Source organism: Dipodomys merriami, unplaced genomic scaffold (assembly GCF_024711535.1).
Source record: "Dipodomys merriami isolate MVZ:Mamm:240054 unplaced genomic scaffold, mDipMer1.0.p SCAF_180, whole genome shotgun sequence".
NCBI classification, from domain to species: domain Eukaryota; kingdom Metazoa; phylum Chordata; class Mammalia; order Rodentia; family Heteromyidae; genus Dipodomys; species Dipodomys merriami.
The window spans coordinates 1609074-1742252 of record NW_027203160.1 but is presented as its reverse complement, the minus strand read 5'-3'; the positions used below and the strand labels follow the sequence as shown (position 1 = coordinate 1742252).

Genomic DNA, 133179 nt, shown 5'->3' with positions numbered 1-133179 from the left:
AGGGTGAGGTCTAGGATGAGGGTTATGGTAAGGGGTAGGGTTAGGGATAGGGTAAGGTTTAGGATTAGGGTTAGGGTGAGGGTGAGTGTGAAGGTTAGGGATAGGGTTAGGCTTAGTGTTAGGTTGAGGGTTAGGGGTAGGGTTTGGGTTAAGGTGAGGGTGAGGCTGAGGATTAGGGTTAGGTTTAGGGTTAGGTTTAGGGTTAGTTTTAGTGTTAGGGTTAGGGTTAGGGTTAGAGTGAGGGTGATGGTGAATGTGAGATTTAGGGTTAGGGTTAGGCTTAGGCTTAGGGTTAGGCTAAGGGCGAGGTTGGGGGTGAGGATTAGGGTTTGGGTGGTGGTTAGGGTTAGCGTTAGGGTGACGGTTAGTGTTAGGGTTAGGGTTAGAGTTAGGGTGAGTTTTAGGGTTAGGTTTTCGGTTAGTGTGAAGTTGAGGCTGAGGATTAGGGTTAGGTTTACAGATAGGTTTAGGTTTAGGGATAGTGTTAGGATTAGGGTTAGCGTTAGGGTTATGGTGAGGTTTAGGGTTACTAACCGTAGGGTTAGGCTGAGGGTGAGCTTGGGGGTGAGGGTTAGAGTTAGGGTTAGGGTTAGGCTTAGGGTTATGGTTATTGTTCGTGTTTTGGTTAGTGTTAAGTTTGCGGTGAGGGTGAGGCTGAGGTTTAGGATTATGTTTAGGGTTAGGGTTAGGGTGAGGTTTAAGTTTAGGATTCTGGGGAGGAGGGTTAGGATGAGGTTTAGGGTTAGGAATAGGGTTAGAGTGATTTGTAGGGTGAGGGTGAGGTTTAGGATTAGGTTTATGGTTATTGTTTGTGTTAGTGTTAGGGTTAGGGTTAAGGTTATGCTGAGGGTTAGGGTTAGGGTTAGGCTTAGGGTTAGGCTGAGGGTGAGGGTGGGGGTGAGGATTAGAGTTAGGGTTAGGGTTCGGCTTAGGGTTAGGGTTGTTGTTAGTGTTATGGTTAGGATTAAGTTTGCTGTGAGGTTGAGGCTGAGGGTGAGGGTTATGGTTAGGGTTAAGGATAGGGTTAGTGTTATTGTTAGGGTAAGGTTTAGAGTAATGGTGAGGTTGAAGGTGAGGTTCAGGTTTAGGTTGAGGTTTAGGGTGAGGTTTAGGGTGAGGGTTAGAGTTAGGTTGAGGGTGAGGTTTAGGGTTAGGGTTAGGGTTAGGTGGAGGATTAGGCTGAGGTTTAGGGACAGGTTTAGTGTTAGGGTTAGGTTGAGGGTGATTGTTAGATTGAGGTTTAGGGATAGGGTTTGGTTTAGGATTAGGTTTAGGGTGAAGGTGAGTATGAGGGTTAGTGTGAGGGTTAGGCTTAGGCTTAGGGTTAGGCTGAGGGTGAGGGTGGTGGTGAGGATTAGGCTTAGGGTAATGGTTCGAGTTAGGTTTAGTGTTCTTGTTAGGCTTAGGGTTAGAGTTACGGTGAGGGTGAGGGTGCGGGTGAGGGTTATGGTTATGGTTAGCGTGGGGTTTAGGGTTAGGGTTAGGGTTAGGGTGAGGGTGAGGGTGAGGTTTAGGGTTAGATATAGAGTTAGGGGGAGGGTTAGGGTTAGGGTTAGGGATAGGATTAGGGTTAGAATGAGGGTGAGTGTGTGTGTCAGTTTTAGGTTTAGGGTTAGGCTTAGGGTTAGGCTGAGGGTGAGGTTGGGGGTGAGGATTAGGGTTAGGGTGATGGTTAGGGTTAGGGTAAGTGTAAGGGTTAGTGTTAGGATTAGGGTTAGAGTTAGTGTTAGGTTGGGGGTGACGTTAAGGGTAAATGTGAGGGTTAGGCTGAGCATGAGGGTTAAGGTAAGGGTGAGGGTTAGGGTTAGGGTGAGGTTTAGGGTTATGTTTAGGGTGAGGGTGAGGGTTAAATTGAGGATTAGTTTTATTGTTCATGTGAATTTTAGGGTGAGGATGAGGGTTAGGTTTAGGGTGAGGTCTAGGGATAGGGTCAGGTTTAGGGTTAGTGTTAGGGTGAGGTTTAGGATTACATTGATGCTTAGGGTTAGTGTGAGGTTTAGTGTTAGGGTTAGGGTTAGTGTTAAGGTGAGGGTAAGTGTTAGGGTGAGGGTTAGGGTTAGGGTGAGGGTTATGTTTAGTGTGAGGGTTAGGGTTAGGGTTAGGGTTTTTGTTAGCATTAGGGTTAGGGTTAAGTTTATGGTGAGGGTGAGGGTGAGGTTTAGGGTTAGGTCTAGGATGAGGTTTAGGATAGGGTTGTGGTTAGGGTTAGGTTCAGGGTGAGGTTTAATGTTAGAGTTAGGGTTAGGGTGAGGCTGAGGGTGAGGGTTAGGGTTAGTATTAATGTTAGGGTTATAATTAAGTTGAGGGTTAGGTTGAGGGTGAGGGTTAGGGTTTGGGTTAGGAGTATATTAGGGTTATTGTTAGGGTAAGTGTGAGTGTTAGAGTTAAGGTTAGGGATACGCTTAGGGTTAGGCTGAAGTTGAGGGTGAGGGTTAGGTTTAGGGTTAGGCTGAGGGTGAGTGTGAGGGTTAGGTTTAGGGTTAGGCTTAGGATTAGGCTGAGGGTGAGTGTGTGGGTTAGGGTTAGGGCTAGTGTTATGGTGAGGTTTAGGGGTTGGGTTAGGGTTAGTTTTAGGGTGAGGGTGAGGGTGAGGTTTAGGGTTAGATTTAGGGTTATGGTGAGCTTTAGGTTGAGGGTTATGGTAATGAATAGGGTTTGGGTTATTGTTAGGGTGAGAGTTAGAGGGAGGGTTAGGGTTAGGGTTAGGGTTAGGGACAGGAGTAGGGTTGGAGTGAGGGTGAGTGTGTGTGTTAGGTTTAGGTTTAGGGTTAGGCTTAGGGTTAGGCTGAGAGTGAGCTTGAGGGTGAGGGTTAGGGTTAGGGGGAGGGTTAAGATGAGGGTTAGGGTTAGGGTTAGGGTTAGGGTAAGGGCTAGGCTGAGTTTGAGGGTGAGGTTTAAGGTTAGGGTTAGGGTTAGGGTTAGGGTGAGGTTTAGGGTTAGAGTTAGGTTTAGGGTGAGGCTGAGCGTGAAGGTTAGGGTTAGGGTTAGTGTTAGGTTTAGGGCTAGGTTTAGGGTGAGGTTTAGGGTTAGGGTGAGGGTTAGGGTTAGGTTTAGGATTAGGATTAGGGTTAGGGTTATGGTGAGGTGAGTGTGAGGGTTAGGTTTAGGTTTTGGGTTAGGCTTAGGTTTAGGCTGAGGGTGAGTGTGAGGGTTAGGGTGAGTGTTAGGTTTAGGGATATGGGGAGGGTTAGGATGAGGGTTAGGGTTAGGATTAGGGTTAGGGTGAGAGCAAGGGAGAGGTTGAGGTTTAGGTTTAGTGTTAGGGTGAGGTTTAGGGTTAGGTTTAGGGTTAGGTTGAGTGTGAGGTATAGGGTTACAGTTAGGGTTAAGGTGAGGGTGAGGATGAGGGTTAGGGTTAGGTTTTGGGTTATGGTGAGGGTGAGTGAGTGTGTTAGGGTGAGGTTTAGGTTTAGGCAAAGGGTTAGGCTAATGGTGAGGTTGAAGTTGAGGGTTAGGGTTAGTGTGAGGTTTACGGTAAGGGTTAGGGGGAGGGTTAGGATGAATATTAGGGTTAGGACTAGGGTTAGTTTGAGAGTGAGGGTGAGGGTTAGGGTTAGTCTTAGGGTGAGGGTTAGGATGAGGGTTAGGATTAGTGTTTGGGTGAAGGCTAAGGTGAGGGTGAGGTTTAGGGTTAGGATTAGGGTTAGGTTTAGGTTTAGGTTTAGGTTGAGGGTGAGTTTTAGGTTTAGAGTTAGGGTAAGGGTGAGGCTGAGGTTGAGGGTTAGGTTTAGGGTTAGTGTTAGATTTAGTGTTAGGGTGAGGGTTAGGGTGAGGTTGAGGATTAGGGTTAGGGTTAGGATTAGGATTAGAGTCAGGGTTAGGGTGAGTGTGAGGGTTAGGGTTAGGGTTAGGTTTAGCATTAGGGTTAGGCCGAGGATGAGGGTGAGTTTGGGGGTTAGGGTTAGGGTGAGGGTTAGGGTTAATGTTAGGGTGAGAGTTAGGGTTCGGTTAAGTTTAGGGTTAGGGTAAGGGTTAAGGTTAGGTTTAGGGTGAGCTTCAGGTTTAGGGTTAGGTTGAGGGTTAGCGTTAGGGTAAAGATGAGGGTTAGGGTTATTGTTAGTGTGAGGGTTAGGATGAGGATTAGGGTTATGATTAGGGTTAGGGTGAGGGCTAGGGTGAGGGTGAGGATTAGGGTTAGTGTTAGGGTAAGGTTTAGTTTTAGAGTTAGGGTTAGGGTGAGGGTTAGGATGAGGGATAGGGTTATGGTGAGGGTGACGGTTAGGGTTGGGATTAAGATTAGGGTGAGGTTGAGTTTTAGAATTAGGGTTAGGGTTCGGGTTAGGTTTAGTGTTAGGATTAGTGTTATTGTTAGGGTTATGGTTAGAGTTTTGGTGAAGGTGAGGTTTGGGGTGATGGTTAGGGTAAGGGTAGGGTGAGGTTTAGGGTTAGGGTTAGGATTAGGGTTTGGGTGAGTTTGTGGTTAAGTGTTAGAGTTAAAGTTAGGTTGAGGCTGAGTTTGAGGGTGAGGGTTAGGGTTAGGGTTAGGTTTAGGGTTATTGATAGTATTAGGGTTAGGGTTACAGTTATTGTGAGGGTGAGGGTGAGTTTTAGGGTTAGGGCTAGGATGAGGTTTAGGGATAGGGTTAGGGTTAGGGTTAGGGTCAGGGTGAGGTTTAGTGTTAGAGTTAGGGTTAGGGTGAAGCTGAGGGTGAGGGTTAGGGTTCCGATTAATGTTAGGTTTAGGCTTAAGGAGAGGGTCAGGTTGAGGTTAGGGTTAGGAGTAGGATTAGGGTTAGTATTAGTTTGAGTGTGAAGGTTTGGGTTAGGGTTAGGTTTAGGGATAGGCTTAGGGTTAGGCTGACTTTGAGGGTGATGGATAGGGTTAGGGTGAGTTTTAGGCCTAAGGTTAGGGTGAGTGTGAGGGTTAGGTTTAGGGTTAGGGTCCGGATTAGGTTGAGGGTGAGGGTGTGGGTAAGGGTTAGAGTGAGGGTTAGGGTTAGGGTGAAGGTGAGGGTTAGGGTGACAGGGTTAGGGTTAGGGTTAGGTTTAGGGTTAGGGTTATGATTAGTGTTAGGGTAAAAGTGATATTCATGGTTAGATTTAGGTTTATTTGGAGGGTAAATTCGGAGTTTAGGGTTAGGCTTAGTGTTAGGGTGAGTTTTAGAGTTTGGGTTAGTTCTAGAGTCAAGGTTAGGGTGACGGTGACTTTTAGGGTTAGAGTTAGGGTTAGGGTGAGGTTTAGGTTGAGAGTTATGGTAAGTGTTAGTTTTATGGTTAGGGTGAGAGTCAGGGGGAGGTTTAGGTTTAGGGTCAGGTTTAGGGATAGTATTAGGTTTAGAGTGAGGGTGTGTGTGTTAGGTTTAGGTTTAGGTTTAGGCTAATGGTTAGGCTGAGAATGAGGTTGAGGGTGATGGTTATTGTTAGGGGGAGGGTTCGGGTTAGGGTTAGGGTGAGAGTTAGATTTCGGTTAAGTTTAGGGTTAAGGTGAGGGTTAGGGATAGTGTTAGGGTGAGGGTTAGGTTTCTTGTTAGGTTGAGGATTAAGGTTAGGGTAAGGATGAGGGTTAGGGTTAGGGTTAGTGTGAGGGTTAGGATGAGGTTTAGGGTTATAAATAGGGTTAGGATGAGGGCTAGGGTGAGGGTAAGGATTAGGGTTAGTGTTAGGGTAAGGCTTAGGTTTAGGGTTAGGGTTAGGGTGAGTTTTAGGTTGAGGGTTATGGTAAGGGTTAGTTTTAGGGTTAGGGTCAGAGTTAGGGGAAGGTTTATTGTTAGGGTTAGGGTTAGGGATAGTATTAGGGTTAGAGTGAGGGTGAGTGTGTGTGTTAGGTTTAGGTTTAGGTTTAGGCTAATGGTTCGGCTGAGGGTGAGGTTGAGGGTGAGGGTTAGGGTTAGGGGTAGGGTTAGGATGAGGGTTAGGGTTAGGATTAGAGTTAGTTAAGGGCTAGGGTGAGTGTGAGGGTTAGGGTGAGGATGATGGTAAGGGTAAATGTAAGGTTTAGGCTGAGGGTTAGGGTTAAGATAAGGGTGAGGGTTAGGGTTAGGTTTAGGGTTAGGGTAAGGGATAGGGTTAGGGTTAGGGTGAGGGTTAGATTGAGGATTAGAGTTAGGGTTAGTGTGAGGTTTAGGGTGAGGATGAGGGTTAGGGATAGGGTGAGGGTGAGGGTTAGATTAGGGTTAGAGTGAGGGCTAGGGTGAGGTTGAGGATTAGGGTTAGTGTTAGGGATAGGGTGAGGTTTAGGATTAGGGTGAGGGTTTGGGTTAGTGTGAGTGTTAGTGTTAATGTTAGGGTTAGTGTTGGGGTGAGGGTAAGCGTTAGGTTGTGGGTTAGGGTTAGTGTGAGGTTTATGGTTAGGGTGAGGGTGAGGGTTAGGGTTAGGGTGAGGTTTAGTGTTAGGGTTAGGCTTAGAGTTAGGGTTAGGGAGAGGGTGAGGTTTCGGGGTACATTTAGGGTTATCGTGAGGGTTAGGGTTAGTGTGCGGGTTAGCGTGGTTGTGATTGTAAGGGTAAAGGTGAGCTTTAGGCTGAGGGTGAGGTTTATGGTAAGGGTGAGTGTTAGGGTTATGGTGAGGGTTAGTTTTAGCGGTAGGGTGAAGATGAGGGTTAGATTGAGGATTAGTGTTAGGGTTAGTGTGAGGTTTATGGTGAGGATGAGGGTTAGGGTTAGGGTGAAGGCTAAGGTGAGGGTGAGGGTTAGGGTTAGTGTTAGGGTGAGGTTTAGGGTTAGGGTGATGTTTAGGGTTAGTGTGAGGGTTAGTATTAGGGTTAGTGTTAGGGTGAGGGTAAGTTTTAGTGTGAGGGTTAGTTTTAGGGCGAGTGTTATGCTTAGGTTGAGGGTGAGGGTTAGGATAAGTGCAAGGGTGAGGGCTAGGCTGAGGGTTAGGATGAGGGTTAGGGTTAGGTATGGGGTTAGTTTTAGGATTAGGGTTAGGTTGAGGGTGAATATGAGGGTTAGGATTAGGGTTCGGTTAGGCTTAGAGTTAGGATGAGGGTTAGGGTTAGGGTTTGGGTTAGGGTGAGGGTGAGGCTGAGGTTTAGGGTTAGGTTTATGGTTAGTGTTAGTGTTAGGGTCAGTGTTATGGTTACAGTGAGGGTTGGGTTTAGGGTTAAGTTTAGACTTAGAGTTAGGGTGAGGGTTAGGATAAGGATTAGGTTTGTGATTAGGGTTAGGGTGAGGGCTAGGGTGAAGGTGAGGTTTAGTGTTAGTGTTAGGATAAGGTTTAGGGTTAGGGTTAGGGTTACTGTGATGGTTAGGATGAGGGTGAGGGTTACGGTGAGGGTGAGGGTTAGGGTTAGGGTTAGGGTGAGGGTTAGGGTTAGGGTTAGGGTTAGGGTGAGGTTGAGTTTTATCATTAGGGTTAGGGTAAGGTTTAGGTTTACGATTATTCTTATTGTTGGTCTTAGAGTTAGAGTTATGGTGAGTGTGAGGGAGAGGGTGAGTGTTAGGGTTAGGGTGAGGTTTAGTGTTAGGGTTATCATTAGGGTTAGGGTGAGGGTGAGGTTTATGGTTAGATTTATGTTCAGTTGAAGTGTTAGGTCGAGGGTTAGGCTTAGGTTAAGTGTTAGGGTTAAGGGTAGGTTGAGGGTTAGGTTGAGTTTTAGGGTTAGAGTTAGGGTTACGGTTAGGATTAGGGTTAGGGTGAGGGTGAGTGTGAGGTTTATGGTTAGGGTTAGGCTTAGGCTTAGTGTTAGGCTAAGGGTGAGGTTGGGGGCGAGGATTAGGGTTAGGGTGAGGGTTAGTGTTAGGGTTAGGGTGAGGGTGAGGGTTAGATTGAGGATTAGTGTTAGGGTTAGTGGGAAGTTTCTGGTGAGGATGAGGGTTAGGGTTACGGCGCGGTCTAGGGATAGGGTGAGGTTTACGGTTAGTGTTAGGGTGAGGTTTAGGGTAAAGGTGATGGTAAGGGTTAGTGTGATGTTTAGTGTCAGGGTTAGGGTTAGTGTTCGGGTAAGGGTAAGTGTTAGGGTGAGGGTTAGGGTTAGGGTGAGGGTTATGTTTAGGGTGAGGTTCGGGTTGGGGTTAGGGTTATTGTTAGCGTTAGGGTTAGGGTTAAGTTTATGGTGAGGGTGAGGGTGAGGGTTCGTGTTAGGGCTACGATGAGGTTTAGGCATAGGTTTAGGGTTAGGGTTAGGTTAAGGGTGAGGTTTAGTGTTAGAGTTAGTGTTAGGGTGAGGCTGAGGGTGAGGGTTAGGGTTAGGATTAATATTAGGGTTAAGCTTAAGATGAGGGTTAGGTTGAGGGTGAGGGTTAGGGTTAGGGTTATGAGTAGGATTAGGTTGGTGTTAGGGTGAGTGTGAGGGTTAGGTTTAGGGTTAGGGATAGGCTTAGGGTTAGGCTGTGTTTGAGGGTTAGGGTTATGGTTAGGGTGAGGTTTAGGTTTAGGGTTAGGGTGAGTGTGAGCATTAGGGTTAGGGTTAGGCTTAGGATTCGGCTGAGGGTGAGGGTATGGGTTAGGGTTAGGGTTAGGGTTTGGGTTAGGGTTTGGGATAGGGTTAGATTTACGGTTAGGGTGAGGGTGAGGTTTAGGGTTAGATTTAGGGTTAGGGTGTGGTTTAGGTTGAGGGTTAGTTTAAGGGTTAGTGTTAGGGTTAGGGTTAGGGTGAGAGTTAGGGGGAGGGTTAGGATTAGGGTTAGGGTTAAGGATAGGATTAGGGTTAGAGTCTGGGTGAGTTTGTGTGTTAGGTTTATGTTTAGGGTTAGGCTTAGTGTTAGGATGAGTGTGAGGTTGAGGTTAAGGGTTTGGGTTAGGGTTAGGGTTAGGATGAGTGTTAGGTATAGGATTAGGGTAAGAGTAAGGTCTAGGGTGAGTGTGAAGGTGAGCTTTAACGTTAGGGTTATGGTTAAGGTTATTGTGAGGGTGAGGTTTAGTGTTAGAGTTAGGGTTAGGGTGAGGCTGAGGGTGAGGTTTAGGGTTAGGGTTAGTGTTAGGTTTAGGGTTAGGTTTAGGGTGAGGGTTAGGGTGAGGGTGAGGGTTAGGGTTTGGATTAGGATTAGGGTAAGGTTTTGGGTGAGTGTGAGGGTTAGGGTTAGGTTTAGGGTTAGGCTTAGGGTTAGGGTGAGGTTGAGGGTGGGGGTGAGGATTAGGGTTAGGGTGATGGCTTGGGTTAGTGTTAGTGTTATTGTTAGGGTTAGGGTTTGAATTACTGTGAGGGTGATGGTTCGGGTGAGGGTTAGGGTTAGGGTTAGGGTTTAGGTTAGGTTGAGGGTTCGGTTTAGGTTTAGTGTAAGGGTTAGGGTTAGGGTGAGAGTTAGGGGGAGGGTTAGTATTAGGGTTAGGTTTAGGGATAGGATTAGGTTTAGGTTGAGGGTGAGTGTGTGTGTTAGGGTTAGGTTTATTGTTAGGCTTAGGTTTAGGCTGAGGATTCAGTTTAGGGGGAGGGTTTGAATGAAGTATAGGGTTAGGATTAGGGTTAGGGTAAGGGCTAGGGTGAGGGTTAGGTTTAGGGTTAGGGTTAGGGTGAGGTTTAAGTTAGGGTTAGGGTGAGGGTGAGGGTGAGGTTTAGGGTTAGATTTAAGGTAAGGGTGAAGCAGAGGGTGAGTGGTAGGGTTACAGTTAGTGATAGGTTTAGGGTTGGGGTAAGTGTGAGGGTTAGGGTGAGGGTGAGGGTTAGGGTTAGGATTAGGATAAGGATTAGGTTTAGGGTGAGTATGAGGGTTAGGGTTAGAGTTAGGGTTAGGCTTAGGTTTAGGCTGAGGGTGAGGGTGAGGATTAGGGTTTGGGTGAGGTTGAGGGTTAGGTTTAGGGTTATGGGGAGGTTTAGGATGAGGGTTAGGTTTACGCGTAGGGTTAGGGTGAGGTCTAGGGTGAGAGTGTTGTTTAGAGTTAGGGTTAGGGTGAGGTTTAGGGTTAGGGTTAGGGTGAGGGTGAGTTGTGAGGTTTAGGGTTAGAGTTAGGGTTAAGGTGAGGCTGAGGGTGAGGATTAGGGTTAGGGTTAAGATTAGGATTAGGGTAAGGGTTAGGGTGAGTAGGAGGGTTAAGGTTAGGGTTAGACTTAGGCTTAGAGTTACACTGAGTGTGAGGGTGAGGGTGAGGTTAGGGTTAGGATTAGGGTTAGGGTAAGGGTGAGTGTGTGTGTTAATGTTAGGTTTAGGGTTAGAATTAGGTATAGGCTGAGGGTGAGGTTGAGGGTGAGGGTTAGGGTGAGGGTGAGTTTAGGGTAAGGGTTACGAAGAGGTTTAGGAAGAGGGTAAGGGAAAGGATTAGGGTTAGGGCAAGGGCTAGGTTGAGGGTGAGGTTTAGGATTAGAATTAGGGTGAGGTTTAGGGTTAGGTTTAGGGTGAGTGTTAGGGTTCGGGTTAAGTTTAGGGTTAGGGTGAGTTGTAGGGTGAGGGTTATGGTTAATGTTATGGTGAGGGTTAGGAGGAGGGTTATGATTAGTGTTAGTGTGAGGGCTAGGGTGATGGTCAGGTTTAGGGTTAGATTTAGGTTTAGGGTGAGAGTTAGGCTTCGGGTTAATTTTAGGGTTAGGGTTAGGGTTAGCGTTAGGGTTAGGGTGAGGGTTAGGGTTAGGCTTAGGCTTAGGCTTAGGCTTAGGCCGAGCATGAGTGTGAGGGTTAGGGTTAGGGTTAGGATGAGGTTTAGGGTTAGGATTAGGGTTAGGGTGAGGTCTAGGATGAGGGTTATGGTGAGTGGTAGGGTTAAGGATAGGGTTAGGTTTGGGATTAGGGTTAGGGTGATGGTGAGTGTGAAGGTTAGGGTTAGGTTTAGGCTTAGAGTTAGGGTGAGGTTGTGGGTTAAGGTTTGGGTTAATGTGAGGGTGAGGCTGAAGTTTAGGGTTAGGTTTAGGGTCAAGTTTAGCGTTAGGGTTAGGGTTAGGGTTAGGGTTAGGTTTATTACAGTGTGGGTTAGGTTTAGGGTTAGGCTTAGGGTTAAGCTGAGGGTGAGGGTGAGTGTGAGGATTAGAGTTAGGTTTAGGGTTAGGGTTAGGGTTTCAGTTATTGTTAATGTTATGGTTAGGGTTAAGTTTGCGTTGAGGGTGAGGGTGAGGGTTAAGGTTAGGATTAGGGTGGGGTTTAGGGTTAGGTTTAGGGTTATAGGGAGGTTTAGGATGTGGGTTTGTGTTAGGATTAGGGTTAGGATGAGGGCTAGGGTGAGATTTAGGTTTAGGGTTAGGGTTAGGGTGAGGTTTAGGGTTAGGGTTAGGATTAGGGTGAGTGTGAGGTATAGGTTTAGATTTAGGTTTAATAAGAGGCTGCGGGTGAGGCTTACGGTTAGGGTTAGGATTAATATTAGGGTAAGGGTTAGTTTTAGGATGAGGGTTAGGGTGAGGGTTAGGGTTAGGCTTAGGGTTAAGGTTAGGGTGAGGGTGAGGTTTAGGGTTAGATTTAGTGTTAGGGTGAAGCTGAGGATCAGGGTTAGGGTTACAGCTAGTATTAGCTTTATGGTTAGGGTAAGGGTGAGGTTTAGGGTGAGGGTGAGGGTGAGGGTGAGGGTTAGGGATAGGGTTAGGGGGAGGGTTAAGATGAGGGATAGGGTTAGGATTAGAGTTAGGGTGAGAGCTAGGGTGAGGGTAAGGTTTCGGGTTAGGGTTAGGGTGAGGTTTAGGGTTATGGTTACTTTTAGGGTTAGGGTGAGGTTTAGGTTTAGGTTTAGAGTTAGGGTTAAGGTGAGGCTGAGGTTGAGGGGTAGGGTTAGGGTTAGGATTAGGATTAGTGTAAGGGTTAGGGTGAGTGTGAGGGTTAAGGTTAGGTTAGGCTTAAGGTTACACAGAGGGTGAGGGTGAGTGTGAGGGTTAGGGTTAGTCTTAGGGTTATGGTGAGGGTGAATGTGTGGGTTAGAGTTAGTTTTAGGGTTAGGCTTAGGGTTAGGCTTAGGGTGAGGTTGATGGTGAGGTTTAGGGTTAGAATGAGGCTTAGGGTAAGGGTCAGGGGGAGGGTTTGGATGAGGGATAGGGTTAGTATTAGGGTTAGGGTGAGGGCTAGGGTGAGGGTGAGGTTGAGGTTTAGGGTCAGGGTGAGGTTTAGTGTTAGAGTTAGGTTTAGGGTGAGGCTGAGGGTGAGGGTTATGTTTAGGATTAATGTTAGGCTTAGGCTTAAGGTGAGGGTTAGGATTAGGGTTAGGAGTAGGATTAGGGTTAGGGTGAGGGTGAGGGTTAGTGTTAGAGTTAGGAAAAGGGATAGGCTTAGGGTTAGGCTGAGGTTGAGGGTGAGGGTTAGGTTTAGGGTGATGTTTTGGGTTAGGGTAAAGGTGAGTTTGGTGGTTAGGGTTAGGCTTAGGCTTAGGATTAGGCTGAGGGTGAGGGTGTGGGTTAGGTTTAGGGTGAGGTTTAGGGATATGGGGAGGGTTAGGATGAGGGTTAGGGTTAGGGTGAGGTTTAGGGTGAGGGTGAGTGTGTGTGTTAGGGTTAGTTTTATGGTTAGGCTTAGGGTTAGGCTGAGGGTGAGGTTGAGGGTGAGGGTTAGGGTTAGGGTGAGGGTAGGGTAAGGGTTAGGGGGAGAGTTAAGAAGAGGGTAAGGATTAGGGTTAGGGATGGGTATGCTAGGGTGAGGATGAGGTTTAGTGTTAGGGTTAGGTTGAGGGTAACGTTTAGGGTAAGGGTAAGAGTTAGGGTTCTGGTTTTGTTTAGGGGTAGGTTGTGGATTAGTGTAAGGGTTAGTGTGAGGGTGAGGGTTAGTTTTAGGGTCAGATTAAGGTTTAGGGTTAGGGTTAGGGTTAGGGTGAGGGTAAGGTTGCGGGTTAGGGTTACAGTGAGGGTGAGGATTAGGGTTAGGGCTAATTATAGATTTAGGATTAGGGTTAGCTTGAGGGTGAGTGTCAGGATTAGGGTTAGGGTTCAGGTTAGGTTTATTGTTAGAATTAATGTTATTGTTAGTGTTAGGGTTAGAGTTATGGTAAGGGTGATGGTGAGGGTTAGGGTTAGGGTTAGTGTGAGGTTTAGGGTTAGGATTAGGATTAGGGTTAGTGTGAGGGTGAGGATTAGGGTAAGATTTATGGTTAGTTGGAGGGTTAGGTCGAGAATTAGGTTTAGGGTAAGTTTTAGGGTTAAGGTTAGGGTGAGGGTTAGGTTGAGGTTTAGGGTTAGGGTTAGGGTTAGGTTGAGGGCTAGGGTGAGGGTGAGGGTTAGGTTTAGGATGATGGTTACGTTTATGCTTAGGGCGAGGGTTAGGATGAGTTATAGGGTTAGGGTGAGGATGAAGGTAAGGGTAAAGGTGAGGTTTAGGCTGACGGTGAGGGTTAAGATAAGGGTGAGGGTTAGGGTTAGTTTTAGGGTGAGGGTTAAGGTTAGGGTACGTGTTATGTTTAGGGTGAGGGTTAGGGTTAGGGTTAGGGTTATTGTTAGGTTTAGGGTTAGGGTTACGTTTAAAGTGAGGGTAAGGGTTCGGTTTAGGGTTACAATGAGGTTTAGTGTTAGGGTTAGGGTTAGAGTTAGGGTTAGGGTGAGGGTGAGGTTTAGGGGAAAATTTAGGGTTAGGGTGAGGGTTAGGGTTAGGGAGAGGTTGAGTGTTGGCTTTAGGGTTAGGGTTCAGGTTAGGTTTAGGGTTAGGATTAGTGTTATTGTTAGGGGTAGAGTTAGGGTTAGTGTGAGGGTTAGGTTTAGAGTGAGGTTTATGGTGAGGATGAGGGTTAGGTTTAGGGTGAAGGATAGGGTGAGGGTGAGGGTGAGTGTTAGGGTTAGGGTGAGGTTTAGGGTTAGATTTAGGTTTGGTTGGAGGATTAGGTCGAGGGTTTGGGTTAGGGTAAGTGTTAGGGTTAAGGTTCTGTTGAGGGTTAGGTTGAGGTTTAGGGTTATGGTTATGGTTAGGATTAGGGTTAAGTTGAGGGTGAGTGTGAGCATTAGGTTTAGGGTTAGGCTTAGGCTTAGGGTTCAGCTGAGGGTGAGGCTGGGGGTGAGGATTAGGGTTAAGGTGATGGTTAGGGTTAGGGTTAGTGTGAGTGTTAGTGTTAGGGTTAGGGTTAGAATTAGGGTTAGGGTTAGAAATAGGGTTAGGGTGAGGGTTAGGGTGGGGGTGACGGTAATGGTAAAGGTGAGAGTTAGGCTGAGGGTGAGGGTTACGTTAAGGGTGAGAGTTAGGGTTAGGGTTAGGGTGAGTCTGAGGGTTAGATTGAGGATTAGTGTTAGTGTTAGTGTGAAGTTTAGGGTGAGAATGAGGGTTAGGGTTAGGGCGAGGTCTAGGGTGAGGGTGAGGTTTAGGGTTATTGTTAGGGTGATGTTTAGGGTTAGGGTGATGTTTAGGGTTAGTGTGAGGTTTAGTGTTAGGGTTAGGGTTATTGTTAGAGTGAGGGTAAGTGTTAGGGTGAGGGTTACGGTTAGGGTGAGGGTTATGGTTAGGGTGAGGGTTAGGGTTAGGTTTAGGATTATTGTTAGCATTATGTTTAGGGTTACATTTATGGTGAGGGTGAGGGTGAGGATTATGCTTAGGGCTAGGATGTTGTTTAGGGATAGGGTTAGGGTTAGGGTTTGGGTCAGGGTGAGGTTTAGTGTTAGATTTAGGGTTAGGGTGGTGCTGAGGGTGAAGGTTAGGTTTAGGATTAAAATTAGGTTTAGGCTTAAGGTGAGTGTTAGTTTGAGGGTGAGGGTTAGAGTTAGGGTTAGGAGTAGGATTAGGGTTTTTGTTAGGGTGAGTGTGAGGGTTAGGGTTAGGGTTAGGTATAGGCTTAGTGTTAGGCTGAGGTTGAGAGTGAGGGTTAAGGTTAGGGTGAGGTTTAGGTTTCGGGTTAGGGTTAGTGTTAGGCTTACGATTAGACTGATGTTGAAGGTTGTGGGTTATGGTTAGTGTGAGGGTTAGGGTTATGGAGAGGGTTAGGATGAGGGCTAGGGTTAGGATTAGGGTTAGGTTGAGGGTGAGTGTGTGTGTTAGGTTTAGGTTTAGGGTTAGGCTTAGGGTTAGGCTGAGAGTGAGGTTGAGGGTGAGGGCTAGGGTGAGGGTGAGGTTTATTATTAGGGTTAGGGTGAGGTTTATGGTTAGGGTAAGGGTGAGAGTTAGGGTTCAGTTTAAGTTTAGGGTTAGGTTGAGTGTTAGTGTAAGGGTTATGGTGAGGGTGAGTGTTAGGTTTAGGTTGAGGGTTAGGGTTCGGATTAGGGTTAGGATGAGGGTGAGTGTGAAGGTTAGGTTTAGTGTTAGGGTGAGGGTTAGGTGGAGGGTTAGGGTTAGGGTTAGGGTTAGTGTGAGGTTTAGGGTTAGGATGAGGGTGAAGGTGAAGTTTAGGGTTAGAGTTAGGGTTAGCGTGAGTCTTAGGTTGTTGGTTAGGGTTAGGGTTAGTGTTAGATTTAGGGTTAGGTTGACGGTGAGCTGTAGGCTTAGGGTTAGGATTAGTTTTAGGGTAAGGTTTAGGGTGATTGTGAGCATTAGGTTTAGTGTTAGGCTTAGGGTTAGGCTGAGAGTGAGAGTGAGGGTGAATGTTAGGGTTAGGGTGAGGGCTAGGGTTAGGTTAAGGTTGAGACTTAGTGTTAGGGTTTGGGTAAGGGTTAAGTTTAGGTTTAGGGTGATAGTAACGATGTGGATTAGGGTTATGATTAGGGTTAGGGTGAGGTCTAGGGTGAGGGTGAGGGTTAGGGTTAGTGTTACATTAAGGTTTAGGTTTTGGGTTAGGGTTAGGGTGAGGCTTAGGTTGAGGCTTAGGGTTACAGTGAGGGTGAGGATTAGGTTTAGGGTGAGGGTTAGTGTTAGGATTAGGGTTAGCATGAGGGTGAATGTTAGGATTAAGGTTAGGGTTAGGGTTATGGTTAGGTTTAGGGTTAGGATTAATGTTATTGTTAGGGTTGGGGTTAGAGTTATGATGAGGGTGAGGGTGAGGTGAGGGTTCGGGTTAGAGTTAGAGTTAGGGTGAGGTTTAGGCTTAGGGTTAGGGTGAGGGTGAGTTTTAAGGTTATATTTAGGGTTAGTTGGAGGGTTAGGTCGAGGGTTAGGGTTCGGGTTACTTTTAGGGTTAAGGATACGGTGAGGTTTAGGTTGAGGTTTAGGGTTATGGTTAGGGTTAGGGTTAGGATTAGAGTGAGGGTGAGTGTGAGCGTTTGGGTTAGGGTTAGTCTTAGGCTTAGGTTTAGGCTGAGGGTGGGGGTGGGGGTGAGGATTAGGTTTAGGGTGATGGTTAGGGATTGGGTTAGGGTGAGGGTTAGGATGAGGGTTAGGATTAGGATTAGTTTTAGGGTGAGGGTTAGGGTGAGGGTGAGTGTTAGGGTTAGGGTGATGGTTAGTTTTACGGATAGTGTGAGGGTTAGGATGAGGTTTAGGGTTACGGTGAGGGTTAGGGTGGGGATTGTGGTAAGGGTAAAGTTGAGGTTTAGGCTGAGGCTGAGGGTTAAGATAAGGGTGAGTGTTAGGGTTAGGTTTAGGTTTAGGGTAAGGGTTAGGGTTAGGTTTAGAGTGAGGGTTAGATTGAGGATTAGTGTTAGGGTTAGTGTGAGGTTTAGGGTGAGGATGAGGGTTAGGGTTAGTGTTAAGGTGAGAGTAAGTGTTAAGGTGAGGGATAGGGTTCGAGTGAAGTTTTTGTTTAGGGTGAGGCTGAGGGTTAGTGTTAGGGTTATTGTTAGGGTTAAGGTTAGGTTTACCATTACGGGGAGGGTTAGGGTTGGGGTTATGGTGAGGTTTAGGCTTAGAGTTAGGGTGAGGGTTAGGATGAGGTTTAGGGTTAGGGTTAGGGTGAGGTTTAGGGTTAAGGTTAAGATTAGGGTTAGGGTGAGTTTCACGTTTATGGTTAGATTTAGGTTTAGTTGGAGGGTTAGGTTGAGGTTTAGGGTTAGTTTTAGTGTTAGGGTGAGTTTTATGTTTTGGGTTAGGGTTAGAGTTAGGGTTAGGGTGAGGGTGAGGTTTAGGGTTAGAGTTAGTGTTAGGGTGAGGTTTAGGTTGAGGTTTATTGTAATGGTTAGGTTTAGGGTTACGATTAGGGTGAGAGTTAGGGGGAGGGTTAGGGTTAGGGTTAGGGATAGCATTAAGGTGAGAGTGAGGGTGAGTGTGTGTGTTAGGTTTATTTTTCTGGTTAGGCTTAGGGTTATGCTGAGGGTGAGGTTGAGGGTGAGAGTTAGGGTTAGGGGGAGGGTTAGGATGAGGGTTAGGGTTAGGATTAGGGTTAGGGTAAGTGCTAGGGTGAGTGTGAGGGTGAGGTTTAAGGTTATGGTTATTGTTAGGGTTAGGTAGAGGGTGAGGTTTAGGGTTCGATTTAGGGTTAGTGTGAGGCTGAAGGTGAGGGTTAGGGTTAGGGTTAGGATTAGGATTAGGGTAAGGGTTAGGGTGAGTGTGAGGGTTATAGTTAGGCTAAGGGTTAGGCTGAGGGTGAGGGTGAGGGTGAGGGTTAGGGTTAGGTGGAGGGTTAGGGATAGGGTTAGGGTGAGAGTTAAGGTTCGGTTATGTTTAGGGTTAGGGTGAGGTTTAGGGTTATGGCGAGCGTGAGGTTTAGGGTTAGGTTGAGTTTTAGGGTTAACGTTAGCGTTAGGGTGAGGGTTAAGGTTAGGGTTACGGTGAGGGCTAGGTTGAGGGTGATTGTTAGGGTTAGTGTTAGATTAAGGTTTAGGGTTAGGGTTAGGGTTAAGGTGAAGGTTAGGTTGAGGGTTAGGGTTACAGTGAGGGTGAGGATTAGGGTTAGGATGAGGTTTAGGATTAGGATTAGGGTTAGGGTGAGGGTGAGTATTAGGATTACGGTTAGGGTTAAGGTTAGGTTTAGAGTTAGGATTAGTGTTATTGTTAGGGTTAGGGTTAGAGTTATAGTGAGGGTGAGGTTAAGGGTGAGGGTTAGGGTTTGGGTTAGGGTGAGGTTGAGGGTTAGGGTTAGGAATAGGGTTAGGGTGAGGTTGAGGTTGAGGTTTAGGGTTAGATTTAGGGTTAGTTGGAGGATTAGGTCAAGGGTTAGAGTTAGGGTTATTTTTAGGGTGAGGGTTATGTTGATGTTTAGGGTTATTCTTAGGGTTAGGGTTAGGAGTAGTGTGAAGTTGAGGGTGAGTGTGAGGGTTCAGCTTAGGCTTAGGCTTAGGGTTAGGCTGAGGCGAGAGTGGGGGTGAAGATAAGGTTTAGGGTGATGGTTAGGGATAGGGCTAGGGTGAGTTTTAGGATGAGGGTTAGCATTAGGATTAGGGTTAGGGTGAGGGTTAGGGTGAGGGTAAGGGTTAGATTAAGGTTTAGGCTTAGGCTTAGGTTTAGGCTGAGTGTGAGGCTGAGGGAGAGGGTTAGAGTTAGTGTGATGGTTAGGTTTACAGTTACGGTGAGGGTTAGGAGGAGGTTTAGGATTACGGTGAGGGTTAGGGTGAGGATGATGTTAAGGGCAAAGGTGAGGTTTAGGCTGAGGGTGAGGGTTAAGGTAAGGGTGAGTGTTAGGGTTAGGTTTAGGTTTAGGGTAAGGGTTAGTGTTAGGTTTAGGGTTAGGGTGAGGGTTAGATTTAGGATTAGGGTTAGGGTTACTGTGAGGTTTAGGGTGAGGATGAGGGTTAGGGTTAGGGTGAAGGTGAGAGTTAGAATTAGGGTTAGGGTGAGGGCTAGGGTGAGGGTTAGGATTAGGGATAGGGTTAGGGTTAGGGAGAGGTTTAGGATTAGGGTGAGGGTTAGGGTTAGTGTGAGGGTTAGTGTTAGGTTTAGGGTTAGTGTTAGGGTGAGGGTAAGTGTTAGCGTGAGGGTTAGGGTTAGGCTGAGGGTTATGGTTAGGATGAGGGTGAGGTTTAGGGTTAGGGTTAGGGTGAGGTTTAGTGTTAGGGTTAGGGTTAGAGTTAGGGTTAGGGAGAAGGTGAGGTTTAGGTTTACATTAAGGGTTAGTGGGAGGCTTAGGGTTAGGGTCCATGTTAGCGTGGGGGTGAAGGAAAGGGTAAAGGTGAGGGTTAGGCTGAGGGTGAGGTTTACGGTAAGGGTGAGGGTTAGGGTTAGGGTGAGGGTTAGTGTTAGTGTTAGGGTGAGGTGGAGTGTTAGATTGAGTATTATTGTTAGGGTTAGTGTGAGGTTTATGGTGAGGATGAGTTTTAGGGTTAGGATGAAGTCTAGGGTGAGGGTGAGGGTTAGGGTTAGTGTTAGTGTGAGGTTTGGGGTTAGGGTGATGTTTAGGGTTAGTGTGAGGGTTACTGTTATGGTTAGGGTTAGTGTTAGGGTGAGGGTAAATGTTAGGGTGAGGGTTACGGTTATGATGAGGGTTATGGTTAGTGTGAGGGTTAGAGTTAGGATAAGTGTAAGGGTGAGGGCTAGGCTGAGGGTTAGGGTGAGGGTTAGGGTTAGGGATAGGGTTAGATTTAGGATTAGGGTTAGGGTGAGGGTGAATGTGAGGGATAGGATTAGGTTAGGTTTAAGCTTGGCTTTAGGATGAGGGTTAGGGTTAGGGTTTGGGTTAGGGTGAGGGTGAGGCTGAGGGTTAGGATTAGGTTTATGTTTAGGTTTAGTGTTAGGTTTAGGGTTAGTGTTACGGTTAGTGTTAGGGTTACAGTGAGGGTTGGGGTTAGGTTTAGGGTTAGGTTTAGGCTTAGAGTTAGGGTGAGGGTTAGGATAAGGATTAGGTTTACGATTAGGGTTAGGGTGAGGGCTAGGGTGAATGTGAGGGTGACGGTTAGTGAGATGGTATTGTTTAGATTTAGGGTTAGGTTTAGGGTGAGCATTAGGATGAGGGTTAATGTTATGATGAGGGTGCGGATTAGGCTTAGGGTGAGGCTTAGGTTTAGGATTAGGGTTAGGGTGAGGTTGAGAGTTAGCATTAGGGTTAGGGTTAGTGTTAGGTTTAGGTTTAGGGTTTGGATTACTGTTATTGTTACGGTTAGGATTAGAGTTATCGTAGGGTGAGGGTGAGAGTGAGTGTTAGGGTTAGGGTGAGGTTTAGGTTTAGGGGTAGGATAAGGGTTAGGGTGAGGGTTAGATTTAGGTTTAGTTGGAGGGTTAGGTCGAGGGTTAGGGTTAGCTTAATTGTTAGGGTTAAGGTTAGGTTGAGGGTTAGGTTGAGGTTTAGGGTTAGGGTAAGGTTTAGGGTTAGGATTATGGTTAGGGTGAGGGTGACTGTGAAGTTTAGGGTTAGGGTTAGGCTTAGGCTTAGGTTTAGGCTGAGGGTAAGTGTGGGGGTGAGAATTAGGATTAGGGTGATGGTTAGGGTTAGGGTTAGTGTGAGGTTTAATGTTAGGGTTAGTGTTAGTGTTAGGGTGAGGGTAAGTGTTAGGGTGAGGGTTCAGGTTAGGGTGATGGTTATGTTTAGGGTGAGGTTTAGGGTTAGGGTTAGGGTTATTGTTATTGTTAGGGTTAGGGTTAAGGTTATGGTGAGGGTGAGGGTGAGGTTTAGGGTTAGGGCTAGGATGAGGTTTAGGGATACGGTTAGGGTTAGTAACCCTAGTGTTAGATTTAGGGTTCGGGTGAGGCAGACGGTGAGGGTTAGGCTTAGGATTAATGTTAGGGTTAGGCTTAAGGTGAGGGTTAAGTTGAGGATGAGGGTTATGGTGAGGGTTAAGAGTAGAATTAGGGTTAGTGTTAGGGTGAGAGTGAGGGTTAGGTTTAGGATTAGGGTTAGGCTTATGCTTAGGCTGAGGTTGAGGGTGAGGGTTAGGGTTAGGGTGAGGTTTAGGGTTAGGGTTAGGTTGAGTGTGAGTGTTGGGGTTTGGGATAGGCTTAGGATTAGTCTGAGGGTGAGGATGTGGGTTAGGGTTAGGGTTAGTGTTAGGGTGAGATTTAGGGTTTGGGTTAGTGTTATAGTTAGGTTTAGGGTGAGGGTGAGGTTTAGTGTTAGTTTGGGTTAGGGTGAGGTTTAGGTTTAGGGTTAGGGTAAGGGTTAGTGTTAGGGTTAGGGTTAGGTTGAGAGTTAGGGGGAGTTTTAAGTTTAGGGTTAGGGTTAGGGATAGGATTAGGGTTAGAGTGAGGGTGAGTGTGTGTCTTAGGTTTAGGTTTAGGGTTTGGCTTAGGGTTAAGCTGAGGGTGAGTTTGTCAGTGAGGGTTAGGGTTAGGGGGAGGGTTAGGATGAGGGTTAGGTTTAGGATATGGGTTAGGGTAAGGGCTAAGGTGAGTGTGACGGTGAGGTTTAAGGTTAGGGTTAGAGTTAGGGTTAGGGTTAGGGTGAGGGAGAGGTTTAGGTTTAGAGTTAGGTTTAGGGTGAGGCTGAGTGTGAGGGTTAGTGTTAGCATTAGTGTTAGGTTTAGGGTTAGGTTTAGGGGGAGGGTTAGTGTGAGGGTGAGGGTTAAGATTAGGATTAGGGTTAGGGTTAGGGTGAGTGTGAGGGTTAGGGTTAGGGTTAGGTTTAGGGTTAGGCTTAGGGTTAAGCTGAGGATGAGGGCGAGGGTCAGGTTTAGGGTTAGGTTGAGGGTTAGGGTTAGGGTTATGGGGAGGGTTAGGATGAGGGTTAGGGTTAGGTTTAGGGTTAGGGTGAGGGCTGGGGTGAGGTTGAGTTTTAGGGTTAGCGTTAGGGTGAGGTTTAGGGTTAGGGATAGGGTTAGGGTCAGGGTGAGTGTGAAGTACAGGTTTAGAGTTAAGGTTAAGGTGCTGTTGAGGATGAGACTTAGGATTAGGGTTAGTTGGAGGGTGAGTGTGAGGTTTAGGTTTAGGGTTAGGCTTAGGCTTAGGATTAGGCTGAAGGTGAGGGTGGGGTGAGGATTAGGGTTAGGGTGAGGTTAGGGTTAGGGTTAGGAGTAGGATTAGGATTAGTGTTAGGGTGAATGTGAGGGTTAAGGTTAGGGTGAGGTTTAGGGTTAGGATTAGGGTGAGTGTGAGGGTTAGGGTTAGGGTTAGGCTTAGAATTAGGCTGAGGGTGAAGGTGTGGGTTAGGGTTAAGGTTAGTGTTAGGGTGAAGTTTAAGGTTTGGGTTAGGGTTAGAGTTTGGGTTAGGGTGAGGGTGAGGTTTTGGGTTAGTGTTAGGGTTAGGGTGAGGCTGAGAATGAGGGTTAGGGTTAGGGTTAGTGTTATGTTTAGGGTTAAGTTTAGGGGGAGGGTTAGGGTGAGGGTGAGGGTTAAGATTAGGATTAGGGTTAAGGTTAGAGTGGGTGTGAGGGTTAGGGTTAGGTTTAGGGTTAGGCTTAGGTTTAGGCTGAGGGTGAGGTTGAGGGTGAGGTTTAGGGTTAGGGTGAGGTTTAGGGTTAGGGTTATGGGGAGGGTTGGGATGAGTTTTAGGGTTAGGATTTGGGTTACGGTGAGGGCTAGGGTGAGGTTGAGGTTTAGGGTTAGTGTTAGGGTGAGGTTTCGGGTTAGGTTTAGGGTTAGGGTGAGTGTGAGGTACAGGGTTAGAGTGAAAGTTAAGCTGAGGCTGAGGGTGAGGCTTAGGTTTAGGGTTAGGATTAGGATTAGGTTAAGGGTTAGGGTGAGTGTGAGTGTTTGGGTTAGGTTTAGGCTTAGGGTTACACTGAGGATGAGGGTTAGGATGAGGGTTAGGGTTAGGATGAGAATTAGAGTGAGGGTTAGGATTAGTGTGAGGGTTTGTTTTAGGGTTAGGGTTAGTACTTGGATTGGTGTTAGGGTGAGGGTGAGGTTTATGGTTAGATTTAGGTTTAGCTGGAGGGTTACGTCGAGGGTTAGGGTTAGGGTTAATGTTAGGTTTAAGGTTAGGGTCAGGGTTAGGTTGAGGTTTTGGGTTTAGGTTAGGTTTAGGGTTAGGGTTAGGATTAGGCTGAGGGTGAGTGTGAGGTTTAGGGTTTGGGTTAGGCTTAGGTTCAGGATTAGGCTGAGGGTGAGTGTGGGGGTGAGGATTAGGGTTAGGGTGATGGTTATGGTTAGGGTTATGGTGAGGGTAGTGTTAGGGTTAGGGTTAGAGTTAGGGTTAGGGTGAGGGTGAGGTTTAGGGATAGAGTTATGGTTAGGGTGAGGGTTAGCGTTAGAGTGAGGGTTAGGGTGAGGGTGACGGTAAGGGTAAAGTTGAGGGTTAGGCTGAGGTTGAGGGTTACAGTAAGGGTAAGGGTTAGGGTTAGGGTGAGAGTTAGGGTGAGGGTGAGAGTTAGATTGAGTATTAGTGTTATGGTTAGTGTGAAGTTAGGGTGAGGATGAGGGTTAGGGTTAGGGTGAGTTCTAGGGAGAGGTTGAGGTTTAGGGTTAGGGTTAGGGTGAGGTTTAGGTATAGTTTGATGTTTAGGGTTAGTGTTAGGTTTATGGTTAGTGTTAAGGTGAGGGTCAATGTTAGGGTGAGGGTTAGGGTTAGGGTTAGGGTAAATGTTAGGGTGAGGGTTAGGGTTAGGGTGAGGGTTATTGTTAGGGTGAGGGTTTGGGTTAGGTTTAGGATTATTGTTAGCATTAGGGTTAGGGTTCCGGTTATTGTGAGGGTGAGGGTGAGGGTTAGGTTTAGGGCTAGGATGAGGTTTAGGGATAGGGTTAGGTTGAGTGTGAGGGTTAGGGTTAGGGTTAGGCTTACGATTAGGCTGAGGGTGAGGGTTAGGGTTAGGTTGAGGGTTAGGGTTATTGGGAGGGTAAGGATGAGTGTTAGGGTTAGGATTAGGTTTAGGGTGAGGGTGAGTGTGTGTGTTAGCGTTAGGTTTAGGTTTAGGGTTAGGGTTAGGCTGAGGGTGAGGTTGAGAGTGTGGGCTAGGGTGAGGGTGAAGTTTAGGGTTAGGGTTAGGGTGAGGGTTATGGTTAGGGTAAGGGTGAGAGTTATTGTAAGGGTGAGATTTAGGGTTTGGTTTAATTTTAGGGTTAGGTTGAGTGTTAGGGTAAGGGTTATGGTGAGGGTGATGGTTAGGGTGAGATTGAGGGTTAGGGTTCCGATTAGGGTTAGGGTGAGGGTGAGTTTGAGTTTAAGGTTTAGTGTTTGGGTGAGGGATAGGTTGAGGGTTAGGGTAAGGATTAGGGTGAGGGTGAGGGCTAGGGTGAGGGTGAGGTTTAGGGTTAGGTTTAGGGTTAGGCTTAGGCTTAGGGTTAGGCTGAGGGTGAGGGTGGGGGTGAGGATTATATTTAGGTTTGATCGTTATGGTTAGGGTTAAGGTGAGGGTTAGGATGAGGGTTAGGATTAGGATTAGGGTTAGGTTGAGGGCTAGGGTGAGGGTGAGGGTTAGGTTTAGGATGATGGTTAGGTTTATGCTTAGGGCGAGGGTTAGGATGAGGTATAGGGTTAGGGTGAGGATGAAGGTAATGGTAAAGGTGAGGTTTAGGCTGACGGTGACGGTTAAGATAAGGGTGAGGTTTAGGGTTAGTTTTAGGGTGAGGGTTAAGGTTAGGGTACGTGTTATGTTTAGGGTGAGGGTTAGGGTTAGGGTTAGGGTTATTGTTAGGTTTAGGGTTAGGGTTACGTTTAAAGTGAGGGTAAGGGTTCGGTTTAGGGTTACAATGAGGTTTAGTGTTAGGGTTAGGGTTAGAGTTAGGGTTAGGGTGAGGGTGAGGTTTAGGGGAAAATTTAGGGTTAGGGTGAGGTTTAGGGTTAGGGAGAGGTTGAGTGTTGGCTTTAGGGTTAGGGTTCAGGTTAGGTTTAGGGTTAGGATTAGTGTTATTGTTAGGGGTAGAGTTAGGGTTAGTGTGAGGGTTAGGTTTAGAGTGAGGTTTATGGTGAGGATGAGGGTTAGGTTTAGGGTGAAGGATAGGGTGAGGGTGAGGGTTAGGGTTAGACTTAGGGTGAGTGTTAGTGTTAGGGTGATGTTTAGGGTTAGTGTGAGTGTTAGTGGTACGGTTAGGGTTAGTGTTAGGGTGAGGGTAAATCTTAGGGAGAGGGTTAGGGTTAGGGTGAGGGTTATGGTTAGGGTGAGGATTAGGGTTAGGATAAGTGTAAGGGTGAGGACTAGGCTGAGGGTTAGAGTGAGGGTTAGGGTTAGGGATAGGGTTAGGTTTAGGATTAGGGTTAGGATGAGGGTGAGTGTGAGGGTTAGGATTAGGGTTAGGGTTAGGCTTAGAGTTAGGATGACGGTTAAGGTTAGGGTTTGGGTTAGGGTGTCGGTGAGGCTGAGGATTAGGGTTAGGTTTAGGGTTAGGTTTACGGTTAGGTTTAGGGTTAGTGTTAGTGGTAAGGTTAGTGTTAGGGTTAGAGTGAGTTTTGGGGTTAGGGTTAGGGTTAGAGTTAGGCTAAGAGTTAGGGTGAGGGTTAGGATGAGGATTAGGTTTATGAGTAGGTTTAGGGTCAGGGCTAGGGTGAAGGTGAGGATTAGGGTTAGTTTTATGGTAATGTTTAGGGTTAGGGTTAGGGTGAGGGTAAGGATGAGGGTAAGGGTTACGGTGAGGGTGAGGGTAAGGTTTAGGGTGAGGGTTAGGGTTAGGATTGGGGTGAGGTGAGGGTGAGTGTTAGGGTTAGTGTGAGGTTTAGGTTTAGGCCTAGGATTAGTGTTATGGTGAGTGTTAGGTTTATGGTTAGACTTATTTTTAGTTGGAGGGTTAGGTGGAGGGTTAGGTTTAGGGTAAGTGTTAGGGTTAAGGTTAGGTTGAGGGTTAGGTTGAGGTTTAGGATTAGGGTTAGGGTTAGGGTTAGGGTGAGGGTGAGTGTGAGGTGTAGGGTTAGGGTTAGGCTTAGGCTTATGGTTAGGCTTAGGGTGTGGGTGGTGTTGAGGATTAGGGTTAGGGTGATGGTTAGTGTTAGGGTTAGGGTGAGGGTTAGTGTTAGGGTTAGTGTTAGAGTTAGGGTTAGGGTGAGTGTGAGGTTTCAGGGTAGAGTTAGGGTTAGGGTGAGTGTTAGAGTTAGAGTGAGGGTTAGGGTGGGATTGACGATAAGTGTAAAGTTCAGGGTTAGGCTGAGGTTGAGGGTAATGGTAAGGTTGAGGGTTAGGGTGAGGGTGAAGTTTAGGGCTAGTGTTAGATTTAGGGTTAGGCTGAAGGTGAGGGTTAGGCTTAGGGTTAGGCTTAGGTTTAGGGTAAGGGTTAGGGTTAGTGTGAGCGTTAGGGTTAGGGTTAGGCTTAGGGTAAGGCTGAGGTTTAGGGTGAGGATGAGGGTTAGGGTTAGGGTTAGATTTAGGGTTAGGTTGAAGGTGAGGGTTAGGCTTAGGTTTAGGGTAAGGGTTAGGGTTAGTGTGAGCGTTAGGGTTAGGGTTAGGCTTAGGGTAAGCCTGAGGGTGAGGGTGAGGTTGAGGGTTAGGGTTAGGGTGAGGGTTAGGGTTAGGGTGAGGGTGAGAGTTAGGGATAGGTTGAGGGTGATGGTTAGATTGAGGATTAGTGTTTGGGTTAGTGTGCAGTTTAGAGTGAGAATTAGGGTTAGGGTTAGGGCGTGGTCTAGGGAGAGGGTGAGGTTTAGGGTTAGTGTTAGGGTGAGGTTTAGGGTTAGGGTGATGGTTAGGGTTAGTGTGAGGTTTAGTGTTAAGGTTAGGGTTAGTGTTAGGTTAGGTTAAGCGTTATGGTGAGGGTTAGGGTTAGGGTGAGGGTTATGTTTAGGGTGAGGTTTAGGGTTAGGGTTAGGGTTATTTTAGCTTTAGGGTTAGGGTTAAGGTTATGGTGAGGGTTAGTGTTAGGGTTAGGGCTAGGATGAGGTTTAGGGATAGGGTTAGGGTTAGGGTTAAGGTCAGGGTGAGGTTTAGTGTTAGATTTAGATTTAGGGTGAGGCTGAGGGTGAGGGTTAGGGTTAGGATTAATGTTAGGGTTAGGCTTAAGGTGAGGGTTAGTTTGAGGGTGAGGCTTGTGGTTAGGGTTAGGAGTAGGATTAGTGTTAGGCTGAGGTTGAGGGTGAGGGTGAGGGTTAGGTTGAGGTTTAGGGTTAGGTTTAGGGTGACTGTGAGGGATAGGGTTAGGGTTAGGCTTGAATTAGAATGAGGGTGAGAGTGTGTGTTAGTTTTAGGGTTAGTGTTAGGGTGAGGTTTAGGGTTTGGGTTAGGGTTAGAGTTAGTGTTAGAATGAGGGTGAGGTTTAGGGTTAGAGTTAGGGTTAGGGTGAGGTTTAGGTTGAGGGTTAGGGTAAGGTTTAGTTTTAGTGTTAGGTTTAGGGTGATAGTTAGGGGGAGGGTTAGGGTTAGGGTTATTGTTAGGGACAGGATCAGGGTTAGAGTGAGGGTGAGTGTGTGTGTTAGGTATAGGTTTAGGGTTAGGCTTAGGGTTAGGCTGAGGTTCAGGGTGAGTTTGAGGGTTAGGGTTAGGGTGAGGGTTAGGGTTAGGGTTATTGGGAGGGTTAGGATGAGGGTTAGGGTTAGGATTAGGGTTAGGGTTAGGGCTAGGCTGAGGTTGAGATTTAGGGTTAGTGTTAGGGTGAGGTTTAGGGTTAGGGTTAGGGTTATGGTTATGGTGAGTATGAGGTATAGAGTTAGAGTTAAGGTAAAGGTGAGGCTGAGGGTGAGGCTTAGGGTTAGGTTTAGGATTAGGATTAAAGTAATGGTTAGGTTGAGTGTGATGGTTAGGGTTAGGGTTAGACTTAGGTTTATACTGAGGGTGAGGTTGAGGGTGAATGTTAGGGTTAGGATTAGGGTTAAGTTGAGGGTGAGTGAGTGTGTTAGGTTTAGTTTTAGGTTTAGACTTAGGTTTAGGCTGAGGTTGAAGGTGAGTTTCAGGGTTAGGGTTAGGTTGAGGGTTAGGGTTAGGGTTATAGGGAGGGTTAGGATGAGGTTTAGGGTTAGGGTTAGGGTTAGGGTTAAGGTGAGTGTGAAATATAGGGTTAGAGTTAGGGTAAAGGTGAGGCTGAGGGTGAGGCTTAGGGTTAGGGTTAGGATTAGGATTTGGGTAAGGGTTAGGTTTGTGTTATGTTTAGGGTTAGGCTTAGGTTTACACTGACGGTGAGGGTGAGGGGGAAGGTTAGGGTTAGGATTAGGGTTAGGGTGAGGTTGAGTGTGTGTGTTAGGTTTAGTTTTAGGTTTAGGCTAATGTTTAGGCTAACGGTGAGGTTGAGTTTGAGGGTTAGGGTTAGGGTGAGGTTTAGTGTAAGGGTTAGGGGGAGGATTAGGATGAGGGTTAGGATTATGGTTAGGGTGAGAGTGAGGCTGAGGGTTAGGGTTAGTGTTAGGGTTAGGGTTAGGGTGAGAGTTACGGGGAGTGTAAGGGTTAGGGTTAGGGTTAGGATTAGGGTCAGGGTGAGGGTGCGTTTGTGTGTTAGGGTTAGGTTTAGTGTTAGGCTTAGGGTTAGGGTGAGAGTGAGGCTGAGGGTTAGGGTTAGTGTTAGGATTAGGGTTAGGGTGATAGTTACGGGGAGTGTAAGGGTTAGGGTTAGGGTTAGGATTAGGGTCAGGTTGAGGGTGCGTTTGTGTGTTAGGGTTAGGTTTAGGGTTAGGCTTAGGGTTAGGCTGAGGGTGAGGTTGAGGTTGAGGGTTATGGTTATGGTGAGGGTTACTTTTACTGTTAGGGTGAGGGTTAGGATGAGGTTTAGGGTTAGGGTGAGGGTTAAGGTGAGGATGATGGTAAGGGTAAAGGTGAGGTTTAGGCTAAGGTTGAGGGTTAAGATAAGGGTGAGGGTTAGGGTTAGTTTTAGGGTTAGGGTGAGTGTAGATTGAGGATAAGGGTTAGCGTTAGTGTGAGGTTTAGGGTGAGGGTGAGGGTTAGAGTTAGGGTTAGGTTGAGGTTTAGGGTTTGGGTTAGGGTTAGAGTTAGGTTTAAGATTAGGGTGAGGTTGAGGGTTAGGGTTAGGGTTAGTGTTAGGGTTAGGGTTAGGTTGAGAGTTACTGGTAGGGTTAGGGTTAGGGTTACAGTTAGGATTAGTGTCAAGGTGATTGTGCGTGTATATGTTAGGGTTAGGTTTATGGTTAGGCTTAGGTTTAGGCTGAGGGTGTGTTTGAGGGTGAGGGTTAGGGTTACGGTGAGCGTTAGAGTAAGGGTTAGGGGGAGGATTAGGATGAGTGTTAGGGTTAGGATTAGAGTTAGGGTGAGAGCTAGGGTGAGGGTGAGGTTTAGGTTTAGGGTTAGGGTGAGGGTTATGGTTAGGGTGAGGGTTAAGATTAAGGTTAGAGTTATTGTTAGGGTTCGGTTTAAGGTTACGGTTATGGTGCGGGTTGAGGGTGAGTGTTAGGGTTAAGGTTAGGGTGAGGTTTAGATTGAGGGTGAGGTTTAGAGTTAGAGTTAGGGTTAGGGTGAGGGTTAGGTGGAGGGTTAGGGTTAGGGTTAGTGTTAGTGTTAGGGTTAGGGTGAGAGTTAGAGGGAGGTTTAGGGTTAGGGTTAGGGTGAGGATTAGGATTAGTGTTAGGGTGAGGGTGAAGTTTAGGGTAAGGGATAAGCTTAGGCTTAGGTTTAGGTTTAGGTTTGGGATAAGTGTCTGGGTTAGGGTTAGGTTTAGGGTTAGGCTTAGGGTTAGGCGGAGGGTGAGGTTGAGGGTGAGTGTTAGGGTTAGGGTGAGGGTTAGGTTTAGGGTTAGGAGGATGGTTAGGATGAGGGTTAGGTTTAGGCTTATGGTTAGGGTGAGTGCTAGGGTGAGGATGAAGTTTAGGGTTAGGGTTAGGGTGAGGGTTAGTGTTAGGTTTAGGGTGAGAATTAGGTTTCGGGTTAAGTTTAGGGTTACGGTGAGTGTCAGGAAAAGAGTTACTCTGAGGGTGAGGGTTATGATTAGGTTGAGGCTTAGGGTTAGGATGAGGGTTAGGGTGAGGTTGATGATGAGGGTTAGGATTAGGTTTAGAATGTGGGTTAGGATGAGGGTTAGGGTTTGGATTAGGGTTAGAGTGAGGGCTAGGATGAGGGTGACGATTATGGTAAGGTTTAGGCTTAGGCTTAGGGTTAGGATGAGGGTGAGGTTGCGGTTGAGGGTTAGCGTTAGGGTGATGGTTGGTTTTATGGCTAGGGTGAGGGTTACAATGAGGTTTAGGGTTAGGGGGAGGTTTAGGGTGAGGATGATAGTAAGGGTAAAGGTGAGGTTTAGGCTGAGGGTGAGGATTAAGATAATGGTGAGTGTTAGGGTTAGGTTTAGGGTTAGGGTTAGGGTTAGGATTAGGGTCAGGGTGAGAGTTAAATTGAGGTTTAGGGTTAGGGTTAGTGTGAGGTTTAGGGTTAGGATGAGGATTAGGGTTAGGGTTAGGGTTAGGGTTAGAGTTAGGGTGAGCATGAGGTTTTGGGGTGGAATTAGGCTTATGGTGAGGATTAGGGTGAGGGTTATGTTTAGGGTAAGTGTTAGCATGGGGGTGATGGTAAGGGTAAACTTGAGGTTTAGGCTGAGGGTGAGGGTTACAGTGGGGTGAGGGTTAGGGTTAGAGTGATGGTTAGGGTTAGGGGAAGGGTGTGGGTGAGGGTTAGCTTGAGGATTAGTGTTAGAGTTAGTGTGAGGTTTAGGGTGAGGATGAGGATTAGGGTTATTGTGAGGGCTAGGATGAAGGTGAGGGTTAGGTTTAGGTTTAGGGTGAGGATTAGAGTCAGGGTGATGGTTAGGGTTAGTGTGAGGGTTAGTGTTAGAGTTAGTGTTAGTGTTAGGGTGAGGGTAAGTGTTAGGGTGAGGGTTAGGGTTAGGGTTAGGGTTAGGTTGAGGGTTAGGGTTAGGATTAGGGTTATTGGTAGTGTTAGGGTTTGGGTTACGGTTACAGTGAGGGTGAGGGTGAGGTTTAGGATTAGTGTTAGGATGAGGTTTAGGTTTAGGGTAAGGGTTAGAGTTAGGGTTAGTGTGAGAGTGAGGTTTAAGCTTAGAGTTAGGGTTAGCATTATGTTGAATGTTTGGGTTAGATTTAGGCTTAGGCTTAGGCTTAGGCCAAGATTGAGGTTAAGGGTTAGGTTTAGGGTTAGGGTAGGGTTAGGGTTAGGGTTAGGGTGAGTGTTAGTATGAGGTTTAGGGTTAGGATTAGTGTTAGGGTGAGGGTTAGGGTGAGGGTTAAGTTTAGGGATATGGTTAGGTTTAGGTTTAGGGTTAGGTTGAGGGTGAGTGTGAGGGTCGGGGTTATGGTTAGGCTTAGGGTTAGGGTGAGGGTTAGGGTTAGGGTGTTGGTTAGGGTGAGGGTGAGGCTGAGGATTAGGGTTAGGTTTAGGGTTACAATTAGGGTTAGGGTTAGGTTTAGGCTTAGGGTTAGGCTTAGGATTCGGCTGAGGGTGAGGGTGGGGTTGAGGATTAGTGTTAGGTTTAGGATTAAGGTTATTGTTAGTGTTCTGGTTAGGGTTAAGTTGGAGCTGAGGGTGATTCTGAAGGTGAGGGTTATGGTTATGTTTATGGTTAGGGTTAGGGTTAGTGTTAGATTTAGGGTTAGGTTTAGAGTTATGGTGAGATTGAGGGTGAGGGTGAGGGTGAGATTTAGGTTGAGGTTTAGTGTTAGGGTTACGGGGAGGGTGAGGGTTAGGTTGAGGTTTAGGGATAGGGTTAGATTTAGTATTAGGGGTAGGGTGAGGGTGAGTGTGACAGTTAGGGTGAGGTTGAGGCTTAGGCTTAGGGTTAGGCTGAGGGTGAGGGTGGAGGTGAGGATTAGGGTTAGGGTGATGGTTTGGGTTAGGGTTAGTTTTACTGTTAAGGTTAGGGTTAGAGTTACGGTGAGGGTGAGGGTGAGGGGTAGGGTTAGGGTTAGGGTTAGGGTATGGTTTAGGGTTAGGGTTAGGGTTAGTGTGAGGGTGAGGTTTAGGGTTAGATATAGGGTTAGGAGGAGGGTTAGGGATAGGGTTAGTGTTAGAGTTAGGCTGAGGGTGAGGGTTAGTTTGAGGTTTAGGGTTAGGGTTATGGTTGGGGTTAGAGTGAGGGTTAGTTTTAGGGTTAGGGTTAGTGTTAGGGTGAGGGTAAGTTTTAGGGTGAGTGTTTGGGTTAGGATGAGGGTTATGGTTAGGGGGAGGGTTAGGATTAGTGTTAGGGTTATTGATAGGTTTAGGTTTAGGGTTTTGGTTACGGTGAGGTGAGGGTGACTTTTAGGGTTAGGGTTAGGGTAAGGTTTAGTGTTTGTGTTAGGGTTAGAGTGATGGTTAGGATGATGGTGAGGTTTACAGTTAGTGTTAGAGTTAGGGTGAGGTTTAGGGTTAGGGTTAGTGTTAGGTTTAGGGTTAGGGTGAGAGTTAGGGGTAGGGTTAGGGCTAGGGTTAGGGATAAGTTTAGGGTTAGGTTTAGGGTTTCGGTTACGGTGAGGGTCAGTTTTAGGATTAGGGTTAGGGTCAGTGTGAGGTTTAGGGTTATAATTAGGGTTAGGGTGAGGCTGAGCGTGAGGGTTCGGGTTAGGTTTAGGGTTAGGATTAGGATTATGGTTCTGTTTAGGGTGAGTGTGAGTCTTATGGTTATGGTTAGGGTTAGCCTTAGGTTTAGGCTGAGGGTTTGCGTGAGGTTGAGGGTTAGGGTTATTCTGAGGGGTAGGGTTACAGTTAGGGTGAGGTTTAGTGTTAGGGTTAGGGTTAGAGTTATGGTTAGGGTGAGGGTGAGGTTTAGGGGTAGAGTTAGTTTTAGGGTGAGGGTTAGGGTGAGTGTGAGGGTTATGGTGAGGGTTAGGGTAGGGGTGACGGTAAGGGCAAACATGAGGGTTAGGCTGAGGGTGAGGGTTACGGTAAGGTTGATGGTTAGGGTTAGGGTGAGTGTTAGGGTTAGGGTTAGGGTGAGAGTTAGGGTTTGAGTTAAGTTTAGGGTTAGAGTGAGGGTTAGGGTAATGGTTAAGGTGAGGGTGAGTGTTAGGGTTAGGTTTAGGGTGAGCGCTAGGGTGAGGGTTAGGGTGAGGGTTAGGGTCAGGGATTGGGTTAGGTTTAGGATTAGGGTTAGTTTGAGGGTGAGTGTGAGGGTTAGGGTTAGGGTTAGGCTTAGAGTTAGGGTGAGTGTTAGGTTTAGGGTTTGGGTTAGGTTGAGGCTGAGGCTGAGGATTAGGTTTAGGTTTAAGGTTAGGTTTAGGCTTAGTGTTAGGCTGAGGCTGAGGGTGGGGGTTAGGATTAGATTTAGAGTTAGGTTAGGCTTAGGGTTAGGGTAATTTTTAGTGTTATAATTAGGGTTAAGTTTGCAGTGAGGGTGAGGCTGAATGTGAGGGTTATGGTTAGAGTTAGGGTTAGGGTTAGGGTTAGTGTTATTGTTAGGGTTAGGGTTAGAGTTACGGTGAGTTTGAAGGTGAGGGTGAAGTTAGGATTAGGGTGAGGTTTAGGCTGAGGGTTTTGGTTAGGGTTAGGGTGAGGGTGATATTTAGGGTTAGAGTTAGGCTTAGGGGGAGGGTTAGGGTGAGGTTTAGAGTTAGGGTTAGTGTTAGGGTTAGGGTGAGGTTGAGGGTTAGTTTGAAGTTTAGGGACAGGGTTAGGTTTAGGATTAGGGTTAGGGTGAGGGGGAGTGTGAGGGTTTGGGTGAGGGTTTGGCTTAGGCTTATGGTTAGGCTTAGGGTGAGGGTGGGGGTGAGGATTAGGGTTAGGGTGACTGTTCGGGTTATTGTTAGGGGGAGAGTTCGGGTGAGGGTTAGGGTTAGGTTTAGTGTTAGGGTTAGGGTAAGGATGAGGGTTAGGGTTTGGGATAGGGTTAGGGTTAGGGTAGGGGTGAGGTTTAGGGTTTAGGTAAGGGTTAGGGTTAGAGTTATGGTGAGGTTGAGGGTGCAGATGAGTGTGAGGTTTAGGGTTAGGTTTAGGGTTAGGCTTACGTTTAGGCATTGGGTTAGGCTAAGGGTGAGGTTGAGGTTTAGGGTTAGGGTGACTGTTAGAGTTAGGGTTATGTGGAGGGATAGGATGAGGGTTAATGTTTGGATTAGGGTTAGGGTGATGGCTAGTGTGAGGGTGAGGTTTAGGGTTAGGTTAGGGTGAGGTTTAGGGTTAGGGTTAGGGTTAGGATTAAGGTGAGGTTAAGGTTTAGGGTTAGAGTTAGGGTTAAGGTGAGGCTGAGGGTGAGGGTTAGGGTTAGGGTTAGGATTAGGATTAGGGTGTTAGGGTGAGTGTGAGTGTTAGGGTTAGGGTTAGGTTTAGGCTTAGGGATACACTGAGGGTGAGGGTGAGGGTGAGGTTTAGGTTTAGGATGAGAGTTAGGGTTCAGGTTAAGTTTAGGGTTAGGTTGAGGGTTAGGGTTAGGTTTACGTTGAGTGTGAGGGTTAGAGTTAGGTTGAGGGTTAGGGTTAGGGTGAGGTTTAGGGTTAGGGTTAGGGTGAGGGTTAGGATGAGGATTAGGATTAGAGTTAGGGTGAGGGTTAGGATGAGGGTAAGGGTTAAACTAAGGGTGAGGGTTAGGGTTAGGATCAGGTTTAGGGTTATGTTTAGGGTTAGGGTGATGGTTATGGTCAAGGTTAGGGTGAGGGTTAGGATTAGGATTAGGGTTAGGATTAGGGTTAGGGTGAGGGCCAGTGTCAGGGTGAGGGTTAGGGTTAGTGTTAGGGTGAGGTTTAGGGTTAGGGTTACGTTTAGGTTGAAGGTTAGGATGAGGGTTAGGTTTACTGTAAGGGTGAGGGTTAGGGTTAGGGTGAGGGTTAGGGTTAGGTTTAGGGTTAGGGTGAGGGTGAGGGGTAGGATTAGGGTTAGGGTTAGGGTTATTTTTAGGGTTACAGTTACGGTGAGGGTGAGGGTGAGGGTTAGGTTTAGGGTTAGGTTGAGGTTTTTTGTGTTAGGTTTAGGGTTAGAGTTAGGGTTAGGGTGAGGGTAGGGTTAGTGTTACTGTGAGGGTTAGTTTTTGGGTTAGGATATGGGTTACGGTGAGTGCTGTGGTTAGGGTGAGGGTTAGGATAAGGGTTAGGGTTATTGTTAGGGTTAGGTTTTGGGTTAAGGTAACGTTGAGAGTAAGGGTGAGCATTAGGTTTTAGGGTTAGGGTCAGGTTTAGGTTTTGGGTTAGGGTTAGAGTTAGGGTTAGGGTGAGGGTGAGGTTTAGAGTTAGAGTTAGGGTTAGGGTGAGAGTTAGGTTGAGGGTGAGGTTTAGTTTTAGGCTTTTGGGAAGGTTTAGTGTGAGGGTTAGGGATAGGGTTTGGGTAAGGTTGAGGTTTAGGTTTAGAGTTAGGTTAAGGGTGAGGCTGAGGTTGAGGGTTAGGGTTAGTGTTAGAGTTAGGTTTAGGGTGAGGGTTAGGATTAGGGTGAGGGTGAGGGTGAGGGTTAGGCTTAGGTTTAGGATTCAGATTAGGGTAAGGGTTAGGGTCAGTGTGATTGTTAGGGTTAGGGTTAGGCTTAGGCTTAGGGTTAAGCTGAGAGTGAGGGTGAGGGTGATGGTTAGGTTTAGGGTGAAAGTTAGGGTTAGGTTTAGGGTGAGAGTTAGGGTTCGATTATGGTTAGGGTTAGGGTGAGTGTTAGGGTTAGGATTAGGGTTAGAGTGAGGCCTAGGGTGAGGGTGATGGTTAGGGTTAGTGTTAGGGTAAGGTTTAGGTTTAGGGTTAGGATTTGTGTTAGGGTTAGGATGAGGGTTAGGGTTACTGTGAGGGTGAGGGTTAGGGTTTGGTTGAGGGTTAGGGTTAAGATTATGTTTAGGGTGAGGGTGAGTGTTAGGTTTAGGGTTAGGGTTAGGGTTAGCTTTAGGGTTAGGATTAGTGTTATTGTTAGGGTTAGGGTTAGAGTTATGGTGAGGGTGAGGGTGAGGTTGAGGGTGAGGTTTAGGGTTAGAGTGATTTTTAGGGCTGGGGTTAGGATTAGGGTTAGGATGAGGGGGCGGTTTAGGGTTAGATTTAGGGTTGGTTGTAGGGTTAGGTCGAGTGTTAATGTTAAGGTTAGTGTTAGGGTTAAGTTTAGGGTGAGGTTTCGGTTGAGGATGAGTGTGAGGGTTAGTGTGAGGTTTAGGGTTTAGGATGAGGTTTAGCGCTAGGGTAAGTGTTAGGATTAATGTTAGTGTTAGGCTTAAGTTGAGGGTTAGGTTGAGGGTGAGGTTTAGGGTTAGTGTTACGATTAGGATTAGGGTTAGGGTTAGGGTGAGGGATAGGATGAGGGTTAGGGTTAAGGATAGGCTTAGGCTTAGGTTTAGGCTGAGGGTGATGGTGAGGTTGAGGGTTAGGGTTAGGGTGACGTTAGGGTCAGGGTTAGGGTGAGAGTTAGAGCTCGGGTTATGTTTAGGGTTAGCGTGAGGGTTAGGGTAATGTTTACAGTGAGAGTGAGGGTTAGGGTTAGGTTGAGGGTTAGGGTTATGGTTAGTGTGAGGGTGAGTGTGAGAGTTAGGGTTAGGGTTAGTCTGAGGGTTAGGATGAGTATTAGGTTTAGGATTAGGTTTAGGGTAAGGGCTAGGTTGAAGGTGAGGTTTAGGGTTAAGGTTATGGGGAGGGTTAGGATGAGGGTTAGTGTTAGGATTAGGGTTAGGGTAATGGCTAGGGTGTGGGTGAGGTTTAGGGTTAGTTTAGGGTGAGGTTTAGGGTTAGGTTTAGGGTTAGGGTTAGGGTGAGGTTGAGGTTTAGGGTTAGAGTTAGGGTTAAGGTGAGGCTGAAGGTGAGGGTTAGGGTTAGGGTTAGGATTAGCATTAGGGTAAGGGTTAGGGTGAGTGTGAGTGTTAGGGTTAGGGTTACGGTTAGGCTTGGGGTTACACTGAGGGTGAGGGTGAGGGTTAGGGTTATGGTGAGAGTTAGGGTTCAGGTTAAGTTTAGGGTTAAGTTGAGGGTTAGGGTTAGGTTTACATTGAGTGTGAGGGTTAGACTTAGCTTGAGGGTTAGGGTTAGGGTTAGGCTTAGGGTGAGGTTTAGGTTTAGGGTTAGGGTGAGGGTTAGGATGAGGATTAGGGTTAGGATTAGGGTTAGGTTGAGGGCTAGGTTGAGGGTGAGGGTGTGGGTTAGTGTTAGGGTTAGGTTTAGGTTTATGGTTAGATATAGAGTGAGGGTTAGGGTGAGGGTAAGGGTTACGGTAAGGGTGAGGGTTAGTGTTAGGGTGAGGTTTAGGGTTAGGTTTAAGGTTAGGATGAGGGTGAGTGTTAGGATTAGGGTTAGGGTTAGGGTTATTGTTAGGGTTATGGTTATGGTGAGGGTGAGGGTGAGAATGAGGGTTAGGGTTACGTTGAGGTTTTTAATGTTAGCGTTAGGGTTAGAGTTAGGGTTAGGGTGAGGTTAGTGATAGGGTTAGTGTGAGGGTTAGTTTTGGGGATAGGTTATGTGTTACGGTGAGGGTTGTGGTTAGGGTGAGGGTTAGCATGAGGGTTAGGGTTACAGTAAGTGTGAGGGTTAGGTTAGGGTGAGGGTTTAGTTTCGGTTTAGGGTTAGGGTGACAGTGAGGGTTAGTTTTAGGTTTAGGGTTAGGGTTATTGTTAGGGTTACGGTTATGGTGAGGTTGAGGGTGAGGATTAGGGTTAGGGTTAGGTTGAGGTTTTTAGTGTTAGGGTTAAGGTTAGAGTTATGGTTAGGGTGAGGTTAGGGTTAGGGTTAGTGTGAGGGTTAGTGTTTGGGTTAGGGTATGGGTTACGGTGAGGGTTGTGGTTAGGGTGAGGGTTAGGATTAGGGGTATGGTTATTGTTAGGGTTAGGTTTAGGGTTACGGTTATAGTGAAGGCAAGGGTGAGGGTTAGCGTTTAGGGTTAAAGTGAGGTTTAGGGTTTGGGTAAGGGTTAGAGTTAGGGTTAGGGTGAGGGTGAGGTTTAGGGTTATAGTTAGGGTTAGGGTGATGGTTAGGTTGAGGGTTAGGATTACGGTTAGTGTTAGGGTTAGGGTTAGGGTTAGGGTTAGGGTGAGGGTTAGGTTGAGGGTAAGGGTTAGGTTTAGGGTTATGGGGAGTGTTAGGATGAGGGTTAGGGTTAGGATTAGGGTTAGGGTGAGGGCTAGGTTGAGGGTGAGGTTTATGGTTAGGGTTAGGGTGAGGTTTAGGTTTAGGGTTAGTGTTAGTGTTAGGGTTAGGGTTAGGTTTAGGCTGAGGGTGCGTGTGGGGTTGAGGATTAGGGTTAGGGTTAGGTTTAGCGTTAGGGTTAGTTTTATTGTTAGGGTTAGAGTTAGTGTTACGGTGAGGTTGAGGTTGAGGGTTTGGGTTAGGGTTAGGGTGAGGTTTAGTGTAAGGGTTAGGGTTAGGTTTATGGTGAGGTTGAGCTTTAGGGTTAGATTTAGGGTGAGCGGGAGGGTTAGGGTGAGGTTTAGGTTTAGGGTTAGTGTTAGTTTTAGGGTGAGGGTGAGGGTTAGGTTGAGGTTTAGGGATATGGATAGGTTTAGGATTAGGGTTAGGGTGAGCATGAGTGTGAGGGTTAGGGTAAAGGTTAGGCTTAGGCTTAGGGATAGGCTGAGGGTGAGGGTGGGGTGAGGATTAGGGTTCGGGTGATGGTTAGGGTTGGGGTAGTGTTATTTTTAGGGTTAGCATTAGTGTTAGGGTGAGGGTGAGGGTGCGGGTGAGGTTTAGGTTTATGGTTAGGTTGGGGTTTAGGGTTAGGGTTAGGGTTAGGATGAGGGTGAGGGTGAGGTTTAGGGTTAGATATAAGGTAGGGTGACGGTTAGGGTGAGGGTTAGGGTTAGGTTTAGTGTAAGGGTTAGGGTGAGGATGAGGGTTAGGGTTAGGGTTAGGTATAGGGTAAGGGTGTGGTTTAGGGTTAGGGTTAGTGTTTGGGTTAGAGTAACGGTGAGGGTTAGGGTGCAGAATGAGTGTGAGGGTTGTGGTTACTTTTAGGGTTATGCTTAGGGTTAGGCTTAGGTTTGGGCCAAGGGTGAGCTTGAGCTTTAGGGTTATTGTTTGGGTTAGGGTTAGGGTTATGGAGTGGGTTAGGATGAGGGTTAATGTTAGGATTAGGTTTAGGGTCATGGCTAGGGTGCGGGTGATGTTTAGGGTTAAGTTAAGGTGAGGTTTATGGTTAGGGTTAGGGTTAGGGTTAGGGTGAGTGTGAGGGTTATGGTTAGGGTTAGCGTTAGGCTTAGGGTTACATTGAGTGTGAGCGTGAGGGTGAGGATTAGGGTGGGAGTTAGGGTTCAGGATAAGTTTCGAGTTAGGGTGAGGGTTAGGGTTAGGTTTACGTTGAGTGTGAGGGTTAGAGTTAGGTTGAGGGTTAGAGGTAGGTTTACGGTTAGGGTGAGATTTAGGGTTAGGGTGAGGGTGAGTGTTCAGATGAGGGTTAGGGTTACATTAAGGGTGAGGGTTAGGGTTAGGGTGAGTGTTAGGTTTAGGGTGAGAGTGAGGGTTAGGATTAGGGTTAGGGTTAGGTTTTTTTTAGGGTTACTGTTATGTTGAAGTTGAGGGTGAGGGTTAGGGTTAGGGTTAGGTTGAGGTTTTTTGTGTTAGGCTTAGGGTTAGAGTTAAGAATAGGGTGAGGTTAGGGTTAGGGTTACTGTGAGGGTTAGTGTTTGGGTTAGGGTATGGGTTACGGTGAGGTTTTTGGTTAGGGTGAGGGTTAGGATTAGGGTTAGGGTTATTGTTAGGGTTAGGTTTTGGGTTAAGGTAACGTTGAGAGTAAGGGTGAGCGTTATTGTTTAGGATTAGGGTCAGGTTTCGGTTTTGGGTTAGGGTTAGAGTTAGGGTTAGGGTGAGCGTGAGGTTTAGAGTTAGGGTTAGGGTGAGGGTTATGTGGAGGGTTAGGGTTAGGGTTAGGGTTAGTGTTAGGGTTAGGGTGAAGTTTAGGGTGAGGGTTAGGATGAGGGTGAGGTTTAGGATTAGGGTTATGAGGAGGGTTAGGATGAGGGTTAGTGTTAGGATTAGGGTTAGAGTGACTGCTTGGTTGAGAGTGAGGTTTAGTGTTAGGGTTAGGGTCAAGTTTAGGGTTAGGTTTAGAGTTAGGGTGAGGGTGAGGTTTAGGTTTAGAGTTAGGGTAAGGGTGGGGACGAGTTTGAGGGTTAGGGTTAGGGTTAGTGTTTGAGTTAAAGTTAGGGTGAGGGTTAGGATTAGGGTGAGTTTGAGCATGAAGGTTAGGCTTAGGCTTAGTGTTAGGATTCGGATTAGGGTAAGGGTTAGGTTGAGTGTGATGTTTAGGGTTAGAGTTAGGCTTAGGCTTAGGGTTAGACTGAGAGTGAGGGTGAGGGTGAGGGTTAGGGTTACGGTGAAGGTTAGGGTTAGTGTTAGGGTGAGAGTTAAAGTTTTATTATGTTTAGGGTTAGGATGAGGGTTAGGGTTTGGATTAGTGTTAGAGTGAGGGCCAGGGTGAGGTTGAGGGTTAGGGTTAGCGTTAGGGTAAGGTTTATCGTTAGGGTTAGGGTTTAGGTTAGGGTTAGGATAAGGGTTAGGGTTAAGGTGAGAGTGAGGTTTAGGGTTAGGTTGAGGGTTAGGGTTAAGATTATGGTTAGGTAGAGGGTGAGTGTTAGGATTAGGGTTAGGGTAAGTGTTAGGTTTAGGGTTAGGATTTGTGTTATTGTTAAGGTTAGGGTTAGAGTTATGGTGAGGGTGAGGGTGAGGGTGAGGTTTAGGGTTAGGGGGAGGTTTAGTGTTAAGTTTAGGATTAGGGTTAGTGTGAGGGGGAGGTTTAGGTTTACATTTAGGGTTAGTTGAAGGGTTAGGTCGAGCGTTAATGTTAGGGTTAGTGTTAGGGTTAATGTTAGGTTGAGGGTTAGGTTGAGGATTAGTGTGAGGGTTAGTGTGATTTTTAGGGTTTAGGCTGAGGTTTAGGGTTAGGGTTAGGGTTAGGATTAATGTTAGGATTAGGCTTAAGTTGAGGGTTAGGTGAGGGTGAGGTTTAGGGTTAGGGTTAGCATTAGGATTAGGGTTAGGGTTAGGGTGAGCGATACGATGAGGGTTAGGCTTAGAGATTGAGTTAGGCTTAGTGTTAGGCTGAGGGTGAGGGTGAGAGTTAGGGTGAGGATTAGGTTCAGGGTTAGGTTGAGAGTTAGGTTTCGGGTTAAGTTTTGGGTTAGGGTTAGGGTTAGGGTAACGGTTATAGTGAGGGTGAGGGTTAGGGTTAGTTTGAGGTTTAGTGTTAGGTTTAGGGTGAGGGTGAGGGTGAGGGTGAGGGTTAGGGTTAGGGTTAGTGTTAGTGTGAGGGTTAGGATAAGGGTTAGGGTTAGGATTAGGGTTAGGGTGATGGCTAGGGTGAGGATGAGGTTTAGGGTTAGGGTTAGGGTGAGGTTTAGGGTTAGGTTTTGGGTTAGGGTAAGGCTTAGGGTGAGGGTTAGATTGAAGATTAGGTTTAGGGTTAGGGTTTGTGTGAGGTATAGGGTGAGGATGAGGGTTAGGGTTAGGATGAGACTGAGGGTTAGAATTAGGTTTAGGGTGAAGGCTAGGGTCAGGGTGAGGGTTAGAGTTAGGTTTAGCATTAGGGTGAGGTTTAGGATTAGGGTGAGGGTTAGGGTTAGTGGGAGATTTAGTGTTAGGGTTAGGGTTAGTGTTAGGTTGAGGTTAAGTGTTAGGGTGAGGGTTAATGTTAGGGTGAGGGCTATGGTTAGGGTGAGGGTTAGTATTAGGGTTAGGGTTACTGTTATGGTTAGGGTTAGGGTTACCGCTAGTGTGAGGGTGAGGTTTAGGGTTAGGGTTAGGGTGAGGTTTAGTGTTAGGGTTAGGGTTAGAGTTAGGGTTAGGGTGAGGTTGAGGTTTAGGGTTAGAGTTAGGGTAAGGGTGAGGCTGAGGTTGAGGGTTAAGTTTAGGGTTAGTGTTAGAGTTAGGGTTTGGGTGAGGGTTGGGGTCAGGGTGAGAGTGAGTGTGAGGGTTAGGCTTAGGGTTAGGATTAGGTTTAGTGTAATGGTTCGGGTGAGTGTGAGGGTTAGGGTTAGTGTTACCCTTAGGCTTAGGGTTAGTCTGAGAGTGAGGGTGAGTGTGAGGGTTAGGGTTAAGGTGAGGGTTAGGTTTAGGGTTAGGTTGAGATTTAGGGTTCGGTTATGTTTATGGTTAGGGTGAGGTTTAGGGTTAGGATTAGGGTTAGGGTGAGAGCTAGGGTGATGGTGAGGATTAGAGTTAGTGTTAGGGTAAGGTTTAGGGTTAGGGTTAGGGTTTCGGTTAGGGTTAAGTTGAGGGTTAGGGTAATAGTGAGGCTGAGGGTTAGGGTTAGGTTTAGGATTTGGGTTAGGGTGAGGGTGAGTTTTAGGGTTAGGTTTAGGGTTAGGGGGAGGGTTAGGTCGAGGGTTAGTGTTAGGTTCAGTGTTAGGTTTAAGGTTTTGGTGAGGGTTAGGTTGAGGTTTAGGTTAGGCTTAGGCTTAGGGTTAGGCTGAGGGTGAGGTTGGTTGTGAGGATTAGGGTTAGGGTGATGGTTAGGATTAGGGTTAGGGTAAGGGTTAGGATGAGGAAAATGTTTAGGATTAGGTTTACGGTGAGGGCTATGGTGAGGTTGAGGGTTAGAGTAAGGGTTAGGCTTAGGCTTAGGTTTAGGTTGAGCGTGAGTGTGAGGGTTCGGGTTAGGATTAGGGTGAGGTTTAGTGTTAGGGTCACAGTTAGAGTTAGGGATAGGGTGAAAGTGAGGCATAGGGTTAGAGTTAGGGTAAGGTTGAGGCTGAGGTTGAGGGTTAGGTTTAGGGTTAGTCTTAGAATTAGGGTTGGGGTGAGTGTTAGAGTGAGGGTGAGGGAGTGCATGAGGTTTAGGCTTAGGTTTGGGATTAGGATTAGTGTAAGGGTTTGGGTGAGTGTGAGGGTTGCGTTAGGGTTAGGCTTAGGCTTAGGGTTAGGCTGAGAGTGAGGGTGAGGGTGAAGGTTAGTGTTAGGGTGAGAGTTAGGGTTAGGGTTAGGGTGAGAGTTAGGGTTCGGGTTAAGTTTAGGGTTACTGTGAGGGTTAGGGTAACGGTTACAGTGAGGGTGAGGGTTAGGGTTAGGTGGAGTGTTCGGGTTAGGTTTAGGGTTAGGGTGAGTGTGAGGATGAGTGTTATGGTTAGTGTTAGGGTGAGGGTTAGGATGAGGGTTAGGTTTAGCATTAGGTTTAGGGTGAGGGCTAGGGTGAGGGTGAGGTTTAGGGTTTGGGTTAGGTTGAGGTTTAGGGTTAGGTTTAGGGTTGGGGTTAGGATGAGGGTGAGGTTTAGGGTTAGAGGTAGGGTTAGGTTGAGGCTGAGGGTGAGGGTTAGTGTTAGGGTTAGTGTTAGAGTTAGGGTTACAGTGAGGGTTATTGTGAGGGTGAGGGTTACGCTTAGTGTTAGGATTAGGATTCGAGTAAGGATTAGGGTGAGTGTGAGGGTTAGGGTTAGGGGCAGGCTTAGGCTTAGGGTTATGCTGAGAAAGAGGTTGAGGGTGAGTTTTAGGGTTAGGGTGATGGTTAGGATTACGTTTAGGGTGAGGGTTAGGATGAGGTTTAGGGTTAGGGTGAGGGTTAGGGGGAGGATGTTGGTAAGGGTAAAGTTGAGGTTTAGGCTGAGGGTGAGGGTTAAGATAAGGGTGAGGGTTAGGGTTAGGTTTAGGGTTAGGTTTAGGGTTAGGGCGAGGGTTAGATTGAGGATTAGGGTTAGGGTTAGGGTTAGTGTTAGGTTTAGGGTGAGGATGAGGGTTAGGGTTACGGTGAGGGTGAGGGTTAGTGTTAGGTCAGTGTTACTGTAAGGTTTAAGGTGTGGGTAAGGGTTAGCCTTAGTGTTAGGATTAGGTTTAGGGTAAGGGTTAGGGTGAGTGTGAGGTGAGGTTTAGGTTTAGGCTTAGGATTTAGGTTAGGCTGAGGGTGAGGGTGAGTGTGAGTGTTAGTGTTAGGGTGAGAGTTTGGGGTAGGGTTAGGGTGAGAGTTAGGGTTCAGGTTATGTTTAAGGTTATGATGAGGGTTAGGGTTAGGGTTACGGTGAGCGTGAGGTTAGGGTTAGGTTGAGGTTTAGGGTTAGGCTTAAGATTAGGGTGAAGGTTAGGGTTAGGGTTAGGGTGGGGGTTAGGATGAGGATTAGGGTCAGAATTAGGGTTAGGGTGAGGGCTAGGGTGAGGGTGAGGGTTAGGCTTAGTGTTTGGGTGAGATTTAGGTTTAGGGTTAGGGTTAGGGTGAGGGTTAGGATAAGGGTTAGGTTTAGAGTGAGGGTGAGGGTTAGGGTGAGCGTTAGGGTTAGGATTAGGGTTAAGGTGATGGAGAGTTTAGGATTAGATTTAGGGTTGGGGAGGGTTAGGTCAAGGGTTAGGGTTAGGATTAGTGTTAGGCTTAAGGTTAGGGTGAGGGTTAGGTTGATGTTTAGCGTTAGGGTTAAGGTTAGGATTAGGATTAGATTTATGGTGATGGTTTGTGAGAATTAGGGTTTCAGGTTAGAGTTAGGGTTAGGGTTATGCTGAGGGTGAGGTTGGGGGTGAGGATTAGGGTTAGGTGATGGTTAGGGTTAGGGTTAGGGAAGGGTTAGTATGAGGGATCGGGTTAGGATTAGGGTTAGGGTGAGGGCTAGGGTGAGGATGAGGGTTAGAATGAGCGTTAGGCTTAGGCTTAGGGTTAGGCTGAGCATGAGGTTGACGGTGAGGGTTAGGGTTAGGGTGATGGTTAGGTTTAAGTTTAAGTTGATGGTTAGGATGAGGTTTAGCGTTAGGGTGACGGTTAGGGTGAGGATGATGGTACGGGTAAAGGTGAGTTTTAGGCTGAGGTTGAGAGTTAAGAAAAGGGTGAGAGTGAGGGTTAGAATTAGGGTTAGGGTGAGGGCTAGGGTGAGGGTGAGGGTTAGAGTTAAGGTTAGGGTTATTGTTAAGGTTAGGTTACGGTTACTGTGATGGTGAGGGATAGGGTTAGGGTTAGGGTGAGTTTTAGTGTTAGGGTTAGTGTTAGAGTTAGGGTAAAGTTGAGGGTTACGTTTAGGGTTAGTGCTAGAGTTAGGGTTACGGTGAGGGTTAGGGTGAGGGTGAGCTTTAGAATAAGGGTTAGGATTAGGATTAGTGTAAGGGTTCGAATGAGTGTGAAGGTTAGGGTTAGGGTTTGGCTTAGGCTTAGGGTTAGGCTGAGGGTGAGGATGAGGGTGAGGGTTAGGGTTAGGGTGACGGTTAGGGTTAGGGTTAGGGTGAGATTTAAGTTTCGGTTAAGTATGGTGTTAGGGTGAGGGTGAGGGTTAGGATTAGGGTGAGGGTGAGGGCTAGGGTGAGTGTGAGGTTTAGTGTTAGGGATAGGGTTACGTTTAGGATGAGGCTGAGATTTAGTGTTAGAGTTAGGGTTAGGGTGAGGCTGAGGATGAGGGTTAGGTTTAGGGATAATCTTAGAGTTAGGGTTATAGTGAGGGTTAGGGTGAGGGTGAGGGTAAGGCTTAGTGTTAGGATTAGATATAGGGAACGGGTTAGGTTGAGTGTGAGGGTTAGAGTTAGGTTTAGGGTTAGGCTTAGCTTTAGGCTTACTGTGAGGGTGAGGGTGATCGTTAGGGTTAGGGTGAGAGGGGTAGGGTTAGGGTGAGATTTAGGGTTCGGGTAAGTTTAGGGTTAGGGTGATGGTTAGGGTTAGGGTTACAGTGTGGGTTAGGGTTAGGGTTAGGGTGAGGGTTAGTATGAGGATTAGGGTTAGTATTAGGGTTACGGTGAGGGCTAGTGTGAGGGTGAGAGTTAGGGTTAGGGTTAGGGTGAGGGTTAGGGTTATGGTTAGGGTGAGGTTTAGGATGAGGGTTAGGGTTACGGTGAGGGTGAGAATTAGGGTTAGGGTGAGGGTTAGGTTTAGGTTTAGGGTTAAAGTGAGGGTGAGGGTTATTGTTAGGGTTAGGGCTAGGGTTATGGTTATGGTGAGGGTGAGGGTTAGGGTTAAGTTTAGGGTGATGTTTAGTGTTAGGGTTGGGGTTAGAGTTAGGCTTAGGTTGAGTGTGAGGTTTAGGTTTAGAGTTAGGGTAAGGGTGAGGCTGAGGTTGAGGGTTGGGTTTAGGTTTAGTGTTAGAATTAGGGTTAGGGTGAGGATTAGGGTGAGGGTGAGGGTGAGGGTGAGGGTTAGGCTTAGGGTTAGGATTAGGATTAGGGTAAGGGTTAGGGTGAGTCTTAGGGTTAGGGTTAGGGTTAGGCTTAGGCTTAGGGTTAGGCTGAGAATGAGGGTGAGTTTGAGGTTAAGGGTTAAGTTGAGGGTTATGGTTAGGGTTAGGGTGAGAGTTAGGGTTCGTTTAAGTTTAGGGTTACAGTAAGGGTTTGGGTTAGAATTAGAGTTAGGGTGAGGGCTATGGTGAGGGTGAGGGTTAGGGTTAGTTTTACGTAAGGTTTAGGGTTAGGGTTAGGGTTTGGGTTAGGGTTAGTTTGAGGGTTATGTTTAAGATTATGGTTAGGGTGAGGGTGAGTGTTAGAATTAGGGTTAGGGTTAGGGTTACGTTTAGGGTTAGGATTAGTGTTATTAGGGTTAGGGTTAGAGTTATGGTGAGGGTGAGGGTGAGTGTGAGGGTGTGGGTTAGGGTTAGGGTTAGGATTAGGTTTAGGGTTAGGGTTAGGATTAGAGTTAGTGTGAGCGTGAGGTTTAGGGTTAGATTTAGGGTTAGTTGGAGGGTTAGGTCAAGCGTTAATGTTAGGTTTAGTGTTAGGGTTAAGGTTAAGATGAGGTTTAGGTTGATGTTCAGGATTAGGGTTAGGATTAGGGTTAGGATTAGGGTGAGGGTGAGGGTGAGTGTGAGGCTTAGGTTTAGGGTTTAGGCTTAGGCTTAGGGTTAGGGTGAGGGTGAGGGTGGAGGTGAGGATTAGGGTTAGGTTGATGGTTAGGGTTAGGGTTAGGGTGAAGTTTAGGATGGGGATTAGCGTTAGGATTAGGTTTAGGGTGAGGGCTAGGGTGAGTGTGTGGATTAGAGTAAGGGTTAGGCTAGGCTTAGGGTTAGGCTGAGCATGAGGTTGAGGGTGAGGTTTAGGGTTAGGGATAGGGTGAGTTTTAGTGTTAGGGTTATGGTTAGGGATAGGATTAGGGTGAGGGTGAGGTTTAGGAGTAGGTTTAGGGTCAGGGTGAGGGGTAGGGTTAGGGTGAGTGTTAGGGTAGGGTTGAGTGTCAGGGTAAAGGTGAGGGTTATGCTGAGGGTGAGGGTTATGGTAAGGGTGAGAGTTAGGTTTAGGGTGAGGGTTAGGGTTAGGGTTAGGGTGAGAGTGAGGGTTAGATTGAGGATTAGTGTTAGGGTTAGTGTGAGTTTTAGGGTGAGGATGAGGGTTAGGGTTGGGGTGATTGCTAGGCTGAGGGTGAGGTTGAGGGTTAGATTGAGGATTTGTGTTAGGGTTAGTGTGAGTTTTAGGGTGAGGATGAGGTTTAAGGTTAGGGTTTGGGTTAAGTTTAGGGTTAGGGTTAGGTTTAGGGTTAGGGTTACGGTGAGGGTTAGGGTTACTGTTAGGTTTAGGGTTTGGCTTTGGTTTAGGCTGAGGGTGAGGGTGGGGGTGAGGATTAGGGTTAGTGTTAGGGTTAGGGTTATTGTTAGTGTTATGGTTAGGGTTAAGTTTCGGGTGTGGGTGAGGCTGAGAGTGAGGTTTATGGTTAGGGTTAGGGTTAGATTTAGTGTTATTGTTAGGTTTAGAGTTAGAGTTACTTTGAGGTTTTGGGTGATGGTGAGGGTTAGGGTTAGGGTGAGGTTTAGGGTTAGGGTTAGGATTAGGGTGAGGGTGAGGTTTAGGGTGAGAGTTAGGGTTAGGGGGACAGTTAGGATGAGGTTCAGGGTTAGGGTTAGGGTTAGGTTTAGGGTGAGGGGGAGGTTTAGTTTGAGGTTTAGGGATAGGGTTAGCTTTAGGATTAGGGTTAGGGAGAGGTTGAGTGTGAGGGTTATGGTGAGGGTTAGGTTTAGGCTTAGGGTTAGGCTGAGGGTGAGGGAGATTTTGAGGGTTAGGGTTAGGGCTAGATTTAGGGTTATGGGGAGGGTTTGGATGAGTGTTAGGGTTAGGATTAGGGTTAGGGTGAGGGCTAGGGTGAGGGTGAGTTTTAGGGTTAAGGTTAGGGTGAGGTTTAGCGTTAGGTTTAGGGTTAGAGTTTTAGGGTTAGGGTTAGGGTGAGGTTTAGCGTTAGGTTTAGGGTTAGGGTTAGGTTGAGGTTGAGGTTTAGGGTTAGAGTTAGGGTTAGAGTGAAGCTGAGGGTGAGGGTTAGGGTTAGGGTTAGTTTTAGAGTTAGGGTTAGTGTGAGAGTTAGGGTGTGGGTGAGGGTTAGGCTTAGTGAAATTATTAGGATTAGGGTAAGGTTTAGCGTGTGTGTGAGGGTTAGGTTTAGGATGAGGTTTAGGTTCAGGGTTAGGGTTAGAGTTAGGTTTATTGTGAAGGTGAGGTTAAGGGTTAGAGTTAGGTTTAAGGTTAGGGTTAGGGTGAAGGTGAGGGTTCGTGTTAGGGTTAGGCTTAGCTTTAGGCTTAGAAGTAGGCTTTGGCTGAGCATGAGGGTGAGGGTTATGGTTAGGGTTAGGGTGAGGGTTAGGGTTAGGGTTATTGTGAAGGTTATGATGAGGTTTAGGGTTAGAATTAGGGTTAGGGTGAGGGGTAGGTTGAGGCTGAATGTGAGTGTTGGGGTTAGGGATAGGTTTAGGTTTATGATTAGGGTTAGGGTGAGGGTGAGTGTGAGGTTTAGGGTTAGGGTTAGGGTTTGGCTTAGGGTTAGGGTGAGGGTTAGGGTTAGGGTATGGGTTAGGGTGAGGGTGAGGCTGAGGATTAGGGTTAGGTTTAGTGTTAGGGTTAGGGTTAGGGTTAGAGTTACAGTGAGGGCTATGATTAGGGTAAGGTTAAGGTTAGGGTTAGGTTTAGGGTTAGGGTTAGGGTTAGGGTTAGAGTTACAATGAGGGTTATGATTATGGTTATGGTTAGTTTTAGGTTTAGGGTTAGGGTGGGGGTTAGGGTTAGGGTTTGGTTTAAGTTGAGGGTGAGGCTGAGGATTAGGGTTAGGTTTAGGGTTAGGGTTTGGGTTAGGTTTAGGGTTAGGGTTAGGTTTAGGGTTAGGGTTAGGATGAGGGTTAGGTTTAGGATTAGGGGTAGGGAGAGGGTGAGTGTGAGGGTTAAGTTTAGGGTTAGGTTTAGGATTAGGTTTAGGGTGAGGGTTAGGGTTAGGTTTTGGGGTAGGATGAGGGTGAGGCTGAGGATTAGGGTTAGGTTTATTGTTAGTGTTAGGGTTAGGGTTAGAGTTACAGTGACGGCTATGGTTAGGGTTAGGGTTAGGGTTAGGTTTAGGTTTAGGGTTAGGGTTAGGGTTAGAGTTACAATGAGGGTTATGATTATGGTTATGGTTAGGTTTAGGTTTAGGGTTAGGTGGGGGTTAGGGTTAGGGTTTGGTTTAAGTTGAGGGTGTGGCTGAGGATTAGGGTTAGGTTTCGGTTTAGGGTTTTGGTTAGGTTTAGGGTTAGGGTTAGGTTTAGGGTTAGGGTTAGGGTGAGGGTTAGGTTTAGGATTAGGGGTAGGGAGAGGGTGAGTGTGAGGGTTAGGTTTAGGGTTAGGTTTAGGATTAGGTTTAGGGTGAGGGTTAGGGTTAAGTTTTGGGGTAGGGTGAGGGTGAGGCTGAGGATTAGGGTTAGGTTTAGTGTTAGTGTTTGGGTTAGGGTTAGAGTTACAGTGAGGGTTATGGTTAGGTTTAGGGTTAGGTTTAGGGTTAGGCTGAGGGTGAGTTTGGGTGTGTGTATTAGGGTTAGTGTTAGGGTTAGGTTTATTGTTTGTGGTATGGTTAGCGTTAAGTTAGTGGTGAGGGTGAGGCTGAGGGTCAGGGTTATGGTTATGGTTAGGGTTAGGATTAGTGTTATTGTTAGGGTTAGGGTTAGAGTTACGGTGAGGTTGAGGATGGGGGTGAGGGTTACGGTTAGGGTGAGGTTTAGGGAGAGGTTTAGAGTTAGGGTTAGGGTTAGGATGAGGGTCAGTGTGACGTTTATGGTTAGAGTTATCGTTAAGGGGAGAGTTAGGGTGAGGTTTAGGGTTAGGGTTAGTGTTAGGGTTAGGGTGAGGGTGAAGTTTAGCTTGAGGTTTCTGGATAGGGCTAGGTTTAGGATTAGGGTTAGGGTGAGGGTGAATGTGGGGGTGAGCATTAGGGTTAGGGTGATGGTTGGGGTTAGGGTTAGTGTTATTGTTAGGGTTAGGGTTAGAGTTATGGTGAGGGTGAGGGTGCGGGTGAGGTTTAAATTTAGGGTTAGTATGGGGTTTAGTGTTAGGGTTAGGGTTAGGATGAGGGTGAGGTTTAGGGTTAGATATATGGTTAGGGGGAGGGTAGGGGGAGGGTGAATGTGAGGGTTAGGGTTAGGGTTACGGTTAGGCTTAGGGTTAGGCTGAGGGTTAGGGTTAGTGTGAGGGTTAGGGTTAGGGTTAGGGTGAGAGTTAGGATTCGGGTTAAGTTTATGGTTAGGGTGAGGGATAGGGTTAGGGTTAGGGGGAGGGTGAGAGTTAGGCTTAGGGTTAGGGTTAGGGTTAGGATTAGGGTTATTGTTAGTGTTATGGTTATGGTTAAGTTTGTTGTGAGGGTGAGGATGATGGTGAGGTTTATGGTTTTAGAGTTAGAGTTACTTTGAGGTTGAGGGTGAGGGTGAGGTTTAGGGTTAGAGTTAGGTTTAGGGGGACAGTTAGGGTATGGTTAAGGGTTAGGGTTAGTGTTAGGTTTAGGGTGAGGTTGTGGTTTAGGTTGAGATTTAGGGATAGAGTTAGGTTTAGGATTAGGTTTACTGTTAGGGTGAATGTGAGGGTTAGCGCGAAGGTTAGTGTTAGGCTGAGGGTGAGATTGATGGTGAGGGTTAGGTTTAGGGTGAGGGCTAGGGTTAGGGTTATGTGGAGGGTTTGGATGAGCTTTAAGGTTAGGATTAGGGTTAGGGTGAGGGCTAGGATGAGGGTGAGGTCTAGGGTTAGGTTTAGGGTGAGGGTTAGGATGAGGGTTAGGGTTAGGATTAGGGTTAGGATTAGGGCTAGTGTGAGGGTTAGGGTGAGGGTTAGGGTTAGGGTTAGGGTGAGGGTTAGTGTGAGGCTTAGGGTGAGGATTAGGCTTAGGGTTAGGGTTAGGGTTAAGTTTAGGGATTGTGCTAGGGTGAGTGTGAGGATGAGGATTAGGGTTAGGTTTAGGGTTAGGGTTATGTTTAGGTTTAAGTTTAGGTTTAGGGTTAGGGTTAGGGTGAGAGTGAGTGTAAGGGTTAGGTTGAGGGTTAAACTTAGGCTTATAGTTAGGCTGAGGGTGAGGGTGGGGGTGAGGATTAGGGGTAGGGTGATTGTTCTGGTTAGGGTTAGTGTTATGGTTAGGTTTAGAGTTACAGTGAGGGTGCAGGTGCGGGTGAGGGTTAGTGTTAGGGTGAGGTTTAGGTTTGGGTTAGGGTTAGAGTTAGGTTTAGGGTGAGGGTGAGGTTCAGGGTTAGAATTACGGTTCGGGTGAGGGTTAGGTTGAGGTTTAGGGTTAGTGTTAGTGTTAAGGTTAGGTTTACGGTGAGAGTTAGGGGGAGGGTTAGGGTTAGGATTAGAGTTAGGGTGAGGGTGAGTGTGTGTGTTAGGGTTAGGTTTAGGGTTAGGCTTAGGTTTAGGCTGAGGGTGAGGTTGAGGGTGAGGGTTAGGATTAGGTTGAGGGTTAGGGTTTGGGTTAAGTTTAGGGTTAGGGTGAGGGTTACGGTAAGGGTTATGTTGAGGGTGAGGGTTAGGATTAGGTTGACATTTAGGATTAGGTTTAGGGTGAGGGTGAGGATGAGTGTTAGGCTTATGGTGAGGGTTAGGATGAGGGTTAGTTTTAGGATTAGGGTTAGGGTGAGGGTTATAGTGAGGGTGAGGTTTAGGGTTAGGGTTAGGGTTAGGGTTAGGATGAGTGTGAGGTTTAGGGTTAGAGTTAGGGTTAGGGTGAGGCTGAGGATGAGGGTTAGGTTTAGGGTTAGTGTTAGATTAAGGGTTAGGGTGAGGGTGAGGGTTAGACTAAGGGTTAGGATTAGGATTAGGGTAAGTGTTAGGGTGAGTCTGAGGGTTAGGGTTAGGCTTAGGTTTAGGCCGAGGGTGAGGGTGAGTGTGAAGGTTAGGGTTAGGTTGAGGTTTAGGGTTAGGGTTAGGGTGAGATTTAGGGTTCAGCTTAAGTTTAGGGTTAGGGTGAGGGTTACGGTTAGTCTTACAGTGAGCATGAGAGTTAGGGTTAGTTTGAGGGTTAGGATTAGGGTTAGGTTTATTGTGACTGTTAGGGTTAGAGTTAGGGTGAGGGTTAGGATGAAGATTAGGGTTAGGATTAGTGTTAGGGTGAGGATTAGGATTAGGGTTAGGGTTAGGGTTAGGGTGAGGGTTAGAATTAGTGTTAGGGTGAGGGTGAGTGTTAGGATTAATGTTAGGGTTAGGGTTAGGTTTAGGTTTAGGGTTAGGATTAGTGTGAATTTTAGTGTTAGAATTACAGTTAGGGTGAGGCTGAGGGTGAGGTTGAGGGTTAAGTTTGGGGTGACGTTTATGGTTATGGTTAGGATTATGGTTATGTTGAGGGTGAGGTTTAGGTTTAGATTTAGGGTTAGGGTGCGGGTTATGTGGAGGGTTAGGATTAGGGTTAGTGTGAGGGTTATGGTTAGGGTGAGGGTTAGGTTGAGTTTTAGGGTTAGGGTTAGGTTTAGGGTTTGGATTTGGGTTAGGGTGAGGGTGAGTGTGAGGGTTACGGTTAGGTTTAGGCTGAGGCTGAGGGTGAGGGTGGGGTGAAGGATTAGGTTTAGGGTGATGGTTAGGATTAGGGTTAGTGTTGGATAGGGTGAGGGTGAGGATTAGGGAAAGGCTTAGGATTAGGCTTAGGGTTAGACTGAGTGTGAGGTTTAGTGTGAGGGTTAGGATTAGGGTGATGTTTAGGTTTACGGTTACGGTGAGGGTTAGGATGAGTTTTAGGGTTACAGTAAGTGTTAGGGTGAGGATGACAGTAAGGGTTAAGGTGAGGTTGAGACTGAGGGTGAGGGTTAAGATAAGGGTGAGGGTTAGTGTTAGGATTCGGGTGGGGTTTAGGGTTAGGGTTAAGGATAGGGTTAGGTGGAGGGGGAAGTTTAGGGTTAGATACAGGGTTAGGCGGAGGGTTAGTGGGAGGGTTAGGGTTTGTGTTAGGGTTAGGGTGAGGGTGAGGGTTAGTGTTAGGGTTAGGGTTAGGGTGAGGTTTAGGGTTAGGGTTAGGGTTTGGTTTAGAGTTATGGTGAGGGTGAGGGTGCGGTTGAGTGTGAGGGTTAATGTTAGGTTTCAGGTAAGGCTTGTGGTTAGGCTTAGGGTTAGGCTGAGTGTTAGGGTGGGTTTGAGGGTTAGGGTTAGGTTGAGGTTTTTTTTTTTTCCCTTCCTCAAATTTATTTGCTTTCCACCATCCTCCAAATGCTATCCAAATCATTCTGGAAGGCAGGGAGAGTGGGAGGGAACTAATCAGAGTCTGAGAGCACGATGATTTCTTCTGGATCACACTGTGTGGCCACACTCATCTTATAAGAACTGGGTTGAAGAGCTTGTGATTGGGGAACTTGGGACATCTGGGCTGGAAAAGGGCTGCAGAGGGAGCTGGTCACCAGGCCATGGCTAGGAGAGTCCACCCTTGTAGAAGAATCAGCAACTGGAACCATAGAAGCCAAGGGGGAAGGTGGACTAGGCAGGGTACATACTGTCTTCTTCCCATTCTTCTCCTGTAATGCCTTTTGCTCTTCCACAAAGCTGTTTCTTAATGGTCCTATTCCTGTTGGCTTCTCCTTGCGAGATTTCTTGCAGGGAGGACTGGAATCTCCCCTAGCATGAGGAGAGACACCTCCATTGAAGGATGTGGAGGAGACCATGGCTGCCCCATTCTCCAAAACAGTACTGAGGACATCCTCTGATTGCTTTCTAGAAGAGGAAATATCCTTTTCCACAGGGGAGGGGGTGGTATCCACTGGTAAAGCTTCAATTTCTAACTCAAAGAGCTGAGACTTAGGACTCTCTTCCTCTAGGGGAAGCTTTTCATACTGTTCTCCACTGCTTTCAGCATCTATGCTGGAAGGATTCAGGGGTTCTTCCAACAGTGAAGCAGGTGACGCTGCGAGTTCTTTATTTTGCAGTTCTTCTGAAGACCTGTTGTTCTCTTTGCTGGGTTCCACGTTTTCAGTGGAGGTCTGTGATGGTGACATTGGGCTTTTGTCTCTACTATTACCTCCTCTTTCCTCCTCCTCCTCTTCTTCTTCCTCCTCTTCTTCTTCTTCCTCTTCCTCCTCCTCTTCATCTTCCTGACATTCCTGTATCTGTTCTAGATCATCCTCTTCTTCGGAATCTGTGGCTTCTTCCTCTTCCTCTTCTTCTTCCTCATCACTTTCTTCATCTTCCTCATCATCAGTGTCAGCCTTGGAGGTAGGAGGGCATTCTTGGGATGCCATTCCACTAGGGCCCTCACCAGAATCCAAGGAGGCTTTGGGGGAGTCTGGAGATTGGGAGGAAGTGCCTTGGGAAAGCCGAGCTCTTCGCTTCTGTCTCTCCCCCTCCTCACTTTTGTCTTGCATCACTGCATATTTGGAGATGACTTCATCCAGTCGGTTCATTGCTAAGTTTCGGTTTTCTCGAAGGCGCCTGGCCAAAGCAGGATCTGAAAGTGCTGGGTCAATACCTGGCCTATAGTCATCTGTGAGGTGACAACCAAAGTTGTAGATGAGATCAAGGTGGCGGCGCTCTTGTAACCCAACACCAACATCCCGGAAGGCATCCTGAGCCAAGAGCTGAAGCTGCTGTCAAGGAAGGCCAAGGCTGTGCCGAGCAGCTGCCTTCTCTACTGCTCGAAGCACATCTCTATAGTCAGGGAAAGTATCCAGCCCTGGCTTGTTGATGAGCCGTTCGATGCGCCTATTAACCTCTGGATAGCGGGTACCCCGGTAGGGTATTCGCTGCACAATGACACGGCCAGTCAGAGAAGAGCAGTCTTTCAGCTCACACAGGCGGCCAAAGAGGCGGATAAGCTTCCGCTTCAATCTGGCCTCTTGCAGGTATGTGGAATCTGGATCATCCAATTCTGACAGATCCAACTCCTTTTCCTGTAGCCGCTTGATCTCTGCCACATAGAGTGCCAGCAACTGCTCCAAGCGCTGGATCTGCCGTCGGGAACCACGGGACCTTGGGGCCTCAGAGGCAGAGGCTTCAGCATGTGTGAGGTTTGAGGAGTCTGTGGGAGGGTTATTCTCAAAGGGCTCACTGGAAGTGGTAGCAGGAGGGGCCAGATTCAGCTTCTTCTTGGCAGAATGGGCCTTAAGAACAGTGCAGAGTTCATTGATATACACATACAAATTAGCTGGCCGACTCCTGGCCCGGGAGAGGACCCGGGAGAGGATGTTGCAGAACTCTGCTGAGGGTTATAGGGAGGGTTAGGATGAGGGTTAGGGTTAGGATTAGGGTTAGGGTGAGGGCTAGCGTGAAGGTAAGTTTTAGGGTTAGGGTCAGGTTTAGGATTAGGGTTAGGCTAAGGGTTATGGTGAGGGTGAGGTTTAGGGTTTGAGTTAGGGTTAAGGTGAGGCTGAGGGTGAGGTTTAGGGTTAGGCTTAGTGTTAGGGTTAGGGTTAGGGTTAGGGTGAGGGTTAAGGTGAGATTGAGGGTTAAGGTTAGTGTTAGGGTTAGGCTTAGGATTAGGCTGAGTGTGAGGTTGAAGCTGAGTGTTAGGGTTAGGGTGAGGGTTAGGGTTAGGGTTATGGGGAGGGTTAGGATCAGGGTTAGGGTTAGGATTAGGGCTAGGGTGAGGGTGTGGTTTAGGGTTAGGTTTAGGTTGAGGTTTAGTGTTAGGGATAGAGTGAGGGTTAGGATGAGTGTTAGGTTTAGGATTAGGGTTAGCCTGAGGTCTAGGGTGAGGTTCATGGTTAGGGTAAGCGTTAGGCTTTGGCTTAGGTTTAGGCTGAGCATGTGGTTGAGGGTGAGGATTAGCTTTAGGGTTGGGTTGAGGTTTAGTGTTAGGGTTAGGGATAGAGTTCGGGTTAGGGTGAGGGTGAGGTTTAGGAGTAGAGTTAGGGTTACGATGAGGGATAGGTTTAGGGTGAAGGTTAGTGTGGGGGTCACGGTAAGGGTAAATGTGAAGTTTAGGCTGAGGGTGAGGGTTACGGTAAGAGTGAGGGTTAGGTTTAGGGTGAGGGTTAGGGTGAGGTTTAGGGTGAGGTTTAGGGTTAAGGTGATGGTTAGGGTTAGTGTTAGTGTGAGGTTTAGGGTTAGGGTTAGGGTTAGTATTAATGTTAGGGTTAGGCTTAAGGTGAGGCTTAGGGTGAGGGTGAGAGTCAGGGTTAGGGTTTGATTGGGATTTGGGTTAGGATGAATGTGAGGGTTAGGGTTAGGGATAGGGATAGGCTTAGGTTTAGGCTGAGGGCGAGGGTGAGTGTGAGGATTAGAGTTAGGGTGAGGGATAGGGTTAGGGTGAGAGTTAGGGTTTGGTTTAATTTTAGTGTTAGGGTGAGTGTTAGAGTAGGGGTTACAGTGAGGGTGAGGGTTAGGTATAGGCTTAGGTTTAGGCTGAGGGTGAGGGTGAGTGTGAGGATTAGTGTTAGGGTGAGGGATAGGGTTAGGGTGAGAGTTAGGGTTTGGGTTAAGTTTAGGGTTAGGGTGAGTGTTAGAGTAGGGGTTACAGTGAGGGTGAGGGTTAGGTTTAGGTTGAGGTTTAGGGTTAGGGTTAGGGTTAGGGTGAGGGTGAGGGTTAGGTTTGGGGTTATTTTTAGGATGAGGTTTAGGTGAGTGTTAAGGTTAGGATTAGGGTTAGGGTGAGGGCTAGCTTGAGGGTGAGTTTTAGAGTTAAGGTTAGGGTGAGGTTTAGGGTTAGGATTAGGGTTAGGGTTAGGGTGAGGGTGAGGTTTAGGGTTAGAGGTAGGGTTAGGGTGAGGCTGAGAGTGAGGGTTGGGTTAGGGTTAGGGTTAGGTTGACGGTGAGTGTTAGGATTAGGGTTAGGAGTAGGGTTAGGTTTAGGGTTAGGATTACTGTTATTGTTAGGGTTAGAATTAAGGTGAGTTTGAGGGTGAGGGTGAGGGTGAGGGGTAGGTTTATTGTTAGGGTGAGTTTTAGGGTTAGGGTTAGTGTTAAAGTGAGGGTTAAGATGAGGGTTAGGGTTACGGTAAGTGTGAGGGTTAGGGTTAGAGTGAGGGTTAGGGTAAGGATTAGGGTTAATGTGAGGTTGAGGGTTAGGATTAGGGTTAGTGTTAGGGTTATTGTTAGGGTTAGGGTTACGGTTTCAATGAGGTTGAGGGTTAGAGTTAGAGTTAGGGTGAGGTTTTTAGTGTTAGGGTTAGGGTTAGAGACAGGGTTAGGGTGAGTGTGAGGTTTAGGGGTAGAGTTAGGGTTAGGGTGAAGGTTAAGGTGAGGGTTAGGGTTAGGGTGAGGGTTAAGGTGAGCGTGACGGTAAGGGTAAAGTTGAGGGTTAGGCCTAGGGTGAGGGTTACAGTAGGGTGAGGGTTAGGTTTACGGTGATGGTTAGGGTTAGGTTGAGGGTGAGGGTGACGGTTAGATTGAGGATTTTTGTTAGGGTTTGTGTGAGTTTGAGGGTGAGGATGAGGGTTAGGCTTAGGGTGAGGGCTAGGGTGAGGGTGAGGATTAGGTTTAGTGTTAGGGTGAGTTTAGGGTTAGGGTGAGGGTTATGGTTAGGGTTATTGCTAGGTTTAGGTGTAGGTTTAGTGTTAGGGTTAGGGTTTGGGTTAGGGTAGGGTTAGGGTAAGGGTTTTTGTTAGGGTTATTATTAGGGTTAGGGTTAGGATGAGGTTTAAGTTTAGGTTTCGCTTTAGAGTTAGGGTTAGTGTGAGGGTGAGGTTTAGGGTTAGAGTTAGGGTGAGTGTTAGGGTTAGAGTTAGGGTGAGCGTTAGGGTTAGGGTTAGGCTTAAGCTTTGGCTTAGACTTAGGCCCAGCATGTGTGTGAGTGTTAGGGTTAGGGTTAGGGTGAGGGTTAAGGTTAGGGTTAGGTTGAGGATTAGGATGAGGTTTAGGTTTAGGATTAGGGTTAGGCTGAGGGCTAGGGTGAGGTTTAGGGTGAGGGTTAGGCTTAGGGATAGGTTTAGGTTTAGGATTAGGTTTAGGGTGAGGGTGAATGTGAGGGTTAGAATTAGGGTTAGGTTTAGGCTTACAGTTAGGGTGAAGGTTAGGGTTAGGGTTTTGTTAGGGTGAGGGTGAGGCTGAGGATTAGGGTTAGGTTGAGGGTTAGGTTTAGGTTTAGGGTTAGTGTTAGTGTTAGGGTTAGGGTTACAGTGATGGTTAGGGTTAGGGTTAGGGTTATTGTTAAGGTTAGGGTTAGGGTTACAGTTACAATGAGGGTGAGGGTGAGGATTAGCATTAGCATTATGGTTAGGTTTAGTGTTAGGGTTAGGTTTAGAGTTAGGGTTAGGGTGAGGGTGAGGTTTAGGGGTAGAGTCAGGGTTAGGGTGAGTGTTAGTTTGAGGGTTAGAGTTAGGGTGAGGGTTAGGGAGGGAGTGACGGTACGGGTAAACGTGAGGGTTAGGCTGAGGGTGTGGGTTATTTTAAGAGTGAGGGTTAGTGTTAGCGTGAGAGTTAGGGTTGGGGGTAGTGTGAGGGTGAGGGTTAGATTGAGGACTATTGTTAGGGTTAATGTGAGGTTTAGGGTGAGGATGGGTGTTAGGGTTAGGGTGAGGGCTAGGGTGAGGGTGAGGGCTAGGGTTAGGTTTAGGGTGAGGTTTAGAGTTAGGGTGATTGCTAGATTTAGTATGAGGGTTAGTGTTAGGGTTAGGGTGAGTGTTCGGTTGAGGGTAAATGTTAGGGTGAGGCTTAAGGTAAGAGTGAGGGTTAGGGTTAGGGTATTTTGAGGGTTAGGTTTAGGGTTATGGTTAAGTTGAGGGTGAGGGTGAAGTGTAGGTTTAGGGTTGAGGATGAGGTTTAGGTTTAGGGTTAGGTTTAGAGTTAGGGTTAGGGTGAGAGTGATGATTAGGGTTAGAGTTAGTGTTAGGGTTAGTGTTAGGGTCAGGGTGAGGGTTAGGGTTAGGGCTAGGCTTAGGCTTAGGCTTAGGCTTAGGCCAAGCATGAGGGTGAGGGTTAGGGTTAGGGTTAGAGTGAGGGTTAGGGTGAGGGTTAGGATGAGGTTTAGGGTTAGGATTAGGTTTAGGCTGAGGGCTAGGGTGAGGGTTAGGGTAAGGTATAGGGTTACATTTAGGATTAGGGTTAGGTTGAGGGTGAGGGTGAATGTGAGGGTTAGGGTTAGGGTTAGTGTTATTGTTAGGTTAGGGTTAGCGCTATGGAGAGGGTGAGGGTGCGGGTGAGGGTTAGGTTTAGGTTTAGGGTGGGGTTTAGGGTTAGGGTTAGGGTTAGGGTTAGTGTGAGGGTGAGGTTTAGGGTTAGATATAGGTTTAGGGGGAGGGTTAGGGTGAGGGTTAGGGTGAGGCTTAGTGTTAGGGTTAGGGTGAGGGTGAGGGTTAGGTTAAGGTTTAGGGTTAGGGTTAGGGTTAGTGTGAGGGTTAGTGTTAAGGTTAGGGTTAGTGTTTGAGTGAGGTTAAATTTTAGGGTGAGAGGTTGGGTTAGGGTGAGGGTTATGCTTTTGGTGAGGTTTAGTGTTAGTTTTAGGGTTAGGGTTACGGTGAGGCTGAGGCTTAGGGTTAAAGTTAGGGTTAGAGTGAGGATGAGGGTGAGGGTGAGGGTTAGGGTTAGGGTTATTGTTAGGGTTAAGGTTAAAGTGATGGTTAGGTTGACGGTTAGGTTTACTGTTAGGGTTAGGATTAGGATTAGGCTTGGGGTTAGAATGAGTGTGAGGACTTAAAGAGAAGCTTCTCTGAAGAAGAAAGAAGGATGGCCAATAGACACATGAAGAAATGTTCAACATCCCTAGCCATAAAAGAAATGCAAATCAAAACAACATTGAGATATCACCTCACTCCAGTTAGAACAGCAAAAATCAAGAACTCTAACAACAACAGATGCTGGAGGGGATGTGGACAGAAAGGAACCTTACTTCATTGTTGGTGGGAATGTAAACTTGTTCAACCACTTTGGAAAGCAGTATGGAGGTTCCTCAAAAGACTTCACATAGATCTCCCCTATGATCCAGCAATCCCACTTTTGGGCATTTACCCAAATGTTTACAAACAAGACCACACTAAAGCTACCAGCACAACTATGTTTATTGCAGCATTATTTACCATAGCTAAGATATGGAACCAACCCAGATGCCCCTCAGTAGATGAATGGATCAAGAAAATGTGGTATATATACACAATGGAATTCTATGCCTCCATCAGAAAGAATGACATTTCCCCATTTGTTAGGAAATGGAAAGGTTTGGAAAAAATTATATTAAGTGAAGTAAGCCAGGCCCAAAGAAGCATAGGTCCCATGGTTTCCCTTATTTGCAATATCTAGTATAGGTATGAGTCAAGCGGAAAAGGTCAGATAATGTGATGTTAGGAAAATGAACCCTTAAATATGTATTTTAATGTTTTCGTTTCTTTCATGCATGTGTTTCTAACGCATTTATAAGATTATTTCTTCGTTACTTTGTATGTCCCTCCCCCACAGTGTAACCCCCGCTTTCACTATATTTGATGTCAGTATAACATGTGGAGGAGATGGGGACAAACAAGTCGTTTAAGGATTCAGGTGGACCTGTTGCAACAATGAGAAGTACAAAATGTCATGTCAAAACCAGCTTTACAATGTCGGTGTGGGGGGAGGAGGGGGGTATAATTGGGTGGGGGGAGGGGGGTAAAATTGGGTGGGGGGAGGGGGGAGGCGGGGAAGGGAAGTGAAGGGTAAACAAAGGAGGAGGCTGCAATGCTTGGTAAGAAATGTATGCATTATCCTGCCCATGTAATTGTAGCCCCTCTGTACAGTATGTTCTCAAATAAAATAAAATACAATTTAAAAAAAACAAAAAAACAAAAAAACACATTACAAACATAGAATGAGTGTGAGGTTTAGGGTTAGGATTAAAGTTAGCCTTAGGTTTAGGCTGAGGGTGAGGGTGAGGGTTAGGGTTAGGGTGAGGTTTAGGGTTAGGGTTATGCTTAGGTTTAGGGTGAGGGTTAGGCTGAGGGTTAGGGTTATGATTAGGGTGAGGGTTAAGGTGAGGGTGAGGGTGAGGGTTAGGGTTTTTATAAGGGTTAAGGTCAGATTTAGGGTGACAGTGAGGTTTTGGGTGAGGGTTAGGTTGAGGGTTAGAGTTAGGGTTAAGGTGAGGGTTAGGGTAAGGGGTAGGGTTACGGTTAGGGTAAGGGTTAGGTTTATTGTGAGAGTTAGGTTTAGGGTTAGGGTTAGGATTAGTGTGAGGGTAAGAATTAGTTGACTGTTAGGCTGAGGGTGAGGTTTAGGGTTAGGAATAGTGATAGGATTAGTGTAAAGCTGAGGGTGATGGTGAGGTTTAGGGTTAGTGTTAGGGTGAGTGCTTGGGTGAGCGTTAGGTTAAGGTTGAGGGTTAGGGTGAGAGTGATGGTAAGGGTAAAGGTGAGGGTTAGGCTCAGGGTGAGGGTTAAGATAAGGGTGAGGGTTAGGGTTAAGGTGAGCATTAGGTTAAGTGTTCGGGATACGGTTAGAGTGAGGGTTAGATTGAGGATTAGGGTTAGGGGTAGTGTGAGGTTTAGGGTGAGGTTGAGGCTTAGGTTTAGGTTGAGGGTTAGGGTTAGAATTAGGGTTAGGGTGAGGGCTAGGGTGAGGGTGAGGTTTAGGTTAGGGTTAGGGTTAATGTTAGGGTGAGGTTTAGGTTTACTGTGAGAGTTGGGGTTAGTGTGAGGGTTAGTGTTAGGGTGAGGGGAAGTGTTAGGGTGGGGCTTTGGGTTAGGGTTAGGGTTATGTTTAGTTTGAGGGTTAGGTTTAGGGTTTGGGTGAGGGCTAGGGTGAAGGTGAGGTTTAGGGTTATGTTTAGGGTGAGGTATAGGTTTAGGGTTATGTTTAGGTTAGGGTTAAGGTGAGGGTGAGGTTTAGGTTTAGAGTTAGGGTTAGGGTGAGGGTTACGGTTAGGGTTAGTGTTATGTTTAGGGTTAGGGTGAGGGTTAGGGTTATGGTGAGGGTTAGGGTTAGGGCTGGGATTAGGATAAGGATTTTTGTGAGGGTGAGTGTGAGTTTGAGGGTTAGTGTTAGGGTTAGGTTTAGGGTTAGGCTTAGGTTTACGCTGAGGTTGAGGGTGAGGGTTAAGGTGAGGGTGAGGGTGAGGTTTAGGGTTAGAGTTAGGGTTAGTGTGAGGGTTAGCGTTAGGGTTGGTGTTAATGTTAGTGTTAGGGTGAGGGTTAGGGTGAGCGTTATGTTTAGGGATAGGATTAGATTTAGGATTAAGGTTAGCGTGAGTGTGAGTGTTAGGGTTAGTGTTAGGGTTAGGTTTAGGGTTAGGCTTAGGGTTAGGCTGAGGGTTAGGGTGAGGGTGTAGGTTAGGGTGAGGGTTTGGTTTAGGGTTAAGGTGAGGGTTAGAATGAGGGTTAGGTTTAGGATTGGGGTTAGGGTGAGGGCTAGAGTGAGGTTGAGGTTTAGTGTTAGGGTGTGTTTTAGGGTTAGGTTTAGGGTTAGGGTCAGGGTGAGTTTGAGGTTTAGGGTTAGAGATAGGTTTAGGAGGAGGGTTAGGGTGTGGGTTAGGTTTAGGGTTAGTGTTAGGGTTAGGGTTAGGGTTCACGTTAGGGTGAGGTTTAGGGTTAGGGATAGTGTTAGGTTTAGGATTATGGTTAGGTTGAGGGTGAGTGTGAGGGTTAGAATTAGGGTTTGGTTTAGGTTTAGGGTTAGGCTGAGGTAGAGTGTATGTGTGAGAGTTAGGGTGCGGTTCAGGGTTAGGGTTAGGTTTAGAGTTAGCCTTAAGGTGAGGTTTATTGTTATGGTTAGGGTTAGGGTGAGGGTTAGGTTTAGGGTTATGGTGAGGCTTAGGGTTAGGTTTAGGATTAGGCTTATGGTTAGGCTGAGGGTGGGGGTGGGGGTGAGGATTGGGGTTAAGGTTAGGGTTAGGGTTAGGGTTATTGGTATTTTTATGGTTAGGGTAAAGTTTGCAGTGAGGTTGAGGTTGAGGGTGAGTGTTAGGTTTAGGGTGAGGTTTAGGGTTAGGTTTATTGTTAGGTTGAGGTTGAATTTGAGAGGGTTAGGCTTAGGTTTAGGGTGACCTTTAATGTTAGTGTTTGGGTTAGGGTGAGGCTGAGGATTAAGGTGAGGTTTAGTGTTAGGTTTAGGTTTAGGGTTAGGGTTAGGGTTAGGCTGAGGGTGAGGGTGGGGGTGAGGATTAAGGTTAGGGTTTCGGTTAAAATTAGGGTTATTGTTAGTGTTATGGTTTCGGTTTAGTTTGCGGTGAGGATGAGCCTGAGTTTGAGGGTTATGGTTAGGGTTAGTCTGAGGGTGAGTATGGGGGTGAGGAATAGGTTTTGGGTGATGGTTAGGGTTAGGGTTAGGTTGAGGGTGAGGATGAGGCTTAGCGTTAGGATTAGGTTTAGGGTGAGGGCTAGGGTGAGGGTGAGGGTTAGGGTTAGGAATAGGCTTAGGCTTAGGCTTAAGGTTAGGCTTAGGGTGAGGGTGAGTTTGAGGGTTTGGGTTAGGATGATGGATAGGGTTATGGTTAGGGTGAGTGTTAGGATGAGGGTTAGGTTTAGGGTGAGGGTTAGCCTGAATGTGACGGTAAGAATAAAGGTGAGGGTTAGGCTGAGTGTGAGTGTTCCCCTAAGGGTGAGGGTTAGGATTAGGTTGAGGTTTAGGGTAAGGATTAGGATGAGGGTTAGGTTGAGGGTGAGGGTTAGATTGAGGATCAGTATTGGGGTTTGTGTGAGGTTTAGGTTGAGGATGAGGGTTAGGGTTAGGCTGAGGGTTAGGGTTAGAATTAAGGTTAGGGTGAGGGCTAGGGTGAGGCTGAGGGTTAGAGTTAGGGTTTAGGTGAGGTTTAGGGTTCGGGTGAGAGTTAGGGTTACTGTGAGGGTTAGTGTTAGAGTTAGGGTTAGTGTTAGGGTGAGGGTAAGTGTTAGGTTGAGGGTTAGGGTTAGGGTGAGGGTTATGGTTAGGGTGAGGGTTAGTGTTAGGTTTAGGGTGATTTTTAAGTTTAGAGTTAGGGTTACGTTGAGGGTGAGGGTGAGTGTTAGGGTTAGGGTGAGGTTTAGGTTTAGGGTTAGAGTTACGGTGAGGGTGTGGGTGAGGTTTAGGGTTACAGTTAGGGTTCAATTGAGGGTTAGGATGAGGGTTAGGGTTAGGGTTAGTTTTAGGTTTAGGGTTAGGGTGACGTTTAGGGTTAGGATTATGGTTAGGATTAGGGTTATGGTGAGGGTTAGGGTTAGGTTTAGGGTTAGGATGAGGGTTAAGATGAGGGTTAGTTTTAGGATTATGGTTATGGTGAGGGCTAGGGTGAGGGTGAGGTTTAGGGGTAGGTTTAGGTTGAGGTTTAGGTTTAGGGTTAAATTTAGGGTCAGTGTGAGTTTGACGTTTAGTGTTAGAGGTAGGGTTAGGGTGACGGTTAGGGTGAGGGTTAGGGTTAGGTTTAGTGTTACAGGTAGGGTGAGGGTTAGGGTGAGGGGTAGGGTGATGGTGTGTGTTAGGGTTAGGGTTAGGATTCGGATTAGTGTTAGGAAGAGGGTGAGTGTGAGGGTTAGAGTTAGGGTTAGGGTTAGGCTTTGGGTTAGGCTGAGGGTGATGGTGAGGGTGAGTATTAGGGTTAGGGTGAGTGTTAGGGTTAGGGTGAGGTTTAGGGTTAGAGTTAGGGTGAGAATTAAGGTTCGGCTTTAGGGTTATGGTGAGGGTTAGGTTGAGGTTGTCTGTAAGGTTAAAGGTGAGGGTTAGGCTGAGGGTGAGGTTTTCGTTAAGGGGGAGGGTTAGGGTTAGGGTGAGGTATAGATTAAGGGTAAGGTTTAGGGTTAGGGTGAGGGTGAGGGTAAGGGTAAGGGTTAGGGTTAGGGTGAGGGTGAGGATTAGATTGAGGATTAGGGTTAGGTTTAGTGTGAGGTTTAGGGCTTCGGTGAGGGGTAGGCTTAGTGTGAGGGTTAATGTTAGGGTGAGGGTAAGTGTTAGGTTGAGGTTGAGGGTTAGGGTGAGGGTTATGTTTATGGTAAGGCTTAGGATTATGGTTAGTGTTATTGTTAGGGTTAGGGTTATGGTTACGGTGAGGGTGAGGGTGAGGTTTAATGCTAGGGTTAGGGTGAGATTTAGGGTTAGGGTTAGGGTTAGAGTTAGGGTTAGGGTGAAGGTCAGTTTTAGGGTTAGTGTTAGGGTTAGGGTGAGGTTTAGGTTGAGGGTTAGGGTTAGGGTTAGTGTTAGGGTTAGGGTTAGGGTGAGTGTTAGGTTGAGGGTAAGTGTTAGGGCTTGGGTTAGGTTTAGGTTTATGGTTAGGGTGAGGCTGAGTGTGAGGGTTAGGCTTACAGTTAGGCTTAGGGTTAGGCTGAGGGTGAGGGTTTAGGTGAGGATTAGGGTTAGGGTGCCGGTTAGGGTTAGGGTTAGGGTTAGAATTAGCCTTAAGGTGAGGTTTAGGGTTAGGGTTAGTTTTATGGTTCTGGTGAGGGTGAGGGTTAGAGTTAGCTTGAGGGTCAGGATGAGGGGTATGTTTTGGGTTAGGATTAATGTGAGGTTTAGGGTTAGGGTTAGGGTTAGGGTTAGGTTGAGTTTTAGGTTGAGGGTTAGGTTTTTTGTTAGGGTTAGGGGGAGGGGGAGGTTTAGGGGGAGGTTTAGGTCAGGCTTAGTGTTAGGATTAGGGTGAGGTAAAGGGTTAGGGTGAGTGTTAAGGTTAGGTTAGGTTGAGGGTTAAGATGAGGGTTAGGGTTTCAGTGAGAGTCAGGGTTAAGGTTAGGGCGAGGGTTAGGGTTAGGATTATGGTTATGGTGAGGGTGATGGTTAGGATTAGGGTTTGGGTTATTGTAAATGTTATGGTTAGGGTTACATTTCCCATGAGGGTGAGGCTGAGAGTGAAGCTTTGGGTTAGAGTAAGGGTTAGTTTTAGGGTTAGGATTAGGGATAGGGTGTCGGTGAGGTTTAGGGTTAGACTTAGGTTGAGGGGGAGTTTTAGGGTGAGGGGTAGGGTTAGGTTTGTGTTACGGTTAGCTTTAGGTTTAGAGTGAGGTTAAGGTTGAGGTTTAGGGTTTAGGCTAGGTTTAGGGTTAGGATTAGGGTTAGGGTGAGGTAGAGTGTGAGGGTTAGGGTTAGGATTAGGCTTAGGCTTAGGGTTTGGCTGAGGGTGAGGGTGGGTGTGAGGATTAGGCTTAGGGTGATGGATAACCTTAGGGTTAGGTGAGGGTTAGGATGAGGGTTAGGGTTAGGATTAGGGTTAGGATGAGGGCTATGGTGAGGGGAGGGTTAAGGTTAGGGTTAGGCTTAGGCATAGGTTTAAGCTGAGGGTGATGGTGAGGGTGAGGGTTAGGGTTATGTGGATGGATAGTGTTAGGGTTAGGGTGAGGGTTAGGATGAGGGTTCGGGTTAGGGTGAGGGTTACGATGAGCGTGATGGTAAGAGTAAAGTTGAGGGTAAGGCTAAGTGTGAGAGTTACGGTAAGGTTGAGGGTTAGGGTTAGGGTGAGGGTTAGGGTTAGGATTAGGGTTAGGGTTAGATTGGGGTTTAGGGTTAGGGTTAGTGTGATTTTTAGGGTGAGGATGAGGGTTAGGGTGAGGGTTAGGGTTAGAATTAGGGTTAGGGTGAGGGCTAGCGTGAGGGTGAGGGTTAGGGTTAGCGTGAAGTTTATGGTGAGGTTTATGGTGAGGGGTAGGTTTAGGTTTAGGGTGAGGTTTAGGTTTAGTGTGAGGGTTACAGTAAGGGTGAGAGTGAGGGTGAGGGTAAGTGTTATGGTGAGGGTTAGGATGAGGGTGAGGGTTAGGGTTAGGATTAGGGATATGATTAGGGATATGCTGAGGTTGAGGGTGAGGGTGAGGGTGAGGTTTAGGGTTATGGTTATGGTTAGGGTGAGGTCTAGGGTGAGGGTGAGGGTTAGGGTGAAGGTGAGGGTGAAGGTGAGAGTCTTGGTTAGGTAATGGTTAGGGTTAGGGTGAGGATTAGTTGAGGGTTAGGGTAAGGGTGAGCTTGAGGTTTAGGGTGTGAGTGAGCGTTAGGATTATGGTGAGGGTTCGGGTGATGGTGAGGGTTAGGGTGAGGTAGAGGGTTAGTTTTAGGGTTAGGTGAGGGTTAGTGTTAGGGTTTGGATTAGGGTGAGGGTTAGGATTAGGTTTAGGTTTTGGGTGAGGTTTAGGGTGAGGGTGAGGGTGAGGGTTAAGGTTAGGGTTAGGTTTGTGGTGTGGATAAGTGATAGCATGAGGGTTAGGGTGAGTGTTAGACTTAGCATTAGGGTTAGGGTGAGGGTTAGGGTGAGGATTAGGGTGAGTTTTAGGGTTAGGGTGAGGGTTAGGGTTAGGCTTAGCGTGAGGGTGACGGTGAGGTTGACGGTTAGGTTTAGAGTTACGTTGAGTATTCGGTTAAGTGTGAGGTTTAGGGTGAGGATGAGGTTAAGTGTTAGGATGAGGGTTAGGGTGAGGGTGAGGGTTAGGGTTAAGGTTCGGGTTAGGGTGAGGTTTAGGGTGAGGGTTAGGGTTATGATTAGGGTGAGGGTTAGGGTGAGGGTGAGGGTTAGGGTTGTTATAAGGGTTAGGGTCAGAATTAGCGTGACGGTGAGGTTTTGGGTGAGGGTTAGGTTGAGGGTTAGAGTTAGGGTTAAGGTGAGGGTTAGGGTAAGGGGTAGGGTTACGGTTAGGGTGAGGGTTAGGTTTATTGTGAGAGTTAGGGTTAGGGTTAGGGTTAGGATTAGTTTGAGAGTAAGAATTAGCTGACTGTTAGGGTGAGGGTGAGGTTTAGGGTTAGGAATAGTGATAGGATTAGTGTAAATCTGAGGGTGAGGGTGAGGTTTAGGGTTATGGTTAGGGTGAGTTCATGGGTGAGCGTTAGGTTAAGGTTGAGGGTTAGGGTGAGAGTGATGGTAAGGGTAAAGGTGAGGGTTAGGCTGAGGGTGAGGGTTAAGATAAGGGTGAGGGTTAGGGTTAGGGTGAGTGTTAGGCTAAGGGTTTGGGTTACGGTTAGGGTGAGTGTTAGATTGAGGATTAGGGTTAGGGTTAGTGTGAGGTTTAGGGTGAGGTTGAGGGTTAGGGTTAGGGTTAGGGTTAGTGATAGAATTAGGGTTAGGGTGAGGACTAGGATGAGGGTGAGGTTTAGGTTAGGGTTAGGGTTAAGGTTAGGGTGAAGTTTATGGTTACTGTGAGGGTTAGGATTAGTATGAGGGTTAGGGTTAGAGTTAAGGTTAGTGTTAGGGTGAGGGTAAGTGTTAGGGTGAGGGTTTGGGTTAGGGTGAGGGTTATGTTTCGGTTGAGGGTTAGGTTTAGGGTTAGGGTTATTGTTAGGGCTAGGATTAGGATTAGGGTTAGGGTGAGGGTGAGTGTGTGGGTTAGGGTTAGGTTTAGGTTTAGGCTTAAGGTTAGGCTGAGGGTGAGGTTGAGGCTGAGGATTAGGGTTAGGGTGATGGTTAGGTTTTGGGTTAGGGTGAGGGTTAGGATAAGGGTTAGAGTTAGGATTAAGGTTTGGGTGAGGGCTAGGGTGAAGGTGAGGTTTAGGGTTATATTTAGCGTGAGGTTTAGGGTTAGAGTTAGGGTTAGGGTTAAGGTGAGGCTGAGGTTTAGGTTTAGAGTTAGGGTTAGGGTGAGGGTTAGGTTTAGGGTTAATGTTCGGTTTAGGTTTAGGGTGAGGGTTAGGGTTAGGGTGAGGGATAGGGTTAGGGCTGGGAGTAGGATTAGTGTTAGTGTGAGGGTGAGGGTGAGTGTAAGGGTTAGGGTTAGGGTTAGGGTGAGCCTTAGGTTTAGGCTGAGGTTGAGGGTGAGGCTTAAGGTGAGGGTGAGGGTGAGGTTAGAGTTAGGGTTAGTGTGAGGTTTAGTGTAAGGATTGCTGTTAGGATTAGGGTTAGGATGATGGTTAGGGTGAGGGTTATGTTTTGGGATCGGGTTAGATTTAGGATTAGGTTTAGCGTGAGTGTGAGTGTGAGGATTAGGGTTAGGGTTGGGCTGAGGGTGAGGGTGAGGGTTAGGGTTAGGGTAAGGGTTAGGGTTAGGTTTAGGATGAGGGTTAGGATGAGGTTTAGGGTTAGGATTATGGTTACGGTGAGGGCTAGGGTGAGGGTTGAGGTTAGGTTTAGGTTTAGGATTAGGATTAGTGTTCGGGTTAGGTTAGGGTTAGGATTAGGGTGCGGGCTAGGGTGAGGGTGAGGGTTAGGGTTAGGGTTAGTCTTAGACTTAGGGTTAGGCTGAGGGTGGGGTGAGGAATAGGGTTTGGGTGATGGTTAGGGTTAGGGTTATGGTGAGGTTTAGGATGAAGTTTCGGGTTAGGATTAGGTTTAGGGTGAGGGCTAGGGTGAATGTGAGGGTTATGGTTAGGCTTAGGCTTAGGGTTAGGCTGAGGATAAGGGTGGGGGTGAGGAATAGGTTTTGGGTGATGGTTAAGGTTAGGGTTAGGTGAGGGTTAGGATGAGGGTTGGGGTTAGGATAAGTTTTAGGGTGAGGGCTTGGGTGAGGGTGAGGTTTAGGGTTAGGGTTCGGCTTAGGCATAGGTTTAGGCTGAGGGTGAGGGTGAGTGTGATTGATAGGGTTAGGGTGATAGATAGGGTTAGGGTTAGGGTGAGGGTTAGGATGAGTGTAAGTTTTAGGGTGAGGGTTAGGGTGAGCATGATGGTAACAGTAAAGGTGAGGTTTAGGCTGAGGGTGAGTGTTCCATTAAGAGTGAGGGTAAGGATTAATGTGAGGGTTAGCATAAGGGATAGGGTGAGGGTTAGGGTGAGGGTGAGGGTTAGGGTGAGGGTGAGGGTTAGATTGAGGATTAGGGTTAGGGTTAGTGTGAGGTTTAAAGTGAGGATGATGTTTAGGGTTAGGTTGAGGGTTATGGTTAGAATTAGGGTGAGAGTGAGGGCTAGGGTTTGGGTGAGGGTTAGGTTTAGGGTTAGGGTTAGGGTGAGGTTTAGGATTAGGGTGAGAGTTAGGGTTACTGTGAGGGTTAGTGTTAGAGTTAGGGTTAGGGTAAGGGTTAGGGTAAGTGTTAGGGTGAGGGTTAGGGTTAGGGTGAGTGCTAAGTTTAGGGTGAGGTTTAGGGTTAGGTTTAGGGTTATTGTTAAGTTTAGGGTTAGGGTTACAGTGAGGATGAGGGTGAAGGTTAGGGTTAGGGTGAGGTTTAGTGTTAGGGTTAGGGGTTTAGTTAGGGTTAGGGTTAGGGTGAGTTTTAGGGTTAGAGTTAGGGTTAGGGTGAGGGTTAGGATGAGGATTAGGGTTATGATTAGGGTTAGGGTGAGGGCTAGGGTGACGGTGAGGGTTAGGGTTAGTGTTAGGGTGAGTTTTAGGGTTAGGGTTAGGGTTAGGGTGAGCTTTTGGATGAGGTTTAGGGTTACAGTGAGGGTGAGGGTTAGGGTTAGGTTGCGGGTTAGGGTTAGGATTAGGATTAGGGTGAGGGTGAGTGTTAGCACTAGCGTTAGGCTTAGGGTTAGGGTTAGGATTAGTGATAATATTATGGTTAGGGTTAGACTTACGGTTTGGGTGAGGGTGAGGGTGAGGGTGAGGGTTAGGGTTACGGTGAGGATTAGAGTTAGGGTTAGTATTAGGGATAAGGTGAGGGAGAGGTTTAGGGTTAGAGTTAGGTTGAGGGGGAGGGTAAGGTTGAGTGTTAGGGTTAGGGTTAGTGTTAGGGTTAGCATTAGGTTTAGGGTGAGGGTAAGGTTGATGTTTAGGGCTAGGGTTAGATTTTGGGTTAGGATTAGGGTTAGAGTGAGGGTGAGTGTGAGGGTTAGGGTTAGGATTAGGCTTAGGCTTAGGGATAGGCTGAGGGTGAGGGTGTGTGTGAGGATTAGGCTTAGGGTTATGGTTAACCTTAGGTTTAGGGTGAGGGTTAGGATGAGGGTTAGGGTTAGGATTAGGGTTAGGGTGAGGGTGAGGGTTAAGATTAGGGTTAGGTTTGTGCTGTGGATAAGTGATAGCGTGAGGGTTAGGGTGAGTGTTAGACTTAGCATTAGAGTTAGGGTAAGGTTTAGGGTGAGGATTAGGGTGGGTTTTAGGATTAGGGTGAGGGTTAGGGTTAGGCTTAGTATGGGGGTGACGGTGAGGGTGACTGTTAGGGTTAGAGTTACGGTGAGGATTCGGTTAAATGTGAGGTTTAGGGTGAGTATGAGGTTAAGTGTTAGGATGAGGGTAAGGGTGAGGGTGAGGGTTAGGGTTAAGGTTTGGGTTAGCGTGAGGGTTAGGGTGAGGGTTAGGGTTAGGGTTATGATTAGGGTTAGGATGAGGGTTAGGCTGATGGTTAGGGTTACGATTAGGGTGATGGTTAGGGTGAGGGTTCGGTTCAGGGTTACGGTTAGGGTTCGGGTGACGGTTAGGGTTGGTCTTAGGGTTAGGGTCAGATTTAGGGTGATGTTGAGGTTTTGGGTTAGGGTTAGGGTGAGGGTTAGAGTTAGGGTTAAGATGAGGTTTAGGGTAAGGTGTAGGGTTATGGTTAGGTTGAGGTTTAGGTTTAGTGTGAGAGTGATGGTAAGGGTAAAGGTGAGGGTTAGGCTGAGGGTGAGTGTTAAAATAAGGGTGAGGGTTAGGGTTAGGGTGAGGGTTAGATTGAGGATTAGGGTTAGGGTTAGTGTGAGGTTTAGGGTGAGGATGAGGGTTAGGGTTAGGGTTAGAATTAGGGTTAGGGTGAGGGCTATGATGAGGTTGAGGTTTAGGTTAGGGTTAGGGTTAAGGTTAGGATGAGGTTTAGGGTTACTGTGGGGATTAGGGTTAGTGTGAACGTTGGGGTGATGCTTACGGCTAGTGTTCGGGTCCGGGTAAGTGTTAGAGTGAGGGTTTGGGTTAGGGTGAGGGTTATATTTAAGGTGAGGGTTAGCTTTAGGGTTAGGGTTATTGTTAGGTTTAGGATTAGGATTAGGGTTAGGGTGAGGGTGAGTGTGTGGGTTAGGGTTAGGTTTAGGTTTAGGCTTAATGTTAGCCTGCGGCTGAGGGTAAGGTTGAGGCTGAGTGTTAGGGTTAGGGTGATGGTTAGGGTTAGGGTTAGGGTTAGGGTTCGGATGAGGGTTAGAGTTAGGATTAGGGTTTGAGTGAGGGCTAGGGTGAAGGTGAGGTTTAGGGTTATGTTTAGGGTGAGGTTTAGGGTTAGGGTTAGGGTTAGGGTTAGGGTTAAGTTGAGGGTGAGGTTTAGGTTTAGATTTATGGTTAGGGTGAGCATTAGCGTTAGGGTTAGTTTTAGGTTTAGGGTTATTGTGAGGTTTAGCGTTAGGGTGACGGTTAGGGTTAGGGCTGAGATTAGGATTAGTGTTAGGGTGAGGGTGAGTGTGAGTGTGATGATTCAGGTTAGGGTCGGGCTTAGGTTTAGGCTGAGGTTGAGGGTCAGGATTAAGGTGAGGGTGAGGGTGAGGTTTAGGGTTAGAGTTAGGGTTAGTGTGAAGGTTAGTGTTAGGATTGGTGTTAGGGTTAAGGTTAGGGTGTGGGTTAGGTTGAGGGTTATGGTTAGGGATCGTGTTAGATTTAGGATTAGGGTTAGCTTGAGTGTGAGTGTGAGGGTTAGTGTTAAGGTTAGGTTTAGGGTTAGGCTGAGTGTGAGGGTGAGGTTTAGGGTTAGGTTGAGGTTTAGGGTTGGGGTTAGGGTGAGGGTTAGGATGAGGTATAGGGTTAGGATTAGGGTTAGGGTTAGGGTTAAGGTGAGGGTTAATGTTAGGGTTAGGGTGATGGTTAGGGTTATTGTTAGTGTTATGGTTAGGGTTAAGTTTGTGGTGAGGGTGAGGCTGAGGGTGGGTATTAGGGTTAGGATTAGGATTAGGGTTAGGATTAGTGTTATTGTTAAGGATAGGGTTAGAGTTATGGTGAGGGTGAGGGTGAGGGGTCGAGTGAGGGTGAGGGTTAGGGTTAGGGCTAGGGTGAGGTTTAGGGTTAGAGTTAGGGTAGGGTGAGGGTTAGGGTTAGTGTGAGGTTTAGTGTTTGGGTTAGGGTTAGTGTTAGGGTAAGGTAAGTGTTAGGGTGTGGGTAAGGGTTAGGGTGAGGGTTAGGGTTAGAATGAGTGTTAGGGGTAGGGTTAGGGTTATTGTTAGCGTAAGGTGTTTGGGTGAGGATCAGGGTTAGGGTGAGGTTTAGGGTTAGAATGAGGGTTAGGGTTAGGGTTAGTGTTATTTTTAGGGTTAGGGTTAGGATTATGGTTAGGGTGAGGACTAGGGTGAGGGTGAGGTTTAGGGTTAGGGTTAGGCTTATGCTTAGGTTTAGACTGAGGCTGAGTGTGAGTTTGAGGGTTACGGTTAGCGTGATGGTTAGGGTTATGTTTAGGGTGAGGGTTAGAATGAGGGTTAGGGTTAGGGTGAGGGTTAGGGTGAGTGTGACAGTAAGGGTAAAGGTGAGGGTTAAGGTTAGGGTGAGAGTTAGGATGAGGATTAGGGTTAGGGTTAGGGTGAGGGTGAGGTTAAATTGAGTATCAGTGTTAGGGTCAGTGTGAGGTTTAGGGTGAGGATGAGGGTTATGGTTAGTGTGAGTGCTATGGTGAGGGTGAGGGTTAGGTTTAGGGTTATGTTGAAGTTTAGGGTTAAGGTGATGGTTAGGGTTAGTGTGACGGTTAGTGTTAGTATTAGGGTTAGTTTTAGGGTGAGGGTTAGCATTAGGGTGAGGTTTATGTTTAGGGTTAGTGTTAACGTTAGGGTTAGGGTTATTGTTAGGGTTAGGGTTACTGTTACGGTGAGGGTGAAGGTTAGGGTTAGGGTTAGGGTGAGGTTTAGGTTTAGGTTCAGTGTTAGAGTTAGGGTTAGGGTGAGGGTGAGGTTTAGGTTTAGGGTTAGGATTAGTGGGAGGGTTAGGTTGAGGATTAGGGTGAGTGTTAGTGTTTGGATTAGGGTTAAGGTGAGGGTGAGTGTGAGGGTTAGGATTAGGCTTAGGTTTAGGGTTAGGCTGAGGCTGAGTGTGAGCTTGAGTGTGAGTGTTAGGGTTAGCTTCAAGGTTAGGGTTAGGGTTAGGTTGAGGGTTAGGGTTATGGTTAGAATCAGGGTTAGGATGAGGTTTAGGTTTAGGATTAGGGTTAGTATGAGGGCAAGGGTGAGGGTGAGGGTTAGGGTTACCATTATGGCGAGGTTTAGGATTAGGGTTAGGTTTAGGGTTAGGGTGAGGGTTAGGTTAGGGTTACGGTGAGAGTGAGGGTTAGTGTTAGGGTGAGGCTGAGGGTTAGGATTAGTGTTATGGTTAGGGTTATTGTTAGTGTTATCATGAAGGTTAAGTTTACAGTGAGGTTGAGGCTGAGGGTTAGGTTTAGGGTTAGGTTAGGGTAAATTTTAGGGTTAGGATTAGTGTTAGTGTTAGGGTGAGGGCTTGGTTTAGGTTGAGGTTTACTGTCAAGGTGAGGGTAAGGATTAGGGTTAAGGTTCGGTTTAGTGTTATTGTTAGGGGTAAGGTTAGAGTTACTGTGAGGATGAGGATGAGGGTGAGTGTGAAAGTTAGGGTTAGGGTTTGCCTTAGTCGTAGGTTTAGTCCTAGCGTGAGGGTGAGGTTAAGGGTTAGGATTAGGGTGATTGTTAGGGTTTTAGGGTTAGGGTGAAGGTTAGGGTGAGGTTTAGGTTTAGGATTAGGGCTAAGGTGAGGGCTAGGGTGAGGGTGAGGGTTAGTGTTAGCATTAGGGTGACGTTTAGGGTTAGGATTAAGTTTAGGGTTAGGGTGAGTGTTAGTGTGAGGGTTACGGTGAGGGTGAGGGTTAGGGTTAGGGTGAAGGTTAGGGTTAGGGTGAGGGTGAGGGTGAGGGTTAGATTAGGGTTAGGGTTAGGGTTATTGTTAGTGTTATGGTTAGGTTTAAGTTTATGGTGAGGTTGAGGCTCAGGGTGAGGGTTAGGGTTAGGGTTAGGTGAGGTTTAGGTTAGGGTTAAGGTTAGGGTTAGAGTGAGGGTTTGGGTTAGGGTTAGGGTTACGTTGAGGGTGAGGGTGAGGGTTAGGGATAGGTTTAGTGTCATTGTTAGGGTTATGGTTAGAGTTACAGTGAGGGTGAGGGTAAGGGTTAGGGTTAGGGTGAGGTTTAGGGTTAGGATTAGGGTTAGGGTGAAGTTGAGGGTGAGGTTTAGGGTTAGAATTAGGGTTGGGTTGAGTATTAGGGTTAGTGTTAGGGTTAGGGTTAGGCTGAGGGTTAGGATGAGTGTTAGGTTTAGGATTAGGATTAGGATTAGGGTAAATGTTAGGGTGAGTGATTATGTTAGGCTTAGGCATAGGGTTAGGCTTAGCCTTAACCTGAGGGTGAGGGTTAGGGCGAGGGTTAGAGTTAGGCTTACGGTGAGTGTGAGGGTTAGGGTTAGGGTGAGGATCAGTGTTAGGATTAGGGTTAGGGTTATTGTTAGTGTTATGGTTAAGGTTAAGTTTACGGTTAGGGTGAGGCTGACGTTGAGGTTTTGGGTTAGGCTTAGGGTGAGGTTTAGGGTTAGGGTTAGGGTTAGGGTGATGCTTAGGGTTAGTGTTATTGTGAGAGTTAGGGTTAGAGTTACGGTGAGGGTGAGGGTGAGGGTTAGATTTAGGTTTAGGGTGAGGGTTAGGGTGAGGGTGAAGTTTAGGGTTAGAGTTGGAGTTAGGGGGAGGGTTAGGGGGAGGGATAGGTTGAGGTTTAGGGTTAGTGTTACGGTTGGGTTTAGGATTAGGGTTATGGTGAGGCTGAGTGTGAGGGTTAGGATTAGGCTTAGGCTTAGGCTTAGGCTTAGGCTGAGGGTGAGGGTGGGGTTGAGGATTAGGTTAAAGGTGATGGTTAGGGTTAGGGATAGGTTTAGGGTTAGGATTAGGGTTAGGATGATGTCTAGGGTGAGGGTGAGGGTTAGGGTTAGGGTTAGGCTTAGGGTTACGGTCAGGGTGAGTGTTAGGATGAGGGTTAGGCTTAGGGTGAGGTTTAGGGTGAGGGTGCAGGTAAGGGTAAAGGTGAGAGGCTGAGAGTGAGGATTAAGTTAAGGGTGAGGGTTAGGTTTAGGGTGAGGGTTAGGGTTCGGGATAAGGTGAGCGTGAGGTTTATATTGAGGATTAGTTTTAGGGTTAGTGTGAGGTTTAGGATGAGGATGAGGGTTAGGGTTAGGGTGAGGGCTAGGGTGAGGATGAGGGTGAGGGTTAGTGTGAGTGCTACTGTTAGGGTTAGGTTTAGTGTTAGGGTGAATTTAAGTGTTAGGGTGAGGGTTAGGTTTAGAGTGAGTGTTATGTTTAGAATGAGGGTTAGGGTTAGGGTTAGGGTTAGGATTAGGTTTACTGTTAAGTTGAGTGTGAGGTTTAGGGTTAGGTTGAGGGTTAGGTTTATGTTTAGTGTTAGGGTTAGAGTTAGGGTTAGGGTGAGGGTGAGGTTTAGGGTTACAGTTAGCTTTTGTGTTAGGGTTAGGGTTAGGTTGAGTGTTAGTGTGAGGGTTAGGTTTAGGCTTAAGCTTAGGCTTAGGGTTAGGTTTATACCGAGCATGAGGGTGAGGGTTAGGGTTAGGGTTAGGGTGAGGGTTAGGGTTAGGGTTAGTGTGAGGGTTAGGATGAGATTTAGGCTTAGGATTAGGGTTAGGGTGAGGGCTAGTCTGAGGGTTACTGTGAGGGTTAGGGTTAGGTTTAGGATTAGGTGTAGGTTGAGGGTGAGTGTGAGGGTTAGGGTTAGGGTTAGGCTTAGGGTTAGGGTGAGGGTTAGGGTTAGGATTTGGTTTAGGGTGAGGGGGAGAATTTGGGTTAGTGTGAGTGCTAGTGTTAGGGTTAGGTTTAGTGTTAGGGTGAATTTAAGTCTTAGGGTGAGGGTTAGGTTTAGGGTGAGTATTATGGTTAGAATGAGGGTTAGGGTTAGGGTTACTGTTAGGGTTAGGTTTAGGTTTACTGTTAAGGTGAGTGTGAGGTTTAGGGTTAGGTTGAGGGTTAGGTTTATGTTTAGGGTTAGGGTTAGATTTAGGGTTAGGGTGAGGGTGAGGTTTAGGGTTAGAGTTAGCTTTTGTGTTAGGGTTAGGGTTAGGTTGAGGGTTAGTGTGAAGTTTAGGTTTAGGCTTAAGCTTATGCTTAGGGTTAGGCTTAGGCCGAGCATGAGGGTGTGGGTGAGGGTTAGGGTTAGGGTGAGGGTTAGAGTTAGGGTTATGGTGAGGGTTAAGATGAGATTTAGGGTTAGTATTAGGGTTAGGGTGAGCGCTAGTTTGAGGGTTACTGTGAGGGTTTGGGTTAGGTTTAGTATTAGGTGTAGGTTGAGGGTGAGTGTGAGGGTTAGGGTTAGGGTTAGGGTTAGTGTTAGGGTGAGTGTTCAGGTTAGGGTTTGGTTTAGGGTGAGGGGGAGGGTTAGGGTTAGGGTTAGGGTGAGGGTGAGGGAGAGGTTTAGATTTAAGGTTAGTGTGAGTGTTAGGGTTATGGTGAGGGTTATGGTTAGGGTGAGTGTTAGGGTTATGGTTAGGTTTAGGGTGAATACTAGGGTGAGGGTGAGGTTTAGGGTTAGGGTGAGGGTGAGGTTTAGGGTGAGGGTGAGGTTTAGGTTTAGTGTGAGGTTTATGGGTAGGGGTAGGGTGAGGGTTAGCGTTAGGGTGAGGGTTAGTGTTAGGGTGAGGGTTAGGTTTAGGGTTAGGTTTAGAGTGACGGTTAGGGTGAGCATTAGGGTTAGGATTAGTGTTAGGGTATGTGCCAGGGTGAGTGTTAGGGTTAGGGTTAGGTTGATGTTGAGGGTTAGTGTTAGGGTGGTTTAGGGTTGGGGTTAAGGTTAAGATTAGGGTTAAGGTGATGCTGAGTGTGAGGGTTAGAGTTAGTGTTAGCCTTAGGGTTAGGCTGAGTCTGAGGCTGAGGGTGAGGGTTAGATTAAGGGTGAGGGTTAGGTTTAGGGTTAGAGTGTGGGTTAGTATGAGTGATAGGTTTAAGATTTGGGTTAGGATATATGCTAGGGTGAGGGTTTGGTTTACGGTTAGGGTGAGGTTTAGGGTTAGGGTTAGGGTCAGTGTTAGGGTTAGGGTGAAGGTTTGGGTTAGGGATAGAGTTACGGTGAGGGTGAGGTTTAAGGTTAGGTTTATGGTTAGTGTTATTCTTAGGTTTAGGGTTAGGGTTAAGGTTAAGGTAAGGGTGAGGGTGAGGGTGATGTTGAGGGTCAGGTTTAGGGTTAGGATGAAGTTTGGAGTTAGGGTTAGGGTTAGGGTGATGTGAGGGTTAGTGTTAGGGTTAGGGTGAGGTTTAGGATTAGGGTTAGGGGTAGCGTTAGGATGAGGGTGAGGGTTAGGGTTCAGGTTTGGGTGAGGGTGAGGGTTAGGGTTAGGGTTAGGGTTAGGTTGAGGTTTAGGGTTAGGGTTAGGCTTATGGTTAGTGTGAGGGTTAGGGTTTGGGTTAGGTTTATTGTTAGGGTTAGGGTTACGGTTACAGTGAAGGTGAGGGTGAGGTTTAGGGTTAGGGTTAGAGTTAGGGTTAGGGTGAGGGTTAGGTTGAGGGTTAGGGTTAGGGTTAGTGTTAGGGTTAGGGTTAGAGTGAGAGTTAGGGGGACGTTCAGGGTTATAGGATTAGGGTTTGAATTAGAGTTAGGGTGAGGGTGAGTGTGTTTGTTAGGGTTTGGTTTTGGGTTAGGTTTAGGGTTAGGGTGAGGTTTTGGATGAAGGTTAGGGTTACAATGAGGGTGAGGGTGAGGTTTAGTGTGAGGGTTAGGGTTAGGTTTAGGGTTAGGGTGAGGGTGAGTGTTAGGATTAGGGTTAAGGATAGGTTTAGGGTTGGGATTAGTGTTATTGTTAGGGTTAGGGTTAGAGTTACGGAGAGCATGAGGATGAGGGTTACGTTTAGGGTTAGGGTAAGGTTTAGGGTTGGGGTTATGGTGAACGTGAGGGTTAGGGTAAGATTGAGGGCTATTGTTAAGGTTAGGGTGAGGGTTAGGGTTAGGTTATGGTGATGGTTAGGATGAGGATTAGGGTTAGGATTAAGATTAGGGTGAAGGCTACGGTGAGGGTGAGGGTTAGGGTTAGTGTTAGGGTGAGGTTTAGGGTTAGGGTTATGGTTAGGGTGAGGGTTAGGGTTACGGTAAGGGTGAGGGTTAGGGTTAGGGTAGGTTTGGGGTTAGGGTTAGGTTTAGGTTTAGGATTAGTGTTATTGTTAGGGTTAGGGTTAGATTTAAGGTGAGGGTCACGGTGAGGTTCAGGCTTAGGCTTATGCTTAGGGATAGGCTGAGTGTGAGGTTGAGGGTGAGGGTTAGGGTTAGGGTGATGGTTAGGTTTACGTTTAGGGTTAGCATTAGGATGAGGTTTACGGTAAGGGTAAATGTGAGGTTTAGTCTGTGGGTGAGGATTAAGATTAGGATGAGGGTAAGGGTTAGGTTTAGGTTTAGGGTAAGGATGAGGGTTAGGGTTAGGGTGAGGGTTAGATTGAGGATTAGGGTTAGGGTTAGTGTGAGGTTTAGGGTGAGTATGAGGGTTAGGGTTAGAGTGAGGGTGAGGTTTAGATTTAGTGTTAGTGTGAGGGCTAGGGTCAGGGTGAGGGTTAGGGTTAGTGTTAGGGTGAGGTTTAGGATTAGGGTGAGGGTTAGGGTTAGTGTGAGAGTTTGAGTTAGGGTTAGTGTTAGGGTGAGGGTAATTGTTAGGGGGAGGGTAATTGTTATGGTGAGGGTGAGGGTTTGTGTTAGGGTTATTGTTAGGGTTAGGGTTAGGGTTACGGTTACAGTGAAGGTGAGGGTGAGGGTTAGGTTTAGGGTGAGAGTTAGGGTTAGGGTGAAGATTAGGTTGAGGTTAAGGGTTAGGATTAGTGTTAGGGTTAGGGTTAGTGTGAGAGTTATGGGGACGTTCAGGGGTAGGGTTAGGTCAGGATTAGAGTTAGGGTGAGGGTGAATGTGTGTGTTAGGGTTTGGTTTTGGGTTTGGGTTAGGTTTAGGATTAGGGTTACGATTAGGGTTATGGTGAGGGTGAGGTTCATGGTTAGACTTAGGTTTAGGGGGAGGGTTATGTCGAGGGTTAGGGTTAGGGTTATTGTTAGGGTTATGGTTAGTTTGAGGGTTAGGTTGAGGTTTACCGTTAGGGTTAGGGTTAGGGTGAGGGTGGGTTTTAGGGTTAGAGTTAGGGTTAGGGTGATGCTGAGGGTGAGGGTTAGGGTTAGGGTTAGTGTTAGAGTTAGGGATAGGGTGAGGGTTAGGGTGAGGGTGATGGTTAAGCTTAGGGTTAGGATTAGGATTAGGATAAGGGTGAGTGTGAGGGTTAGGTTTAGGGATAGAGTTAGGCTTAGGGTTTTGCTGAAGGCGAGGGTGAGGGTGAAGATTTGGTTTAGGTTGAGTGATAGGATTAGGGATAGGGTGAGAGTTAGGGTTCGGGTTAAGTTTAGGGTTAGGCTGAGGGTTAGGTTTGGGGTTATGGTGAACGTATTGGTTAGGGTAAGGTTGAGGGCTATTCTTAAGGTTAGGGTGAGGGTTAGGGTTAGGTTTAGGGTGATGGTTAGGATGAGGATTAGGGTTAGGATTAAGATTAGGGTGAAGGCTACGGTGAGGGTGAGGGTTAGGGTTAGTGTTAGGATGAGGTTTAGGGTTAGGGTTAGGGTTAGGGTGAGGGTTAGGATGAGGGTTAGGGTTATGGTAAGGGTGAGGGTTAGGGTTAGGGTGAGGGTTAGGGTTAGGTTTAGGATTAGGTTTAGGGTGAGGGTGAGGTTTAGGATTAAGTTAGGTTTGGGGTTAGGGTTTGGTTTAGGTTTAGGATTAGTGTTATTGTTAGGATTAGGGTTAGATTTAAGGTGAGGGTGACGGTGAGGTTCAGGCATAGGCTTACGCTTAGGGATAGGTTGAGTGTGAGGTTGAGGGTGAGGGTTAGGGTTAGGGCGATGTTTAGGTTTATGTTTAGGGTTAGCATTAGGATGAGGTTTATGGTAAGGGTAAATGTGAGGTTTAGGCTGTGGGTGAGGATTAAGATTAGGATGAGGGTAAAGGTTAGGTTTAGGTTTAGGGTAAGGATGAGTGTTAGGTTTAGGGTGAGGGTTAGATTGAGGATTAGGGTTAGGGTTAGTGTGAGGTTTAGGGTGAGTATGAGGGTTAGGGTTAGGGTGAGGGTGAGGGTTAGAATTAGTGTTAGGGTGAGGGCTAGGGTCAGGGTTAGGGTTAGGGTTAGGGTTAGGGTGAGGTTTAGGATTAGGGTGAGGGTTAGGGTTAGTGTGAGGGTTAAAGATAGGGTTGGGTTTAGTGTTAGCGTGAGGGTAAATGATAGGGTGAGGGTTAGGGTTAGGGTGAGGGTTAGGGTGGGGGTGACAGTTAGGGTAAACGTGAAGGTTAGACTGAGGGTGAGGTTTACGGTTAGGGTGAGGGTTAGGGTTAGGGTGAGGGTTAGGGTTAGTGGTGGGGTGAAGGTGAGGTTTAGATTGAGGATTTGTGTTAGGGTTAGTGTGAGTTTTAGGGTGAGGTTGAGGGTAAGGTTTAGGGTGAGGGCTAGGGTGAGGGTGAGGGTTAGGGTTAGGGTTAGGATGAGGTTTAGGTTTAGGTTTAGGGTTAGAGTTAGGGTTAGGGTTAGAGTGAGGCTTAGGTTTACTGTTAGAGTTAGTGTTAGGGTTAGTTTTAGGGTGAGGGATAGGTTTAGGCTTAGGCTTAGGCTGAGCATGAGAGTGAGGGTTAGGGTTAGGATTAGGGTGAGGGTTAGGTTTAGAATTAGGGTGAGGTTTAGGATGAGGTTTCGGGTCAGGTTTAGGGTTAAGTTGACGGCTAGGGTGAGGGTTAAGGTAAGGGTTAGGGTTAGTGATAGGGTTTGGTTTAGGATTAGGTTTAGGGTGAGGGTGAGTGTGAGGGTTAGGGTTAGTGTTAGGCCTAGGCTTAGGGTTAGGGTGAGGGTTAAGTTTAGGGTTTGGGTTAGGGTGAATGTGAGGCTGAGGATTAGGGTTAGGTTTAGGGTTAGTGTTAGGTTTAGGGTTAGGGTTAGGCTTAGGTTTAGTCTGAGGGTGACAGTGGGGTTGAGGATTAGGGTTAGGGTTAGCGTTCGGGATTGGGTTATTGTTAGTGTTATGGTTAGGGTTCAGTTTGCGGTGAGGGTGAGGCTAAGGGTGAGGGTTATGATTAGGGTTAGGGTTAGGCTTAGGCTTAGGGTTAGGCTAAGTGTGACAGTGGGGGTGAGGATTTGGATTAGGGTTAGGGTTAGGTTTATTGTTAGTGTTATGGTTAGGGTTATGTTTGTGGTGAGGGTTATGGTTATGGTTAGGGTTAGGGTTAGGTTTAGGGTTATTGTTAGGGTTAGGGTTAGAGTTACGGTGAGGTTGAGGGTGAGGGTGAGGGTAAGTGTTAGGGTGAGGTTTAGGGTGAGGTTTAGGGATAGGGTTAGGTTTAGGTTGAGGGGAGGTTTAGGGTTAGACTTAGGGTTAGGGCGAGGTTTAGCGTGAGGGTTAGGGTTAGGGTTATGGTGAGGGTTAGGTTGAGGGTTAGAGTAAGGCTTAGGCTTAGGCTTAGGCTTAGGCTGAGCGTGAGGTTGAGGGTGAGGGTTAGGTTTAGGGTGATGTTTAGGTTTACAGTTAGGGTGAGGTTTAGGATGAGGTTTAGGGTTAGGGTGATGTTTAGGGTGTGGATGATGTTAAGGGTAAAGGTGAGGTTTAGGCTGAGGATGAGGGTTAAGATAAGGGTGAGTGTTAGGGTTAGCTTTAGGGGTAGTGTAAGGGTTAGGGTTAGGTTAGGTTTAGGGTTAGTGTTTAGTGAGGGTTAGATTGAGGATTAGGTTTAGGGTTAATGTGATGCTTAGGGTTAAGATAAGGGTGAGGGTTAGGGTTAGCTTTAGGGTTAGGGTGAGGGTAAGGGTTAGAATTAGGGTTAGGGTGAGGGCTAGAGTGAGTGTGAGAGTTAGGGTTAGTGTTAGGGTTTAGGTGAGGTTTAGGATTAGGGTGAGGGTTAGGGTTAGTGTGAGGGTGAGTGTTAGTGTTAGGGTTAGTGTTAGGGTGAGTGTGTTATGGTGAGGGTTAGGGTTAGGGTGAGGTTTATGGTTAGGGTGAGGGTTAGGGTAAGTGTGAGTGTGAGGGTGAGGTTTATGGTTAGATATAGGGTTAGGGGGAGGGTTAGGGTGAGGGTTAGGTTTAGGGTCAATGTTATGTTTAGGGAGAGGGTGAGGTTTAGGTTTAGGTTTAGTGTTAGGATTATGGTTAGTGTTAGTGTGATGGTTAGTGTTAGGTTTAGGTTTAGTGTTAGGGTGAGGGTAAGTGTGAGAGTGAGGGTTTGGGTTAGGGTGAGGGTTATGTTTAGGGTGAGGGTTGGGAATAGGTTTAAGTTTATTGTTAAGGTGAGGTTTAGGTTTACGGTGAGGGTGAGGGTGAGGGTTAGGGTTAGGGATAGGGTGAAGTTTAGGTTTTGGGTTAGGGTTAGAGTTAGGTTTAGGGTGAGGGTGAACTTTAGGGTTAGATTTAGTGTTAGGGTGAGGGTGAGGTTGAGGTTTAGGGTTAGGGTGAGTGTTAGGGTTAGTGTTAGGGTGAGAGTTAGGAGGAGTGTTAGGGTTGGGGATAGGGTTAGGATTAGGGTTAGGGTGAGGGTGAGTGTGTGTGTTAGCGTTAGCTTTAGGGTTAGGCTTACGGTTAGGCTGCGGGTGAGGTTGAGGGTGAGGCTCAGGATTAGGGTGAGGGTTAAGGTTAGGGTTAGGGGAGGGTTAGTGTGAGGGTTAGGGTTAGGATTAAGGTTAGGGGGAGGGGCTAGGGTGATGGTTAGTTTTAGGGTTAGGGTTAGGGTTAGGTTTCGGTTTAGGGTTAGGGTTAGGGTAAGGGTGAGGGTGAGATTTAGGGTTAGAGTTCAGCTTAGGTTTAGGCTGAGGGTGTGTGTTAGGGTTAGGGTTAGTGATGGGGTTAGGTTGAAGGTGAGGGTTAGGGTGAGGGTGAATATTAGGGTTAGGTTTAGGATTAGGATTAGGGTTAGTGTTAGGGTGAGTGTGAGGGTTAGGATTAGGGTTAGGCTTAGGCTTAGGCTGAGGCTGAAGGTGAGGGTGGAGGTGAGGGTTAGGGTGAGGGTTAGGTTTAGTGTTAGGGTGAGAGTTGGGGTTCAGGTTAAGATTAGGTTTAGGGTGAGCATTAGGGTAAGGGGTACAGTGAGGATGAGGTTTAGGTTTAGGGTTAGATTTAGGGTTAGGGGAGGGTTATTTCGTGAGTTAATGTTAGGGTTAGGGTTAGGGTTAAGGTTAGGTTGAGGGTTAGGTTGAGGTTAAGGGTTAGGGTCAGGGTTAGGGTTAGGATTAGGCTTAGGGTGAGGGTGATTGTGAGGGTAAGGGTTAGGGTTACGCTTAGGCTTAGGGTTAGGCTGAGTGTGAGGGTGGGTGTGAGAATTAGGGTTAGGGTTATGGTTAGGGTTTGGTTTAGGGTTTGGGGTAGGGTTAGAGTTAGGTTTAGGGTTAGGGTGAGGTTTAGGGTTAGAGTTAGGGTTAGGGTGAGGGTTAGGTTGAGGGTTAGGGTTAGGGTTAGGGTGCGATTTTGGGGGAGGTTTAGGGTTAGGGATAGGTTTAGCATTCGGTTAGGTTGAGTGTGAGTGTGTGGGTTTGGGTTAGGTTTAGGGTTAGGCTTAGGGTTAGGCTGAGGGTGAGGGTTAGGGTTAGGGTTAGGGTGAGGTATAGGGTTAAGTTTAGGGTTAGGGTGAGGGTTAGGGTGCGGATGAGGGTTAGGGTTAGCATGAGTGTTAGGGTTAGAATTAAGGTTAGGGTGTGGGTTCTGTTAAGTTTAGGGTTAGGGTGAAGTTTAGGGTTATGGTGAGGTTTGGGTTTAGTGTGAGGTTTAGTGTTAAGGTGAGGGTAATTGTTAGGGTGCAGTTTAGGGTTAGGGTGAGTGTTATCATTAGGGTGAGGTTTAGGGTTATAGTTAGGTTTATTGTTAATGTTAGGGTTAAGGTTACGGTTACTGTGAGGGTTAGGGTGATGATAAGGTTTAGGGTTAGGGTTAGTGTGAGATTTAAGGTTACGGTTAGGGTTAGATTTAGGGTTAGGTTGAAGTTGAGGTTTAGGGTTACAGTTAGGGTTAGGATGAGGGTTATGGTGAGGGTTATGTTTAGTGTTAGGGTTAGGGTTAGGGTGAGGGTTAGGGGGAGGGTTAGGGTTAGTGATAGGGTTAGGATTAGGTTTAGGGTTTAGATGAGGGTGAGTGTGAGGGCTAGGGTTAGTGTTAGGTTTAGGCTTAGGTTTAGGCTGAGGGTGAGCCTGAAGGTGAGGGATAGGTTTAGGGTGCGGGTTACGGTTAGGGTTAGGGTTAGAGTTAGGCTTAAGGTGAGGTTTAGGGTTAGGGTTAGGGTTAAGTTTCTGGTAATGGTGAGGGTTAGAGTTAGCATTAGGGTAAGAGTGGGGGTAGGGTTAGGTTTAGGGTGAGTGTTAGCGTTAATGTGAGGTTTAGGGTTAGGGTTAGGGTTAGTTTGAGGGTTAGGTTGAGGGTTAGGGTTTGGGTTAGGGTTAGGGTGAGTATGAAGTTTAGGGTGAAGTTTAGGTTAGGCTTAGTGTTAGGATTACGGTGAGGTTAAGGGTTAGGGTGAGGGTTAGTCTTAGGGTTAGGGTGAGGGTTAAGATGAGCTTTAGGGTTTCAGTGAGGGTGAGGGTTAATGTTAGGGTGAGGGTTAGGTTTAGGATTATGGTTAGGGTGATGGTGATGTTTAAGATTAGGATTAGGGTTATTGTAAGTGTTATTTTTAGGGTTACATTTGCAGTGAGGCTGAAGGTTAGGGTTAGGTTTAGGGTTAGTTTTAGGGTTAGGATTAGTGTTAATGTTAGGGTTAGGTTTAGACTTATTGTTTGGGTGAGGGTGGGGGTGAGGATGAGGGTTAGCGTTAGGGATAGGGTGAGGTTTAGGGTTAGGGTTAGGATTAGGGATAGGGTCAGGGTGAGGTTTAGGGTTAGACTTAGGTTGAGGGGGAGGGTTAGGGTGAGGGTTAGGGTTAGGGTTAGGGATAGGATTTGGGTTAGGGTGAGGGTGTGTGTGAGGGTTAGGGTTATGATTAGGCTTAGGCTTAGGGTTAGTCTGAGGGTGAGGGTGGGTTTGAGTATTAGGCTTAGGGTGATGGTGAGCCTTAGGGTTAGGGTGAGGGTTAGGATGAGGTTTATGGTTAGGATTAGTGTTAGGGTAAGGGCTAGGGTGAGGGTGAGGGTTAGGGTTATGGTTAGGTTTAGGCTGAGGGTGATGGTGAGGGTGAACTTTAGGGTTATGGTGATGGATAGGGTTAGTGTAAGGGTGAGGGTTAGGATGTGGGTTCGGGTTAGGGTGAGGGTTAGTAGGAGTGTGACGGTAAGAGTAAAAGTGAGGGTTACAATAAGGGTGAGGGTTAGGGTAAGGGTTAGGTTTAGGGTTAGATTGAGCATTAAGGTTAGGGGTAATGTGAAGTTTAGGGTGAGGATGAGGGTTGGGGTGAGGTTTAGGGTTAGAATTAGGGTTAGGGTTTGTTCTAGCGTTAGGGTGAGGGTTAGGGTTAAGGTTAAGTTTAGGGTGAGGTTTAAGGTGAGGGGTAGGGTTAGGTTTAGGGTGAGGGTTAGGTTTAGTTTGAGGGTTATGGTTCGGGTGAGTGTGAGGGTGAGGTTAAGGTTTATGGAGAGGGTTAGGGTGAGGGTGAGGGTTAGGGTGAGGTTTAGGGTGAGGGTGAGGGTTAAAGTTAAGGTTAGGTTTGTGGTGTGGGTAAGTGATAGCATGAGGGTTAGGGTTAGTGTTAGAGTTAGCATTAGGTTTAGGGTGAGGGTTAGGTTTAGGGTTAGGGTGAGGGTGCGGGTGAGAGTGAGGGTTAAGGTGAGGACTAGGATGAATTTTAGGGTTAGGGTGAGAGTTAAGTTTACGTTAGCTTGAGGGTGAGGGTGAGGTTTAGGGTTAGGGTGAGGGTTAGGTTTACGATCAGAATTAGTTTTATGTTTAGGGTGAAATTTAGGGTTAGGGTGAGGGGTAGGGTTAGGGGTGGGATTAGGATTAGGGTTAGGTTGAGGGTGAGTGTGAGGGTTAGTTTTAGGGTTAGGGTTTGGCTTAGGTTTAGGCTTAGGGTGAGGTTGAGGGTTAGGGTTAGGGTGAGGTTAAGGTTTATGGTTTGGATCAGGGTTAGGGTGCAGGCTAGGGTGAGGGTGAGAGTTAGGGTTAGGGTTAGGCTAAGGCTTCGGGTTAGGCTGAGGGTGAGGGTGGGTGTGAGAAATAGATTTTGGGTGATGGTTAGCGTTAAGGTTAGGGTGAGGGTTAGGATGAGGGTTAGGGTTAGGATTTGGTTTAGGTTTAGGGCTAGGGTGAGGGTGAGGGTTAGGGTTAAAGATAGGGTTAGATTTAGGATTAAGGGTAGGATGAGGGTGAGTGTGAGGGTTAGGGTTAGAGTTAGGCCTAGGCTTAGCTTTAGGCTGAGGGTGAGGGTGAGGTTTAGGGTTAAGGTGAGGGTTAGGGTTAGGGTTAGGGTGAGGGTTAGGATGTGGTATAGGGTTAGGATTCGGGTTAGGGTGAGGTCTAGGGTGAGGGTTATGTTTAGGGTTATGTTTAGGGTGAGGTTTAGGTTTCGGGTTAGGTTTTGGTTCAGATTGAGTGTTAGGGTTAGGGTTACGGTGAGGGTGAGGGTTAGGGTTAGGTTGAGGGTTAGGGTTAGCGTTAGGTTGATGTTTAGGGTTAGGTTTAGGATGAGGGGTAGGATGAGGCTTATGGTTTAGATTAGGTTTAGGGTACGGGGTAGGGTGAGTATGAGTGTTAGGGTTAGGGTTAGGCTTAGGCTTAGGGTTAGGATGAGGGTGAGGGTGGAAGTGAGAAATAAGTTTTGGGTGGTGGTTAGGGTTAGGGTTAGGGTGAGGGTTAAGATGAGTGTTTGAGTTAGGATTAGTTTTAGGGTTAGGGCTAGGGTGAGGGTGAGGGTTAGGGTTAGGCTTAGGCTTAGGCTTAGGGTTAGGCTGATGGTTAGGTTAAGGGTGAGGGTTAATGTTTGGGTGATGAATAGGGTTAGGGTTAGTGTGAGTGTTAGGATGAGGTTTAGGGTTAGGGTGAGGGTTAGGGTGAGCGTGACGGTAAGAGTAAATGTGAGGGTTAGGCTGAGGGTGAGTGTTCCCCTAAGGGTGATGGTTAGGATTAGGGTGAAGGCTAGGATAAGGGTTAGGTTGAGGGGTAGGGTGAGTGTGAGGGTTAGGATGAGGTTTAGGGTTAGGATTAGGGTGAGTTTTAGGGTTATGGTGAGGGTTAGTGTTAGGGTGAGTGTTAGGGTGAGGGTTAGCGTTAGGGTTATCCTTAGGGTTAGGGTGAGGGTTAGGCTGAGGGTTAGGCTTAGGATTAGGGTGAGGGTTAGGGTGAGGGTTAGGGTGAGGGTGAAGGTTAGGGTTCTGGTGAGGGTTGGTGTTATTATTAGGGTTAGGGTCAGGTTTAGGGTGATGGTGAGGTTTAGAGTGAGGGTTGGGGTGAGGGTTAGGGTTAGGGTTAAGGTGAGGGTTAGGATAATGGGTAGAGTTAGGGTTAGGGTGAGGGTTAGATTGAGGATTAGATTTAGGGTTAATATGAGGTTTAGGGTGAGGATGAGGTTTAGGGTTAGGTTGAGGATTAGGGTTAGAATTAGGGTTAGGGTGAGGGCTAGGGTGAGGTTTAGGGTTAGGGTTAAGGTTAGGGTAAGGTTTAAGGTTAGGGTGAGGGTGAGGTTAAGGTTTAGGGTGAGGGTTAGTGTGGGGGTGAGGGTTAGGGTTAGGGTTAGGGTTAGGGTGAGGGAAAGGTTGAGGGTTAAGGTGAGTGTTAGGGTGACGGTGAGGGTGAGGGTTAGGGTTAGAGTGAAGTTTAGGTTGAGGGGTAGTGTTAGGTTTAGGGTGAGGATTAGGAATAGTGTGAGGGTTAGGGTTTGAGTGAGGGTAAGGGTCAGGTGAGGTTTAGGGTTAGGGTGAGGGTTAGCATTAGGGTTAGGGTCAGGTTTAATGTTAGGTTGGAAGTGAGTGTTAGGGTTAGTGTTAGGGTTAAGGTAAGTGATTGGGTTAGGGTTAGGGTGAGGGTTATGTTTAGGGTGATGTGTAGAATGAGGCTGAGGGTTAGGGTGAGGGTGACAATGAAGGTTAAGGTATGGATGCGGGTTAGTGTTAGGTTAAGTGTTAATGTTACGGTGAGGGTTAGGGTGACGGTGAGGGTAAGGGTTAGGTATATGGTGAGGGTTAGGGTTAGAGTTAGGGTGAAGGGTAGGGTGAGGGGTAGGGTTAGAGTTAAGGTTACGGTTAGTGTGAGGGTTAGGGTTAGGGTGAGGATAAGGTAAGCATGAGGGTTGGAGTGAGGGTGAGGTTTACGGTTACTGTTAGGGTGAGGGTTAGGCTTAGGGTTATGTTTATTTTGAGGGTGAGTGTTTGAGTTAGGATGAGTGTTCTTGAGAGTGTGAGAGTTAGGGTTTGGGTGAGGGTTAGGGTTAGGGTGAGTGTTAGGGTGATGGTGAGGGTGAGGGTTAGGGTTGGGGCTAGGGTTAGAGTGAGAAGTAGGGTGACGTGTAGGGTTAGGCTTAGGGTGAGAGTTAGGTTTACTGTGAGGGTTAGGGTTAGGGTGAGGTTTAGGGTTACTGTGAGTGTTCAAGTTAGGATTAGGCTTAGTGTTAGGGTGAGGGTAAGGGTTAGGTTGAGGGTTAGGGTTAGGGTTAATGTGAGGGTTGGGGTTAGGGTTAGGCTTAGGCATAGGTTTAGGCTGAGGGTGATGGTGAGGGTGAGGGTTAGTGTAATGGTGATAGATATGGTTAGGTTTAGGGTGAGGGTTAGGATGAGGGTTCGTGTTAGGGTGAGGGTTAGTATGAGCCTGAGGGTTACAGTAAGGGTGAGGGTTAGGTTTAGGTTGAGGGTTAGTGTAAGGGTTAGGGTTAGGGTTAGATTGAGGATTAGGTTTAGGGGTAGTGTGAGGTTTAGTGTGACGATGAGGGTTAGGGTGAGGTTTAGGGTTAGAATTAGGGTTAGGGTGAGGGCTAGCATGAGGCTGAGGGTTAGGGTTAGGGTTAAGTTTAGTTTGAGGGTTAGGGTGAGGGGTAGGGTTAGGTTTAGGGTGAGGGTTAGGTTTAGGGTGAGGGTTACGGTTAGGGTGAGGGTGAGGGTGAGGGTAAGGGTTATTGTGAGGGTTAGGGTGAGGGTGAGGTTTAGGGTGAGGTTGAGCGTTAGGATTAGGTTTAGGGTTAGGGTGAAGTTTAGGGTGAGGTTGAGGGTTAAGGTTAGGGTTAGGTTTATGGTGTCGGTAAGTGATAGCCTGAGGGTTAGGGTGAGTGTTACAGTTAGCATTAGGGTTAGGGTGAGGGTTAGGTTTAGGTTTAGGGTGAGGTTGCAGGTGAGAGTGAGGCTTAAGGTCAGGATTAGGGTGTGGTTTAGGGTTAGGGTGAGGGTTAGGGTTAGGGTTAGTGTGAGGGTGGCGGTGAGGGTGACGATTAGGGTTAGAGTTACGGTGAGGGTTCGGTTAAGTTTGAGGTTTAGGGTGAGGATGAGGTTAAGGGTTAGGGTGAGGTGTTATTGCTAGGGTTAGGGTTAGGGTTACGGTTACTGTGAGGGTGAGTGTGGGGGTTAGGGCTAGGGTGACGTTTAGTGTTAGGGTTATGTTTAGAGTTAGGGTTAGTGTGAGGATGAGGTTTAGGGGTAGAGTTATGTTTAGGGTGGGAGTTAGTGTGAGGGTTAGGTTTAGGGTAAGGTTTAGGGTGGGGGTGACGGTAAGGATAAAGGTGAGAGTTAGGCCAAGGGTGAGGGTTACGGTAAGGGTGAGGGTTAGGGTTATGGTGAGGGTTAGGGAAAATGTTATGGTGAGGGTGAGGGTTAGATTGAGTATTAGTGTTAGGGTTAGTGTTAGGTTTAGGGTCAGGATGAGGGTTAGGGTTAGGGTGAGGGCGAGGTTGAGGGTGAGGGTTAGGGTTAGTGTTAGTGTGTAGTTTAGGGTTAGGGTGATGGTTAGAGTTAGTGTGAGTTTTAGTGTTAGGGTTAGGGTTAGTGTTAGGTTGGAATTTAGGGTGAGGGTTAGGGTGAGTGTTAGGGTTAAGGTAAGTGATAGGTTTAGAAATGGGGTGAGGGTTATGTTTAGGGTGATGTGTAGAATGAGGGTGAGGCTTAGGGTGAGGGTGACAGTGAAGGTTAAGGTATTGATGGGGGTTAGTGTTAGGGTGAGGGTTAATGCTACGGTGAGTGTTAGGGTGAGGGTGAGGGTAAGGGTTAGGTTTATGGTGAGGGTGAGGGTTAGAGGTATGGTGAGGGGTAGGGAAAGAGTTAAGGTTAGGGTTAGTGTGAGGGTTAGGGTTAGGGTGAGGAGAAGGTAAGCGTGAGGGTTGGAGTGAGGGTGAGGTTTAGGGTTACTGTTAGTGTGATGGTTAGGGATACGGTTATGGTGAGGGTTAGGCTTAGGGTTATGTTTATTTTGAGGGTGAGTGTTTGAGTTAGGATGAGTGTTCTTGAGAGTGTGAGAGTTAGGGTTTGGGTGAGGGTTAGGGTTAGGTTGAGTGTTAGGGTGACGGTGAGGGTGAGGGTTAGGGTTGGGGTTAGTGTCAGAGTGAGGGGTAGGGTGAGGTGTAGGGTTAGGTTTAGGGTGAGTGTTACGTTTACTGTGAGGGTTAGGGTTAGGGTGAGGTTTAGGGTTACTGTGAGGGTTCCAGTTAGGATTAGGCTTAGTGTTAGGGTGAGGGTAAGGGTTAGGTTGAGGGTTAGGGTTAGAGTGAGGGTTAGGGTTAATGTGAGGGTAAGTGTTAGGGTGAGGGTTAGGGTTAGGGTGATGTTTAGGGTGAGGTTGAGGGTTAGTGTGAGTGTGAGTGTGAAGGTTCGGATGAGTGTTTGGGTTAGGTTTAGGTTGAGGTTGAGGGTGAGGGTGAGGCTTAGGGTTAGTTTTAGGGTAAGGCTGAGTGTGAGGGTTAGGGATAGGCTTAGGCTTAGGCTGAGGGTGAGGGTGAGGGTTAGGGTTAGTGTTAGGTTTAGGGTTAGTGTTAGGGTTATGTTGAGGCTTAGGGTTAGGTTAGAGGTTACGGTTAGGGTGAGGGTTAGGGTTAGGGATAGGTTTAGGTTGAGGATGAGCGTGAGGGTTAGGGTTAGGATTAGGGTTAGGGTGAGCCTGAGGGTGAGGGTGAGGGTGAGGTTTAGGGTTAGGGTGAGGGTTAGGCTAAGGGTTAAGGTGAGCGTTAGTTTTAGGGTGATGTTTAGTTTGAGGGTGAGGGTTAGGGTGAGGTTGACGGTGAAGTTTCGGTTGAGGGTTTGGGTTAGGGTTAAGGTGAGGGTGAAGGTGAGGGTGAGGGTGAGGTTTAGGGTTAGGGTTAAGCTTAGGGTGAGGGTGATTGTGAGGTTTAGGGTTAGGGTTATGGTTAGGCTTAGGTTTAAGCTGAGGTTAAGGTGAGTTTGAGGGTTAGGGTTAGGGTGACTGTGAGCATTAGGGTTAAGGTTAGGGATAGGATGAGGGTTAGATGAGGGTGAGGGTTAGGGTTAGGGTGAGTGTTAGGCTTAGGGTTAGGGTGAGGGTGAGGGTGGGATTGAGTATTAGGCTTAGAGTGATGGTTAGCATTAGGGTTAGGGTGAGGGTTAGGATGAGGGTTAGCGGTAGGATTAGGGTTTGGGTGAGGGCTAAGGTGACAGTGAGTGTTAGGGTTAGGGTTAGGCATAGGCATAGGTTTAGGCTGAGGGTGATGGTGAGGGTGAGGGTTAGTGTTATGGTGATGGATATGGTTAGGTTTAGGGTGAGGGTTAGGATGAGGGTTCGTGTTAGGGTGAGGGTTAGTATGAGCCTGAGGGTTACAGTAAGGGTAATGGTTAGGTTTAGATTGAGGGTTAGTGTAAGGGTTAGGGTTAGGGTTAGATTGAGGATTAGGGTTAGGGTTAGGGTGAGGGTTAGTGTTAGAATTAGGGTTAGGGTTAGGGTTAGGGTGATGTTTATGTTTATGGTGAGGGTTAGGTTTAGTGTGAGGGTTAGTGTTAGGGTGAGGGTAAATGTTAGGGTGAGGTTTAGCGTTAGGGTGAGGGTTATGGTTAGGGTGAGGTTTACGGTTATGGTTGGGGTTATTGTTAGGGTTAGGGTTAGGTTTATATTTATGGTGAGTTTGAAGGTGAGGGTGAGGTTTAGGGTTAGGGTTAGGGTGAGATTTAGGGTTAGGTTTAGGGTTAGATTTAGGGTTAGGGTGAAGTTGAGGTTTCGGGTTAGAGTTAGGGTTAGGGTGAGGGTTAGGGTGAGTGTTAGGGTTAGGGTTAGTGTTAGGTTTAGGCTTAGGGTGAGGGTTAGGATGAGGGTTAGGTGCACGGATAGGGTAAGTTTAGGATTAGGGTTAAGGTGAGGGTGAGTGTGAGGGTTAGGCTTAGTGTTAAGGTTAGGCTTAGGATTAAGCTGAGGGTGAGGGTGAATGTGAGGGTTAGGGTTAGGGTACGGGTTAGGGTTAGGTTTAGGGTTAGAGTTAGCCTTAAGGTGAGGTTTATGGTTAGGTTTAGGGTTCTGGTAATGGTGAGGGTTAGAGTTAGCATCAGGGTTAGGGTGAGGGTTTGGGTTATGGTTAGGGTGAGTGTTAGGGTTAATGTGAGGTTTAGGGTTAGGGTTAGGGTTAGGGTGAGGATTAGGTTGAGGGTTGGGGTTTGGGTTAGGATTAGGCTGAGGGTGAGGATTAGGGTGAGATTTAGGTTAGGCTTTGTGTTAGGATTAAGGTGAGGTTAAGGGTTAGGGTGAGGGTTAGGCTTAGGGTTAGGTTGAGAGTTAAGATGAGGGTTAGGGTTTCAGTGAGGGTGAGGGTTAATGTTAGCGTGATGGTTAGGGTTAGCATTAGGGTTAGGGAGTGGGTGATGGTTAGGATTACGGTTAGGGTTGTTGTAAGTGTTATGGTTACTGTTACATTTCCAGTGAGGATGAGGCTGAGGGTGAAGTTTAGGGTTAGGGTTAGGGTTAGTTTTAGGGTTAGGATTAGTGTTAATGTTAGGGTTAGGGTTTGACTTTCGGTTTGGGTGAGGGTGAGGGTGAGGGTGATGGTTAATTTTAGGGTTAGGGTTAGGGTTAGGATTAGGGATAGGGTCAGGGTGAGGTTTAGGGTTAGAGTTAGGTTGAGCGGGAGGGTTAGGCTGAGGGTCAGGGTTAGGGTTAGTGTTAGGGTTAGCATTAGGTATAAGGTGAGGGTTAGGTTGAGGTTTAGGGTTAGGTTTGGGATTAGGTTAGGGTGAGGGTGAGTGTGAGGTTTAGGGTTAGGATTAGGCTTAGGCTTAGGGTTAGGCTGAGGGTGAGGGTGGATATGAGTATTAGGCTTTTTGTGATGTTTATCCTTAGGGTTAGTGTGAGGGTTAGCATGAGGGTTAGGGATAGGATTAGGGTTAGGGTGAGGGCTAGGGTGAGGGTGAGGGTTAGGGTTAGGGTTAGGTTTAGGCATAGGTTTAGGCTGAGGGTGATGGTGAGTTTGAGGGTTAGGGTTATGGTGATGGATATTGTTATTGTTAGGGGGAGGTTTAGGATGAGGGTTCGGGTTAGGGTTCGGGTTAGTATGAGCGTGATGGTAAGAGTAAAGTTGAGGGTTAGGCTGAACGTGAGGGTTACAGTAAGGGTGAGGGTTAGGGTTAGGGTGAGGGTTAGGGTAAGTGTTAAGGTTAGGGTTAGATTGAGGATTAGGGTTAGGGTTAGTGTGAGGTTTAGGGTGAGGATGAGGGTTAGGGTTAGAATTAGGGTTAGGGTGAGGGTTAGCATGAGGGTGAGGGTTAGGTTAAGGGCTAAGTTTAGGGTGAGGGTTAGGGTGAGGTGTAGGGTTAGATTTAGGGTGAGGGTTAGGTTTAGTGTGAGGGTTATGGTTAGGGTGAGGGTGAGAGTGAGGGCAAGGGTTATGGTGAGGGTTAGGTTGAGGGTGGGGGTTAGGGTTATGATTAGTTTTAGGGTTAGGGTGAGGTTTAGGGTGAGGGTGAGGGTTCAGGTTAGGGTTAGGTTTGTGGTGTGGGTGATAGCATGAGTGTTAGGGTGAGTGTTAGAGTTAGCATTAGGGTTATGGTGAGGATTAAGTTTAGGGTTTGGGTGAGGGTGAGGGTGAGTGTTTGGTTTAAGGTGAGGATTAGGGTGAGTTTTAGGGTTAGGGTGAGGGTTAGGGTTAGGGTTAGCGTGCGGGTGACGGTGAGGGTGACGGTTAGGGTTAGAGTTATGGTGAGGGTTCGATTAAGTGTGAGGTTTAGGGTGAGGATGAGGTTAAGGGTTAGTGTGAGGGTTAGGCTGCGTGTGAGGGTTAGGGTTAGGGTTTGGTTTAGGGTGAGGGTTAGTGTGAGGGTTAGGGTTAGGGTTATGCTTAGGGTTAGTTTCAGTGTTAGGCTGAGGGTTAGGATTAGGATTAGGGTGAGGGTTAGGTTGAGGGTTAGGGTGAGGGTGAGGGTTAGTATTAGGGTGAGGGTTACGGTTATTATTAGGGTTAGGGTTAGGTTTAGGGTGACCGTGAGGTTTAGGGTGAGGGTTAGAGTTAGGGTTAATGTGAGGGTTAGGATAAGGGGTAGGGTTATGGATAGGTTTAAGGTTAGGATTAATGTGAGGTTAAGAATTAGGGTGAGGGTGAGGTTTAGGGTTAGGAATAGTGATAGGGTTAATGTTACGCTGAGGGTGAGGGTGAGGGTGAGAGTTGGGTTTAGGGTTGGGTGAGGGCTATGGTGAGGGTTAGGGTATGGGTGAGGGTTAGTGTGAGGGTGATTGTAAGGATCAAAGTGAGGGTTAGGCTGAGGGTGAGAGTTAACATAAGGGTGAGGGATAGGGTTAGGGTGAGGGTTAGGTTAAGGGTTAGGGATAGGGTGAGGGTTAGATTGAGGATTAGGTTAGGGTTAGTGTGAGGTTTGGGGTGAGGATGAGGGTTATGATTAGGTTGAGGGTTAGGTTTAGAATTAAGGTTACAGTGAGGGCTAGGGTGAGGGTGAAGTTTAGCTTTAGGGTTAGGGTGAGGTTTAGGGTTAAGGTGAGAGTTAGGGTTATCGTGAGGGTTAGTGTTAGAGTTAGGGTTAGTGTTAGGGTGAGGGGAAGTGTTAGGGTGAGGGTTAGTGTTAGGGATAGGTTATGCTTAGGGTTAAGGTTAGGGTGAGGGTGATTGTGTGGGTTAGGGTTAGGTTTAGGTTTAGGTTTAGGGTTAGGGTTATGCTGAGGGTGAGGTTGAGCTTGAGGATTAGGGTTAGGGTGATGGTTAGGATTAGGTTTAGGGTGAGGGTTAGGATGAGGGTTAGAATGAAGGTGAGGTTTAGGGTTAGGTTTAGGGTGAGGTTTAGGGTAGGGTTAGGGTTAGGTTGAGGGTGAGGTTTAGGTTTAGAGTTAGGGTTAGGGTGATGGTTAGTGTTAGGGTTAGTGTTAGGTTTAGAGTTAGGGTGAGTGTTAGGGTTAGAGTTAGGGTTAGGGTTAGGGTGAGGGTTCGGGTTAGGGTGAGTGTTAGGATTAGGGTTATCCTTAGGGTTAGGGTGAGGGTTAGGCTGAGGTTTAGGCTGAGGGTTAGGCTTAGGATTAGGGTGAGGGTTAGGGTGAGGGTGAAGGTTAGAGTTCTGGTGAGGTTTAGGATTATTATTAGGGTTAGAGTCAGCTTTAGGGTGACGGGGAGGTTTAGGCTGAGGGTTGGGGTGAGGTTTAGGGTTAGGGTTAAGGTGAGTGTTAGGATAAGGGGTAGGGTTAAGTTTATGGTGAGGGTTAGGTTTAGTGTGAGAGTTAGATTTAGGGTTAGGGTTAGGATTAGTGTGAGGGTAAGAATTAGGGTGATGGTTAGGGTGAGGGTGAGGTTTAGTTTTAGGAATAGTGATAGGGTTATTGTTAGGCTGAGGGTGAGGGTGAAGGTGAGGGTGAGGGTTAGGGTTAGGTTTAGGTTGAGGGCTAGGGTGAGGGTTAGGGATATGGTGAGTGTTAGGGTGAGGGTGATGGTAAGGGTAAAGGTGAGGGTTAAGCTGAGGGTGAGGTTTAATATAAGCGTGAGTTTTAGTGTTAGGGTGAGGGTTAGGGTAAGGGTTCGGGTTAGGGTTAGACTGATTATTAGGGTTAGGGTTAATGTGAGGATGAGGGTTAGGGTTAGGGTGAGGGTGAGGGTTACTATTAGGGTTAGGGTGAGGGCTAGGGTTAGGGTGAGGGTTAGAGATAGGGTAAGGGTTAGGGCTAGGTTTAGGATTAGGGTGAGGTTTAGGGTTAGAATTAGGGTTAGGGTGAGGGCTAGGTTGAGGTTTAGGGTTAGGTTTAGGGTTAGGGTGAGGTTTAGGTTTAGGATGAGGGTGAGGTTAAGGTTTAGGGTGAGGGTTAGGCTTAGGGTTAGGGTTAGGGTGAGGATAAGTTTGAGGATTAGGCTGAGTGTTAGGGTGACGGTGAGGGTTGGGGTTAGGGTTAGAGTGAGTGTTAGGGTGAGGGGTAGATTTAGGGTTAGGGTGTGGATTAGGGTTACTGTGAGGGATAGGTTTAGAGTGAGGATAAAGGTTAGGGTGAGGGTTAGGGATAGGGTGAGGGTTAGCGTTAGGGTTAGGGTGAGGGTTAATTTTAGGTTGGAGGTTAGGGTTAGGTTGAGGGTTAGGGTGAGTGTCAGGTTTCGTGTGAGTGATAGGGTTAGGGTTAGAGTGAGGGTTATGGTTAGGGTGATGTGTAGAATGAGGGTTACGGTTAGGGTGAGATTTAAGTTAAGGGTAAGGTTTAGGGTGAGGGTGAGGGTAAGTGTTAGGATTAGGGTGAGGGTTAGTGTTAGGGTTACGGTTAGAGTTAGGGAGAGGGGTAGGGTGAGGAGTAGGGTTAAAGTTAAGTTTAGGGTTAGTGTGAGGGTTAGGGTTAGGGTGAGGATTAGGTAAGGGTGAGGGTTGGGGTAAGGGTGAGTGTTAGAGTGAGGATGAGGGTTCTGGAGAGTGTGAGGGTTAGGGTTTGGGTGATGGTTAGGGTTAGTGTGAGTGTTAGGGTGACGGTGAGGGTGAGTGTTAGGGTTGAGATTAGAGTTACAATGAGGGGTAGGTTGAGGGGTAGGGTTAGGTTTAGGGTGAGGGTTAGGGTTACTGTGAGGTTTAGGGTTAGGTTTAGGGTTAGGGTTAGGGTGAGGGTTAGGTTGGTCGTTAGGTTTTGGGTTACAGTTAGGTTGAGGGTGAGGGTTAGGGTGAGTTTTTGTTTAGGCTTAGTGTTAGGATTAGGGTGAGTTCAAGGGTTAGGGTTAGGGTGAGGGTGAGGCTTAAGATGATGGTGAGGGTTACAGTTAGGGTCAGGGTTAGGGTTAGGGTCTGGGTTAGGGTGAGGATTAGGGTTAGGGTGAGGGTGATGGTTAGGATTAGGGTTAGGATCATTGTAAGTGTTATGGTTAGGTTACATTTGCAATTAGGGTGAGGCTGAGGGTGAAGTTTAGCGTTAGGTTTAGGGTTAGTTTTAGGGTTAGGATTAGTGTTAATGTTAGGGTTAGGGTTAGAGTTACGGTTTGGGTGAGGGTGAGGGTGAGATTTAGGGTTAGGGTTAGTGTGAGGTTTAAGGATAAGGTTAGGATTAGGGATAGGGTGAGGGTGAGGTTTAGAGTTAGAGTTAGGTTGAGGCTGAGGGATATGGTGACTGTTAGGGTTAGTGCTAGTGTTAGGGTTAGCGTTAGGTTTAGGGTGAGGGTTAGGTTGAGGTTTAGGGTTAGGGTTAGGATTAGGTTTAGGGTGAGGGTGAGTGTGAGGGTTAGGATTAGTATTAGGCTTAGGCTTAAGGTAAGGTTGAGGGTGATGGTTGGGGAGAGGATTAGGCTTAGGGTGATGTTTAGCCTTAGGGTTAGGGTGAGAGTTAGGGTTAGGGTTAGGGTTAGGATTAGGGTTAGGGTGAAGTCTTGGGTGAGGGTGAGGGAAAGGGTGAGTGTTAGGCTTAGGCATAGGGTTACGATGAGGGTGATGGTGAGGGTGGGGGTTAGGGTTATAGTGATGGATTAGGTTAGGTTTAGGGTGAGGGTTAGGACGAGCGTGATGGTAAGAGTAACGGTGAGGGTTAGCCTGAAGTTGAGGGTTAGGATAAGGGTTAGGGTTAAGGTTAGACTGAGGACTTGGGTTAGGGCTAGTGTGAGGTTTAGGGTGAGGATAAGGGTTAGGGTTAGAATTAGGGTTAGGGTGAGGGCTAGCGTGAGGGTGAGATTTAGGGTTAGGGTTATGTTTAGGGTGAGGGTTAGGGTTAAGTTTAGGATGAGGGTTAGGTTTAGTGTGAGGTTTACGTTTAGGTTGAGGGTGAGGGTGGGGTAAAGGTTATGGTGAGGCTTAGATTGAGGGTGAGGGTTAGGGTTAGGATTAAGGATAGGGTTAGGTTTAGGCTGAGGGTGAGCCTGAGGGTGAGAGTAAGGTTTAGGGTTAGGGTTATGTTTATGGTTAGGGTGAGGTCTAGGGTGAGGGTGAGGGTTAGGGTGAAGTTGAGGGTTAGGCTGAGGGTCTTGGTTAGGTAATGGTTAGGGTTAGGGTGACGATTAGTTGAGGTTTAGGGTGAGGGTGAGCTTGAGAGTTAGGGTGTGGGTGAGTGTTAGGGTTAGAGTTCGGGTTCGGGTAATGGTGAGGGTTAGGGTGACGTTGAAGGTTAGGGTTAGGGTTATGTGAGGGTTAGGGTTAGGATTAGGGATAGGGTGAGGGTGACGGTTAGGATTAGGTTTAGGGTTAGGGTGAGGTTTAGTGTGAGGGTGAGGTTTAAGGTTATGCTTAGGTTTGGGGTGTGGGTAAGTGATAGCATGAGGGTTAGGGTGAGTGTTAGAGTTAGCATTAGGGTTAGGGTGAGGGTTATGGTGAGGGTTAGGGTGAGGGTGAGTGTGAGAGTGAGGGTTAGGGTGAGGATTAGGGTGAGTTTTAGGGTTAGAGAGAGGGTTAGGTTTAGGGTGAGTGTTAGGGTGAGGGTTAGGTTTATGGTTATGCTTAGGGTTAGGGTGAGGTTTAGGGTTAGGATTAGGGTGAGGGTTAGTGTGACGATTAGTTGAGGTTTAGGGTGAGGGTGAGCTTGAGCGTTAGGGTGTGGGTGAGGGTTAGGGTTAGGGTGAGGGTTCGGGTAATGGTGAGGGTTAGGGTGACGTTGAAGGTTAGGGTTAGGGTTATGTGAGGGTTAGGGTTAGGGTTAGTGATAGGGTGAGGGTGAGGGTTAGAAAAAGGTTTAGGTTGAGGGTGAGGGTGAGGGTTAGGGTTAGGGTTAGGATTAGGGTTAGGGTGAGCCTGAGGGTGAGGGTGAGTGTGAGGGTTAAGGTTAGATTGAGGGTTAAGCTAAAGGTTAGTTTGAGGGTTAGGTTTAGGATGATGTTTAGGTTGAGGGTGAGGGTTCGGTTGAGGGTTTGGGTTAGGGTTAGGGTGAGGGTGAGTTTGAGTGTTAGGTTTAGGGTTAGGCTTAGGCTTAGGATGAGGGTGATTGTGAGGGTTATGGTTAGGGTTATTGTTAGGCTTAGGTTTAAGCTGAGGGTGAAGGTGAGTTTGAGGGTTAGGCTTAGGGTTAGGGTGAGGGTTAGGTATAGGTTGATGTTTAGGGTGAGATTGAGGGTTAGGGTGAGGGTGACGGTGAGCGTGACTCTTAGGGTGCAGGTGAGGTTTAGGATTAGGTTTAGGGTCAGGGTGAGGGTTTAGAGTTAGGGTTAGGAAGATGGTTAGGATGAGAGGCAGGGTTAGGGTTAGCGTGAAGTTCAGGGTTAGTTTAAGGGTTATGGTTAGTGTTTGGGTTAGGGTGAGGTTTAGGGTTAGGTTTAGAGTTAGGGTGAGGGTTAGGGTGAAGATAGGTTTTAGGGTGAGGGTTAGGGTGAGTGTGAGGTTAGGGTTAGGGTGAGGGTTAGTGTTATTGTTTGGGTTAGGTTTAGGGTTACGGTTACGGTGAGGTTGCGGGTGAGGTGAGGTTTAGCGTCAGGGTTACTGTTAGGGTGAGGGTAAGTGTTTGGGTGAGGGTTAGGCTTAGGGTGAGGTTTAGAGTGAGAGTGAGGGTTAGTTTTAGGGTTAGGTTTAGGGTGAGGTTAAGGGTTAGGGTTAGGGTGAGTGTTAGGGTTAGCATTAGCTTTAGGTTGAGGGCTAGGGTGAGGGTTCAGGTTAGGTTAGGTTGAGGGTTAGGGTTAGGGTGAGGGTTAGGGTGAGAGGAAGAATAAGGGTAAGGGCGAGTGTTAGGGTGAGATTGAGGGTTACAGTAAGAGTGAAGGTTATGGTGATGGTGAGGGTTAGGGTGAGGGTTAGGGTTAGAGTGAGGGTGAGGTTGAGTTTTGGGTGAGTGTTAGGGTTAGGTTTAGGGTGAGGGTTAGGATTAGGGTAAGGGTGAGGTTTAGGGTGAGGGTTAGGTTTAGGGTTAGTGTTAGGGTGTGGGATAGGCTGAGGGATAGTGTTAGGATTAGGATGAGGTTTAGGGTGAGGGTTAGGGTCAGAGTGAGGGTTAGGTTTAGGGTGAGGGTTAGCATTAGGATTAGGTTTAGGGTCAGGTTTAGGGTGACTGTGAGGTTTAGGGTGAGGATTAGCTTTAGGGTTAAGGTGAGGGTTAGGGTAAGGGGTAGGGTTACAGTTAGGGTGAGGGTTAGGTTTAGTGTGAGAGTTATGGTTAGGGTTAGGGTTAGGATTAGTGTGAGGGTAAGAATTAGGGTGATGTTTAGGGTGAGGGTGAGGTTTAGGTTTAGGAATATGGATAGGATTAGAGTTACGCTGAGGGTGAGGATGAGGGTGAGGGTGAGAGTTAGGTTTAGGGTTAGGGTTAGGGTGAGGGTTAGGGTTAGGTTTAGTTTGGGGCTGGTGTAAGGGTGAGGTTTAGGGTGACGCTTGTGGTTAGGGTGAGGGCTAGGTTGAGGGTGAACTTTAGGGTTATGATGAGGGTTAGGGTTATGTTTAGGGTGAGGGTTAGGGTGAGGGTTAACTTTAGTGTAAAGTTTACGGTTAAGGTTAGGGTGAGTGTTAGGGTAAGTGTTATGGTGAGGGTTAGGGTGAGGGTGAGTGTTAGGGTTATGATTAGAGATAGGGTTATGTTTAGGCTGAGGGTGAGGGTGAGGGTGCAGGTGAGGTTTAGTGTTAGGGTTAGGGTTAGGATGAGCGCAAGTGTGAGGGTGAGGTTTAGGTTGAAGGTGAGGTTGAAGGTGAGGCTGAGGGTTAGGGTGAGGGTGAGGGTTTGGGTTAGGGTTAGTGTTAGGGTGAGGGTGAGGGTTAAGATTAGGGTTAGGGTTAGAGTTATTGTTAGGGTTAGAGTGAGGGTTACAGTTCAGTTTAGGGTGAGGGTGAAGGTGAGGGATATGGTTACGGTTAGGGTGAGGTTTAGGGCTAGGGTTAGGTTAGTGTTAGGAGGAAGTTTAAGGTGAGGGGTAGGGTTAGGGATAGGGTGAGGTTTAGGGTTTTGGTTAGGGTTAAGGTGAGGGTTCAGCTTAGGGTGAGGTTTAGGGTTAAGGTTAGTGTTAGGGTGAGGGTTAGGTTTAGCAATAGGATTAGTGTGAGGGCTAAGGTGAGGGTGAGGGTTAGGGTTAGGGTTAGGTTTAGGGTGAGGTTTAGGCTTAGGCTGAGGGTTAGGTTTAGTGGGAGGGTTGGTGTTAGGGTTAAGCTTAGTGTTAGGTTGAGGATAAGGGTTAGAGTGAGGGTTAGGTTTCAGGTGAGGGTTAGGGTTAGGGTGAGGGTCAGGGTTAGGGTTATGGTTAGGCTGAGGGTTAGGTGAGAGTTAGGGTTAGGGTTAGGGTAAGGGTTAGCGTTAGGGTGAGGGTGAGGTTTAGGATTAGTGTAAGAGTTATGGTTAGGGTTAGGGTGAGGCTTTTGGGTTAGGGTTAGGGTTAGGGTTAGGTTGAAGGTTAAGGTGAGGGTGACGGTTAGGGTTAGTTTTAGGTTTCTCGTGTGGGTAAGTGATAGTGTGAGGGTTAGGGCGAGTGTTAGAGTTAGCTTTAGGGTTAGAGTGAAGTTTAGGGTGAGGGATATGGTTAGGGTTAAGGTGAGCTTGAGGGTGAGGGTTAGGGTTAGGGTTAGGGTTGGTTTTAGGGTTAGGGTGAGGGTTAGGGTTAGTGTTAGCATGAGGGTAAGGGTAAGGGTGAGGGTGACGGTTAGGGTTAGAGTTAGGCTGAGGGTTAGGTTTAGTATGAGGTTTAGGTTGAGGATGAGGTTAAGGCTTATTTTGAGGTTTAGGGTAAGGGTGAGGGTTAGGGTTAGTGTTAGGGTGAGGGTTAGGGATAGGGTTAGGGGTAGGGATAGGGATAGGGTTACGGTTATGGTGAGGGTTAGGGTAATGGGTATGGTTATGGTTAGGGTGAGGGTTAGGTTTAGTGTAAGTATTAGGGTTATGGTTAGGGTTAGGATTAGTGTGAAGGTAAGAATTAGGGTGACGTTTAGGGTGAGGGTGAGGTTTAGGGTTAGTGTAAGAGTTATGGTTAGGGTTAGGGTGAGGCTTTTGGGTTAGGGTTAGGGTTAGGGTTAGGTTGAAGGTTAAGGTGAGGGTGACGGTTAGGGTTAGTTTTAGGTTTCTCGTGTGGGTAAGTGATAGTGTGAGGGTTAGGGCGAGTGTTAGAGTTAGCTTTAGGGTTAGAGTGAAGTTTAGGGTGAGGGATATGGTTAGGGTTAAGGTGAGCTTGAGGGTGAGGGTTAGGGTTAGGGTTAGGGTTGGTTTTAGGGTTAGGGTGAGGGTTAGGGTTAGTGTTAGCATGAGGGTAAGGGTAAGGGTGAGGGTGACGGTTAGGGTTAGAGTTAGGCTGAGGGTTAGGTTTAGTATGAGGTTTAGGTTGAGGATGAGGTTAAGGCTTATTTTGAGGTTTAGGGTAAGGGTAAGGGTTAGGGTTAGTGTTAGGGTGAGGGTTAGGGATAGGGTTAGGGGTAGGGATAGGGATAGGGTTACGGTTATGGTGAGGGTTAGGGTAATGGGTATGGTTATGGTTAGGGTGAGGGTTAGGTTTAGTGTAAGTATTAGGGTTATGGTTAGGGTTAGGATTAGTGTGAAGGTAAGAATTAGGGTGACGTTTAGGGTGAGGGTGAGGTTTAGGGTTAGGTTAGGGTTATGGTTAGTGTTACGCTGAGGGTGATGGTGAGGGTGAGGGTGAGTGTGAGTTTTAGGGTTAGGGTTAGGTTGAGGGTTAGGGTGAGGATTAGGGTTAGGGTGAGATTTAGGGTTAGGGTGAGGTTTAGGGTTAGGGTTAATTTGAGGGTGGTATGAGGGTGAGGTTTAGGGTGAGTGAAAGAGTTAGAGTGAGGGCCTGGGTGAGTGTGAGGGTTAGGGTTAGGGTGAGGGTTTGAGTTAGGTTTAGTTTAAGAGTTATGATGAGGGGTAGGGTTAGGTTTAGGGTGAGGTTAGGTTTAGTGTGAGGGTTACTGTTAGGGTTAGGGTGAGGGTGAGGTTAGGGGTTATGGTGAGGGTTAGGGTGAGGGCGATGGTTAGGGATAGGATTAGGGATAGTGTTAGGGTTAGGCTGAGGGTGCGGGTGAATTTTTTGGTTAGGGTTACGGTTAGGGTGAGGGCTAGAGTGAGAGTGAGGGTTAGGCTGAAGGTGAATGGGAGGGTGAGGGTCTTGGTTAGGTAATGTTAGGGTTAGGGTGAGGATTAGGTGAGGGTTAGGGTGAGGGTGGAGGTTCAGGTGAGGGTGAGGGTTAGGATGAGGTTGAGGGTTATTAACCATAACCGGGTTAGGTGAGGGTTAGGGTTAGGGTTAGGGTTAGGGTTAGGAGAGTGTTAGGGTTAGGCTAAAAGTTAGGGTGAGGGTTAGGGTTAGGGGTAGGGTTATGGTTAGGGTGAGTATTAGGGTTAATGTGAGGGTTAGGGTTAGGGTGAGGATAAAGTAAGGTTGAGAGTTAGGGTGAGGGTGAGGTTTAGGGTTACTATTAGAGTGAGGGTGAGGGTTAGGTTTAGTGTTAAGGGGAGGGTTAGGGTGACGGTTAGGGTTAGGCTTAGGGTTAAGGAGAGGGTGAGTGTGAGCGTGAGGCTTAGGGTTAGGGTTAGGGTTAGGGTGAACTTTAGGGTTGGGGTAGAGGTTAGTATTAGAGTTAGGTTTCGGGTTAGGGTGAGGGTTTGGATTAGGCTTAGGGTTACGGAGAGGGTAAGGGTGAGCGTGAGGGTTGGGTTTCGGGTTAGGGTTAGGGTGAACGTGAGGGTTAGGGTGGAGGTTAGTATTAGGGTTAGTGTGAGGTATATGGTGAGGGTTAGGATTATTGTTAGGGTGTGGGTTAGGCTGAGGGTTAGGGTTAGGAGTAGAGTGAGGTGTAGGGTGAGGTTTAGGGTGAGGGTGACGGTTATGGTTAGGGTTAGCATTAGGGTTAGGGTCAGGTTTAGGGTGACTGTGAGGTTTAGGGTGAGGTTTAGGGTGAGGTTTAGGGTTAGGGTTAAGGTGACAGTTAGGGTAACGGGTAGGGTTACAGTTAGGGTGAGGGTTAGGTTTAGTGTGATAGTTAGGGTTAGGGTTAGGGTTAGGATTAGTGTGTGGGTAAGAATTATCTTGGTGGTTAGGGTGAGGGTGAGGTTTAGATTTAGGAATATGGATGGGATTAATGTTACGCTGAGGGTGAGGATGAGGGTGAGGGTGAGGGTTATTTAGGGTTAGGGTGAAGGCTAGGCTGAGGGTTAGGGTTAGGGTGAGGGTTAGGGTTAGGGTGAGGGTTAGGGTTAGGTTTAGTTTGAGGCTGGTGTGAGGGTGAGTTTTAGGGTGAGGCTTGGGGTTAGGGTGAGGGCTAGGTTGAGGGTGAACTTTAGGGTTATTTTGAGGGTTAGGGTTATGTTTAGGGTGGGGGTTAGGGTGAGGGTTAGCTTTAATTTGAGTTTTATGGCTAAGGTTAGGGTGAGGGTGAGGGTAAGGGTTAGGGTGAGGGTTAGGGTGAGGGTGAGGGTGAGGATTATGATTAGAGATAGGATTAGGTTTAGACTGAGGGTTAGGGTGATGATGCGGGTGAGGTTTAGGGTTAGGGTTAGGGTTAGGGTGAGGGCTAGGGTGAGGGTGAGGGTTAAGGTGAAGGTGAGGTTGAGGGTGAGGCTGAGACTTAGGGTGAGGGTGAGGATTTGGGTTAGGGTTAGTGTTAGGGTGAGGGTGAGGGTTAAGATTAGGGTTAGGGTTAGGGTTATTGTTAGGGTTACAGTTCAGTTTAGGGTGAGGGTGAAGGTGAGGGATATGGTTACGGTTAGGGTGAGGTTTAGGGTTAGGGTAAGGGTTAGTGTTAGGAGGTAGTTTAAGGTGAGGGGTAGGGTTAGGGGTAGGGTGAGGGATAGGGTTAGTGTGAGGGTTAGGGTGAGGGTTAGGGTTAGGGTTAGGTTGAGGGTTAGGGTTTTGGTTAGGGTGAGGGTTAGGGTTAGGGTGGAGTTTAGGATTAGTGTTAGGGTTATGGTTAGGTTGAGGCTTAGTGTTAGGGTTAGGGTTAGTGTTAGGAGGAAGTTTAGGGTGAGGGTTAGTGTTAGGGTGAGGGTTAGTGTTAGCAATAGGGTTAGTGTGAGGGCTAAGGTGAGGGTGAGGTTTAGGGGTAGGGTTAGGTCTAGGGTGAAGCTTAGGCTTAGGCTGAGGGTAAGGTTATTGGGAGGGTTGTTGTTAGGGTTAGGCTTAGTGTTAGGGTGAGGGTAAGGCTTAGGGTGAGGGTTAGGGTTGGGTGAAGGTTAGGGTTAGGGTGAGGGTCAGTGTTAGATTTAGGGGTAGGCTGAGGGTTAGGTGAGGGTTAGGGTTAGGGTTAGGGTAAGGGTTTGCGTTAGGGTTAGGGTTAGGGTTAGGATTAGTGTTAGAGTTAGGGTGAGGGTTAGGGTGAGGGTTTCGGGTTAGGGTTAGGGTTAGGTTGAGGGTTACGGTGAGGGTGAGGGTTAGGATTAGGTTTAGGTTTATCGTGTTGGTAAGTGATAGTGTGAGTGTTAGGGTGAGTGTTAGATTTAGCATTAGGGTTAGAGTGAAGTTTAGGGTGAGGGTTAGGGTGAGGGTAACTGTTAGGGTTAGAGTAAGGGTGAGGGTTTGGTTTTGTGTGAGGTTTAGGATGAGGATGAGGTTAAGGCTTAGGGTGAGCTTTAGGGTATGGTTGAGTGTTAGGGTTAGGGTTAGCGTGAGGGTGAGGGTTAGGGTGAAGGTTAGGGTTAGGGATAGGGTTAGGTTTAGGGTGAGGGTTAGGGTAAGGGGTAGGGTTATGATTAGGGTGAGGGTTAGGTTTAGTGTGAGTGTTAGGGTTAGGGTTAGGGTTAGGTTCAGTGTGAAGGTAAGAATTAGGGTGACTTTTAGGGTGAGGGTGAGGTTTAGGGTTAGGATTAGGGTTATGGTTAGTGTTATGCTGAGGGTGATGGTGAGTGTGAGGGTGAGTGTGAGTTTTAGGGTTAGGGTTAGGGTGAGGGTTAGGCTGAGGATTAGGTTTAGGGTGAGGGAGAGGGTTAGGCTGAGGGGTAAGTGTAGGGTTAGGTGAGGGTTAGGGTTAGTGTGAGGGTTAGTGTGAGGGTTAGGTTTAGGGTAAGGATTAGTGTGAGGGTTAGGGTGAGGGTGAGTGTTAGGGTTAGGCGGACGGTAAGTCTTAGGGTGAGGGTTAGATTGATGGTGAGGTTTATGGTTAGCATTAGTGTTAGGGTTATGGTGAGGGTTAGGTTTGGGGTTGGGTCAGGTCTAGGGTGAGGGTGAGGGTTACGGTTAGGGTTAGGGATAGGGTGAGTATTAGAGTTAGGATTAGGGTTAGGGTGAGCATTAGGCTGAGGGGTAGGGTTAGGGTTAGTCTTAGTCTTAGGGTTAGGCTTAGGGTGAGGGTGGGGTTGAGGATTATGGTTAGGGTGATGGTTAGGGTTAGGGTTAGTGTGAGGGTTAAGATGAGGGTTAGGGAGAGGGAAAGTGTTAAGGTGAGGGTTAGGGTGAGGGTGAGGGTTATGGTTACCATTAGGGTTAGGGTTAGAGTTAGCGTGAGGTTTAGGTTTAGGTTTAGGGTTAGGGTGAGTGTGAGGGTGAGGGTTAGGTTTAGGGTTTGGGTGAGAGTTAGGTTTAGCGTTAGGGTTAGGGTGTGAGTTAGGGTTAGGGTTCGTGTGAGGGTGAGTGTGAGGTTTAGGGTGTGGGTGAGGGTGAGGTTTAGGGTTAGGAATAGGGTGGGGGTGAGTGTGAGTGTGAGGGTTAGGGTGAGGAATAGGGATAGGGTGAAGGTGAGTGTTAGGGTGAGGTTTAGGGGTAGGTTAAGGTGAGGGTTAGAGTTAGGGTGATGGTTTGTATGAGGGTTAGTTTAAGGTTAAGGGTGAGGGTTAGGGTGAGGGTTAGGGTTAGGATTAGGTTAGGGTGAGGGTTAGGGTGAGCGTTAGGGTTAGCGTTAGGGTTAGGGATAGGTTTAGGTTTAGGGTGAGGTTTAGGATGAGGTTTAGGATTAGGGTTAGGGTTAGGGTTAGGGTGAGGGGTAGGGTCAGGGTGAGATTTACGGTGAGCGTAATGGTTAACATGAGGTTTAGGGTGAGTGTGAGGTTTAGAGTTAGCATTAGGGTTAGGGTGAGGTTTAGGGTGAGTGTTAGGGTTAGGTTTATGTTTAGGGTGAGAAGAGGGTTAGGGTCATTGTGAGGTTTATGGTTAGGGTGAGAGATAGGTTTAGGGTGAGGGTTAGGCTTTGGTTTAGGGTGTGGGTGAGCCTGAGGGTGACAGTGAGGCTTAGGGTGAGGGTGAGGGTGATTGTGAGGGTTAGGCTTAGAGTTAGCTTTAGGCTTAGGGTTAGTGTGAGGGTGAAGGTGAGGGTTAGGGTTAAGAGTAGGGTTAGGTTTAAATTTAGGCTGAGGGTGAGCATGAGGAAGAGGGTAAAGTTTAGTCTTAGGGTTAGGGTTGTTGTGAGGATTAGGGTGAGGGTAAGGTTAAAGGTTAGGGTGAGGGTGAGGGTTAGGGTTAGTGTTAGGGTGAGGGTTAGGGTTAGGGTGAGGTTAGAGTTAGGGTGAGGTTTATTGTTAGTGTGAGGCTTAGTGTTAGTGTTAGGTTGAGGGTAAAGGTTTGGTTGAGGGTTAGGGATAGGGATAGGTTTAGTGTGAGGTTTCAGGTTATGGTGAGGTTTAGGGTCAGGGTGAGAGTTAGGGTTAGCATTATGGTTATTGTGAGGGTTAGCGTAAGGTTAGTGTGAGGGTTAGGGTTAGGGTGAGGGTTAGGTTGAGGGTGAGAGTAATGTTAAGTGTGAGGGTTAGGATTATGGTAAGCTTGTGGGTTAGGGTGAGGGTTAGGTTTAGGTTTACAGTAAGGGTGAGGGTTAGGGTGAGTGTTTGGTTTGGGGTTAGGGTTAGGGTGAGGGTGAGATTGAGGGTTGGGAATAGGGTTAGGTTGAGGGTTAGGGTTAGGCTGAGGATTAGGGTTAGTGTAATGGCTATTTTTAGGTTTAGGGTTAGTGTTAGGGTGAGACTAAGTTTTAGGGTTAGGTTTAGGGTTATGGTGAGGTTGATGGTTAGGTTAAGGGTGAGGGTTAGGGTTAGGGTGAGGGTGAAGGTGAGGGTTAGGATAAGGGTGAAGGTGAGGGTTAGGATAAGGGTTAGGATTAGGGTTATTTTTAGGTTTAGGGTTAGGTTTATGGTTACGTTGAGGGTGAGGGTGAGGGTGAGGGTTAGTGTGAGGTTTAGGGTTAGGGTTAGGTTTAGGGTTAGGGTTAGGATGAGGTTTAGGGTGAGGGGTAGGGTTAAGGTTAGGGTGAGGGTTAGGGTTAGTGTGAAGGTTAGGGATAGGTTTAGGATGAGGGTTAGGTTGAGGGTTAGGGTTTAGATTAGGGTTAGGGTGAGAGTGAGGGTTAGGGTGACATTAAGGGTTAGCTTAGATTTACGGTTAGGGTGAGGGTAAGGGTTAGGGTTAGGGTTAGGCTTAGGGTGAGGTTTAGGGTGAGGTTGAGGGTTAGGGTTAGTGTTAGGTTGAGGTGAAGGTTTAGGTTGAGGTTTCGGGTGAGGGTGAGTGTTAGGGTTAGCATTAGGGTTAGGGTGAGGTTTAGTGTGAGTGTTTTGGTTAGTTTAGGGTGAGGTTTTGGGTTAGTGTGACGGTTAGGGTGAGGGCAAGGTAAGGGTAAGGGTGAGGTTTTTGGTGAGGGTGAGGGTTACGGAACGGGAGAGGGTTAGTGTTAGTGCGAGGGTTAGAGTTAGGGTTAGGAAAAGGGTTAGGGTGAGGGCTAAGGTGAGGGTGAGGATTAGGGTTAGGGTTAGGTTTAGGTTTAGGCTGAGGGTTAGGATTAGTGTGAGTGTTGGTGTTAGGTTTAGGCTTAGTATTAGTGTGAGGGTAAGGTTTAGGGTGAGGGTTAGGGTTAGGGTGAGGGTTAGGGTTAGGGTGAGGGTGAGGGTTAGGGTTAGGGTGAGGGTAAGGGTTAAGGTTAGGTCTAGGTTTAAGGTAATTGTGGGTTTTGTTGAGGTTTAGGTTTAGGGTTAGTGTATGGGTTAGGGTTAGGGTTAGTGTGAGGATTAGGTTGACGGTTGGCTTGACCGTTAGGGTTAGTGTGAGGGTTAGGGTTAGGCTGAGGGTGAGGGTGAAGTTGAGAGTAAGGGTTAGGATTAGGGTTAGGGAGAGGTTTTGGGTTTGGTTTACGGTTAGGATGAGGGTTAGGGTGAGGGGAAAGTTTAGGTTTAGAATGAGGTTAGTTTTATTGTGAGGGTTAGCGTTAGGGTTAGGGTCAGGGTGAGGGTGAGGATATGGTTTAGTTTGAGGTTTGAGGTGAGGGGTAGGGTTAGGTTTAGGGTGAGGTTTAGGTTTAGTGAGAGCGTAAGAGTTAGGCATAGGGTGAGGGTGGGGGTAAGTGTTATGGTGAGGGTTATGATGGGTTGATGGTTAGGGTTAGGATTAAGGGTAGGGTTAAGGGTAAGGCTGAGCATGAAGGTGAGAGTGCGGGTGAGGTTTACGGGTAGGATTACGTTTAGGGTGAGTGGTTTAGGGTGCGGGTTAGAGTGAGGGTTAGGGTTAGGGATAGGGTTAGGTTTAGGGTGACTGTTAGCTTGAGGGTTTGGTTTAGGTTTAGGGTTAAGGTTTCTGGTGAGGGTTCGGGTTCAGTTTAGGGTTAGGTTAAGGGTTTCGTGTTTGGGTTACTGTTAGGGTTAAGGTGAGGTTTATGGTGAGGGTGAGGGTTAGGGTTAGGTTTAGGTTTATGGTGTGTTTAAGTGATAGCGTGAGGGTTAGGGTGAGTGTTAGAGTTATTAGTAGGGTTTGGGTGAGGGTGAGGGCGAGGGTTAGGGTTAGGTTTAGCGTGAGGGTGAGGGTGAGGGTGACGGTTAGGGTTATAGTTAGGGTGAGGGTTAGGTTTAGTGTGAGGTTTAGGGTGAGGATGAGGTTAAGGGTTAGGGTGAGGGTTAAGGTAAAGGTGAGGGTTAGGGTTAGGGTTAGTGTTAGGGTGAGGGTTAGGGTGAGGGTTAGGGTTAGGTTTAGGGTTAGGGTGACGGGGAGGTTTAGGGTTAGGGTTAGGGTGAGGGCTAGGGTGCGGGTTAGGGTTAGGGTGAGGGTTAGGTTATGGTGAGGGTTAGGGTTAGGGTTAGTTTGTGGGTGGTGTGAGAGTGAGGTTTAAGATGATGGTTAGGATTAGGGTGAGGGTTAAGTTGAGGGTTAGGGTTAGCATTAGGGTGAGGGTCAGGGTTAGGTTTAGGTTGAGGTTTGAGGTGAGGGGTAGGGTTAGGTTTAGGGTGAGGTTTAGGTTTAGTGAGAGCGTAACAGTTAGGCATAGGGTGAGGGTGGGGGTAAGGGTTATGGTGAGGGTTATGATGGGTTGATGGTTAGGGTTAGGATTAGGGGTAGGGTTAAGGGTAAGGCTGAGCATGAAGGTGAGAGTGTGGGTGAGGTTTACGGGTAGGGTTATGTTTAGGGTGAGTACTAGGGTGAGGGTGAGGGTTAGGGTGAAGGTGAGGGTGAGGGCCTTTGTAGATAATGGTTAGGGTTAGGGTGAGGATTAAGTGAGGGTGAGGGTGAGGGTGAGCTTTAGGGTTAGGGTGTGGGTGAGTGTTAGGTTTAGGGTGAGGGCTCAGGTGATGGTGAGTGTTAGGGTAAGGTTGAGATTTAGGGTTAGGTGAGGGTTAGGTTTAGGGTTAGGGTTAGAGTTAGGATGAGGGTTTGGGTGAGGGGTACTATTAAGGTTAGGGTGAGAATTAGGGTTAATGTGAGGGTTATGGATAGGGTGAGGATAATGGTAGGGTGACAGTTAGGGTGAGAGTGAGGGTTAGGGTTACTGTTAGGGTGAGGGTTAGGGTTAGCTTTAGTGTTAAGTTGAGGGTGAGGGTGAGGGTTAGGGTTTGGCTTAAGATTAAGGTGAGGGTGAGGGTGAGGATGAGGGTTAGCTTGAGGTTTAGGGTTAAGGTGAGGGTTAGGTTTACGATTAAGGTTATTGTTAGGATTAGGTTTAGGGTGAAGGTGAGGATGAGGGTTAGGGTGAGGGTGTGGGATAGGGTTAGGGTTAGGTTTAGGGTGAGCATGAGGGATATGGTTAGGGTGAGGGGTAGGGTTAAGTTTAGGGTGAGGGTTAGGGTTAGTGTGAAGGTTAAGGTTAGGGTTAGGGTGAGGTTTAGGCTGAGGGTTAGGGTGCGGATTAGGGATAGGATGAGGGTGAGGGTTAGGGTGAGGTTTATGGTTAGCTTAGGGTTAGGTTTAGGGTGAGGGTTAGGGTGAGGGTAAGGGTTAGGGTGAGGTTTAGGGTGAGGTTGTGGGTTTGGCGTTAGGGTTAGAGTGAGTTTCAGGTTTAGGGTGAGGGTTAGGGTGAGGGTGAGTGTTAGGGTTAGCATTAGGGTTAGGGTGAGGTTTAGTGTGAGTGTTTTTATTAGGTTAGGTTGAGGTTTTGGGTAAGTGTGAGGGTTAGGGTGAGGTTAAGGTAAGGGTAAGGGTCAGGTTTTTGGTGAGGGTGAGAGTTCCGGAAAGGGTGAGGGTTAGGGTTAGGGTTAGGGTTAGGGATAGAAAAAGGGTTAGTGTGAGGGATAAGTTGAGGGTGAGGATTTGGGTTAGGGTTAGGTTTAGGTTGAGGGTTAGGTTTAGGCTGAGGGTTAGGGTTAGTGTGAGGGTTTGTGTTAGGGTTAGGCTTAGTGTTAGGGTGAATGTTAGGGTTGGGTGAGTGTGAGGGTTAGGGTGAAGGTAAGGGTTAGGGTTAGGACTAGGTTTAGGGTTATTGAAGATTTTGGTGATGTTTAGGGTTAGGGTTAGTGTAAGGGTTAGGGTGAGGGTAAGGGTTAGGGTTAGGACCAGGTTTAGGGTTATTGAGGATTTTGGTGATGTTTAGGGTTAGGGTAAGTGTAAGGGTTAGGGTTAGGGTTAGTGTTGAGGATTAGGTTGAGGGTTAGCGTGATGGTTAGGGTTAGTGTGAGGGTCAGGGTGAGGCTGAGGGTGAGCGTGAGGGTGAGAGTTAGTGTTAGGGTTAGGGTTAGTTATGATGAGGCTGAGGGTTAGGGTTAGGATTAGGGTTAGGGATAGGTTTTGGGTAGGTTTAGGGTTAGGATGAGGGTTAGGGTGAGGGGTAAGAGGTTTAGGGTGAGGGTTAGAGTTATTGTAAGCGTCAGCGTTAGGGTTAGGGTTAGGGTGAGGGTGAGTATAAGGTTTAGGGTGAGGGTTAGGGTGAGGGTTAGGGTTTGGAATAGGGTTAGGGATAGGGTGACACTTAGCTTGAGGGTTAGGTTTAGGGTTAGGGTTAAGGTTTCGGGTGAGGGTTAGGGTTCAGGTTAGGGTTAGGGTTTCGTATTTCGGTTAGGGTTAAGTTTAGGGTGAGATTTAGGGTGAGGGTGAGGGTGAGGGTTATGTTTAGGTTTATGGTGTGGGTAAGTGATAGCGTGAGGGTTAGGGTGAGTGTTAGAGGTAGCAGTCGGTTTTGGTGAGGGTGAGGGTTAGGCTTAGGGTTAGGGTGAGTTTTAGGGTTAGGGTGAGGGTTAGGGTTAGGATTAGCATGAGGGTGAGGGTGAGGGTGACGGTTAGGGTTAGAGTTTGGGTGAGGTTTAGGTTTAGTGTGAGGTTAAGGGTGAGGATGAGGTTAAGGGTTAGGGTGAGGGTTAAGGTAAGGGTGAGGGTTAGGGTTAGGGTTAGTGTTAGGGTGAGGGTTAGGTTTAGGGTTAAGGTTAGGGTTAGGGTGAGGGGTAGGGTTAGGATTAGGTTTAAGGTGAGGGCTAGTGTGCGGGTTAGGGTTAGGGTTAGGGAGAGGGTTAGGGTTAGGGTTAGTTTGAGGGTGGTGTGAGGGTGAAGTTTAAGATGAGGGTTAGGATTAGGGTGAGGGCTAGGGTGAGGGTGAGGGTTAGCTTTAGGGTGAGGGTTAGGGTTAGGTTTAGGTTGAGGTTTCGGGTGAGGGGTAGGGTTAGGTTTAGGGTGAGGGTTAGGTTTAGTGTGAGGTTTAAGGTTAGGGATATTGTGAGGGTGAGGGTAAGGGTTATGGTGAGTGTTATGATCAGGTTGAGGGTTAAGATTAGGATTAGGGGTAGGGTTAGTGTAAGGATGAGCATGAGGGTGAGGGTGCGGGTGAGGTTTAGAGTTAGGGTTACATTTAGGGTGAGGGATAGGGTGAGGGTGAGGCTTAGGGTGAAGGTTAGGGAGAGGGTGAGGGTGAGGGTCTTTGTTTGATAATGGTTAATATTAAGGTGAGGATTAGGTGAGGGTTAGGGTTAGGGTGAGCTTGAGGGTTAGGGTGTGGGTGAGTGTTAGGGTTAGGGTGAGATTTCGGGTGATGGTGAGGGTTAGGGTAACATTGACAATTAGGGTTAAGTTTAGATGAGGGTTAGGTTTAGGGTTAGGATTAGAGTTAGGGTGAGGGTTCGCGTGAGGTGTACTGTTAAGGTTAGGGTGAGCATTAGGATTAATTTGAGGGTTAGGGATAGGGTTAGGATAAAGTTCGGGTGACGGTTAATGTTAGGGTGAGGGTTAGGGTTACTGTTAGGGTGAGGTTTAGAGTTAGCTTTAGTGTTAAGGTGAGGGTGAGGGTGAGGGTTAGTGTTAGGCTTAGGGTTAAGGTTAGGGTGATGGTGAGGATGAGGTTTAGAGTGAGGGTTAGGGTTAGGGTTATTGTTAGGGTCAGATTTAGGGTGAGGGTGAGGATGAGGGTGTGGGTTAGGGTTAGGGTTAGGTTTCGGGTGAGGGTGAGGGTTAGGGTTAGGGTTAATGTTAGGCTTAGGGTGATTGTTAGGGTTAGTGTGAGGCTTAGTGTTAGGGTTAGGGTTACTGTTAGGGTGATTGTAATTTTAGGGTGAGGGTTAGGGTTAGGGTGAGGGTTAGGTTTAGGTTGAGGGTTAGGATTTGGGTTCTGGTTAAGGTGAGAGTGAGGGTGATGCTTAGGGTTAGGGTTAGGTTGAGGGATAGGGTGAGGGTTAATTTTAGGGTAAGGGTTAGGGTTAGGGTGAGAGTTAGCCTTAGTGTTAATTTGAGGGTGGGGTGAGGGTCAGGTCTAGGGTGTGGGTGAGGGTTAGGGTGATGGCTAGATTAGGATGATGATTAGGGTTAGGGTGAGGGTTAGAGTTAGGTTTAGGGTGAGGGATACGGTGAGGGTTAGTTTTAAGGTGAGGGTTAGGTTTAGTGTGAGGGTTACAGTTAGGGTTAGGGTGAGGGTGAGGGTAAGGGTTTAGGGTGAGGGTTAGGGTTATGCTGAGGGTTATGTTTAGGATTAGCTTTAGAGTTAGGGTTAGGCTGAGGGTGAGGGTGAGAGTGAGATTGAGGTTTAGGATTAGGGGTAGGGGTAGGGTGAGGGGTAGTGTGAGGGTGAGTGTTAGGTTAAAGATGAGGGCGAGGTTGAGGGTGAGGGTCTCGGTTAGGTAGAGGTTAGGGTTAGGGTGAGGATTAGGTGAGAGTTAGGGTGAGGGTGAGGGTTAGGGTTAGGGTTAGAGAGAGGGTTAGGTTAGTGGTTAAGGTTAGAATTAGGGTGAGGGTTAGAGTGAAGGGTAGGGTTAGGGTTAGGGTGAGCATAAAGATTAATGTGAGGGTTAGGTTTAGGGTGAGGATAAAGAAAGGGTGAGGGTTAGGGTTACTGTTAGGGTGAGGTTTAGCGTTACGACTAGTGTTAAGGTGAGTGTAAGGATGAGGGTTAGGGTTAGGCTTAGGTTTAAGATGAGGGTGAGGGTGAGGGTGAGGGTTAGCGTGAGGTTTATGGTTAGGTTGAGGGTTAGGTTCAGGGTTAGGGTTAGGGTTATTGTTAGGGTTAAAGTTAAGGTGAGGGTGAGGATAAGGTTGAGTGTGAGGGTTAGGATTAGGATTGGGGTTAGGGTGAGCCTGAGGGTGAGGGTGAGGTTTAGGGTGAGGGTTAGGCTAAGGCTTACGGTGAGGCTTAGGTTTAGTGTGATGTTTAGGGTGAGGGTGATGTTTAGGGTGAGAGTGAGGGTGAGGTTTTGGTTGAGGGTTTGGGTTAGGTTCAGGGTAGGTTTAGGCTGAGGGTGAGTGTGAGAGTTAGGGTTAGGTTGAGTGTGAGTTTTAGGTTTAGAGTTAGGGTGAGGGTTAAGGTTAGGGTTAGGGTTAGGATTACGGTTCGGGTTAGGCTGAGGGTGAGGGTGAGGGTGAGGGTTAGGGTTACTGTGAGGCTTAGGCTTAGGGTGAGGGTGACCGTTAGGGATAGGTTGATGGTTAGGGTGAAGGTGAGTGTTAGGGTCTGGGTTAGGGTGAGTGTTATGGTGCGGGTGAAGTTAAGGGTTAGGTTTAGGGTTAGGATTAGGTTTAGGGTGAGGGTGAGTGTAACGGTTAGGATTAGCTTTATTGTTAGGCTTAGGTTTAAGCTGAGGGTGAGGGTGAGTATGAGGCTTAGCATTATGTTGAGTGTGAGCATTAGGGTTAGAGTTATTGTTAGGGTAAGTGTTACGGTGAGGGGTAGAGTTAGGGTTAGGATTAGGGTTAGGTTTAGGCTGAGGGTGAGGGTGAGGGTGAGGGTTATGATTAGTGTGAGTGTTAATCTTAGGGTTAGGGTGAGGGTTAGGGATAGGGTAATGGTTAGGGTGGGTGTGAGGGTGAGGCTTAGGGCGAGTGTGAGGGTGAGTGTTAGGGTGCGGGTAAGTTTTAGGGTTAGATTTAGGGTTAGGGTGAGGGTTAGGACGATGGTTACGATGAGGGGCAGGGTTAGGGTTATGGTGAGGTTCAGGGTTAGTTTGAGGGTTAAAGTTAAGGTTGGGTTTAGGGTGAAGGTTAAGGTGAGGGTTAGAGTTAGGTTTAGGGTTAGGCTGAGGGTTAGGGTGAGGGTAAGTTTTAGGGTGAGGGTTAGGGTGAGTATGAGGGTTAGGTTTAGGGAGAGGTTTAGGGTTATGGAGAGGATTAGGGTTCGGTTTAGGGTGAAAGTGAGGGTGATTGTGTGGGTTAGGGTAAGGATTAGGTTTAGGGTTAGGGTTAGGGTTATTGTTAGGGTTAGGGTTAGGTTTACGGTTAAGGTGAGGTTGCGGGTGAGGTGAGGTTTAGCGTTATGGTTAGCGTTAGAGTGAGGGTTTTGGTGAAGGTAAGTGTTGGGGTGAGGGTTAGGGTTAGGGTAAGATTGAGGGTGAGGTTGAGAGTTAGTGTTAGGGTTAGGGTTAATGTGAGGTTTAGGGTGAGGTTGAGGATTAGTGTTAGGGTTAGGTTTAGGGTGCGATTAAGGGATAGGTTGAAGGTTAGGGTGAGTGTTAGGGTTATGTTAGGGTGAGGATTAGGGTTAGGGTGAGGATAAGAGTTAGTGAGGGTTAGTGTTAGGGTTAGGCTTAGTGTTAGGTTGAGGGTAATGTTTAGATTGAGGTTTAGGTTTAGGGTGAGGGTTAGGGTTAGGGTGATGGTTATTGTAAGGGTGAGGATTAGGGTGAAGTTTAGGGTTAGGGTGATGTTTAGGGTGAGGGTTAGGGTGAGGTTGAGGGTGAGAGTTGGTTTGAGGGTATGGGTTAGAGTTAGGGTGAGGTTGAGGGTGAGGGTGAGAATTAGGCTTAGGGTTAGTGTGAGGGTGAGTGTGAGGGTTAGGGTTAGGGTTAGACTTAGGCTTTGGGTTAGGCTGAGGGTGGGGGTGAGTGTGAGGGTTAGGGTTAGGGTGAGGGTTAGGGTTAGGTTTAGGGATAGGGTGATGTTTAGGGTGAGGGTTATTGTCAGAGTTAGTGTTAGGGTTTCGCTTAGTGTTAGGGTGAGTGTAAGGTTTAGGTTGAGGGTTAGCATTAGGGTGAGGGTTAGGGTTAGTGTGAGGGTTAGGGTTTTGGTAAGGGTGAGGTTGAGGGTGATGGTGAGGGTGTGGGTGAGGATTAGAGTTAGGGTGAGTGTTAGGGTTAAGTTTAGCGTGAGAGTTTGGGTTAGGCTTAAGTTTAGGATGAGGGTTAGGTTGAGCGGTACGGTTACGGTTAGTGTGAGCGTTAGGGTTAGCGTTAGGTTTAGGGATAGGTTTAGGGTTAGGGTGAGGTTTAGGATGAGGTTTAGGGTTACGGTAAGGGTTAGTGTTAGGGTTAGGATGAGGGTTAGGGAGAAGGTTAGGATGAGGGTTAGGGTGAGGGTTCGGTTTAGGGTTTGGGTTAGGGTTATGGTGAGGGTGGGGGTGAGGGTGAGAGTGAAGGTTAGGGTTAGAGTTAGGATGCGGTGAGGATTAAGGTTAGGGTTAGGGTTAGGGTTAGGTTTAGGCTGAGGATGTGGCTGAGGGTGTGGGTGAGGATTAGGGTTAGGTTGAGTGTTAGGGTTAGTGTTAACTTAAGGGTTTGGGTTAGGTTTAAGTTTAGGATGAGAGTTAGTTTGAGGGGTACGGTTACAGTTAGATTGAGCATTAGGGTTAGCTTTAGGGTTAGGGATAGAGTTAGGGTGAGGTTTAGGATGAGGTTTAGTGTTAGGGTGAGGGTTAGGGTGAGGGTTAGGGTGAAGGTTATGGTTATGGTTAGGGTTAGGGTAAGGGATAGGGTTAGTGCGACGGTTAGGGGTAGGGTTAGGTTTATGCTGAGAGTAAGTGTTAGCGTGAGGTTTAGTGTGAGAGGGTTAGAGTTACATAAGTGTTAGGGTAGGCTTAGGGTGAGCGTTAGGGTTAGGTTTAGGGTTAGGGTGAGGTGAGAGTGAGGGTGATTGTGAGGTTTATTGTTAGGGTGAGGGATAGGTTTTAGGTGAGGGTTAGGTTTAGGGTGAAGGTGAGCGTAAGGGTGACAGTGAGGCTTAGGGTGAGGGAGAGGGTGAGTGTGAGGGTTAGGATTAGGGTTTGGATTAGGTTTAGGGTGAATGCTAGGTTGTCAGTGAGGGTTAGGGTTAGGGTTAGTGTGAGGGTAAAGGTGAAGGTTAGTGTTAGGAGTAGGATTATGTTTAAAGTTAGGCTGAGGGTGAGCGTGAGGGTGATGGTTAGGGTTAGGGTTAGGTTGAGGGTTAGAGTTAGTGTGAGGGTTAGGGTGAGGGTAAGGTTAAAGGTTAGGGTGAGGGTTAGGGTTAGGGTTTCGGTGAGGATTAGGGGTAGGGTTATGGTTAGGGTTAGGGTGAGGGTAAAGGTGAGTGTTAGGGTGAGGGTTAGGGTTTGGATTAGGTTTAGGGTGAATGCTAGGTTGTCAGTGAGGGTTAGGGTTAGGGTGAAGGTGAGGGTTAGGTTTAGGGTTAAGTTGAGGGTTTGGGTGAGGTATAGGTTTAGAGTTAGGCTGAGTGTGAGGGTGAGGGTGAGCGTGACTGATAGGGTTAGGGTTAGGGTGAGGTTTAGGGTGAGGATGAGGGTAACTGTTAGAGTGAGGCTGAGGGTTCGGGAGAGTATGAGGGTTAGGGTTTGGGTGAGGGTTAGGGTTGGGTAAGTGTTAGGATGATGGTGAGGTTGAGGGTTAGGGTTGGGTTTAGGGTCAGAGTGAGGGTTAGGGTGAGGGGTAGTGTTAGGTTTAGGGTGAGGGTTAGGGTTAAGGTGAAGTTTACTGTTACTGTGAGGTTTCATGTTAGGTTTAGGCTTAGTGTTAGGGTAAGAGTAAGGGTTAGGTTGAGGGTTAGGTTTATGGTGAGGTTTAGAGGTAGTATGTGGGTTAGGGCTAGGGTGAGGGCAATGGTGAGGGTTAGGGTTAGGGTGATGTTTAGGGTGAGAGTGAGTATTAGGGTGGGGGTGAAGGTAAGGGTTCTGTTGTGGGTTTGGGTTAGGGTTAGGGTGAGTTTGAGGGTGAAGGTGAGACTTAGGGTTAGGTTTAGTGTGACGGTGAATGTGAGGATTAGGGATAGGTTTAGGCTTAGGTTTAGGGTTAGGCTGAGGGTGACTGTGAGCGTGAGGGTTAGGTTTAGGGTGAAGGTTAGAGTTAGGGTGAGGGTTAGGTTGAGGGTGAGGTTTAGGGTTAGGATTACGTTGACGGTGAGCCTGTGGGTGAGGGTGAGGGTGAGGGTTAGTGTTAGGGTGAGGGTTAGGCTAAGGTTTAGGGTGAGGGTTAGGTTTAGGGTGAAGTTTAGGTTGAGGGTTTTGGTTAGGGTTAGGGTGAGATTGAGACTTAGGGTTAGGTTTAGGGTGAGGGTGACTGTGAGGTTTAGGGATAGGGTTAGGCTTAGGTTTAGGGTTAAGCTGAGGGTGACTATGAGCCTGAGGTTTAGGGTTATGGTGAGCATTAGGGTTGGGGTTAGGGTGAGGGTAAGTGTTCGGGTGAGTGTTAGGGTTTGGGTGAGTGTTAGCGTTAGGTTTAGGGTTAGGGTTAGGTTGGAGGTTAGGGTTAGGGTGAGGGTTAGCGTTAGGATAAAGGTTAGGTTGAGCATGAGGGTGAGGGTTAGGATTAGGTTTAAGGTGAGCCTGAGGGTGAGGGTGAGGGTGAGGGTTAGGGTGAGGGTGAGGGTTAAGCTAAGGGTTAGGTTGAGGGTTAGGTTTAGGGTGATGTTTAGGTTGAGGGTTTGGGTTAGGGTTAGGGTGAGTGTGAGGGTGAGTGAGAGGGTTAGGATTAGTGTCAGGGTTAGGTTTAGGGTGAGGGTGAGTGTGAGGGTTAGGTTTTGGGTTATTGTTAGGCTTAGGTTTAAGCTGAGGGTGAGGGTGAGTGTGAGGGTTAGGGTGAGGGTTAGGTTTTGGGTTAGGGTGAGGGTTAGATGAGGGTGAGGGTTAGGGTTAGGGTGAGGGTTAGGGTTAGGGTGAGGGTGAGGATTAGCGTTATGGTGAGGGTTAGGTTTCTGGTGCGGATTAGGGTGAGGGTTAGGGTGAGGGTGATGTTTAGGGTAAGCGTGAGGTTGGTTTGAGGGTTTGCATTAGGTTTAGGGTGAGGTTGAGGGTGAGGGTGAGGCTTAGAGTTAAGGTTAGGGTGAGGGTGACTGTGAGGGTTAGGGTTAGGGTTAGGCTTTAGGCTGAGGGTTAGGCTGAGGGTGAGGGTGAGGGTGATGTTTAGAGTTAGGGTGAGGGTTAGGGTTAGGGAAAGGGTTAGGGATAGTGTGAGGGTTAGGTTTAGGGTGAGGTTTAGGGTTACTGTGAGGGTTCATGTTAGGTTTAGACTTAGTGTAAGGGTGAGGGTAAGGGTTAGGTTGAAGGTCAGGTTTCGGGTGAAGTTTAGGGTTAGTATGAGGTTTAGGACTAAGGTGAGGTAAGGGTGAGGGTTAGGTTTAGGGTGATGTTTAGGGTGAGGGTGAGGCTTAGGGTGAGGGTGAGGGTGAGGGTTCAGTTGAGGGTTTGGGTTAGTGTTAGGGTGAGGTTGAGTGTGAGGTTTAGGGATAGGTTTAGGCTTAGTTTTCGGGTTAGGCTGAGGGTGACTGTGAGCTTGAGGGTTAGTATTATGGTGAGCATTAGGGTTGGGGTTAGGGTGAGGTAAGTGTTGGGGTGAGTGTTAGGGTTTGGGTGAGGGTTAGCGTTAGGTTTAGGGTGAGGGTGTGTTTGAGGGTTAGGGTTTGGGTTAGGGTGAAGGTTAGATGAGGGTGAGGGTTAGGGTTAGGGTGACGGTTAGGGTTAGGGTGACGGTGAGGGTTAGCGTTAGGGTGAGGGTTAGGGTTATGGTGCAGATTATGGTGAGTTTTAGGGTTACCCTGATGTTTATGGTGAGGGTGAGGGTTGGTTTGAGGGTTTGCATTAGTTTTAGGTTGAGGTTGGGGGTGAGGGTGAGGCTTAGGTTTAGGATTAGGGTGAGGGTGACTCTGAGGGTTAAGGTTAGGGTTAGGCTTAAGCTGTTGGTTAGGTTGAGGGTGAAGGTGAGGGTTAGTTTTAGGATTAGGGTTAATGATAGGGTGATATTTAGGGTGAGGATTAGTGTGAGAGTTAGTGTTAGGGTTAGGCTTAGTGTTAGAGTGAGTGTAAGGGTTAGGTTGAGGGTTAGGGTTAGGGATTGGGTGAGGGTTGTGATGACGGTTAGGGTGAGGGTAAGGTTTAGGGTGAGGGTTATGGTGAGTGTGAGGGTTAGGGTTAGGGTTAGGGTGAGGGTGAGGGTGAGGGTGAGGATTCAGTTGAGGGTTTGTGTTAGGGTTAGGGTGAGGTTGAGGGTGAGGGTGAGACTCAGGGTTAGGTTTAGGGTGATGGTGAGTGTGAGGATTAGGGATAGGGTTAGGCTTAGGTTTATAGTTAGGCTGAAGGTGACTGTGAGCGTGAGGGTTAGGGTTAGGATGAGGGTTAGGGTTAGGTTGAGGGTTAGCGTTAGGGTTAGGGTTAGGGTTAGGTTGGAGGTTAGGTTTAGGGTGAGGGTTAGCGTTAGGGGTAGGGGTAGGTTGAGGGGGAGAGGGAGGGCTAGCGTTAGGATTAGGTTTAGGGTGAGCCTGTGGGTAAGGGTGAGGGTGAGGGTTAGGTTTAGGGTGAGGGTAAGGCTAAGGGTTAGGGTGAAGTTTAGGTTGAGGGTGATGTTTAGGTTGAGAGTTTGGGTTAGGGTTAGGGTGAGTGTGAGGGTGAGTGAGAGGGTTAGGATTAGGGTCAGGGTTAGGTTTAGGGTGAGGGTGAGTGTGAGGGTTAGGTTTTGCGTTATTGTTAGGCTTAGGTTTAAGCTGAGGGTGAGGGTGAGAGTGAGGGTTAGGGTTATGTTGAGTGTGAGCATTAGGTTTAGGTTTAGGGTGAGGGTGAGGTTGAGGGTTAGTTTGAGGGTTAGTGTTAGGGTGAAATTGACGGTTAGCGTTAGGGTGAGGGTTAGGTTTATGGTGCGGATTAGGGTGAGTGTTAGGGTTACGGTGATGTTTATGTTGAGGGTGAGGGTTGGTTTGAGGGTTTGCGTTAGGTTTAGGGTGAGGTTGAGGGTGAGGGTGAGGCTTAGGGTTAGGGTCAGGGTGAGGGTGAATCTGAGGGTCAGGGTTAGGGATAGGCTTTAGGCTGAGGGTTAGGCTGAGGGTGAGGGTGAGGGTTAGGGATAGGGTTAGGGTTAATGATAAGTTGATATTTAGGGTGAGGTTTAGTGTGAGAGTTAGTGTTAGGGTTAGGATTAGTGTTAGAGTGAGTGTAAGTGTTAGGTTGAGGGTTAGGATTAGGGATAGGGTGAGGGTTGGGATGAGGGTTAGGGTGAGGGTAAGGTTAAAGTTGAGGGTTATGGTGAGTGTGAGAGTTAGGGTTAGGGTGAGTGTTAGGGTGAGGGTGAGGGTTCAGTTGAGGGATTGGGTTAGGGTTAGGGTTAGGGTGAGGTTGAGGGTGAGGGTGAGACTTAGGGTTAGGTTTGGGGTGATGGTGAGTGTGAGGATTAGGGATAGGGTTAGGCTTAGCTTTAGGGTTAGGCTGAGGGTGACTGTGAGGTTGAGGGTTAGGGTTAGGATGAGGTTTAGGTTTAGGGTGAGGCTTAGTGGTAGGGTTAGGGTTAGGGTTAGGTTCGAGTTTAGGTTTAGGGTGAGGTTAGCATTAGGGGTAGGGTTAGGTTGAGGGTGAGGGTGAGGGCTAGGGTTAGGATTAGGTTTAGGGTGAGGGTTACGGTCAGATAGATGGTTAGGGTTAGGTTTAGATTTACGGTGAGAGTAAGGGTTAGCGTGAGGTTTAGGGTGAGTGTGAGGGTTAGAGTTAGCATTAGGGTTAGGGTGACGTTTAGGGTGAGGGTTAGGTTTAGGTTTAGGGTGAGGGTGAGGTGAGGGTGAGGGTGATTGTGAGGTTTATGGATAGGGTGAGAGATAGGCTTAGCATGACGGTTAGGGTTAGGGTTAGGGTGAGGGTGAGCGTGAGGGTGACAGTGAGGCTTAGGTTGTGGGTGAGGGTGAGTGTGAGGGTTAGGCTTAGGGTTAGGGTTAGGGTTAGTGTGAGGGTGAAGTTGAGGGTTAGTGTTAGGAGTAGCGTTAGGTTTAAAGTTAGGCTGAGGGTGAGCGTGAGGATGAGGGTGACGGTTAGGGTTAGGGTTAGGGTGAGGGTTAGGTTTAGTGTGAGGGTTAGCGTGAGGTGAAGGCTAAAGGTTAGGGAGAGGGTGAGGGTTAGGTTTAGGGTTAGGGTGAGGTTCAGGGTTAGGTTTATGGTTAGCGTTAAGATGAGGGTGAGGGTTAGGGTGAGGTTGAGCGTGAAGGTTAGTGTGAGGGTTAGGGTTAGTGTGAGGGTTATTGTTAGGTTTAGTGTTAGGGTTACGGTTAAAGTGAGGTTGCGAGTGAAGTGAGGTTTAGCGTTAGGGTTAGCGTTAGGATGAGAGTTAGGGTGAGGGTAAGTGTTGGGGTGAGGGTTAGGGTTTGGCTGAGGTTTAGGGTGAGGTTGAGGGTTAGTGTTAGGGTTAGGGTTACTGTGAGTTTAAGGGTTAGTTTGAAGGGTTAGTGTGAGGGTTAGGGTTAGGGTTAGCATTAGGGCTAGTGTGAGGGTTAGGGTGAGTGTTAGGGTTAGGTTAGGGTGAGGGTTAGGGTTAGGGTGAGGGTTAGGATGAGGGTTAGTGTAGGGTTAGGGTGAGGGTTAGATGAGTGTGAGGGTTAGGGTTAGGTTGAGGTTTAGGTTTAGGGTGAAGGTTATGGTTAGGATTAGGGTTAGCATTAGGGTTAGTGTGAGGGTTAGGGTGAGTGTTAGGGTTTGTTTAGTGTGAGGGTTAGGGTTAAGGTGAGGGTTAGGGTGAGGGTTAGGTTTGGGTTAGGGTGAGGGTTAGATGAGGGTGAGGGTTAGGGTTAGGTTGAGGGTTAGGTTTAGGGTGAGGGTTAGGGATAGGATTAGGGTTAGGGTGAGGTCTATGGTGAGAGTGAGGGTTAGGGTGAGGGTTAGGGTTAGGGTGAGGGTTAGGGTTAGTGTGAGGGTAAGGTTAAAGGTTAGATTGAAGGTGAGTGTTAGGGTTAGGTTTAGGGTGAGGTTTAGGGTTAGAGTTATGGTTAGGGTTAGGGTGAGGGTGAGTGTGAGTGTGACAGTGAGGCATAGGTTCAGGGTGACAGTGAGGGTGAGTGTGAGTCTTAGACTTAGTGTGAGGGTGAAGGTGAATGTTAGTGTTAGGAGTAGGGTTAGGTTTACAGTTAGGCTGAGGGTGAGCGTGAGGGTGAGGGTGACGGTTAGAGTTAGGGTTAGGTTGAGGGTTAGGGTTTGTGTGAGGGTTAGGCTGAGGGTAATGTTAAAGGTTAGCGTGATGGTGAGGGTTAAGAATAGGGTTAGGGTGAGGATTAGGGTGAGGTTTAGGGTTAGGGTTACGGTTAGTGTTAGGTTGAGGGTGAGGGTTAGGTTGAGGGTAAGGGTGAGGTTAGGGTGAGGGTTAGGGTTAGGGTGAGGTTTAGGTTGAGGATGAGTGTGAGTGATAGTGTGAGGCTTAGGGTTCGGGAGAGTATGAGGGTTAGGGTTTGGTTGAGTGTTAGGGTTGGGTGAGTGTTAGGGTGACGGTGAGTGTGAGGGTTAGGGTTGGGTTTAGGGTTAGAGTGAGGGGTAGGGTTAAGGGTAGGTTTAGTGTTAGTGTTAGGGTTAGGGTTAGGGTTAGTGTGAGGGTTAGGGTTAGGTTGAGGTTTAGGTTTAGGGTGAGGTTTAGGGTTAGTATGAGGGTTAGGGCTAGGGTGAGGGAAAGGGTGAGTATTAGGGTTAGGGTGATGTTCAGGGTGAGGGTGAGAGTTAGGGTTAGGGTGAGGGTGAGGGTTAAGTTGAGGGTTTGGGTTAGCGTTAGGGTGAGGTTGAGGGTGAGGGTGAGTCGTAGTGTTAGGTTTAGTGTGAGGGTGTGTGTGAGGGTTTGGGATGGCGTTAGGCTTAAGTTTAGGGTTAGGCTGAGGGTGACTGTGAGCGTGAGAGTTAGGGTTAGGGTGAGGTTTAAGGTTAGGGTGAAGGTAAGGGTTGGGTTGAGTGTTAGGGTTAGGGTGAGGGTTCACGTTAGGGTTAGGGTGAGCGTTAGGGTTAGGTTGGAGGTTAGGGTTAGGATGAGTGTTAGCGTTAGGGTTAGGGATCGGATTAGGTTGGAGATTAGGGTTAGGATGTGTGTTAGCGTTAGGGGTAGGGTTAGGTTGAGGGTTAGGGTGAGGGTTAGGGTTAGGTTGAGGGTGAGGGTGAGGGTTCGGTTGAGGGTTTCGGTTAGGGTTAGAGTGAGGGTGAGGGTGAGTGTGAGGGTTAAGTTTATGGTTAGGTTTAGGTTTAGGGTGAGGGTGAGTGTGAGGTTTAGGGTTAGGGTTATTTTTAGGCTTATGTTTAAGCTGAGGGTGAGTGTGAGTGTGGCCGTTATGCTTATGTTGAGTGTGAGAATTAGGGTTAGGTTAGGGTGAGGGTGAGGTTGAGGGTTAGGGTGAGGTTTATTTTGAGGGTCAGTGTTTAGAGTTAGGTTTAGGGTTAGTGTTAGGGTTAGGGCTGGGTTTAGGGATACGCTTAGTGTTAGGCAGAAGGTGAAGTTGAGGGTGAGGGTTAGGGTTTGGGTGAGGATGAGGTTTAGGGTTAGAGTTAGCATTAGGGTGAGGGTTAGTGTTAGGGTTAGTGTTACAATTAGGTTTACGATGAGGGTGAGTGTGAGGGTTAGGGTTAGGATTAGACTTAGGGTGAGGGTGAGAGTGAGGGTAAGGGTGAGGGTTAGGTTTAGGCTTAGGGTTCGAGTATGGGCTAAGGTGAGGGTGAGGGTTAGTGTTAGGTTTGGGGTGAGGGTTAGGGTGAGTGTGAGGGTTACGGTTAGTCTTAGTCTTAGGCTTAGGCTTAGGCCGAGTATGAGTGTGAGGGGGAGAGTGTTAGGGTTAGGATGAGGGTTAGGGTTTTAGGGTTAAGGTGAGGGTTAGGATGAGGTTTAGGGTTAGGATTAGGGTTAAGTGAGGGCTACAGTGAGGGTGAGGGTTAGGGTTAGCGTTAGGATGAGGTTTAGGGTTAGGGTTACTTTGAGGGTGAGGGTTAGGGTTATGGTGAGCGTTAGGTTTAGGGTTAGGGTGAGGGTGAGGTTTAGGATTAGGTTTAGGGTTAGGGTTAGGTTTAGGATTAGCGTTACAGTGAGGGTGAGTGTGTGGATTAGGGTTAGGGTTAGGCTTAGGCTTAGGATTAGGCTGAGGGTGATAATGGGGATGAGAATTCGCTTTTGAGTGATGGTTAGGTTTATGGTTAGGTTGAGGGTTAGGATGAGGGTTAGGGTTAGGATTAGGGTTAGGGTGAGGGCTAGGATGAGGGTGATGTTTAGGGTTAGGGTTAGGCTTAGGCTTAGGGATAGGCTGAGGCTGAAGTTGAGGGTGAGTGTTACGGTTAGGGTGATGGTTAGGGTTACAGTTAGGGTGAGTGTTAGAATGATGATTACGGTTAGGGTGAGGGTTAGGGTGAGGGTGACAGTAAGGGTAAAGGTGAGGGCTAGTCTGAGGGTGAGTGTTATGGTAATGGTGAAGGTTAAGTGTTAGGGTGAGGGTTAGGTGAGGGTTAGGGATAGGGTTAGTGTTAGTGTTAGGCTGAGGTTTAGTGTGAGGGTTACGGTTAGGGTTATGGTTACGATTAGGGTTAGGGTGAGGGTGAGTGTGAGGGTTCGGGTTAGTCTTAGGCTTATGCTTAGGCTTAGGCCCAGCTTGAGGTTGAGGGTGGGGGTTACGGTTAGGGTGAGTGATAGGGTTAGGGTAATGGTTAGGGTTAGGGCAAGGTTGAAGTTTAGGGTTAGGGTTAGATTGAGTTTTAAGTTTAGGGTGATGGTTAGGGTTAGTGTGAGGGTTAGTGTTCGGGTTAAGGTGAGTTTTAGTGTGAAGGTAAGTGTTAGGGTGAGGTTTAGGGTTAAGGTGAGGTTTAGGGTTAGAGTTAGTGTAGGGTGAGGGTTAGGGTTATGGTTTGTGTTAGGGTTAGGGTTAGCGTGAGGTTTAGGGTGGGGGTGAGTGTTAGGGTTAGGGTTAGGATTAGGATTAGGGTTAAGGAGAGGGTGAGTGTGAGGGTTAGGGTTAGGGTTAAGGTTAGGATTAGAGTTATGGTGAGGGTGAGGTGAGGGTTAGGTTTAGGGTGAGGGTTGGGGTTAGGGTTAGAGTGAGGTTTAAGGTGAGGGTTAGGTTTAGGCTTAGGGTTAGGGTATGGGCTAAGGTGAGGGTGAGGGTTAGGTTTAGGGTTAGTTTTAGGGTTAGGGTTGGGGTTAGGGATAGTCTTAGTGTTAGGCGGAGGGTGAGGGTGAGGGTGAGGGTTAGGGTTGGGGTTTGGGTGAGGTTTATGGTTAGTGTTAGTGTTACGGTGAGAGTTAGTGTGAGGGTTAGGGTTAGGGTGACTGTTACTTTTAGGGTTAGGGTGAGGGTCAGTGTGAGTGTAAGGGTTAGTTTTAGCCTTAGGTTTAGGCTTAGTCCGACCCTAAGGGTGAGGGTGAGGGTTAGGGTTAGGGTCAGGGTTAGGGTTAGGATGAGGGTTATGGACAGGGTGAGGGTTAGGGTCAGGGTTAGGGTTAGAGTGAGGGTTAGGGTGAGGGATAGGGTTAGGGTTAGGATGAGGGTTAGGGTTAATATGAGGTTTAGGGTTAGGTTGTGTTTTAGGGATAGTGTGAGGGTTCATGTTAGGTTTAGGCTCAGTGTTAGGGTGAGGGTAAATGTTAGGTTGAGTCTTAGGTTTAGGGTGAGGTTTAGGGATAGTATGAGGGTTAGGGCTAGGGTGAGGGTATGGGTGAGGGTTAGGGTTAGGGTGATGTTAGGGTGAGGGTGAGGGTTAGGGTGAGTGTGAGGGTGAGGGTTAAGTTGAGGGTTTGGGTTAGGGTTAGGGTGAGGTTGAGGGTGAGGGTGAGACTTAGGGTTGGGTTCAGGGTGAGGGTGAGTGTGAGGATTAGGGATAGGGTTAGGCTTAGGTTTAGTGTTAGGCGGAGGGTGACTGTGAGCATGAGGTTTAGGGTTAGGGTGAGGTTTAGGGTTAGGTTGAGGGTAAGGTTAAGGGTGAGGTTTTGGGTGAGGTTGGAGGTTAGGTTTAAAGTGAGGGTTAGCATTAGGGGTAGGGTTAGGTTGAGGATGAGAGTGAGTTTTAGGGTTAGGAATAGGTTTAGTGTGAGCCTGTTGGTGAGGGTGAGGGTGAGGGTTAGGGTTAGGGTGAGGGTTTGGCTAAGGGTTAGGGTGAGGGTTAGGTTTAGGGTGATGTTTAGGTTGAGGGTTTGGGTTTGGGTTAGGGTGAGTCTGAGGGTGAGTGAGAGGGTTAGGATTAGGGTTAGGGTTAGGTTTAGGGTGTGGGTGAGTGTGAGCGTTAGGGTTAGGGTTATTGTTGGGCTTAGGTTTAAGCTTAGGGTTAGGGTGAGTGTGAGGGTTAGAGTTATGTTGAGTGTGAGCATTACGGTTAGTTTTATGGTGAGGTTGAGGTTGAGGGTTAGGGAGAGGTTTAGGGTTTGGGTTAGGGTGAGGGTTAGATGACGGTGAGGGTTAGGATTAGGGAGAGGGTTAGGGTTAGGGTGAGGGTGATGGTTATCGTTAGGGTGAGGGTTAGGGTTTTGGTGCCGATTAGGGTGAGTTTTAGGTTTACGGTGATGTTTATGGTGAGGGTGAGGGTTGGTTTGAGCGTTTGCGTTAGGTTTAGGGTGAGGTTGAGAGTGAGGGTGACGCTTAGGGTTAGGGTTAGGGTGAGAGTGATTGTGAGGGTTAGGGTTAGGCTTTAGGCAGAGGGTTAGGGTGAGAGTGAGGGTGAGGGTGATGATTAGGGTTAGGGTGAGGGTTAGGTTAGGGTTAGGATGAGGGTTAGGCATAGTGTGATGTTTAAGGTTAGGGTGAGGTTTAGGGTTACTGTAAGGGCTCATGTTAGGTTTAAGCTTAGTGTTAGGGTGAGGGTAAGTGTTAGGTTGAGGTTTACTTTAGGGTGAGGTTTAGGGTTAGTATGAGCGTTAGGGCTAGGGTGAGGGTAAGGTTGAGGGTTAGGGTTAGGGTGATGTTTACGGTGAGGGTGAGGATTAGGGTGAGGGAGAAGGTGAGGGTGAGGGTTCAGTTGAATATTTGGGTTAGGGTTAGGGTGAGGTTGAGGCTTAGGGTTAGGTTGAGGGTGAGGGTGAGGGTTAGGGTTAGGGTTAGGGTTAGTATTATCGTTAGGGTTAGGGTTAGAATAACGTTGAGGGTGAGGATTAGGGTTAGGGTTAGGGTGAGGTTTAGGCTTAATGTTAGTGATTGTGTTTGGGTTAGGGTTAGGGTGAGAGTTAGGAGGAGGGTTAGGGTTAGGGTTAGGATTAGGTTTAGGGTGATGGTGAGTGTGAGGTTTAGGGATAGGGTTAGGCTTAGGTTTGGGGTTATGCTGAGGGTGACTGTGAGCTTGAGTTTTAGGGTTATGGTGAGCATTAGGTTTGGGATTAGGGTGAGGGTAAGGGTTGGTGTGAGTGTTAGGGTTTGGGTGAGGGTTAGCGTTAGGTTTAGGGTTTGGGTTAGTTTGGAGGTTAGTGTTAGGGTGAGGGTTAGCGTTAGGGGTAGATTTAAGTTGAGGTGAGGGTGAAGGTTAGGATTAGGATTAGGTTGAAGGTGAGCCTGAGGGTGAGGGTGAGGGTGAGGGTTAGGGTTAGGGTGAGGGTTAGGCTAAGGTTTAGGGTGAGTGTTAGGTTTAGGGTGATGTTTAGGTTGAGCGTGAGGGTTAGGGTTAGGGTTAGGGTGAAGTTTCAGTTGGTGGTTTGGGTTAGGGTTAGGTTGAGGGTGAGGGTGAGTGAGTGGGTTAGGTTTAGGGTTAGGATTCGGTTTAGGGTGAGGTTGAGTGTGAGTGTTAGGGTTGGTTTATTGTTAGGCTTAGGTTTAAGCTGAGGTTGAGGGTGAGTGTGAGGTTTAGGGTTATGTTGAGTGTGAGCACTAGGGTTAGGATTATGGTGAGGGTGTGGTTGAGGATAAGGGTGAGGGTAGGGTTTGGGTTAGGGTGAGGGTTAGATGAGGGTGAGGGTTAGGGTTAGGTTAAGGGTTAGGGTTAGGGTAAGGGTGAGGGTTAGCGTTAGGGTGAGCGTTCGGGTTATGGTGCGGATTAGGGTGAGTGTTAGGGTTACCGTGATGTTTATGGTGAGGGTGAGGGTTGGTTTGAGGGTTTGCGTTAGGTTTAGGGTGAGGTTGAGGGTGAGGGTGGGGCTTAGGGTTAGGGTTAGGGTGAGGATGACTCTGAGGGTTAGGGTTAGGGTTAGGCTTTAGGCTGAGGGTTAGGCTGAGGGTGAGGGTGAGGGTTAGGTTTAGGGTGAGTTTTAGGGTTAGGGTTAATGATAGGATGATATTTAGGGTGAGGGTTGGTGTGAGAGTTATTGTTAGGGTTAGGCTTAGTGTTAGAGTGAGTGTAAGGGTTAGCTTGAGGGTTAGGGTTAGGGATTGTGTGAGGGTTGCGATGAGGGTTAGGGTGAGCGTAAGGTTTAGGGTGAGGATTATGGTGAGTGTGAGGGTTAGGGTTAGGGTTAGGGTGAGGGTGAGGTTTAGGGTCATGTAAGGGCTAAGGTTAGGGTTAGGATGAGGGTTAGGGAGAGGGTTAGGATGAGAGTTAGGGTTCGGGTTCGGGTTTGGGTTCAGTTTAGGGTTATGGTTAGGTTTAGGGTGAGGGTGAGGGTGAGGTTTAGGGTTATGGTAAGGGCTAGGGTTAGGGTTAGGATGAGGTTTAGGGAGAGGGTTAGGATGAGGGTTAGGTTGAGGGTTCGGTTTAGGGTTCGGGTTAGGGTTAGGGTGAGGGTGGGAGTGAGGGTGAGAGTGAAGGTTAGGGTTAGAGTTAGGATGAGGGTGAAGTTTAGGGTTAGGATTAGGGTTAGGGTTAGGTTTAGGATGAGGATGAGGCTGAGGGTGTGGGTGAGGATTAGGGTTATGTTGAAAGTTAGGGTTAGGGTTAGGGTGAGGGTTTGGGTTAGGGTTAAGTTTAGGATGAGAGTTAGTTTGAGCGGTATGGTTATGGTTAAGATGAGCGTTAGGGTTAGCGTTAGGGTTATGGTTAGGGTTAGGGTTAGGGTGAGGGTTAGGGTAAGTGTGAGGGTTGGGGTTAGTGTTAGCTTTATGGTGAGAGTAAGGGTTAGCGTGAGGATCAGGGTGAGTGTGAGGGTAAGAGTTAGCATTAGGCTTAGGATGAGGTTTAGGGTGAGGGTTAGGGTGAGGTTTAGGGTTAGGATCAGGTGAAGGTGAGGGTGATTGTTAGGTTTATGGTTAGGGTGAGAGATAGGTTTAGTGTGAGGGTTAGGGTTAGGGTTACAGTGAGAGTGAGCATGAGGGTGACAGTGAGGCTTAGGGTGTGGGTGAGGGTGAGTGTGAGGGTTAGGGTTAGGGTTAGGGTTAGGGTTAGGGATAGTTTGAGGGTGAACTTGAGGGTTAGTTTTAGGAGTAGCGTTAGGTTTAAATTTAGGCTGAGGGTGGGCGTGAGGGTGAGGGTGACGGTTAGGGTTAGGGTTCGGGCTAGGTTGAGGGTTAGGGTTAGTGTGAGGGTTATGGTGAGGGTAAGGCTAAAGGTTAAGGTTAGGGTTACAGTGAGGGTTAGGGTTAGGGTTAGGGTTATTGTTAGTGTTAGGTTAGTGTTACATTTGCGGTGAGGGTGAGGCTGAGGGTGAAGTTTATGGTTAGGTTTAGGGTTAGGGTTATTTTTAGGGTTAAGGTTATGGTGAGGTTTAAGGTGAGGGTTAGGGTTAGGGTTAAGGTTAGTGTTATGGTGCGGGTGAGGGTGAGGGTTAAGTTTAGGGTGAGTGTTGGGGTTAGGGTTAGAGTTAGCGTTAGGGTGAGGGTTAGGATTAGGCTTAGGGTTAGGGTATGGGCTAGGGTGAGGGTGAGGGTTAGGGTGAGGGTTAGGTTTAGGGTTAGTGTTAGGTTTAGGGTTGGTGTGAGGGATAGGCTTAGTGTTAAGCGGTGCGTGAGGTTGAAGGTGAGGGTTAGGGTTAGGGTGCGGGTGAGGTTTAGGGTTAGTGTTAGCATTAGGGTGAGGGTTAGTGTAAGGGTTAGGGTTAGGGTGAGTGTTACTGTTAGGGTTAGGGTGAGGGTGAGTGTAAGGGTAAGGGTTTGTCTTAGGCTTAAGCTTAGGTTTAGCTGAGCCTAAGAGTGAGGGTGAGGGTTAGGGTTAGGGTGAGGGTTATGGACAAGGTGAGGGTTAGCGTTAGGGTTAGGGTTATTGGTAGGATTAGGTTTAGGTTTAAAGTTACTGTGACGGTGAGGGTTAGGGATAGGGATAGTGTGAGGTTTAGGTTTAGGGATAGGGTTAGAGTTAGGGTTAGGGTAAGGGTGAGGTTTGGGGTTAGATTTAGGGTTAGTGTTAGGGTTAGGGTTAGGGTGAGGGTTAGTGTGAGTTTTAGGGTTAGGCTTAGGCTTAGGCTTAGGCTTAGGCTTAGGCTTAGGCTTAGGCCTAGCATGAGGGAGAGTTTTAGGGTTAGGGTTAGTGTGAGGGTTATGGTTAGGGTGAAATTGAGTGTGAGGGTTAGGGTTAGTCTTAGGCTTAGGCTTAGGCTGAGCGTATGGGTGAGGGTGAGGGTTAGGGTTAGGGTCAGGGTTAGGGTGAGGTTTAGTGTGAGGTTTAGGTTTAAGTTTAGTGTTAGGGTTATGGTTGGGGTTAGGGATAGTCTTAGTGTTAAGCGGAGGGTAAGGGTGAGGGTGAGAGTTAGGGTTAGGGTTAGGGTTTGGTTGTTAGGATTTGGGTGAGGGTTAGGTTGAGGTTCAGGGTTAGGATTAGGGTTCAGGTGAGGGCTAGTGTGAGGATGAGGATTAGGGTTAGCATTAGGATGAAGTTAGGGTTAGGGTTAGGGTTACATTGAGGATGAGTTTTAGGGTTAGGGTGAGGGTTAGGGTTAGGGTTAGGGTGATGGTGAGGGTTAGAATTAGGTATATGGTTAGGGTTATTGTTAGTGTTATGGTTAGGGTTAAGCTTATGTTGAGGGTGAGGCTGAGGGTGAGCGTTAGGGTTAGGGTTAGGGTGACATTTAGGCTTAGGGTTAGGGTTAGGGTTAGGAGAAGTGTTTGGTTTAAGGTGAGGGTGAGGATTAGGGTTAGGGTTAGGGTTAGGGTTAGTGTTATCATTAGGGTTAGGGTTAGAATAACAGTGAGGGTGAGGATTAGGGTTAGGTTTAGGATGAGGTTAAGGGTTAGTGTTAGTGTTAGGGTTAGGGTTAGGGTTTGGGTGAGAGTTAGGAGGAGGGTTAGGGTTAGGATTAGGGTTAGGGTGAGGGTGAGGGTGTGGTTTAGGGTTAGGATTGAGGTTAGGCTTAGGGTTAGGCTGAGGGTGAGGTTGAGGGTGACGTTTAGGGTTAGGATGAGGCTGAGGGTGAGGGTTAGGGTTAGGCTTAGTGTTAGAGTTAGAGTTAGGGTGAGGGTGAGGGTTAAGATTAGGGTTAGGATTAGGGTTAGGGTGAGTTGAGGTTTAGGGTTAGTGTTAGGGTTAGGCTTAAGTTTAGGCTGAGGGTGAGGGTTAGGGTGAGGGTTAGGATTAGGTTTAGGTTTAAGGTATGGGCTAGGGTGAGGGTGAGGGTTAGGGTCAGGTTTAGGGTGAGGGTTAGTGTGAGGCTTAGGTTTAGGGTTAGTGTTAGGGTTAGGGTTGGGATTAGGGATAGTCTTAGTGTTAGGCGGAGGGTGAGGTTGAGGGTGAGGGTTAGGGTTAGGGTGAGGTTTAGGGTTAATGTGAGGGTTCATGTTAGGTTTAGGCTTAGTGTTAGGGTGAGAGTAAGGGTTAGGTTGAGGGTTAGGTTAGGGTGAGGATTAGGGTTAGTATGAGGGTTAGGGCTACGTTGAGGGTAAGGGTGAGGGTTATGGTTATGGTGATGTTTAGGGTGAGGGTGAGGGTTAGGGTGACGGTGAGGGTGAGGGTTCAGTTCAGGGTTTGGGTTAGGGTTAGGGTGAGCTTGAGACTTAGTGTTAGGTTTAGGGTGAGGTTGAGGTTTAGGGTTAGGGTTCGGGTGAGTGTTCAGTTGTGGGTTTGGGTTAGGGTTAGGGTGAGGTTGAGACTTAGCATTAGGTTTAGGGTGAGGGTGAGGGTTAGGGT

General features: G+C 47.5%; 1 pseudogene; it reads right to left on the bottom strand.

Moving 5' to 3' along the window:
- Positions 1 to 52249: 52249 nt before the first annotated feature.
- LOC138830022 (death domain-associated protein 6-like) lies at positions 52250 to 123298 on the bottom strand (annotated as a pseudogene).
- Between the last annotated feature and the right edge of the window lie 9881 nt (positions 123299 to 133179).